Source organism: Staurois parvus, unplaced genomic scaffold (genome assembly GCF_062004578.1).
Source record: "Staurois parvus isolate SC_StPar_1 unplaced genomic scaffold, SC_StPar_1.0 ptg000562l, whole genome shotgun sequence".
NCBI lineage: Eukaryota > Metazoa > Chordata > Amphibia > Anura > Ranidae > Staurois > Staurois parvus.
Genome location: NW_028318358.1, coordinates 12,851,819 through 12,995,997, shown reverse-complemented (window position 1 = coordinate 12,995,997; position 144,179 = coordinate 12,851,819). Strand labels below are relative to the sequence as shown.

The following is a 144,179-nucleotide window of genomic DNA, read 5'->3' as shown; positions in this document are numbered from 1 at the left end:
AAAAGAATTAGCGCAGGGCAGGCATGACTAGGCCCAGAGTGGGAAGGAAGATGTGTAAGGGTTAATGGTAGTATTAGGGTTGGTAAAGGATAGCTGGGGGATCTGGTTGGTAGAGGAGAGTGTAGGTGGGGTCTCCTGCACTTTAGGGTGGGGTGTTCTGGGGAGGGGCGTCAGTTGGGAGCTGGACGTGGGAAAGAGAGCTTCCCTCCCACCCGCCCTGTTTGGTGAATGTTGTGTTCCTCCTGGGGGGGGGGGTGATTTTGGTTCCTGGGCGGTGGTTGGTCTTTGGAGGCGTTTCCTATCTTGGAGGTACAAAATGGTGTGGGACCCATCGTTGGTATGGTGTGCCCGGGAACATTCCCAGTTAACCGAGGTTTAACTGGAAGGTGGTGGTGCTGCACTGCGGACGGTATGGTTGTCTCCGAGCTGGTTGGTTGCGGCTGGAGGCCTAGTGGAATATGGTTGTCCGCAGGTGCATTTCGGATCGTTTTGGTGGTGCCTTCAAAGACGAACGACAACTCTTTATGTTTTCTGTTATAAGGAATGGTTGATGTGTTTAAACTTGATTGGTTAATAAAAGGCCGTGCTGGCCATTTACTCCAAAATTGGTGTTGTGTTTTCTGTAAGTATAGTAAGTAAAGGGGATTGGTATGGAAGGGTAATGGTGGTGTAGTGGGGTCTGGGTGAACCTATCTCGGGTGCACTAGTCATGGCTAAGAATTGTTTTTGGCTGGAGTTCAGCTTAACCTGTTCCTGACAACATAGCGCAGCGCATATATGCGGCCTCTCAACGTGTGGGCTTCAATGCCGAGCAGCTGCATATACACTATATTGTCAAAAGTATTGGAATGCCTGCCTTTACATGCACATGAACTTGGCATCTCTGTCTTAGTCCATAGGGTTCAATATTGAGTTGGCCCACCCTTTGGCTATAACAGCTTCAACTCTTCTGGGAAGGCTGTCCACAAGGTTTAGGAGTGTGTCTATGGGAATGTTTCATCATTCTTCCAAAAGCGCATTTGTGAGGTTGGGCACTAATGTCGGACAGGAAGGCCTGGCTCGCAGTCGCCACACTAATTCATCCCAAAGGTGTTCTATTGGGTTGAGGTCAGGACTCTTTGAAGGTCAGTCAAGTTCCTGCACCCCAAACTCACTCATCCATGTCTTTATGGACCTTGCTTTGTGAGCTGGTGCGCAGTCACGTTGGAACAGGGAGGAGCCATCCCCAAACTGTTCCCACAAAGCTGGCAGCATTAAATTGTCCTGGTATGCTGACGCCTTATGAGTTCCCTTCACTGGAACTAAGGGGCCAAGCCCAACCCCTGAAAAACAACTCCACATCCTAATCCCCCCCTCCACCAAACTTTACACTCGACACAATGCAGTCTGGCAAGTACTGTTCTCCTGGCAACCGCCAAACCCAGACATGTCCTTCAGATCGCCAGTCAGAGAAGCATGATTCATCACTCCAGAGAACATATCTCCACTGCTCTAGAGTAAGTGGTGACATGCTTTACACCACTGCATCCGACGCTTTGCATTGCACTTGGTGATGTAAGGCTTGGATGCAGCTGCTTGGCCATGGAAACCCATTCCGTGAAGCTCTCTACGCACTGTTGTTGTGCTAATCTGAAGACCACCTGAAGTGTGGAGGTCTTTAGCTATTGACTCTGCAAACAGTTGGTGAATTCTGGGCACTGTGCTCTTCAGCATGTGCTGATCCTGCACCTGTGGCCATGGAGATGATTGGAATACCTGAATCCAATGATTTGGAGGGGTGTCCCAATACTTTTGGCAACATAGTGTATGTGTCCATTTGTAAATAATTTACAGTACTGAGCGCACGCTCCCAGCACAGCAACTAGCATCTAATGGAAAGTTCCCGTTGCATACTTGCAGTTGGGAGGTTTCCGATCTTGTGAAAGCTGTGACAGCGAATCACAGTGGTCACAACGATCGAGTTTACAGTCCCAGGTGGTCTTATCCTCTGATCGTGATACAGATATAGGGTATGTATAAAGTAAATTTTAAAAAAAAATGTGCAGAGGAAGGGGGATCAAAAAAGGCTGGAGTTGTGTTTAAGCAGTTGTAACACAGTTCTGTTTGGTAAAGAACAAGAGACTTTTATGAATTAATTTTCATTATTTTAGTATTACTTTCTGACTGTAGGTGCACTGTGAGAAGCTCTGGCATTTATACACCCTTCAGCCAATCCAATAACGTTTACATAAGTAAGGATTACTCCTTCTCCCTATTGCAGCTATTGGAACCCAGTATGAAGAGACTGAAAATAATTGACCTAGATAGTAATTAGTACCTGTGCCCCCTGGCTTGTATGTATACTATGGCTGAAATCTGTGGAATGAGGAAGGGTTGGGAACTGGTTTGGTCAGTGCCATTACCTTTATATTTAGTCTGTAGCTCACGGTTTGTAAAAACCGATAAAATGGACTAGGTCTGTGAACGTACACAACCTTGTACAGAAAGTTATTATGTGTCCAAGGTGACGGCAAGAATAACAGCACAAGATAGCCTAGATGACTCACTGCTCTTCTGGTGGGAGCTGGAAAACGGCTTTTGTACTATGAATCATGTGAAAACCTGTCTAATACTGTACATGAATGGAATTCCCGAAACATTCTCAAAAAAAATTTTGCTGAATTTTATACCATTTGGTTCTCATTATTTATTTTGATTAAGTTACAATCAGCAACTTTAAGAAGCTTACATATAACTATCACATCTGTTAGTTATCGCTGACAGCTAACAACAATTTCTTCCTAATAAAAAAAGTGAAGCAAAGTAGCTAACACTGTTGTCTTGTAGCACTGGGGTCCTGGGTTTAGAGGTTTAGAAAGGATTGAGTGAAAAGTAATACCGTCATTTGAAAGATGTCAGGTTACTGCATCATGCCATGTTATCTCCCATTATATCTCTGATAATATATTGTGCCCTACGATGGTACTTCCATCTGCCTGCTTTTTGCTAACAGTTGAATTAATTTAAAGCTGAAGTTTAGGTGTAGCCATTTTTTTGCATAACTACATTGGTCCAGCTTGGACCAATGCAAGTATACATGTGCCATACCTGGCTGATCTTCAAGACAGCTGGAAGTCACTGTAGTAGGTATTCAGCACTGCTAACTTCTGGGTCCTCTACAGAGTGGCTGCCTTGTGCATAGTGAACACAGGAGGTCACTTATTTGGCATAGGCGACATTAACTCTGCATATTCTTAAAGCATTCAAAGAATTCTCTGAAAGTCTGAGGAGGAGATTGTGATGTCCTTCTGTCTCTGACGGGGAAACCCCAAAACCATAAGGGGTTTCAGTAACTTTGACTGCTGAAGCCAAATATTAAAGTAGATTTTTATTATACAAGCATGCAGCTAGACCTCCATGCAGGGAGAACAATACAGTGTTGGATTCAAAGTAATGTTCTGAACGGCCTTGGAAAGCTAATACAATTTATATGTCCTATGATGGGTGGGATTCTAGCTATCTGGCTGCTTTGAAGCTACATTCTGGTTTCTGGTGGAGCTTCACACTAGCATGTTACTTCCCATTGCTTCTTTAGATAGCAATCTTCCCAGCTGGAGGTGTAAATAGCATTCTAACACAGGAAATACAGCTGTTACACAATATGACTTCTAATTACAAAATATATATCCACTTAATGAAAACTAAATGTTTAATATATAAGATGGCTGTTCCATTTTCCCTCACAGTCTCTATGCCGCATTCAATCAGAGACTGCATTTATTGAGAAAATGCAAAGTGTTCTCTGAATGGAGTGTATGATGATTATCATACACAGGAAGTCACTTGCTTAGCATGGGAGCAATTTATCAATGAATGAAAAGCATTCTCTGATCGGATGTGGTAGAGAGGAGTCACCTGACCCGGAAGCTAATGGCAATCACTGTGCCTACCGTAGTGATCTCCAGCTTTAACCACTTCAGGTCCGGACACTTTTACCCCCTTCCTGACCAGGGCAATTTTCAGCTTTCAGCGCTATCACACTTTGAATGACAATTGCGCGGTCATGCAATACTGTACCCATATGAATTTTTTACCATTTTTTTGACACAGATAAAGCTTTATTTTGGTGGTATTGATTCACCGCTGGGATTTTTATTTTTTTTACTATGTAAATGAAAATGTCCAAAAATTTTGAAAAAAAGTGTTTTTTTTAATAAAATTTTGCAAATAAATAATATTTCATCATAAATCTTGGCCAAAATTTATTCCGTTATTTCTTTAGTACAAAAAAAAATCCAAATTAGTTTATAACCAAAAATTATAATTTTTAAACATTTTTTTTTTACATTTTTATTTTATTTTTTTATATTATTATTTTTTATTTTTATTTTTTTTTACATACTGTCACCCTAGCAGTACAGTGTCACCATGGTGACACTGTACTACTTGTGGGGGTGATGAAGATTTTTTTTTTTTTACACTGATTGCTTTTACACCCATATAGGATGTAAACGCAATCATTTCTCTTTCTCTCTGTCTGCATTCTTGCAGTCATTGAGAAGTACTGAGTGAGCTGTGATTGGTCACAGCTTGTCACATGGTACAAGGCTGTTCTGAATAGCCTTGTACCATGTGACCTCTGTGATCATTCACAGATTTCACACGTAGTAAGCAATGATGTCACATTTGCTTACTACATCTTGCTTACTACTTTGCATGTGATCCCTGATTCGCCAATCAGTGATCACATGATCGGAGGACACAGCGGGCACCGGATCGCGGTGCTGCGCGCTCCCAGGGAGCGCACACGGCTAGAAAAGGCGGGTGCCGTTTATGAACGGCAACCCGCCCCTGGACTGCCACCGCCCTGCCATTTATAAACAGCAGGCGGACGGCAAGAGGTTAACAGGGATGCCACAAGAGATGCTGAGTTTCGATCTGTCTATCAGCAGGCTGGTTGTTTTGATGTTAATCGACTTCAGTACAACCACCCTGTCAGATTTTTTTGCATGTTATTACTGCTGCTGACTATAGCCGCTAGCATGAATGATTTTGTTCTGGCAGCAGGGAGGGCTCCCTGCCAGCAGAACACAATGGCGTTGCAGAAGGGATTCCCCCATCAACACTGACTGTGTTGATGCGGGGTCTCCAGCGATTTTCTTTCCTGCAACCAAGCATCATCTAGAGCTTGCCTTAGTGGAGGAGGGTGTGTCAGTCCATTACAGGGAGACTGCTGCAGGAGGTCCTCCTTGTTGCCTGGGTTAAAGATTTTATCTTGGAGCTGATAACATACACAAACAACAGTAAGCCATTTAGAATGTATGTTTTACTGCACCCTTAAAGTGGTTGTAAACCCTTACATATACCCAGAGAAGTGACTAACTAGATGATACACAGAGAAACAAATCCTTCTCCTTGTATCTGATTATCTGCAGTCTTCTCTCCTCTACATTCATTCAAAGTCCAGAATTTGAACTTTTAGAAATCAGGGGGCAGGGAGCTGAAGTTACTTTCTGCAGAGCTCAGTGAGGAGAGCTGATTGGAGGGAAGGGACACAACCCTTCACACAGCACACAGGAATAGAGCTGAGGCTGTCAATCAATGTTTGTGTGCTGGAGCTCTCTCCCGTCACCATTCTTCTCTTGGTGTCAGGAAAACCTGTCAGAAGTGACTCATGCAGATATCAGAGTAAGGAGGCAGTAGACAGAAATGACACTTAGTGGTTGATTTACTAAAGGCAATTAGTCTGTGCGCTCTGCAAGTGCAGTTGCTCCAGAGCTTAGTAAATGAGGTAAAGCTTCACTTTTCAAAATAATAATTGTTTTTCAAAATAAAACATTTTTGCTTGCACATGATTGGATAATGGAAGTCAGCAGAGCTTCATTTACTAAGCTCTAGAGCATCTGCACTTGCAAAGTTTACAGTCTATTTACCTTTAGTAAATCAACCCCAAGGTGCTCTGCATTGAAACATGTACACACAGCAAGTTATCTCATAATTTTACATCAGATGTCAATAGAGCTTTAAGCAGAAAGGCCCACACACACTGGGGGAAATTTACTAAAACTGGTGCACACAGAATCTGCTGCAGCTGTGCATAATACCCAGTCAGCTGCTGCATGCATCAGTTTTTAGTAAATACCCCCACTAAGACTCCCTGAAGAGTTGGTTCTGGCCAGCTCAGTGGATTGCTTTAAAAAAGGCCTGAATTCTGATACACAGAATATAACTGGATAGATAACATTTATAGGTACAGTTGATCCAGGGAATATCCAATTGCCTCTCTGGAGATCAGGAAGGAATTTTTTTCCCTGCAGGAACAAATTGGATCATGCTTTGCTGGGTTTTTTTGCCTTCCTCTGGATCAACTGTGGGTATAGGATTATAACTTTTTTTCTTTTTAATGGTTGAACTGGATGGATGTTTGTCTTTTTTCAGCCAGACTAACTATGTATGTAACTATGTCTGTATTTGGGTCAGTAGAGAACCAGACATTAGGTCCAAAAATTTTCCCCTTGTAACCATATTTGTAATTCATTAAGATCAATTGATTGGCAATGTGAAGCACTGCAAGTCCTAAATATGCTAAATAAGGGGATTTGCATTATCCTGGTGAAAATGAAAACTCCTTTACTCTAGGTTCACACCTAAGTGTTTTGCAGAAATGCACTACAGTCCATTTAACATGATTTCCTATGGGACACATTCACGCATTTTTACTCGCTGCGGTTTTTTGGAAAGGGTCAGGGACTTTTTTAAATGCAAAAAGTTGCGTTTTTGGTTATATAGACTTTAACCTCCTCGGTGGTATGATTCTTTCCGATTTTTTGTGCTGAAAGCGGTACCATTTTTTTGCATGGAAATATGTAGTTTTTTATTGTAGGCTGTAATTTTTAGGAATAACTCACTGAAATCTGTACGAACAAGAGTCTAGTAAACTTTGCGGATATGATAAAACTTGAAACACGAAATCATAAATTATAATTTAATAAATAATCATAAAAAATAATAATATATTAATAATAAATTTAATTCAATAATATAATCAAACCAAAAACACTGAAATTTGAAATACAGAGGCAAATTCGCACATCGCTGAGCAAAGTCACAAAATCGTTTTCAGTGTCTGATGACGAATTTCACCACAAATCATTATCACTCAATTCTGCAAGTGGTTCTGATTTACTATCGCTGTTCTCTAGCTGATCTAAACCCGCTTTTGACGTAAAGGGACACTTTTTGGACGCCATGGACTTTTCTAAGTTTCCAGGCAGAAAGAACAGTCAAAATGCAGGCAGGGCGCCGGACAAAGCAGTAGGGAGAAAATATGTGAAATGCATTGAAACAGCAATGACAGCAAAAATTTCAAATTTCCCGCCGGTTCCGGCGCCCGTACGTCTCGACGTCACAGGGACCGGAACACGGAAGCCGGATGCCGGCATCGGCCAGAGGAAATGGCCGGGGATGCTGCAGGGGACACATCGCGGGAGCGAAGGACAAGTTAAGTGCTGCAGGGACCCCCTGAGCAACGACTCATGATAAGCCCGAGTATAGCTCGGGGTTACTGCTCTTGGTATTGAAATTTTACCCCAAGCTACACTCGGGAAAACCGCTAACAAGGTTAATGGAAATGTTGCAGAAAAGCATATAGTGCATTTTTGCCGCTTTTTTTTATGCATTTTGAGTTTCAAATCTGCCTAGCAACAAGGAAAAAAATGCAAAACGCAGCAAAAATAGCATGTGCAAAAATGCAAAACGCACCGCAGAAACGAATAAAACGCAAACTGCATAGGTGTGATCCTAGCCTTAGACAGGTGTGCTATATGATGCATGCAAATCTCATTTATCACATGCAAGCGATTTGCCACAGTTTGAAGGTTTTCCTTGAGGTCTCTTCTGTATGAGCAGCTGATTCTCTTTTGCCATACTACTGTCTGCAGTAAAACACATACACTTAATTATCATCTGCATGACAGCACAAAGCATTATATCTGTTATATTACTGTGAAGGAGTCAGAGTTTTCCCTAACCAACTCCCACACACACAACCGCCCTTTGATCCCTAAACTTCCTCCTTTCTGCTTGGACCGCGCCCTGGAGCTCGCCTTCATTCTTTCATCGTACCTTTTCTGTGCAGATTATGACTTCTGCTCCAACAGAGTGAGTCACCTGTGAGATTTACTAGAGCAAACACTGTTTTAAAGCAAACCTGTATGCAAGAACCAGGCACTTTATAAATGTATGTACTGCCAGTAAGAACCTTCTGGTGTTCGAGGACCACAATTACATATTTCAGAGCATCTTAGCTGAGCTTCAGCAGCTCCTGATTCTCTTTATCCACTTAATTGCACTTATACCCCCTTCCTGCCCAGGCCAATTTTCAGCTTTCATCGCTGTCGCACTTTGAATCACAATTGCACGGTCATGCAACACAATTAGAACTTTCTTTTGGTGGTATTTAATCACCACTGAGTTTTTTATTTTTTGCTAAATAAAACAAAAAACACCTGAAACTTTTGAAAAAAAAAACACACTTTTGTTCATTTCTGTTATGAAATTTTGCAAATAAATAAAATTTCTTCATAAATGTAGATAAAAATCTATTCTGCTACATTTCTTTGATGAAAATAATAATAACTAGAAAAGCTACAATTTCCGGGGAAATTGTGCGAAGTGTTCTTGCCTCCACCAGTAGTCTACAACTGGAGTGGGCGGAGTAACTGGGAGGAGTGGCTTGTCACTCTGCTGCCTGCTCACACACCTGGGTTCCTACAGCAAGGGCAGAGAAGAGCGGTTAAAAACAAACTGCTCCAACTTGCTCACTTCACTCGTGGTTGCCATCTTCAAACGGTTGTAGTTTAAAAATTATAAATCCTACACCAAAGAGCTTTATATTGTGAGAGACACAAGACCCAGACCTACCTTTTGATGCATAGTATGTCTCTAAAATATTAAAAATGAAGGCACAGTCGCAGTTTAGAAATTGCCCTTCATCTTTGAGGTGGCTAGAGTGGAGTTTCAATGAATATCAATGGGCGGCGTGAGCTGCAAACAAATGGTCATATTGTGAAAACTATCAGGACTATGGCTTAGCCGTGGACATATTTAGTGGCAGCAGGGATAGCTGAACGTTTTGATATAAGATTTGTGTAGGTGGGCTTGAAAATGAGGGAGTGGTGGCAGTTTAGAAATCATGTCCTGATTTTTCAGCTTACACTCTAGCTTTTGTCTGTTCCCACTCTAGTTTTGAACATTCCACCATTCATTCCTATGGGACCAATTTCACCACAAAAACGCCAATATTTTGTGAACCATTCAGTGAAAAGTTCCACAAAGTAATAGCACACCAATCGGGAACAATCCGCACGTTACGGTATATTACTGTCTATGTAGTGTAAAAACTGTGGGAGGAGTTAGGGTGGTAAATTTGGCTATAATAATAAGAATATATGTGTGAGATAACAGTAAGTGGTCTTGCCATGCAAGAACACTTAATAATTGAATTTGTTTTTTTTTTTCAAATGTTTATTATTTTTTTATTAAATGTTTTCTTTTTTTTACTATTTTATTGTTCAGCACACTGACCAAAGCAATACAATGTTATACACAGTAACACTGAACTACTCTGGGCAAGGGATCAAGATTTTTTTTTTTAACACTTTATGATTGCTAATACCAATGTATTTCATTTTATTTGCAATCATTGTTACTGAATTAAACCGATTCATTCAGGCTTTTGTTGTGATTAACTGTGATTGGGCAAAGCTGATCACATGATACAGATGGGCTATGATTTGCCCTGTCTGTGTAATGTGACTGCCTTGACCAGTCAAAGCTAACAACATATTTGTATACAATGGATGGCATGACAGGAAGCCATCCATTGTATACAATTGTCATGTGATGTGCTGTGATTGGTCACAATGGTCACATGACACTGGAAAGGGGCTGGTGTAGTGATATGTCATTGGCTGTGTCCCGAGGACATAGCTGGCAACAGATTGCGCCACTGCGCGGCCACGTGTGTGGCTCGTTTTGACAGGAGTCATATGAAACCCAGTCACAATGGTGAGTGTCCCGCCTGGCTGTCAATCTGCTATAGGCTGGGCGGGAAGGTGTTAGGAAACTCTGAGGTTCCCTGTGGACGATGCATCCAACAATTCAGTGTGGGTGGTTTGGCAACCAAATGAAATGGGTTTGCATTGCATGGTGGATATGCCTATTCTTGCACTACTAATAGAAATCACACGGGGCTGCTTAGGACTTTGTAGAATCTAAGTTCCCCAGCTAGGCCTTGTACTTGCGGGCTCCATCTTGTATAAGAGCAGTGTGCGCTGTAAGCTTTTGCAAAACATTTACAAATCTTTCAGAAAGCAACTTTGAAGGAACCTTCAGCTCCTGTTTAGAAAAGTTATACACCAAGCTAAATGGGAATGTAGATGGACACTTTAAATAAACTATTAGCAGGCTTTAGAGAGCTTCAGCACCACTTGAAACTTACAATATAATAAAACACACGTAATATAGAATCTTAACCATAATTGCTTTCACCTATTTTAAAAATAAATATTTTCTACCTATTTATTAAGATGTGTTTGACCATTTAGCCTTTCTTCTTGTACCTTTCTTCATAGCGTGGGGTGGGCACTGTGTGACATCATACACAGTGGAGAATCCCATTCTCCATCTATGTAAGCTGCAATCAGCTGTTAGTTTGACAATGACGGTCTGTTTGGGAGCCACTGTCAATTGACCCAGAATGGCTGGGCAGGGAGCATGGCACTGAACTGACTACGGGAGGTAGAGGCACGCTGTGAACACGCACAGTATCCTGTATCTCCACAGAGGTACACAAAAACACAATGTACTATACCAGCATGGATCTGTTTTTGGGCTTGGTGTTTTCAGAATGAATAAGTGTAGAAGGGGAACTGGTAGAATCAACCTGTATTTCCAAGAAATTAAAGAACATAAATTCAAATAACATAGAATAACCAACAATGAAATGAAAAACAGACACATTTATGTGATACTATTTTTGGGGTAACATACACTTTAACTAAAGCTTGTTTGTTAAAAAAAAAGTGACAGACAACACTACCATTTAAATGTATGTTTAACGTCCTCAAACTGGAACGGGAGATTGCTATAGAACAGGGGTGCTCAACCTTTTGAAGAGCAAGAGTCACAAGTGATTTGGTAACTGGTTGCAGACCATAATGAAAAGAAAGTTCAAATTTTTTATTTTGAATAGCATAATGAACATTTTCATTCTGCAGCCAATGAATGCTGACAGGAGGGAGATGAGGAAAAGCTGGCTTTCAGCCCTTGCAGGAGGAAAATGGAGAGGATCAGTCCCTGTATAAACCACCCCTCCTGTCCAAGTGTAAAACAGAACGTGACAGGGAGGCCGCGGGTAAGCACTGACGCTACACCAGTAGTTGGGGGTGTGTGCTAAAAACCAGGGGCAGACTGACAACTCATGGGGCCTCTGGGCAATAGGGGATCATGGGGCCCCTGTGTCCTTGCCCACACTCAAAAAAAGCCTATAATAGGTACCAGGGGCATTTCATGGGACCCCCTACAGACCCCAGGCCCTCGGGCAGTGCCCGAGTTCTCGAATGGTCAGTCCTCCCCTGCTAAAAACACATCTCAACTATGGGGTTTTACTGCACCCCCAAACCACAAATGTAAATGACTACTTACTGTCCTGAGCCCCCTGAAAGGCTGCTTTCACACTGATGCACTGTGGTTTACTGTCACCGTGGCTGCAGCGCAGTGCACCTGCAGCTTTCCTGCGTGTTAGCTGTGCTTTGCCATAGACTTATATTATATCTTGCAGGTGTGGTGAATGGTGTGGTGTTCTGAATTCTGGAGTTTTGGTGTGCTTTCAGAAAGAGCACCAAATCCATAACATATAATAGAAGTCTATAGCTTGGTGCAGCTAACCCACAGGAAAGCTGCATGTGCACTGCACTGCACCTGTGGATCAGTGTGTTAGCAGCCTAATAGCTGTTAACCGTTTTATAGGTGCTAATATACCCATCGCAAAACCACGGTGTACAGTATGTGTTGTCTAATACATTGACCTTCTTTTCCTCTTCCAGCTTCTGCTGGCATTTCTCTCCAGGCTGCTAGTAAAGTGCACTTGGTATCACTCTGCCTGGGATGGAAGCCGCTCCTGCACCCTCTGGCTTGATGCATTCTGATGCTCTGGGATGGTGGGTCGGTAAGCCCATATCACGATCAATGGGTTGTCAACCCTAGGCATGTGCTTCTATGGTTTGAGGTCGTGGTCCACATCAGAGGGCTAAGAGGGGTTTAGAACTCTTGTTTAAGAAGCTTCCGCATGGCTACTGGAAGCTTGCTGAAAGCATTGCAAATGCTCTGAAAAACCTGCTGTACACATAGTTCTTACACAAATGTAGCGCAACCCCTGAAGGAGCTGCTTGGTAATTTTGGGTACCCTGTTCTGCGCCTCAACCCCTCGAAAAACCTCAGCCCCTCTGACACACCTGGTAAGATGAAATCACTGTAAACAAAAGTGCAAAGGACAGCAAAAGGATTAGTGGAGATTACAAGATAATGTTTTACTAGAGATTATGTCAACAAAAATGTAAACTGAAGGTAAACACAATTTGCAGGATTTAGTATTAAACAGAGTTACACAGATATGCAATGAAATAGCAACTCCACTGAGTCTGGTGGTAAGAGCCAATAGACCTTAAGGTAGATAAGACTTTTTTTGTGTTAGTCAGGTCCCTCTAAGCCCCGATGCCACAGGTGAAAATAAATAACAAAACACAATAGGTGAGACTTGGGTAAGAGTTCCCCCTTAAGATCAACAGGTGCTACAAACAATTTAATGGTTACAGAGTCTGTAGGATATTTCCTTTGAGTGTAGGAGTCCTTGAAGTAAGAGATCTGAGTTCTTCAGCTGGCTACGAAGGGGCCCAAATTTGCCGTGCAATGTTTATGAGCAAGGTTGGATAGAATAAACAAAGTTTTCCCCAATGAAAGGCCTTTGATGTAGAAAAATGGGGGTCTGCATGCAGTATTTCTGCTCGCTCACCAATCCTGGAGATACCAAAGGTCGTGGAGATAGGATGTCCAGGCTCTTGAAGGATCTGCGGTCAGAAGAAGGATGTCCAACTGGCAACCAGATGACACAGATGACGTGTCTGTGTTAGTAGACCTGCACCCAGTGATGGAATCTGCTGACAGGAAGGGTCTCCACTCTGCCCAGACAGCGATGCCCGCACACAAACAAGTAAAAGGGATTGCCTTTTTTCCTGTAGCTGTGGATACCAAGTCCACTTCCACACAGTCCTCTCTCTCCCTCTCCTGAAGCCTCCCGCCATGTGATTCTTCTCCTTCCTCCCCTGCTGCTCCTGGGGCATCTGAGAAATGTAGTTTAACTCTAGCAAATACAGTGTCCAGATGCTGCTTACAAACTACACTTCCCACTGTGCTTTGTGTTTCTGGAAGTTCTAAAAGGAAAAGGTCAGAATTTCCATACCTTCATCTTGTGGCCAAAAGTAGGAATTGCATATTTAATACTCTTACAATATAGTTTATGGATTTCTCGCGTATTTCAGGGACACTGTGCCTGTTACGCAAACAAGTCTCTATGTACTTGGCTATATTATTTATGACAGCAGTGTTCAAAATACATATGGAGCCTGCTTAATAAAACATAAGGTCGGGTCAGCTCTACCAAACTGTTTACTGGTTATTCCCTTAAAGGTAAACTGTAGCATATTGTAAAATGTAGCCTGGAAACACAGGCTCTACCTGTGTTCCTCTGAATGCAGTGACTCATTTTTCTCCTGTCAGGAGATACAACTGTCAATCTACCTTACCTATCACCCTATATAAATATGTCTTGTTAAAATACAATTCCTCCCTCCATGCTGCCAAACAAGCCTACTTTGTCACTCTTAGTAATAATTTGTCATCTAGTCCTCTTTGTCTCTCCTCTACTTTACCTGTCTACTTTATCCACCACCACCTCCACCCAGTAACTCACTCATTGCTCACGAGATTGCCAATCGCTTCAAAACCAAGATTGATGCAAATTGAGGGGGCATCTCCACTGCACAGATATCTCTCCCACTTAGCATACCTTGTACATACCTCAACAACTTCCTCTTTTGACCTTGCTACTACCAAAGAGGTCACTAACGTTTTCTTAGAAGCCTGCCTTACCACCTGTCCCCTGGATCCCTCACAACTACTACAGTCACCCTCTTCTTCTATCCAATGCTCCCTCACTCACATCTTCAATCTCTCCCTTTCTACTGGCACCTTCCCCTCCCCTCTAAAACATGCTGTGATCACCCCCATACTTAAAAAGCTCTCACTGGACCCCACCTGCCTCTGCAACTTAAGACCCATCTCCTTGCTCCCGTTTACCTCTAAACCATTAGAATGCTTAGTCTACAACCGCCTGAGCTCCTACCTCACTGACAACAACCTTCTTGACCCCTTACAATCTGGCTTTCGCTTACTACACTTCACTGAACCTGCCCTACAAAAACTCACTAAGGATTTAAAACCAATGGCCACTACTCCATACTCTTACTACTTGACCTCTCTGCGGCTTTTGACACTGTTGTCCTCCTTAAAAAAACTCCACACTCTAGGTCTTCATGACTTTGCTGTTTACTGATTCTCCTCCTACCTATCACAGCACTCCTTCAGTGTTACCTATAACTCTGTCTCCTCCTCTCCACTTCCTCTTTCTGTAAGGGTACTCCAAGGCTCTATCCTTGGACCCCTTCTCTTGTCTGTCTACACTTCCTCCCATGGCTTCCAGTATCATCTTTATGCTGATGACACACAAATCTCTCTTTACTCCTCACCTCATTCCTTCAGTCTCCTCTCGCATTACTAACTTTATAACTGACATATCAGCATGGATGTCACACCACTTCCTCAAGCTCAATCTTTCTAAAACTGAGCTCATAACATTCTCTCCTGTCCATCAGTCCCTTCCCTCATGCCAGGGTACTAGGTGTAATCCTAGACTCCAATCTGTCCTTTCAGCCCCACAATTGTAGGCTTCCCCTCCGTAACATCTCAAAAATATGCTCCTTTTTAACCGTTTGAAACCACTAAGCAACTTATTCACTCCCTTGTTATCTCTTGCCTTGACTATTGTAACTCCCTCCCTATTGGCTTACCGAATTGCAGGCTATTCCCTCTTCAGTCTATCATGAATGCTGCTGCCAGATTCATCCACCTTACCAACCATTCCGTGCCCGCCACCCCTCTCTGCCAATCCCTCCACTGGTTTCCCATTGCCCAATGAATAAAATTCAAAATATTAACAATAACATACAAAACCATTTACAACTCTACTCCAAGCTACATCACCAATCTTGTCTCCATATATCACCCAAACCATCCTCTCTGCTCCTTCCAAGACCTCTTGCTCTCTAGCTTCCTTTTCTCCTCCTCTCGTGCTCATCTCCAGAACTTCTCCAGAGCCTTTCCCATCCTCTGGAACTCCCTACCCCAATCTGTCTGGCTACACTGTTCAACAAATTTTTATTTTTTGCCAGTTTTGGAAACAAAAGGATCCATTTCTTAATGAATTTCACATTCTGAGTTCAAATATAACAATGAAATTTGTCAATTGGCTCTAGTTTTTCTGTAAACGGAAAGTTTTCTACTATAGGCGTAATGACTACATAATGCACAATAATTATATAGATAGATGTCTTTCCACAAATATAAAGCAAGTGATATTGACTACATAACAAAGCCTAAATGGCATAATATATTGCATAGGATTACCAAGAAAAATTATAGCCATAAGCTAAGTTGAATCATTTTAATACTTAGGATTCTCACTAGTTTTGTCTTCAGTTTGTGTCGGTTTTGCTTCTCTTGGCTTTTCTCTTGTATTCGAGGAAAGGGCTATCTCTTACAACTGCACGTGACTACACGCTTCAGGTTCTTCCTCACTTGACTCAACCACGAAGGATTCTGGTGCTTTAGGAATTGGTAGCCCCTCTCCATGAGGAACTGGACGTATTGCCGATGGAATATTTGGATAGTGCACAGATAACTTTTTCTTCTTATTTAGCCCTTTTGTTGGAGGCACCATACAAAAGTAACAATTACTAACATGATCTGTTGGCTCTCTCCAAATCATTGGCACAGCGAAAGGCATAGATGCCTTTTTTCCATTCAACCATTGCTCCAGTGCCGTCCCACAAGAATTGCAGCATATATGTGGTGCCCAGCTCTTGTCCTGGTCTCCTATCTTGCAGCCAAAATACAAGTTGTAGGCTTTCTTAATCATTCCTGTTATCCTCCTTTTTTGTGAGATAAAAGTTATTTCACCGCAGATATAGCAGAAATTATCTGCTTTATTCACACAAGTTCGAGGCATTACTGAGTAGCCTATATAAGCATAAAACGAAATGTAAAGACGCTGTCGAACTACAATCAGCTACAGATACTGCAGCTTTTATGCAGTGAAGTGATGCAATTAAAGGCTAATATTGCATCATCTCAGTATACATGCAATTTTCTATTGGTCACCAGTATCAATTGCGCAATATGCAGCTGAAGTTGCATCATAATTTTGAATGGCTTACGTCATTAGATGGGTGAATATATCATGGAAACTAGAGCCAATCAACATTTTTTAGGGTAATTTTCGTTTTCAGCACCCCAAAATTATGTAAGATTAGCTAATTTTATGCCCAAAACTTTTTACCTGTTGAACAGTGCTATCTCCTACTCTATCCACTTTTAGGCGATCCCTGAAAACGTATCTCTTCAAGGAAGCCTGCATTCAGCTAATAGCCAGATCTTCTGTTTCTCCCATCAGTTAATCCCACACAATTATTACCATTTGTTCCACCAGCTCCTCCCTATTAGATTGTAAACTCCCAGGAGCAGGGTCCTCCTAACCCTCTTGTATTGAATTGTATTGTTGCTGTATTGTCTCTCTTTCTATTGTAAAGCACTGAGTGAATTGTTGGCGCTATATAAATCCTGTATTATAATAATAATAATAATCTAGATTCCTGTGAAAATATCTTAAAAGAAACAAAATAGTTTAACAGAATAGGTTGTTGCCCAAATGATCAGACACTGTGTAACTGTAACTTGCAGTTTACCAACCAAGTGTAAAATTAGAAGCAATAATGTAAAACAGGTTTAAAATGGCAAAGAGCATGCATACACTGCAGAATTATACAGGGAACAGGGACACTCTAGTCGAACTGCAGAACTCTGAATGAGGTTGATTCACTTATCCACCACACTGCTTGATTCGTAGGTAGGCTGCCTACTTGTCGCTAGTTCATATGCTGCCCCAGTCGGGCTGGTTAGAGTTAATGTTGTGCTGTCGTTTCTTGGGTCTTTCTTCATGGGCTTTCTAGGGTCTGACCCTCTAGTCTTGTGTAGATATAAAAGGGACTTGGGTCCAGGTCCTGGGGGCTCTCATGTCCTGTGAAGCTGAGTCCAGAATCTGACTTTTAGGTCTCCTTCTTGCTTCTAGATTATCATCTGCTTCCAGGAGTCTCATACCACCAAAGGGGACTGCTGGGACCTGTAGTCAACCCTGAGAACACCAGTTGCTGGAAACTGCTAAGATAGATTTAACCAAGAATTGACTATTTTCTATTCAGGTATGCTGAGGCAGCCACAAGCCTCAGATAGGGATTAAGGTCATTAGGATAAAACTGCACTTTGTTCAAAGTTGTAATGTTTGCAACGTTCAGTAAGGCTGCATTGTATAGTCTCTATAAAACTCTATAGCAACAGAAAGTCTAGCTGATAATCACTTCTTCAGTCAAACAATTATGAACAAAACAGCTACTTGTGCTTATCCTCATAAACAGCATCCCTCTCATTGAGGTCCGGGGTAGCTGTGGTGATCCACGTGAACAGCTGGAGGGATTACAGGCTCAAGGTAAAAGGGCCACACCATTGGAACTACAGTAATCTAGAAACAATTGGATAGTTGCTCCTAACAGTATCTGGGTCTTTCAAAGATGCAGTGTGCTAATATGCTCTGGCATGGCTGTCCACAAGTCGATTTTGATAGTGGAGGGCCTCGCACCTAGCTGCAGATCCCTGAACTGCTAAGGGAGGGAAAAAGAGAAAATTATCTTCCCCGTGCATGCTCAGGAACCTAGGGATTTGTGAGTTAAAAGCATCTGAGCGTGGTAAATAAATTGCACTCTGCTACATGGGTCACTAACCTGGAACAAACATACAGATGAGCACTCTCTATAGAAGTGCGGTGTGTCTAACCTAAATGAAAATCACTTTTCAACTGAGAAGAACTGTGGCAAAGACTACAGTAAAATCTAACAGCAATTTTAAATTGTTCTTCGAAATCATACTTGGAATGTTTCTAGAAATCTCTGTCATAAAACTAGGCAGTTTCAAAAGAATTTTTTGCAAATTAGTTTATGTGCATAGTTGTCTTTTTTTATGAAAACAGCTTACATAGACAATGACACATACATGGCAGAAAGGTGTTTTGCTACAGGCAGACATATTAGTCATTGTAATATTTGTTTTACTCTCTTAAATTTGAAAAGGACAACATACTAGAGATTATTGAAGTGCACATTCATATACTGTGCATGCTTTAGGAATCTCACTATAACGTGCTTGTTTTTTTTCGCTGTAGGCAAATGCAGTGATGTTCTGTAAGGAGTTGTTGCTTCACATGCCAAAGTTTGATTCAGACAGTAAAGTTAAAAGTACTTTGCTTCAGGGTCGGCTTCTTATATGCAGGCCTAAGGGCCCTTTCACATGATGGGTTCAATCAGGTTCACCTGTCAGTTTTTCAGGTGGACCTGATTGGACGCTCCATTCACTCCTATGGACCAGCAGGTGTAAAAATACTTCTGTCCAATCCGATGTGGTTCACTAAAAAAAATGGAAGAGGATTCGTCCTTCTCCATCTAGGTGGACCAGGGAGCGGATGGGTATAAACGGACAGCGGACTTGGTTTGTGTCCGCTCTGCAGAAACCGAGTGGACACGGACCTATCATCTGCCCGCTCTACTGTTATAATTTGTCATTATAACAATTTATTTCTCACACATGGCATAGGCATACTTGCAACTACACCCCAAAACACATTCTGCTACTCCTCACAGCCTAGCCACAAAGAGAGGCCCAAAGGAGAGTCTTCAAGCGTTATCCACTTTTAAGACCAGGCAGTCTTCTGACACTTTCAGCAGTTTGCTGGAACTTAAAACCCCCAAAGATTATATATTTTTTAGCAGATGCCCTACAGAATAAAATGGTAGGTTTTTCACATTTTTATGTCACATGGTATTTGCACAGAGTTTTTTCGAACGCAATATTACACACTAACACAAAAATACACTTTAATATATTTTAATGCACAAAAATACAATATAATACCCAATTTGTTTGTAAAATATAACATATGGTGTTGGGCCAAGTAAATAGATACCAAACATGTATTGGTTTAAAATTGCACACACTTGTGAAAGGGCGCCAAACTTCGATATTTAAGAATCTCCATAGGCGATGCTTTATAAGCCTTTACAGGTTATCAGTTTAGAGTTACAGAGGAGGTCTGATGTTAGAATTATTGCTGATTCTCTGAAGGTCACGGCAATGTGTGGTGCAATCACTGTTCATGTATGCGTACGGAACCAACGTGTGTGTTAGTCTTTGGGCATGGGGGGGGGGGGGGGGGCAGAGCGCTTTAAATTTTTGCATTTATTTATTGGTGGGACACTGGTACACTGATAGATGTTTTTGTGCACTTGACAGATGTTTATCGTCCACCGGTCGACACTGACAGATGTTGCAATGGAACACAGTTGCAGATGTCTTTGTGCACTGGTACACTGTGACAGATGTTGATGCGACACTGGTATACTGTGAACGATGTTGACAGGACACTAGTACACTGGTACAGATGATGATGTGACATTGGCACAGATGTTGATGTGACACTTGTACATGGACAGATGGTTCTTGGTGTACTGTGTGGAGGTGGCTGCAACACAGAATCACGCCCTGAGGCCATGTGAGGTGCATATTCTTACAGGACTTTCAGGAATGTCCACTCAGAATGGGAAAGCTCCCACTCAGCCATGTATGTGAAGTGGTCGGGTGGGAAGCAGTTAAAATGAAAATAAAAAAGAGGTTTATACCTACCTGCTCTGTGCTGTGGTATAGCACAGAGCAGTCCCTTACTTCATCTTCTGGGATTCCCTGCCAGCACTGTCCTCTCCTCCTCTTCTCCAATTGCTCACATAGCAAGCTGTGTGCTATGGGGGCACTTGTGCAGGCATGCTCTCGAGCCAAGCTGTGTGGCCATAGACACGCAGCATGGCTTGACCCCACCTTCCCCCCCCTCTCCATATCCTCAGGATTTCACTGACAGCAGCAGCCAACGGCTCCCTCTTCTGCCTCTGTCCTGTGAATGTAGAAAGAGAGGAGAGTAGGGTTTACGGAAGGGATAAAGCTGGATTGAGAGGTGTCAAGCAAGTGTTTGGGGGGGGGGGGGCATGCGAACTGAGAGATTTTACAAGGACTCCCCTAGGCACTAGGCAACAAGTCAGCATTATACACTGTTCAAAAAAATAAAGGAACACTAATCAGTGTATAGCATCAAGTCAATTAAACTCCTGAGATATTGATCTGGTCAATTAAGTTGCAGAGGGGGTTGTTAATCAGTTTCAGCTGCTTTAGTGTTAATGAAATTAACAAAAGTGCACTAGATGGGCAACAATGAGACAACCCCCAAAACAAGAATGGTTTTAAAGGTGGAGGCCACTGACATTTTTTAACTACTCATCTTTTCTGACTGTTTTTTTTACTAGTTTTGCATTTATCTAGGGTCAGTGTCACTAATGGTAGCATGAGGCAATACCTGGACCCTACAGAGGTTGCACAGGCAGTCCAACTCCTCCAGGATGGTCTATCAATACATGCCATTGCCAGAAGGTTTGCTGTGTCTCCCAGCACAGTCTCAAGAGCATGAAGAAGATTCCAGGAGACAGGCAGTTACTCTAGGAGAGCTGGACAGGGCCATAGAAAGTCCTTAACCCATCAGCAGGACCGGTATCTGCTCCTCTTTGCAAGGAGGAACAGGATGAGCACTGCCAGAGCCCTACAAAATGACCTCCAGCAGGTCACTGGTGTGAATGTCTCTGACCAATCAGAAACAGACTTCATAAGGGTGGCCTCTAGTGGGCCGTGTGCTCCCTGTCCGGCACCATAGAGCTCAATTGGCATTAGTCATTGAACACCAGAATTGGTAGGTCCGCCACTGGCGCCCTGTGCTTTTCAGAGATGAGAGCAGGTTCACCCTGAACGCATGTGACAGATGTGAAAGGGTCTGGAGACTCCATGGAGAACGTTATGCTGCCTGTAACACTGTTCAGCATGACATGGTGGGTCAGTGATGGTCTAGGGAGGCATATTCATGGAGGGACACACAGACCTCTACAGGCTAGACAATGGCACCCTGACTGCAATTAGGTATCGGCATGAAATCCTTGGACCCATTGTCAGACCCTAAGCTGCTGAAGTGGGTCCTGGTTTCCTCCTGGTATGCGACAATGTCCGGCCTCATGTGGCGAGAGTATGCAGGTAGTTCGTTGAGGATGAAGGAATTGATACCATTGAATGGCCCCCACGCTCGCTTGATCTAAATCTAATAGAACACCTCTAGGATATCATGTTTTGGTCCATCAGATGCCGCCAGGTTGAACCTCAGACTGTCCAGGTGCTCAGTGATGCCCTGATCCAGATCTGGGAGGAAACACCCCAGGACACCATCCGTCGTCTCATTATGAGCATACCCTGACATTGTCAGGCATGCATACAAGTACGTGGAGGCCATACAAACTATTGAGTACCATTTTGAGTTGCTGCAATGAAATATCAGCAAAATGGACTAGCCTGCTACATCGTTTTTTCACTTTGATTTTCTTTGAATTCAGTCCTCTGTAGGATGATAATTTTCTTTTCCATCAAACGATGGGGCATCCTTGCGTTCCTAACAGATTAACCAGTCCATATCAGTATAGATATCCAGCATGAGATTTTCCCCATTGAGATCTGATGTGTTTTCAAAGTGTTCCTTTAGTTTTTTTGAGCAGTGTATAACTTCATATTTTTCAGCCATATTATTAACCGGCCCTTGATTCATCATGGATGTACTGTAGTTTACAATTCACAATCAGAGGCAAAGGATTCTCTCTGCACGCTGCACTCACGGGCTTCAGACACTTATGTGCAAATTAAATTATAGCTGGAGCAACTACAACCAATCCGATTTCTTGTTTAATTTCCACAGTACACATTGAGGTGAGAAAGAATAAAGCCTGTTTGGTATTGACCACCTCCCTGTTTATATATATATTTTTTTTAGAGCAGTTTTTATAAATCAGCCCCATTGTATGCCTGGCTGCAATCTTCAGCTTACTGCCCTATCTATATTATCTTTACATAGAGAGTGACAACAGACCCCATCACCGGAGGCTAGGGCGTGCTGCTGTGTGCACATAGCTTGTCTACTCCAGGGAATGCTGTGAGCCTGCATATCTTGTTTATGTGTGCACACAACATTTTCACAGGTGTCAATGCAATGCTTATCAGATTTCAATATTCTTTGAGGAATTTTTACACATCTCAAAGTCGTAATAGTCCAGGAGGGCAGCAGAGTTCAGCAAGGAGCCCTTTGGCATTTCCAGATAATTTTTTTCCAGTTTAGTTACATGTCTCATTTTACCTTCAAGCAGAAGTCAAACGCAGACAAATGAGGGCAGTTTGGTAGCTGCAGCGCCAGGAGCTACTACTGTTGTGTTCATTTCATTTAAGGGGAAAAGATTTAACTGCTGATCGCTATCTGTAAGTTGACCTGGATATGTTCTTCCTTGACAAATTGGTTCCAGAAAGATATATATTTATTACAGGTACTTATATAACGCCATCGATTTACGGAGCAATTTATATATATATTGTACATTTACAACAGTCCCTGCCCTCAAGGAGCCCAGAATCTAAGATCCCTAACTCACATATATACACATATTAGGGCTAATTAAGACAGGAGCCAATTTACCTACCAGCATGTCTTTGAACTGTGGGCAGGGGCATATTTACCACGAGGCAAACACGGCATTTGCCTAGGGCAGCATTTTTCAGGGGTCGGTGGCACCCCCTTGGAAGAAGGGGCACACACAGCATGGGGACAAGGATCTGAGAGAGGCTGGGGGATTATTTGCTGAGGATGTATGTAGCTATGAAGGTGACTGTCTTTCTCTCTCCCCCCGGATGGGGGCAGTTTTGATGGTCAGTGTCAGGCTCTATCTGAGGGGGGGTGGGGTGGCGTTGTTGGTCGGTGTCATGTTCTCTCCATGGGGGGAAGGGAGTGTTGGTCGGTGTCAGGCTCTCTAAGGCAGCACAAAACCTAAATACACCACTGAGTGTAGGAGGAAACCGGAGTACTCAGAGGAAGTCCACACAGGCATAGGGAGAACATGCAAACTCCAGGCACAGATATATATTTATCCACTGCTGTGTGCTGTTCAGGTATGAAAACAAATTGAAAAAATTAGTTTTGTAGTCCACAGTGGCACACCCTCCAACACAATCCAGCAGGTAGAGAACACTATACTCCTACCCTTCTGTCTTTGTGACTATACTCTCCTGACCTTGCAACAAATCCTTTACAAATGGTGAGTAAAGTTCCATCATAAAATCTGAGGAAGGTGATCAAGAGAAGAGAATTTTCTACCCTCTGGAGCTTGTCTTATTGGAGGTGTTAACAGTGATATAGTGACTAGTGTGCCAGGCCCAGGCCTCTGGAGCTATATAGATAACTATGAATTAACCACTAGCCTACTGGACACTTTTACCCCCTTCCTGCCCAGGTCAATTTTCAGCTTTCAGCGTTCTCACACTTTGAGTGACAATTGCGCGGTCATGCAACATTGTACCCATATGAAATTTTTATCATTTGTTTCACACAAATAGAGCTTTCTTTCGGTGGTATTTAATCGCCACTGGGTGTTTTATTGTTTGCACTATAAACAAAAAAAGAACAAAAGTTTTGAAAAAAAAAGGTTTTGTTTGTTTCTATTATAAAACTTTGCAAACAGGTAATTTTTCTCCTTCACTGATGTGTGTTGATGAGGCTGATGGGCACTGATAGGCTGCACTGATGAGGCAGCACTGGTGGGCATTGATGAGGAGGCACTGATGATGCTGCACTGATAGGTGGCATTGATGGGCACTGATAGGCAGCACTGATGGCTGATACTGATGGGTGGCGCTGACTGGCGGCACTGACTGGCTGCACTGACTGGTGGCACTGATGAGCGCAACTGCAAATCAGTGCCGATCTGCTCTGTTATCGGCAGTACTTAGGACCATAGGACACAGTGATCACGGAGAGTGCCGCGGGGGGTGTGAGGGAGGGCGCATTCTGGGAGAACATCATATGACACCCTCCCAGAACTGGACAACTGCGGTGTAGCCGTCATTCGGCTATAATGCGGTTGGCAAGAGGTTAAAGTGCATTTTCTTCATTAAGGTAAAAACCTTCTGTGTCTAGGATCAACCCCCCTCCCCAGCCTTTTCTTATACTTACCAGAACCCGATCTTGACCCAGTGATGTGCTCGAGATAAGTGGATCTCCCGGTTCCAGTTAGCCATTAGCTCCCACTGCTTTCAATTAAATCCTATGACGAGGGAGCGGGGGCAGGGCAAATCTCCACTGTCTGTGCGTATGGATATAGATAGCAGTGCTCAGGAGCGAGCTAGCACGAGTATTCGCCTTAGCAAGCGATCTGCTGGGGGGGGGCTACTCGGAATGAGGAGAAGCCAGGAGCATGGCCAGAAGATCCCAGAAAAGGAGCTTTGGGGCTGCTCTGTACAAAACCATTGCATAGAGCAGGTACATATACCAGACTCATTCACCTTTCCAACCGCTCCGTTTCCGCCACCCCCCTCTGCCAATCCCTCCAGTGGCTTCCGATTGCGCAACGGATCAAATTCAAAATCCTAACGCTGACGTACAAAGCTGTCCACCATACTGCCCCGAACTACATCACTGACCTAATATCCAAGTACCGCCCAGCACGCACACTCCGCTCCTCACAAGACCTCCTTCTCTCTAGTTCCCTGGTCTCCTCCTCCCATGCCCGCCTCCAGGACTTCTCTAGGGTGTCACCCATCCTCTGGAACTCCCTGCCCCAACCCATCAGATTATCACCTACTCTCCACTCCTTTAGGCGCACCCTGAAAACCCATCTCTTCAGGGAAGCCTACCCCGCCCCCTGCTAACTTGCCGACCTCCTCCACTCTTCCTACCACTCCATCCCCCACAGCTATCTCCTCCTGTGCCACCATCCCCTCCCTCCTAGATTGTAAGCTTGAAAGAGCAGGGCCCTCGATCCCCTCATGTTTTGCATTGTATTGGTATTGTTCTGTCACATGTTCTGTCCCCCTTTGTAATGTACAGCGCTGAGCAAACTATTGGCACTTTATAAATACTGTATAATAATAATAATAATGTTTGTTATTTTAAAAAAGAATAAAGGTTTTATATCATTAACTGTTGGTAAAGCTGAAGGTGATTTTATAGGTATTGTACAATCAGCTTTTCAGATGTATGGCCAGCTTAAAGCGGAGTTCCAGACGTTTTTGGGTTTATTAAAGGTCAGCAGCTACAAAAACTGCTGACTTTTAATAAACTCACACTTACCTGTCCCAGGATCCAGCAATGTTCTCACCCGAACTATCTCTTCTCTCCTTCTTTCTCCACGGCACCGGCATCTGTGGGCATGCAGCTTCACAGCCGGGTGCCCACTGCGCATGCGCGAGTCGCGCTGCGCATCCTGATGGGCCCGGCAGTCTTCTGGGACCTGTGAAAGTTCCCAGGGGACTGCAGGAGGAAGGAAGGGGCCAAACTTCCGGCTCACTTCACCACGGCGAAATGAGCAAGAAATGGGAGCGGGAATCTGTCAAAACCAGGTACCCACTCCCCCCCAAAAGGTGCCAAATAATGCAGTGGAGGGGGGGGGGGGGGGGAGGCAAACAAGCAGAGCTTTCACTTTTGGGTGGAACTCCACTTTCAATCTGGTTAGGCAGCTCCTGTGTGGATTTCTATGTGTACTGAAAGCATTTCTTGCCAGTGATCTATTCAGATCGAGAACATAAATAAATTGTTGTCAAGTTCAGAAAACGGCATTAACTATAAAGAACTCTTAGTACTCTTTGAAAAGATTGCAACACGCCCTGGAATGGCCAATCTCAGTATTTCCAGAACATAAGCAGCTAAAGAACTGCAATAAAGTTTGTTGATAATGTATACAGTAAATATTGGGTATGTCTTACTTTTATTTTCTCCATAAATCTAACTCATTTTAAAGATTCCTAAATGACGGCTGCCTTTGTGGTTCAGAGTTAGGGGCACTGCATGGATGGATGTATTTACTAGGGAGCACCGTAGTAACGCATACCAAGCATTCAAAAATAGGTTCGCTGATCCGACTGCAGTCTACTGAAATATGAAAGGTTGCTGCATCTGTATGTCATTTTTGTTCTCTCTGCTGCCTTTATGAATTATAATTCTAGACCTGTACTTCTCACTGTTGGCCAGCAGATGGCACGCTATCATCCAATAGAAAGGGTTTTATGGAAGGCGTATGCACTCTCACTAGGTATTACCCTTTACTTTCTTTGGAACAGGCTTGTGTCTGTAAACCTTGCTTCTTGTCTCTCCCTGGCTTGGGGCAACCTGCATAAATTACACTTGTCTCATTCTTATTGGCTCTTCATATTTATTGTCACACATCAGGATAGGCAGGGAAGAGCGCAGCTCACAGCTTGACAGGTCTTCAATATCATATTGCTGACACACCCCCTGTGCCACAACTTCCCAGGGACGAAAAGTTCCAGTCTTCTATGCTGTGTTCTCATGCAGGTGGTATTACCTGATGAACAAAGAATGTGACTCATCTACTAACTGCGCACTACTTGGCAACAGATCTATTTACTAAATATACAGCATCTTTGAAATAACACGGGGATATTAATCCAGCTGCCGTGTCTGCTCTCACTTAAAGTGTACCTGTCACCAAGTGTGCCTGCAGCCATTTTTGTGGATTAATCCTATCCAGTTATTGCCATAGCTGCTCATCTGCAGGTTCTTTTTTATTTTTTTTAATTTTTATTATTTATTACTAAATATTCAATGCAACTAGCGTTAACACCTGGCCAAGGCTTTACTGAACTGGCCAGTAAAAATAGGATTTGTTGCCAATGTTATTATAGGAAACATCATAAGGCTGGCCGTTTTTTCCCAGAAAAGATGGCAATCTTAAAGTGTTACAAAACCCACAACAGTAAAATCAGTGTGTATATGCAGTAATGCATGCTTGCTATACTTACTGTGGAACCTAAGGGGTTAATGCTCTAAATTTTGTAAAAAGGCTGTCTTCCCTGATCCTCCCCTTCTTCTACTGTCCCCAATACATCTGCTGATAGTACAGAGCTCTAGGAGTGACTCTGCACATGCTCAGTTTAGTGTGTATTGCTAAAGTTTTTTTTTCTTTGGGAGGGTGCATGTGATCAGAACAGGGCCAATCTGCATGGTCCAGACTGAGGGTCAGGGGTTATGCAGCCTTATAAGACAATCAGGCAAGAATGAAAACTCCTCCTACAAGCTTTAACCAGTGCTCAGCTGGACACTGATAGAAGTCACAAGACTGCTATATACTGCTGATGAGAAAAGGTATTTGGCAGTTTATATATATATAGTGAATATCCTGGGTTTAGTAACACTTTACTGTCACTAATGTTTATTAGACCAAAGTGATTGCTGCATTCAATAGACAACTATCATTTATAAACTCACTTTTACAAGAGATGCAGACAAAGCCTGATCTCTGTGGCTCACCTCGAACTCAAATGTTTGGAATTTCATTGATAACTGTAAAAATCTACTTGCTATTTTGCTAACACCCCTCCATTCACACGTCATTCCATTTATAATCCACTGCCATTTCTACTCTGAGTCCTTCTTTGGCCTTACACCAGAAGCAAGGAGCCCTACAGCATTGCCCCCATTTGATCCTATAAGTGCACAGGATTTACCATGGAAGGGCCTGTCTGTGAAGATCAAGAGAGATGTTTGGCTCACTACGAGGGAAAAGTCCCGATGTGTTATATGATGGCTAGTAAAAAAAAACATAATTAAAGTCCTTAGAGTCCAGAGGTGGTTAAGGGATAATCCAACAATGCTTGACCCAGTGGCAGCAGATTCAAAAAGAGTTATGCAGGCCATAGACGGGTCGTTTATCAGCCGAATTTTCATCCGAACGAAAAATCGGCCGATATTCACACCGTTAGTGGGGCAATGTCGTCGGACGATTTTTGCGGTTCTTCTCGTTTCTTTTTAGCGGTCATGCTGGAAAATCTACGAAAAACAGCCGTTTTTTGTAAGCATTGGTGGCAGCATTGGTGGCAGCAACAACCGATTTTTTGTTTATCGGCCGACAATTCGGCCAATAAACATCCCGTCTATGGCCTGCATTAGAAGAGACTCTGTGTGAGCCATAAAAAGAAGATAAGCAGTGCCACCTAAGTGCAGCAATAAAAACAGATAAGGTATTTCCACAAAATTGGCATCTCACAATAGTAGTTCTTGTCAAACTGGTGTCAACTGCTGTGCAATTCCGGTCCCGCTGCAGGCAGGTCTGCAATGCACTGACCTTGGCTGTGCAAGTGGCTCCATGCACTTCCTGGATTGCATGCTCTGAACACGTGCCATGCCTACTACTGCTGTCCCTGGAGCTGACATCAGCCCACCCTGTGGATCCACATCAACCCGAAAGTGGTAAGAGCCATCAGCACAGCCAAGGACAGTGCATTGGAGACCTGCTTGCAGTGAGACCGGACTGGAGTTGCACAGCGATTGACACCAGTTTGACAAGTTTTGACCACTATTGGGAGTTGCCAATTTTGTGGAAATACATTATCTGTTTTTTTTGCTGCAGATGTCTCTGTTTCTCTTTTTTCTGTGAAGATACCTCCCTGGTGAGTTCAGCTGGCAGAGGGTTCATTCCTTCTGGCTTAGAAAAGTGGCATAACAACAATGGGGCAGTGAGTGTGGTTCACAGACTGGCAATAGGGTGGTGCATTGTCTGCATGCAGGCATTTGGGTCCTGCAGAGCCTGCAGAGGAGCGTGTCCACTCACACCATTGATTTATTTTTTTTACTGACTGTAAGAGATGGTAATTTTTCTTAATAACCAGGGCACTCTTAGCAATGCTCACTAATGTAAGAGCTATTCTACCTAATGACCATAATGACCACCAATGTAAGAGGCATTTTTTCCTTACAAGGACCACCAATATAAGAGCTATTGTATTTAGCACAGCACAACGGCATAGTGGTTAGCATTTACCTGCATGGAGTCTGCATGTCCTTCCTGTTTCTGGTTTTCTCTTGCACTCCAAAGAGGTAGGTTTATTAGCGCCTGTCTAAATTGACACTAGTATGTGTATGTATGCATGTGAGATGAGGACCTAAGATTGTAAGGTTCTTAAAGCGGAGCTCCACCCAAAAGGGGAAGTTCCGCTTTAAGGACTGCTCCCCCATTCCCCATTAAGGATTGGCACCTTTGGGGGAGCGGGTACCCGAATTTGACAGGTACCCGCTCCCACTTCCGGTCCGATCGCCTAGGCAATCAGAAGCGGAAGGTGTCCTCCCTCCCTGTAGTCTTTTGGGACACGTGACAGGTCCCAGAAGACTACAGGACCATTCATGAAGCGCAGCGCTACTCACGCATGGGCAGTTGGTACCCGGCTGTGAAGCAAGCTATCACAGCTGGGTGCCCACACTGAAGATGCTGGCCTCCTGGAATCCAGGACGGCCAGTGAAATGGGCTGCAGGGGACACACTGAGGGACAGGTAAGTGGCTGTTTTTTAAAAGTCAGCAGCTACAGTTTTTGTAGCTGATGACTTTTATTTTTTGACAGCGTGAGGGACTTTAATATACAGTATGTAAAGCATACAAAAAAATTGTCAGTGCTATATAAATATCTATAATAAATATTCAATGACTACAAATGTAAGGGACATTGTTCCTCTCAATGACCACCAATGAAAGGGTTACAGTGACCACGGAATGTAACAGGACCTTCTTTATCCCACTGAGTACTAATATGCAATGAGCATGCAATGACAACGAATGTAAAGGCACACTACAATTTTCACTATTTCCATTGCATTCTGGTCATTATTATTATTTGCTAAACTTGATTATAACTGGAGCTAATTTTGCTGTATAGAGGAGGGGGTTGTTAAATGATCCACCCTGGGATTTTAACATTATAGGCGTGTTACTGGTTTGGAAACAAATGCTAACCTACAGTTATAATGGGTGTGCTACAATCTTCAAGAGGAAGCGTAAACATGGAATGATGTTAGGGTACACAGAAGGAAGCAAAAAACAGCAACATTTAAAAAAAAGTCAAAGCCATTTGCTTTAAAGTGTTGCTAAACCCAGGATCCTACATTTTAATCTATCTGGTCTTCCACAGTACACACTACATGGAAACACAATTCTTTTAGTAAATATAAACTGCTAAATACCTTTTCCCATCAACAGTTAGAGCAGTCTTGTGATCAGTGTTCAGCAGAGCACTGGTTAAAGCTTAAAGGAGGTGTTTTCTTTCTGCTCTAGGAGGATGCAGAACCCCTGACCTCTGTCTGGCCAGTGCAGATTGGCCCTGTGCTGATCACATGCACTCTCACAAGAAAAAAAAAGACCTCTCTAGCAATACACACCAAACTGAGCATGTGCAGAGTGACTCCACACGATATGTCTTATCAGCAGATAAGAGGGGGAGACTGGAAGAGGGGAATCAGGATCAAACAGGATTTTTACAAAATGCAGAGGATTAACCCCTTAGGTTCTACAGTGAGTATAACAAGCATGCTTTGCTGCATATACAGACTGATTTTACTGTTGTGGATTTAGAAACACTTTAATGGTGAATCAGGGGTCATTCATTCTGTCATTCCTTTAACAAACTGCTGGAATGTAGTTGCTTCCACTCCTGAATTCAGAAACTCGGAATGTATTCAAGTTCTTTTTTGGACACTGTGGTCCATAGATCTGTGGGCCCCCTGTGGTCCATATATATAGCTGTGTGCCTATTGCTAACTCCTGATTGATTAATTGGTAATTTCCATCCACACCCACCACAGTATAAATCTAGACATATCCCACCTCCACCTAACAACTGTATTTCCACTTTCTCTATCACTTTTTTCATCAGCTCATCCCCAACAGTTATCACCTTTTGTATCACTTGACCCTCCCTTTTAGATTGTAAGCTCTAACGATCAGGGTCCTCTGATACCTCCTGTATCAAACTGTATTGTAACTGTACTCTCTGCTCTCATGTCATAAAGTGTTGGCGCAATATAAATCCTGTGTTATAATAATAATAATATCTATGGGCCTAGTCCCTCCTTCCGGAGAGTTTGGCCAAACCTAACATGGTAGGTTGAGCTTTCTGCTGAGCAATGTACTGTACGGCTGTATTTCCAGACCACTTTGTTTAAGCAATGGGTCACTTTTCTTTGCATCTCATGAGCTAGGCCTCTCAACAGTTGTATCACGGTGCAACTGAACCTTTTACTTGCTCCATTGCCTTGTGAATGATACAGGGCAGTTTGTGACTCCTTTATGCCACTGCAAATTTGATAAAGTGGTTGACCATAACTAGAACTCGAGGTATTTATCCATGTTAAGTGTAAGAAAATCATTAATTCCAGTGTGGCAAATGTGCTAAGTCAAAGCTGAAATTCAGGCCTCAACACCCTCCGACAATGAGTAGTCCACACAATATTGGAAGACTTTTACAACTAACTAGAACAAATGCACCTAGTGCTTGTCTCTTGAACATCAGTTCTGTGCCTAGTGGCTTCCCTGCTGCATTCTGAACACAAAAGGTCACTTTGCATTGTCTCAGTGAATGCAAAACATTTTTTAATTGGTCTAGGGGGAGGGGCCATAGTGGTGATGTCTCAATCCCCAAGGGAATCCCACAGGTATGTCACAAACCAATTTGGTCCATTATGTACAAATTGCTATACCTGGAATTCAGCTATAAGTAGTTTTCCGTTGTTTTAGCTAGGTTTTGGCCTTTTTAAATGTGTAAGGCTCAGGAATAGCTCAAAGTAAACTGCTTGTGGATCTGGACATCTCACTCTACGTTAACATACTAACCTTAAAAGCAAAAAGCATTGTAAAGGGAAGGAACATATAGCAGGTAGCCATGGTTTGCTGGCTTGGCTACAATTAAGTGAAATCTGATGGTTGTTGCGAGCTGCTGCATATTATATATGTACACCTTCAGTGCTCTTGGCCTTGCCAAATAGGCCCATTGAACTTTCACTTGTATATTTTATCTGATCTGCATTCTTGTGTGATGCAAGATTTTGTTCATTGAATATTGACTTAAAAAATGTGTGAGAGAAAGAAGCTTAAAGATAAAATGAAGACAATCTAGTACTGAGTGACAGAATGACAAACATCTAATCTCTTGTAGCATTCTTTCTTGTCAAAGGGTTTCTATAAATTCAGAGGATGGTATGCTCAGTTTTGGCCCTGAGGTGTGGGTCTTTCTCAGATTCTCACAGCCATAAATTACATATGAATGAAAATTAGTTATAATACAATCAGTCTGCCAGTTCCTTGTATCTATTTTCTCTTATGCATGCATAGAGCACATTGCAAGTTGCAAGCATACTATATTTCGTTGCTTTTTAGCTTGAAGCAAGTGGGTGCAGGTTGTGGTTGAAACTAGTTTCCTCTAAAGAGCCACTATTTATACAGTAGTTACCTTCATTAATGCTGATCTACAGGAAAAGAAAAACAACTAAATATGCAGCTGAAATACATATACACTTGTAGTGCCCCTCAGGTTTAGCTAGGGGCCTGATATGAGTAAGCTGGGTTAATTTGGGTCAGGGCTGAGGGCTCTGTAGGTCAGTTCCCTGATACCTGCCCCTGCCCTAGAAGCTTGAGAAGTTTCTAGAAGGCAGTGGGTGGGGATAAGGAGGGGCTGATCTGCATGTTTAAGGGATCTTGACCAATTCCCCAGCAGGATGCTTGGCATTGGGTCAGGGCAGCTCTTAAGAAGAGCCTGGTTAGCAGGAAGAGTAGTGTCAGGGGAAAGACAGAGTGAGAGGCTGGAGTGTGGAGCCTGGGAGGGGCCTACCTACAGGCAGGTGCTGGACAGGAGAATCTCTCTACCTCAACCATCCCCTGAGAGAGGACAGCCTGGGAAGCAGGGAGGGAGCCACCAACCTAACAAGCTTACAGGAGAGGTAGAGTGAGCAATCCTACACCCCCTGGGCCAGATAAGAGGAGAGGGCAGTCATGTGGCAAAGCCAACTACATCCTCATCTGCTTTGCTAAAGTGGCAGTTTCTGAGTCCCCTTGCCGAGGGATTCCCTCAGGCAGCTGGGTTAAGAGGAGGATTCATCTGGGGTCTGAGGTGGTACACCAGGAGGGCTGGAGACCTCTTCTAAGAAGAAACCTCTTTTGTTGATGGACATAGTTGCTAGGGAGTTTGTCCTCACATTTGCAGCTTACTTGGGAATCCCATGCACCCCTCAACCCCACCCAAGTTCAATATTTATATTTATTATAAGCACTATACTAATAGCATTTTCAATTCAGGTCAAAGTGACAGTCTTTTCAAAGCCCAATTGAACTCCCAGATTAATCAGCTAAGTGCATTCTAGGTGCATTCAAATGAAGTATGTTTAAAGTCTTACGGATCATTCTTTAAAAAATAGCCACAATCGGAGTAGAAAAGCCTGTCTGCCAGCAGCTACTGAGAATCACTAAAACACAGCTGCCACTGGTTGGGGCAGCGAGGGAGTAATGCCCTAGGAGAAGGTGAGTGGCATCTTAGTGATTCTGTTGCCATAAAATTGTCACTAGAAACACAACCAATATTGCCAAATTGTCCTATGGAGTATCAGGAACAGAGCAGTAAATAGATCATCAGATGAACTACATAAAGCAAATATATGTAGCACTACCCGCTTAGGAGTTGCTGGTTTGTTTTGAGGTTACCTGTAGGTCTGGACCCCACTCTGAAAGCTCAACCCCTGCATACACCACAGTCCAGTCTTAACTGAAATAAATACCAACCATGAAGTAAACTCAATAAGAGGTTTATAGTAATCTTTAATATGGCTTGGTTACACAGCATAAACAGAGTTGGAATGTATCAAATCAATTATCACTCGTGTCAACTTGAACTTAAGGAGAAGACTACACTTATCACAGAATCTGTTAGTAGTAGTAGGCCTGCTTTTCAGAAACTAACCCGATACCTTCAACCTGAGGTGGTCTTACAGTTTCCAACAAGCAGCTAGGTCTATCAAGCAGGTAGACTAGCTCCCTCAGGACCTGATGGCAAGGAGATAGCCTGAAATAAGGAAAAGAGCTCTTTACCCCAAACCAACTGATGTTCTTTAAAGGCAAGGAAAAGTCTTCTGTGTGCGTGATGGGGCCAAGTAGGTGCACAGTGAAGGGAAGGGTGAACTGCAGCTCTCTGAGGAACAGTGTAATAAAGAAAGGGAGGAATAATACTACCCCTGGCAGCAGCAAGTTTACAGATGGAAAGTTCCTTTTAAGGCAGTACTCACTAGCGAATCTAAAGCAAAAAATGGCCAATCTGGTAAAAATGGTTGTTGGCACAGAGCAACTCCTCTCTAGACTACAAGACGTTTGGCACAATAGGAAAAAGGCCTTAGCAGAGTGAAGTGTTGATGATGGTGACACAGTGGTGGTTTGGCTTGTGTACTGACTGTCTTGCTATCAGTTCTGATAAGGCTGTTGCTAAGTGTAGTCAGACAACAGTGGCTAAAGGAACTAGGCCACAACTTCTAATAACTATGTGCAATGCCTGTAACTGTGTGCAGGAATATAGCAAAGGTTTAGCAAGTGTCAGTGTTCCTGTGTTCCCTGTCCCTGACAATGCTTGGGACTCTCTCACCCGCAGAATAGCGTCTGTGAAACTCTGTTTTTTTCTCTCTTTCTTTCGATAAGTCCTCCACACACTATCTGGTCATTTGCTAACAGAATAACTTTCTCCATGATGAGGCAAGGTCAGCGATCAGTGGACTCTCCTTGCCTCTTTCTCCCTTTCCGTGACCTGGTCTGGTCCTCCCACAGGCTGTGCACTCCTCTCTCCAGATCTCTCCCCTTTCACTTCCTCTCTCATCTGCCAGGCTTTCATATATATATATATATATATATATATATATATATATATATATATATATATATACTCCCCTGCCCACATGCCAGCTCCTCTGGAAAACTTAGTCTTTTACTACTTTACTGTACCCTAACAAAGTCCGGCGAGTCAACATACAAGTTCCATGGGGCTGCTATAGAGTGTGAATACCACTGTTCTGCAGGACACTTCCATGTTGTGTTCGTTTTATCATCCTGCATCTTATTAACAGGGTATTACATATAATTTTACTGGCTGCAGGCCCCTACTTTTTTTCCCTGCTCCATGCAATGGAGATACTTAAAAGAAGGCAGCATACCAGTGCAGCAGTATGTTGGCTGCTTTGTCCTAGGGAAGTCACCAGTGGCTGTCCATAGCAGCACAAGTGAAGTTTTGTATACAGAGTGTGTTGGAGCAAGTGGGAAAGGATACCAAGTTTTTTGCTGTTGGGGATACAACAGCATGTACTATATAGTATTGTGTGTTAATATCACTTGACCAGTAGATGGCACTGTACACTAAGGTTACCAGTTGTGCATATGTGTAAAACTTGTTGGTTCTCTCTCTTCTCTCTCTCTCTCTCATAACCAAGATGTCTGCTGTTACATGTTGCTGAAATGTGTTGTATGTTTGCAACTTAAGCGACACAAGTAAACCAAGTTCTGCCTCATCACAAGCTACTTGTGTCTTCTCTAACACATAACCAACATTTGCCACATCTCAAGCACATTAACGAAACCCAGTTGTCCCATTGCAGTTAGTTGCACTGGGTCTCTGTACCACCAAGCTACAAGCTTAAAGTTGCTCTCTGATAAGTTAGTGTTGATAGAGGAAGTATAAGTTAAGAGAAGCATTTTGGACCTATGTTCCTAATCGTGGATGTGGGACAATTCTTTCTCCTAGCTGGCCAAGAACAGTTTGTACAGCTGCAAAATGCCATGGGAAGTACCTGAAGTGGGCAAGAATACTTTTTCTTTGGATTAAGATAGACTAGGGGGTTGATTTACTAAAGCTGGAGTGGTCAAATTCTGATGCAGCTGTGCATGGTAACAAATCAGCTGCTAACTTCAGTTTTTTCAATTAAGCTTTGATAACAAAAACTGGAAGCTGATTGTTTTCTATGCAGAGCTGCATCAGATTTTGCACTCTACAGTTTTAGTAAGTCAACCCCTTAGTGCTTTGACTTTGGTAATATGATTTGGTCACAGTGGGCCCTCTTTAGTCCAGTTTTGGAAAGCTCTCTCATCTAGACCTGGAGGGAATGTTCATACTAAATCTCAAATTCTAAGTGTTAAACATTCACTTTAACTGATTGAAACTAGAGTTATGAATTATACAGGATTTTGATAAAAAATCACGCATTGATTGTTTTCAGCGTTTGCTTAAGAGCATAGCACAAAAATATGTAGCAGGCATGCTAAGACAAATGTGAAGACAAGGGTCCTTTTACATGAGCTTTCTTATCAGGTCTGCCTTTCAGTTTTTCAGGTGAACCTGATCAAAAGCTCCATGCAGCTCTATGGTAGCCTTACGTACAGTGCCTTGAAAAAGTATTCACACCCCTTGAAATTTTCCACATTTTGTCATGTTACAACCAAAAATGTAAATGTATTTTATTGGGATTTTATGTGATAGACTAACACAAAGTGGCACATAATTCTGAAGTGGAAGGAAAATGATAAATGTTTTCAAATATTTTTTACAAATAAATATCTGAAAAGTGTGGCGTGCATTTTTATTCAGCCCCCTTTACTCTGATACCCCTAACTAAAATCTAGAGTAACCAATTGCCTACAGGAGTCACCCAATTAGTAAATAGAGTCCCCCGTGTGTAATTTAATCTCAGTATAAATACAGCTGTTCTGTGAAGCCCTCAGAGGTTTGTTAGAAAACATTAGTGAACAAACAGTATCATGAAGGCCAAGGAACACAGCAGACAGGTCACGGATAAAGTTGTGGAGACGTTTAAAGCAGGGTTGGGTTATAAAAAAATCCCACGTTTTGAACATCTCATGGACCACTGTTCAGTCCATCATCCAAAAACGGAAAGAGAATGGCACAACTGCAAACCTACCAAGACATGGCTGTGCACCTATACTAACAGGCTGGGCAAGGAGAGCATTAATCAGAGAAGCATCCAAGAGGCCCATGATAACTTTGGAGGAACTGCAGAGATCCACAGCTCAGGTGGGAGAATCTGCCCACAGGACAAATATTAGTCATGCACTTCACAAATCTGGTCCTTATGGACGAATGGCAAGAAGAAAGCCATTGTTGTTGAAAGAAAGCCATAAGAAGTCCTGTTTGCAGTTTGCGAGAAGCCAAGTAGGGGACACAGCAAACATGTGGAAGAAGGTGCTCTGGTCAGATGAGACCAAAATTGAACTTTTTGGCCTAAAAGCAAAACACTGTGTGGCAGAAAACTAAAACTACACATCACTCTGAACACACCATCCCCACCGTGAAACATGGTGGTGGTAGCATCATGTTGTGGGGATGCTTTTCTTCAGCAGGGACATGGAAATTGGTCAGAGTTGATGAGAAGATGGAAGGAGCCAAATAAAGGGCAATCTTAGAAGAAAACCTGTTAAGAGTCTGCAAAAGACTTGAGAATGGGATGGAGGTTCACCTTCCAGCAGGACAACAACCTTAAATATACAGCCAAAGGTGCAATGGAATAATTTAGATCAATGCATATTCATATGTTAGAATGGCCCAGTCAAAGTCCAGACCTAAATCTAATTGAGAATCTGTGGCAAGACTTGAAAATTGCTGTTCACAGACACTTTCCATCCAATCTGACAGAGCTTGAGCTATTTTGCGGAGACGAATAGGCAAAAATTTCATTCTCTAGATGTGCTAACCTGGTAGAGATAGAGATATACCCAAAAAGACTTGCAGCTAAAGGTAGTTCTACAAAGTATTGACTCAGGAGGCTCAATACAAATGCACGCCACACTTTTCACATATTTATTTGTAAAAAGCTTTAAAAACCATTTATCATTTTTCTTTCACTTCACAATGATGTGCCACTTTGTGTTAGTCTATCACATAAAATCCCAATAAATACATGTACATTTTTGGTTGTAACGTGACAAAATGTGGAAAATTTTTAAAGGGTATGAATGCTTTTTCAAGGCACTGTAAGTGTCCGTTTATGCTCGCCTACCTCCATTGGATTCCATCAAGAGTGCATTTCTGTTCCTCCCTATATCTCCCTTTTTTCCTTTTGTTCCATCCATTTCTTTACCTTTGCAACCACATTTGTGGGTGGACAGTGGCCTATGAGTGTTAAAGTTGGCCTGGTAACTTATGGTTACATAGTTAATCTGGCTGAAAAAAGACAAAAGTCCATCCAGGTCAACCATTAAAAAAAAAAGTTATAATTCTATACCCACAGTTGATCCAGAGGAAGGAAAAAAACCCATTAAAGCATGATCCAATTTGCTCCTGCAGGGAAAAAAATTCTTTCCTGATCCCCCGAGAGGCAATCAGATATTCCCTGGATCAACTGTACCTATAAATGTCTAAGAAATAATCCAGGCCTTTTTTACAGCAATCCACTGAGCTGGCCAGAACCAACTCTTGAGGGAGTCTATTCCACATTTTCACAGCTCTCACTGTGAAGAAACCTTTCCATGTTTGGAGATTAAATTTCTTTTCCTCCAGACGTAAAGAGTCCCCCCTTGTTCTCTGTGATGACCTCAGGTGAATAACTCTATACCGAGGTCACTATATGAACCACTGATGTATTTATACATGTTGATCATATCCCCCCTTAATCTCCTCTTCTCAAGAGAGAATAAATTCAGTTCCTCTAATCTTTCCTCATAGCTGAGCTCCTCCATACCTCTTATAAGTTTGGTTGCCCTTCTCTGTACTTTCTCCAGTTCCCCAATGTTCTTTTTGTGAATTGGTGCCCAAAACTGAACTGCATATTCCAGATGAGGTGTTACTAATGATTTGTACGGGGTAATATGATATCTCTCTCTCTGGAATCTATACCTCTTTTAATACAAGAGAGGATTTTGCTCGCTTTAGAAACTGCAGCTTGGCATTGCATGTCATTATTAAGCTTGTGATCTACCAGAACTCCCAGATCCTTCTCCACCATTGATTCCCCCAGTTGTACCCTCCCTAGTATGTATGATGCATGCATATTCTTAGCCCTCAAGTACATAACCTTACATTTATCAACATTAAACCTCATGTGCCACATAGTTGCCCAATTAAACAGTGCATTGAGGTTGGCTTGTAAGTTGAAGACATCCTGTAAGGACATTATTCCACTGCACAGCTTGGTGTCATCTGCAAAGACTGAAATGGTATTTATAATCCCAGACCCTATATCGTTTATAAATATATTAAAAAGTAAGGGTCCCAGCACTGAACCTTGGGGTACACCACTGACAACCCTAGACCATTCAGAGTATGAATCATTAACCACTACTCTTTGAATACAATCTTTTAGCCAGTTTTCTATCCATTTATATACAGATTTTTCCAAGCCCGTAGACTTTACATAACACATTAGCTGTGTATGGGGAACTGTGTCAAAACGTTTTGCAAAATCCAAGTATACCACGTCCACCGCCACCCCTCTGTCCAAGGTTTTGCTCACCTCCTCATAAAAAGAAATCAGATTTGTTTGACAACTTCTGTCTTTCATGAATCCATGCTGTCTGTTGCTTAAAATATTATTTTCCAGCAAGAACTCATCTATGTGGTCTTTTATTAAACTCTCTAGTATCTTTCCAACTATAGAAGTTAAACTAACAGGTCTATAATTACTTGGTAAATATTTTGACCCCTTTTTAAATATTGGCACCACATTGGCCTTACGCCAATCCAGTGGTACTATGCCAGTCATTAAAGAGTCCCTAAAAATTAGAAACAATGGCTTTGAAATGACAGAGCTCAATTCTTTAAGGACCCGTGGGTGTATGCCATCCAGTCCAGGTGCTTTATTCACCTTTATTTTGTCTAAATATTTCTGGATCATATTAATTGTGAGCCAATGTGGATCATCTGGAGCTGTGTCAATACCATGCCCATTATGGACAAGAGCTGCCCCATGCTCTTTTGTATGCACAGAACTGAAGAAGGTATTTAATAAATTTGGTGAAGGAGTTTTTAAGTTTATGCACTTATAATTGGTTAACTTTGGTTTATGAATTTGTTTAACAAAGTTATAGTAACATTTTAAGGAAATTTTAACAGGTTGTTTCATAGTTATTGTGAAGAATTAAAGGTCTGCAGCTAAATTTTTGCCTTGCTTCTCTGTTGTGTCTTCTTTTATTGGTAACTTAGTTATGTCCATGATGTTTGTTGTTATTATGGTTAGTTTAGTGGGGATTACAATCCAATAAGAGTACTCATGAGTACTATGACAAAGTCTCTATGTCCACAAATAAGGAGCATGGCCTGATTGGGAGATGAATAATAAAGAAACATGCACCAAATTATCAGTATCGCCTTAAACCAAATAGAAAGAATAAAAAGGACACAAAAAAAAAACAAAAGCCTCTAAAAAAGGATTTTTTGTCTTAAAGCAAACACATGTATAATTAAAATATAACAACATAAGATGCAAATAAAGGTAAACATAAATGAAATATACAGCATTGTACTTGGTCCATGAAAAAGTGCACAGGGTAGTGGTTGCGAAAATCCATAGTCATCTGAAGATTGGTATGTGATTGCATACCAAGGATTACCCCACCTTGTACCATTTTGCATTATAATACTTTAATATGTTGCACATAGTATGCTTTACTAAGGTGCAGTGTAGCTGAAAGTTTATGCATTCCTACACTCTACTAAGCGTTAAAGAATATGTAAACCCAACATTCATATTCCTGATATGTGCCTGCTGTACCATGTACTTGTATGAAAAGTATCCTGTTCTCTTTGTATTGCTTCTTTTGTGTGAAATCTCTTGTATTCCTGCCAGGGCTCTGCTTTTAACCACTTGCCCTCCAGAGGATTTACCCCCCTTCCTGCCCAGGCCATTTTTTAGTTACGGAGCTGCATTACTTTAACTTACAATTGCGCGGTCATGCAACACTGCACCCAAATTAAGTTTATGTCCTTTTTTTCCTACGAATAGAGATTTCTTTTAGTGGTATTTGATCGCCTGTGCGATTTTTATTTTTTGCGCTATAAAAAAAATTGTACAATTTTGAGAAAAAAACAATATTTTTGACTTTTTGCTATTAAACGTATCCAGTAAAAAAAATTAGAAAAATCAAATTTCCCCATAAGTTTAGGCCAAAATGTATTCTGCTACATGTCTTTGCTCAAAAAATTCCTAATACATGTACATTAATTGGTTTACGTGAAAGTTATAGCGTTTACAAATGGCGATATATACTGGGATTTTTTTTTTAATGTTTACTAGTAATGGTGGCGATCAGTGACTTATAGCAGGACTGCGAGACTGCGGCGGACATTCTGACACTGGGGGGGAACTGATTTGGTGTCACTGACATCCCCAGTGACACCAATACAGTGATCAGTGCTAATAAAAGCACTGACACTGTACTAATGGCACTGAGCAGGAAGGGGTTAACATCTGGGGCAATCAAAGGGTTAACTGTGTGCTGTGTGTTTTACTGTGGGGCTGTGTGTGTGTGCTTCACTGTAAGCACACTGCTTTGTATGGCTCTGCTATGCACAGCCATGTAAAGCAGTGTGCAGGAGCTGTCAGGGGAGGGAACTGTTTTGTTTACAAACAGGTCTCCCCCCATCAGAGATGCTTGTCAATCACTGGCCGGGACCCGGTAATTGAGAGCCGCAGCTGCAAATGGCGGCGCGGGTAGGGTGAGCGAGCGCCTCTTGTGCGCCCCTACTCGGTAATGCAAAATCACGTATATATGTGTGATTTTGCGCATCCATGCCTCCCTGTACCAGTACTTCTGCCATAGGGTGGACGGGAAGTGGTTAATTAAAAACTGGCCACACTAAGCAGGAGAGCAAAGGGTGGTCAATTCCCTAGCTGTGCTAAATAGTCAGTATGCTCTCCTCCAATGATCAGACTTCTGCTCACATGCCCCCCCCCCAATCCTGCACAGCCATTCACTAGGAAGTTCAGGGGCTACTGCTTTTCCTTCCCCAGCTCTCTGTTCTCAGCTGCATAAGGAGCTTAGAAGGTATGTGATCATTTATAAAAATAAGGAAAAATGTATTTATATATTTTATTTATATCTTTACACAAATATTTTGCTTTTCATTTCCATTTTAAGCTGAAGAGGTTGTTTTACAAGGTGAGATATAACAACATGATACAACATGGCAAAAAAAAAAAAGCGTGTAATATTTTTACTTGTTTACTGTATATCATATGCAATATGGGTTAATTTTTGAAAAATAAGCTGCAAAATAAGCACAGTATTTTTTTTTTTTTTTTAAAAGTGATTTGTTCATTACTTATTAACAATGGGGAAAATAGCAATTCTATTTGTAATTTTTTTCTCATCTGAGAGAAACACATACTGTAACATTATACATATAAGGAGGTATTATAATATCACAAATATGTTAATGATTCAATTTGCAGTAGTATAACCAAATATTACCTACATATCTACAATATGAATATATAGCTTGGAGCACGGACATTTAAAGTGTCATTAAACCCACATCATAAAAAACTATCAGTAAATGCTGTATTATATGCTATTTATGCTCACTCATTCACTATGGGAGTCGCTTTCTGTATTGTGCAAAAAAACTGGTTCATCCTACTGTTCTCTATATCTCTCTTCTGTCTATGATTTTGCAGAACAGTCTTGACAGCTGCTGCACATATTCAGTTTTTTGTGAGTTTCTATCCTGACCATTTCCTCCCTATCACATCTGAGCAGCCCATATGACTATAGTGACACACATATAGGTGTATACATAGTGTAATGTAAGGACAGCCTACTCCTTCCCTCCTCCTTCATGCCCACTAACCAGCTAAACACAGTGGGAGTGGGATATTACATCTTGATTTATGGTGGCTTCACCTCCTTGTCATTCTAACACGCAGGCTGGAGGGGCATGATACTGCCTGTGACTGGTAGAAATTCACGAACACTATGTTACTGCCAAAAAATAATAAATATTTGATTTCAAATATATATTTGTATGATGATTTAAAACCATTTATTGATATTAATTATTTATTTTTACTCTATATCCCAAAGGCTGTTTTTTTTTTTTTTTGAACGTCTAGAAGCAGAGGACAAGAGGCTGCTCCTGCCACTGCTTCCCTACAGACAGGCGGGTAAAGAGCTGGATCATATGACAGCTGTATATCAATTAGGATAAAGGTAGTTAGACCTTTTTTTTATTAAAATAATTATAGTGCCATCATCCACATACAGAAAGAGAGGGAATAATGTAAATTAAACAGTGTGTGCTTAGTATTACTTTAAAGTGCTTTTTAATTCATTTTCAATACTCAAAGCAAATTCACCCATCCATGCCTCCATGCATTATTTTGTTGAGAAATCACTTTAAAAAAAACACCCCCTGGCATTTTTGGCAGTGGACATCTTGAGTAAAGGCAGGAGATTCATGTATCATTTACTTCCTGGAATCCATCTGCCCTTAGCTCAACCTCCCTCTCCTCCTGAAGACTGCTGGGATGTATAACATCATGTTCCTAGGCATGGAAACCAAGAAGTAGCTGAAGAAATGTAAAAAAAGATTTAAAATAAGTAAATATGATATACCGTACTTTCCTATCTATTTACGAATACTAGCAGCCTAAGGAACAAAAATAGTCCATGTTGACTAGGAGAGTCAAATTCTGTTTTAAGGAACTAACAGTCAGCTGCTGACAAATCTTTGTCAAGGTCTTATAGGCTATGGTGTAAATTCTGTTAATCAACTATCACCTCCAAAAGCCATCAACATTGCCCTCACAGACAAGAGGACTACAGCCCAGCAGGGAGGGAGAGTTCTTTACATATCGAGGCTCCAAATTGTCTGCAGTCATTCATAACTTTCGATAGGATCAGAGGAAATATGTTACATCTCCCATAAAATCCATAATATTAGTAGTGAAAGGTTAATCCTGATAGAACGCAATGTGAGCTACATGCAGTTGTAAAAATTGAATATCCTGGCCTTATAGAATAGAGAGTGAATAAATGGTATAATTGACTCTACTTACTTACTCTAAAGCAATTTGGATAATGAGGTCCTGTTGGAAATTTTATCTCTGACCCATCCATCAGAACTTGCTTATCCATACTAGCTATGGCCATGTCAGAGGACAAGAACTCTCCTCACAGCAGGTGAGCTACTACCTTCAGAGGTGAATGACCACTGGTTAAAGTCTGCCCCACATCAATATCTCTAAATATTAAGTTGCCTGAAAATGAACATTTGTATTTTTCCTTAGAATGTGTACAGGAGTGTTTACAGACTTTCCACTGTAAACTTTACTTCTGTTTATCTCTATCAAATCGTAATTTCTTTTTCTGTTTAATATGTTGGTTTTGAACTGTAAAACCTTGTCACCTGTTAATATAAATAATGTTAAAACACTTGGTATTAGGGGTGTGTCTGTCAAGCAACATAAAATACTCTCCAAACACTCAGACCCTTTGATTGTGTTTTCTCCCTTTTTACCTCAAAGCCAATAGCCAGTTTCTGTAGATATTTTTTTTGTTATCTTCTTTATGTTTTTTGTACACATTTCTATGCACTCCGTGTCTAGGGATATTAAGTATACAAATGTAATAAGTGGCCTTCCGTATACTAAGATAATATAGTTTCTAGGGAGGTTGTTCCATTGTATTACTAGTGCCTGTATGCTCAGTTGCCAGTGTGTGTGTGTAAGCATCAGTCCATCTTCAGGATCTTGAATGAACCAAACTGCTGGATAGCCAATATGAACTGTCCAAGTCAAGCAGTGATATGGACACCTGAAGAAGTAACCCACCCATCATCCATGCAAAAAAAAAAAGAGAACATGACCACAGATTTAGGTAAATAAAAGGGGCATTTAGATTTTTTTTGTATGCTAGTGAGGTTTGAAGAGGGACAGAAACTTAGTGCTTTTTGGATCCACCCTTGCAGAATTCGTGATAAGAAGCCTAACTTGTTTAACTTGTTAAAACAATCTATAAAATGTGTTTATAGCAGCTAAATTCATCTGTTGGAGCTTGAATTCTGGTGGCAAGTTTTTGTCATTAAAGACCACAAATGATAAACAAGAACAGTATACAATTCCATTTGCAAGCTACCCAACAAAACTAAAAGATGAGTTTTGTGTGAAGTTCACCTTCACCTCTGAATGGGTCTGCAGCCTCTCGCCTGTCATTCTCAGCAACCTCCCTTTTCCTTTGAGACTGAAGTTGGCGAGAACAAAAGGTATATATTTTTTCTAAATATGTGGCTCCTTAAAATGTATCTATAGTCAAACTTTTAAACCATATATTCATTTCAATATTGAAATTCAGTTATTTCTACACTAATCCTATAAATATGAATGATCTTGAAGCTTGAAAATGCTTACTTCCTTGACTGCGATGACACACATTTACTATGCCTGCACTGCAGATACTGTTGTCTGCACTACAAAGGAGCTGAAGAGGAGGAAATACAAGAGATACAGTTCGTACTAGAAAAAAAATAATTTCATATCTGCTTGCAGGCAGCAAAGTACCATGGGATATGTAGTCCTTAGAAAATGAACGTAAACCAAAGGAGCAGAGGAGAAGCTGCAAAGAATGCAGAGAATCCAGAGCATGCAGAAAATGCAGAAAGTTGTGAAAAGAGATGGCCAGCAGACAGGCAGCATTTACAACATGAAAGGAGATTTTCAAGTAATATTATATTAAATTGTCAAAAAATATCTATTGTTTGTATTGCTATTGCAATAATGTTCTAAAATGAAAGTGTATGATGTGATTTTAAATCTCCTTTAATTTTTCATTGGGCTGAAATGGAAATGACTGGGGTGTTTGCAAGCCTGGGAACAAGTAGTTCCAGGACATCAAGTTGCTACCAGTCACAGGGATTTGCAGACTTGAGTATCCTGGTATGCAGAATTAATACTGGGTTGTAAAGGAAAAGTATTATGCAGGCAGACTGTGCTCCTGTGTTTATATAAAAGAACCCCACAATTTTCTGTTTAAAGCAGAACTTCACCCAAAAAGGGACGTTACTCTGTTTCTCCTCCTTCACCCATGTCATATTTGGCACCTAATTTTTTTGGGTTGGGGGCAGGAACCCAGGGGATCCTTGCGGAAGTTCTCCTCCCTGCCTCCTTGCCTGCAGTCCTAAGGAACACATCACAGGTCCCAGAACACTACGGGACCATTCACAAGGCACAACGTGGTTTGCTCATCTCCAGTGGGTAGCCGGCTGTGAAGCCACAAGCAGATAAGATGCTGGAGCAGGGGACCGAAGAGCAGCAAAGAAACCAGCCCGGGTGAGGACAGCACTGGATCTTGGGACAGGTGAGTGGCTGTTTATTAAAAGTGAACAGCTACAATTTTTTAGCCGCTGACTTTTAATTTTTTCAAAGGTGCCTGGAGAACTGCTTTAGGGTAACTGTATAAACTTAAACTGTTCAAATATTTCCCTTATATAACAAGATGATTGCATTGAAAATGGCAGTTTTTGGAGAAATATTGTAAAAAAAAGTGGAAGATTCACTAAAATAGACATCACTTAGTAATCTGATGTACTGCTGTGCACACTCCAGGAACTGCTACTGTTCCGAGATCTGGATGGCCTCCGCACTTCTGCCAAGTAGAAAAGAAAACCTTTTGTTATTGTTTTAGGGAAAAAAAACCTCAGGTATTCTTATACTTAAATAACAAGCAAGAAAAGAGACTGGTAGCAACATTTTGTTATTTGTTGTCTCTAGGTCAAGCACATAAAACTATGGTGGGGTCAATTTAAAAAAAAAATAGCTCTACAAATGTCACAGCAATTGCACAGCCATTACGAATAAACCCTGTAATGTGTCTAATGTGTTTCTTTCCTACGATCGTCAGCTCCATCTAGTGGCCATTATGTGATATTTTCCTGATCAAGGTGTGCCAGGAAAATACTGCATTATGGTCACTAGATAGAGCTGGAAATCATGGGAAATATATTAGACATTATGGGAATTACTTGTGAAGGTTTTTCAAATGCTGTGACATTCGTCCAGCATTTTTTTTTTTTTTAACAACCAGCCCCCTTAGTGTTTTTCAGACCACATACAGTGTGTTTGCTTCCAATCCAAGTATTGAAGCAAGCAGGAGGGTAAGAAGCATTTAATGCCAGAGAGGCATAACATTTCTCTTCTTCAATAAAATACTCTACTGTCTGCAATCTCTTTAAAAGTATATTCAAATAGGGAAGATGGTGACTTGCATCACAGTGATGCTGCCTTGTCTTCCCTTACATTTGGTCACGTGACCAAATTCTCTGTCTATGCTCTGAAAGTGCACGCAACTTGACAGGAGTTGACAAATATCACAACTGATAATATATACAGCAATTTAATTTACATAGTAAAGAAACCTACCAGTTTCACAATGCACATTTACAACTGGAGGAGACTTCAGTCTGAAAAACATAATGGAGGAAAGACTTCACTGATAGGAAAAAAAAACATATTGAATGCGTTAATACTATGGGCCTTGTGTATTTCAAATGTCTGAAAAGAAAGTGTCTGTGTTGAATTTAGAAGCCGGTCAGATTTCAGCAGCCATTTTCTGGTGAATGCAGGGGCGGACTGACAACTCATGGGGCCCCCGGGCAATAGGGGATCATGGGGCCCCTGTGTCCTTGCCCAAACTCAAAAAAGCCTATGAAAAAGGTACCAGGGGAATCTCATGGGGCCTCCTACTGACCCTGGGCCCTTGGGCAGTGCCCGATTTTCCCAATGGTCAGTCCGCCCCTGAGTGAATCTCACTTAATACTACGGTCACACAGGCTTTCCTTTTTCTTGAAAGCTAGCTATAGCCATAGATAGGTAGAAATTTGACCAATTCAGCAGGGACCAACTGAATTCTGATCAGTGTGTGGCTGTTCCTGCTCTACTGCTCATATGATTGACTTCTGTTGATGGGACAATTGATAGCAGCACAAGCCGTTGTCAGAATACAATGTCCATGTGGGGGAATTCCTCCATCCACCTCATTTGTGTGGATGGAAGAATCTGTTAGTTTGTTTTGTTCAGCCAGGTGTCTGAACGAAAAAAAAACTATGCATCTGTGGCCAGCACAACTGTATTTTAAACTGCAATTTACTGTTTAGTTTATGGCAATAAATGCAACAAGTTGAAGAACCCATACCATATAATTTGCTTTACAGCATAAAACAAAGAGCACTTGTAGTCTAATCAACCTGACCTCAGGATACTAACACTTACAAATTTCCAGAGCCTTTTTGGAAGCCTCAAAACCATGAGTGCTTTAGTTTGAAAATCCTGACTTCATCTAAGACTAGCACCTTGGCTTTCTTCCTCTCACACGTCACGCAGTGTGATAGGTTTCCTCAATGACTACAATAGCTGTGGAAAAATGCTGAATATGTATGCAGGCTCTTGGATTTGAATATAAATTTGTATAGTTTAGAATAACTATTGAATTTTGCTAAATTTATATATGCAGGGTAACTTTACTATGTCAGCTGGCAGAATCGCATGGATACCCATTTAGAGTGCAAACATTCAGTATGAGAAATGATCTGCCCTCTATATCTCATCCATCAATGCTCTAGGACTCTCTGAGAGATAACAAGGATTTGCAGAAAAGCTAGAATTCTAGATGTGAACAATAGTGTTGTGCAAATTATAGTGTAAGCTATTGAATGTATAAGGACTTATAAGTTGCAGAAAAACTGGAATTGTAGATATAAACCCTAGTGTTGTACAAATTATAGTGTTAGCTATTGAATTGTTAAGTGTTGTCAGGGTGCTAGCGGGTTGAATCTGTTGTGGGCAGAGCCTGGAAATCTAGTGAAGATATCTGACCATTGCAGTACCAAACCGATATAACTTTTCTAGCACCTTCTCATGGGTGACATAACAGTTCTATACAAAATGTTTAAAAAATTAGAAAATGTGAGATTTGCTATATGTAAGTATATACTCTGCTACATACGTATGCTGTATTTCACATCATACTACTCAAAATGTTTGTAATATTTCATTTTTGACCCAGCACAGAATGTGGGAAGATACTTCTCTTAAGAGGACATTTACTTGGCTATGTCAAAGAAAAGTAAGAAAAGAAAAGAAAAAATCAGCACCTACAAGTGGGAGTCATCCTTGGCTAGGTGAGAATTAAGGAAGTGGAAGCAAGTACCACTAAAAAAGGTACTCAGGTTAAAGGATAAGTTCACCTTTAAAACAAAATAATAAATGCACATCTTTTTGCTGGTAAAACAAATTGTGCATTTATTATTTTATATTAGGAGCCTGTAAGACATTGCATCAGCATATCATTGGTGCAATATAAGGCTCTTGCAAACTGTCAGTGTAAGCTGTCTGTTCGTACCTCGTACGGGCAGGCAGTTACACAATAACAGGAAGAATCAATGAACTACTTAGATCACTCAGAGCACTCTGGAAGTTCATTGAGCACTACAAGGCGTTAGCCACAAATACCGATGTTAGTTGTAGATTCCCATTCACAGAAATCTGTGAATGAATGACATGGTTTGAGAGCAGAGCCCACATGGCTGCATCTTTAAATTGTGACAGCAAGCATGGAGGGAAGATTCCCGGCCTGCTGTCACAGTGTGTGTGTGTGGGGGGGGGGGGGGGGGCGGGCTCAGGGGCAGCTGCAGCAATAATGTGTTACACCCTGAATAATGATGTAACATGTACCATGTTATAAAAGGTGAACTTTTCCTTTAAGGTTCACTTTGAGGATGATTTTAGAAGATACATGTTCTAAAATCTTACCTGATCTCTTCTCCCTCCAGCAATTTATTATAAGTAGCAATCTCAATATCCAGAGCCAGTTTCACATTCATCAGGTCCTGGTAGTCCCTCAGTTGCCGGGCAACATCTTGTTTGGCTTTCTGTAGGGCTTCCTTTACTTCGGTAAGCTTTGCATTGGCATCTTTAAGGGTGGCACTACTGTTCGCCTTGGTCACAGACACCTCCTGCTCCAGATTCATACTCTGTAGTGCCAAACAAGAGAAGGGATGAGAACAGTATTTCAACTACTGCAAAATGGCTGCAAACACATCATTATAAAGGTAGTGTGCATTTTACAAGAACAACTTAAACTATCTTAGATTGGTTATCTATAGGAGCCAAGTTTGCAAGTACCCATAACAATTTGGAGTGAATGTACTGAAAGAGGAAGAAAGAAAGTTGGAGCTCTTGCCCATGAGGAACAATCACAAATCTTGTTCAAAATTTCTATAATATAAGAAGGAGACTCCTGAATGTTCGCCATTGACAACAACTCTAATGTTGCACTATTTTCCTTTCTTTAGCTTAAGTGCAATAGCACTTTTTGTTTTCAGGATCTGTCTTCTGAAACATCTGTTGTAATTATTGATAGTCGCTTTGATTGTCTGAATTATAAAGCAAAACTTGAAACCATGACTTGGAGGTTGTATTAGGCTACATTCATATGGGTGCCGGTGGTTGTAAACACTGTTGTGCACTCTGCGAACAGCTGCAGGTGTTAGTGGTGGCTGTCAGATATGCACTCTGTGCAGTACTGACCCTGTATGCAGTACCGGGACAGGATTATCCACCATCCAGGGCAGGGAACCAGAATTGCGCCCCCCTCCCCACTGATAATACATGTCGTAGAATAGGCGTACGACCATACATATATTCTTTGCCCCCCTTGCTTCTCTGTGACCTGGGCAGCCGCCCCTCCTGCCTACCCCTTGTCCCGGCCCTGCCTGGGTACAGTCAGTATGGGGTTTATTTACTAAAGCTGGAGAGTCCAAAATCAGACTCCCTTCTGCATAGAAACCAATCAGCTTCTAACCTCAGCTTGTTCAATGAAGCTTTGGCAATGAAACCTGGAAGCTGATTGGTTTCTATGCAGAAGGGAGTCTGATTTTGGACTCTCCAGCTTTAGTAAATAAACCCCTATGTGTCCAGGGTTGGCATTTCTGTGGAGTTTTGGCCGCACACAAGCTGGCTGTAGATAGTAGAGACAGTTTCTTTATCCAGAGCTGGTGTTCAGCTGCCTCTGAACACAGCAACTTTCCACACACAAAATCCTATGTGAATATAGCCATAGAGGATTGGATAGATCCTGTTTTAGCAATAGATGCCAATACTTATTATTATTCTTTAAAAAAAAAAATCACTTATTTTGGTAGCCATTGCATAAGTGTGAATTTAGCTTAAGCCACCCAAATAACTCTTGCACGGCATAGATGTTTGTAAGCAGTTAAAGTATAAACATAACCTAAAGTGATTGTACCAAAAAAATCCTCTACTAGATTTGGATCTGTGTTTAACAGTGACATCTTATTGGAAACGCTCCAACATGTTCCACTCTGGTAGACAAAACCACTGTTTATGATCTTCTCTCTGCCTTGACAAGATGACAATCTTCTAACATGTAAGTGAGGCTCCGGCTAAAACTTTTTTTAAAATAAATCCTCTATTAGGGTTATTATTTCTTTGTTTCTTATGGTGATACATAGCAACTATTTGAAGGACAATCTCTAAAGTTTTATTATGCATCAATAAAAACATTAGCAATGACATACATGTGAACATCAATATTCATTGTATAACTAATGCTGTCCTCAAACATGGTTCTGTTTCTCTCTGCCTCGTGGTTTATAATCTTCACAGTATCACAATTACAATATAATAACTTAGATGCAATTCCCCCTTAGTTTTTTCCACAAACTATATCTTCCAATTTTTTAAAAAGATAAAAACTCATATTTTCCATTCAAAACAGGACAGCATGGCCTTGGTTTTGTCACAAATAAATCTCTCATTAAGGTCAGTGCAATCAGCACCACCATAATAATGTAGAGACACTTTCCTGTGCAGAGCCTCTATTAATAGCTTGCAAAATTTGTATGAAAAAGTAGATCTTAGAATTTATTTTATTCTTGGCTATTAAAACATATACGTATTCCAACAAAAGTGGATTATCCCAATCAAGGAAATCTTGCTGAACATCAGAAAATAGAGAAAATGCACATATAAAGTTACAGTGTGAAATTTTTAAGGAGCAATCAAAATGTCAGCACACAGGTGCATCAAAACAAAAAGGTGTGTGAGTGATTGCAATTCATTTTCTTCAACCATTTAAGTTCTCATATCTGTACACCCATTATGGGTCAGAGCAATTTATACATTTGCACCATGGGCAAATGAGGGAGCCGGGGGGGATATTGGCCAAGCTGGGCTGTGTGTGTCCAAAGCACATGGCTTGCTGTGGGGGCACCCAGAAGAAGAAGGAACAGAGAGCGCTGCTGGGGGACTCCAGAAGAGAAGGTAAGGTATTGCTCTGTGCAGTACCATGGCAGTATAACATTTTTTTATTTTAAATAAAAAAAGAGGCGTTACGATGATTTCATGTGGTGGGCAAAAAAAAAAAAAAGAAAAAAACAGCCACAACCTTATTCTCTGTTTAAAAGCAATGGCCGCCCTGCAAAGGTCCAAAATCAGAGCTTTAAGTACAGCACAATGATGATTGTAGCGTTCTAGCCTAAAGCTGCAAAGGGTGGGATGGACCTTTGCAGAGAGACTACTGTTTCCACACAGATAGAAAGGGTACTTCTGTATGGCATACGGGCAGTGTTTTGTACAGTGTATTGTTCTGTTTTTTAAAGAAAACAAACTGTAAGATTTTGCAATCCCAGGAGAAAGATCATCTATTTTTTAGGCAGCTACAGCAACAGCGTTTTTACTCTCACTTCTACAGCACACTTCTGTAGAGTGATTTTTAGAAGCACTGGAAGCCCAGCAGTCAATCATTTCAGATTCTAGGCATAGTACTGATCTTGGCTGTCAGAGATAGCCTGCAGTTCCAACCTGAATCCCTTCCAGGACCAGCAGGAGCCACTGATTACCGATGCCAGTATAAAATGGCACTGGGTCGAATAGCTGCTCTCCCAGTGCCATTTTAACATGGCACTGGGGACTGCAGTGGTTAATGGAGGTGGAAAAAAAATCTACTGGCAAAATCAACCAGTATGAAGCTATGGGATGCCTGTGTCAGTGCTGGTGATAGACAACTATATAATTATTATTTTATTTTTCCTATAGTTCCACAGTTCTATTTTAAGACAGGTCAGTTCCAATTTATTGATGATGAATTAATAAATAATCGTAATGTCTGTCAGTTTAGGTAAACTACATTTAATTGTAAGAATGTAGATGCTTTTATCTAACTTGCAGCTGTCAGTTTCACCCAGATGTGAAGTAAATGTGTTAGACAGTCTGTGCTTGGAATTTTTGTTAAGAGATTGCTATTTTTTAATCTTTTGGACAAGGTTATTTCAACAGAGACTTGTCAAAAAGAAATTATATGTAACAGTTCCTAATCTAATTTAAGTTTTTTATGGTGGTGAGTGACAGTATAATTATGTTGTGGTCTTTCCACTGCCTTTATGATGGTTGTTAAAGTAATGCAGATTGAAATGCACAGAAAGTGATTATTACTGTACACTCATGGGCAGAACTAAAGCACTCTACTAAATCATGGATTAGTATTTAAACAATCTTCCTTTACTGTAGCTCATTATAATGACAGATTCTAAGCCTGTGGATTGGGGCTGCCAAGGTGCAAAGCGCATACATGAAGTATAAGTTGCTTCGCATAAAATTATAGCAATTGATTTCTCATTGGATAGAATTTAAAATGTTATATACTCTAATATTAAAAATTCAAATGATTAATTGAATGGTCTACATAAAATTATGCTTTAGATTCACATCATGTTGCGATTACCGTGCCTCGACATAAGTTAAATGCACTTTAGTTTACTTTTTTTAAGGCAATTGTGTTGTGACGTGTTTTACTGCATTGCAGCTCATTGCACTTTAAATGCAACATGTTTCATTTTCACTCAGTGTAAATTAACGCAGTGCACTGGTGAACTGGGCCTATTGGAAACATTGGATTTCAGCTTGTCATTATGTCGGACCTGTGGTAAGCAACACAGCCAGATGGACATGGCATGACTAGATTCTATTGGTGGAGAATGATTGCTGAATTAGCCCCTGGTTTCATATATGTCTTGGCTACTCCATCAGTGAGACTTCCCTGCTTTATTTCCAAACTCTTGTTGTATATTCAGTAATATAAAATGGTTGAAAAATCCCATGGGAATGATGAGAAAGTGGGAAATAGATCTTGGCCCCTTTGAAGAAGATCAATGGGAGGAAGATCTCCAAGCACTACCACTAAGCTCTCTTATTGTAAACCAATGCTTATGCAGTTATATTTGATCCTACAGGTCCATTATACCCCTTAAAAACATTTTAGGATGGGCATAATTGAGGACCCTACATTTAGTAAATGCAGCCGGGACCAGGGTGACTTAATTCACTTATTGTGGAGGTGCCCCAAATTACATATATTTTGGGAGGGGATTGTGCAAACTCTAAATGCAGTATTCCAGGCCCAGATCAAACTTGATCCTAATCATGCAATGGGAACCCTTGACACTCTACAGTTGCCCATGCTTGCTAGGGAAGCAATGGCCAGGGCATTATTCCAGATATGTTGGGTTATCCTATGACACTGAAAGTCAGCAGACCCCCCTACTCATAAGGAATGGCTGCAATGCATTGGGGACACTCTCAGACTGGAGATATATATTTATCAGCACAGGGGTTACCCCCCAAATTTTAAAAACTCTGGTGTCCATGCTTAGATGCCCCGGGTAGAAGTCTACTCGAACTGTGGGAAAAGGAGGGGAAAACGGTTAGCCCACCTTTCCCTCATGCGACTGCAGCAGCACAGTTTCAAGTCTCCCTGATAGCATGGTGAGAAGATTTACAGTACATGAGGGTCACCTGACATCTGTTAAGGTCATGTGACCTTCCCCCTTAGGAAACTTCTAGAACAATTTGGGGGGCTATAAAAGTAGGGTTCTGTCCCAGACCACTCAGTTGCCTCAGAAGGCTGTGGTGCTTCCTCCATCCCAGCCTGTCGCAGCCATTTATTGTGTGATGGTGTCACCTTTGAAAACAAAGTGGGACAGGTTTTTTAGCAACTTGAGTCATAGTGACTAAGTTGCAATATCAGTTGAAGTATTTTTAAGTGAGCTAAGTGTGGAATTTAAAGTAGTACGAAAAATCCATGGCTTGAGTTGTAGTGGCTAAGCTGTTATGAGCTTTATTTGTTTGAAATAAATTATATGGAGTTGTATTTTTATTAAAAATGCCTTTAAAACCAATAATAAATGTCCGCTGACAAATTTTATCCAAACCTGGTTTGTATTTGTGTATTTATTTCAGGATATTATTTGCTGCTCCCTGCTGTCCCATAGTATGATCCTATGGATTAGATGTGTTCATGCTTGCCTCGCCCATGCTCTGTTGTGTTTGCTCTGTAAATTTTTGTTCTTTGTTTTTCTTATTATTTCAATAAAATCTCTTTGATTTATAAGACAGAAAACCCGAAAAAAAACAGGAACAGTGGAAAGCCTTCATAATGGCCACAGTGGGTGAGCAAGCCCAAGAATTTCAGTTCAAACATCTCAGTTTGGCTAATGTAAAAAAAATATTTTTTTTTTTAGTTTTAGATGGAGTGAGAAAACGTCAGAACTTTAATTGCTTTCTGTGCCCCCACTGAGGAGATTAACCCACTCTTTTAAATCCAAGATGTTACAGTTGTCCCTGGAACAAAAATAGAAGAGAAATCTGTCAATGAGGACACATATTCTGGTAACAGCTGTCTGTGATTTTCTTTACCTTCCTTTTGTGGCTCTGGAAAAGTATGTAAAGGGATCTTTGCCATTTGACACAGGAAAAACACAAAAGGAGGGCTTAAACATTGCTGGCTTTTTCCAAATTAAAAAAAAAGCAAAAAACATTTTTGCTACAGTTACACATTCAATTGTTGGATTGTTTAATTACCACTAGTTCAGCTAATAAACTTGCTGCAGTCTTGGCTTTCTAGACCTCAGCTTACAGTATATGTTTTAACATAGCTTTATCATAATTCAGATTACTTACAGTAAACTCTGCCAGTTACTTCAAACACTTACCTGGGTCTGAATGCTTAATACCTCTGACCTCAGCCGCTGGATCTGACTGTTGAGTTGGGTAATCTGGCTGCGGCTATTTTCCAACTCAGTTTCATAACGTCCAGCTTGGAGGACTCCTTGCTGTAACTAAATGAAAGGAGCACATTGGTGATTTTTTTCATTGTTTTGAAGTAGAATAGGATCAGTGTGGAATAAATGCACTACAGCACTGAAAACAATATTATACATGAGAACCATGCCTCAGTTCATCAAAGGAGCCTAGGAAAGGGCAATAGGGGTTTGTGGTCAAATTACATAGAAGACTGCGGGCACATTATTTCCATGAAAGTATAACTAAAGGAGTAACTTATTTATAGTTTTGGATAGAGTGGAGAGGGATTAGAACACCTGTTAGGGTTTTTTTGCTGTCTGTGTCACGGTTAGGAAGATTCACCTTCTATTTGTCATTTTTACCATTATCACCGTGAAAATAAAATAAATCCCAAATTTTGGGTTGTACCCATTACAGAAATGGTGACATTGTCTTCCAATGGGGACACTACTTCTGGTGAGCCTGGTGACAACCACAGATTTCCTTACTTTAGAGGGATTTTCTCTTACTTCCTGTTTTAGCTATGGGACAGTAACTGATGGTAAATCCCCCTATGGGAAAAAGACAGCAAAGATAAACCGTATAGGGCTTATAACTATCCTTTACTCTATTCTAAATGCCTTTAGTTCTACTTTAAAAAAAAGACATGGGGGGCGCATGCGCGGCCAGGGATGATGGCAGACGTGTTCTGCTGAGCTCCGCTCATCCCCGGCCAGGAGTGACTCACCCGCACCGCACTACAGCTGATCTTCTGCCTCGGGTGAGTCACGTTTAACCAAGCACCCGGCCCAGCACCAGGGAGAGGCTTCTATGGGGAAGATAGGGCGCTGGAAGCCCCCCTCCCCGCAGCCTCAGGACCCGCGGCCCTCGCCTCTGCGGCGCTTCCTATATAGGCCGCAATCCCCGGCCTCTAGTGAGAATAGAGGTCCGAGGATCGATCCCGGACCTCTAGCGGCCGCGGAGGGTACTGCACCCTGTATAATCCCAGCACAGCTGCAAACCTCTGCTCCGTTCCTTCCACACATGGGGGATCATGACCCCCAATTGACAGCAGGAGAGGCTATGGACAACCCTACTCCAGGGGGTCTCCCAGCCCCTGGTCTGAATCTTCAGCAGACAAAGTCATCTCCTCTGCTCACAATCTCTGCGTTAGACGACAAGCTGCAAATTTTTTTACGAAACATTACCGCCTCTATAGCCGCTGAAGTGGGAAAATTGGCTAATGAGCTCAGAGGGGAAATAGCCCAGATTGGGGACCGCACGGATAAGCTGGAAAGTAAGTTTGATGATTTGGTGCAATACGTTCACGTTTTGGAGGAAGATAATGCCTATCTGAAACATTCCATGTCCCAAATGCAGCTCCAGCAAGAGGACCTGGAAAACAGGGAACGGCGCCAAAATATCCGTATACGTGGTTTGTCCGAATCTGTTGCTGATGCTCAATTGCACCGCCATCTACTGTCCTTCTTCATCGCTACTGCCCCCATGGTCCCAGAGGCGGATTGGCGGATGGATAGGGCCCATCGCTCTCTGGGCCCTAAACCGATTGAGGGAACCAGTCCACGTGACGTTATAATCCGCTTCCACTACTTTCAAAGTAAAGAAGCCTTACTATCAGCAGCCCGCCACAAATATTCTTTGGAGTTTAAAGGTGATAAACTCCAACTCTTCTGTGATCTTTCTCCGATTACTCTTGCTAAGCGACGGGCTTTTAAGCCGATCACCACACATCTTCAACATCATCGTGTCCTGTATCGTTGGGGGTTCCCCTTTAAGCTGGTGGTTGTTAGGGACAACACCCATGTTGTCCTCCGTGATCTTCAAGAGGCGGATTCTTTCCTTAAGCAGTTGGGACTTCCACCTCTACCTGATGATATGTCCTCGCCGCCGCCTACTCCATCCCGCCCTTCTGCCACCCCTTCCAAGATATGGACACCAGTCCGCGGAGGTCGGAGGAGACGCACACCGCAACGTCCACGCCCTCCCCGATCAAGCGACCCTCCTGCCTGATGATTTTCAGGGGTGACCTTTTGTGCCGAATCGGGTGTTTTGTTCGGCCATAGCCTTGCTGGGTGCATTTTATTTTGTTCTTGTTTTCTCTGGCCGGGTTTGACGTCCTCCCGGAAGTGTCGGATGTCATGCTGCCCTCGATACTGCCTAGCCAATGGCCTAGACGACTTGGGCTTAGTTGACGTTCCCAAGTTTATATCCTTGCGGATACCTGCTCTTCATTGTGTATTTTTTTCTGTTGTGTTATGTTTTCTGTTTTCTGTTTTTTTTCTTTCTACTACATCGATGGTAATTTTTCCATTTGTCATGCTAATACATGTAGCCCAGCCACTGTTATTCTATAATGGCTTTGAGGTTTCTGTCATACAATGTTAAGGGCCTCAATTCTATTCAAAAAAGGTGGATGGCTTTGAAGGAATTTCGATCCTCAGGAGCAGATATCATTTTTGTCCAAGAGACCCATTTCAAATCTACAGGCTCCTTTCGTTTTGCCTCGAGATTTTTTCCCCGTGCTTACTCGGCTTTTGATCCTTCTGGGAAGGCCGGAGCGGCAATTTTGATTGGGTCACATTGCTCCCTTCGGGTTGTTTCCTCCAAAGTTGACCGACAGGGTCGTTTCATTCTTCTGGAGTGTATGTTTGGTGAGACTCCCATAGTTCTGCTGAATTTATACGCCCCCAACACAGGCCAATTGCAATTTCTATCCCAAACACTCGCCGAACTGGATTCCTTTTCCACTTCGCAGGTGATAGTTGGGGGAGATTTTAATCTGATTCTTTCCCCCCATAAAGACAGGAAGGTTCTTTTTGAGTCCTCTCCCTCGAAGCGGCAATGCTCCTCTTCAAAATCCTTTCGTAGATTAATTAGGGAGCATCATCTCTTTGACGCATGGCGGATTAAACATCCTCTCCATAAACAGTTCACATTTTACTCTACCCCTCAACGTAGTTATTCTCGCCTAGACCATTTTTTCGTTTCTGCTCCATTGCTTCCACTTCTGGTATCTTCTGATATTAATCCCATTACTTGGTCCGACCATGCCTCTTTGACTTTAAACCTTTTTTTCCCCACTCTTATATCCAAACCTTGTCATTGGCGCCTTAATGAGACCTTTCTTTCCACAGACCATCTTAGAGATGAATTATCACAGGGACTTGATACTTATTTCACCCATAATGTTGGTTCCGTAAACTCCTCCTCAACTCTATGGGAGGCTCACAAGGCAGTTTTTCGAGGGCTCTGTATTTCTATGGGTTCTCGTTTAAAAAAGTCCTCGGCGAGTGCTAGGGCTTCCCTCATACAACAGCTATCTTGGGCGGAAGGTCGGTTATTGGCTAAGCCATCTATTCCTGGGCTCCAGAGGGTAATTTCTCTACGGGATCAGGTTAAAGCTCTTGACTCCAGTAGGACTGCTCAATCCCTCCTTTGGGTCAAGCAGAAATTCTATGAATTTTCCAATAAGCCCCATCGTATGTTGGTCAATCGTCTCAAAGCTCAGTCCCCTTCCACGATGCCTGACTTATTAATACAGCCAGATGGAAGCCCCACTTACGATCCTCGGGCTATGGCAACTCTTTTTGGCTCATTTTACGGGAAATTGTATAACTGTTTAACTCCGGACCTGCACCCACCCCTCACACAGTCATTATTTGACAATTTTTTTGATACATTGTCACTCCCGAGTATTTCACCTTCACCTTGACACTGCCACCCTTAATGCTGACATTACCCTAGAGGAATTACTGGACACAATCAAACTTCTCCCTTCTCGTAAAGCTCCGGGACCGGACGGACTGCCCTACTCCTACTATAAAACATTTATTGGTATTCTGGCACCGCATCTCCTCTCTCTATATCACGATCTTTTTAAGGAAATTATACCTCAGTCTGAATTTTCCCGTGCATATATCTCGGTCATCCCTAAACCCAATAAGGACCATTCTATCGTGGACAGCTACCGCCCCATTGCCCTACTCAATTCCGATTATAAGATTTTTACCAAAATTTTAGCTAACCGATTGTCCGGAATCATCTCCAAGATCATACATAGGGATCAAGTGGGCTTTGTACCTGCCAGACATGCCGCAGATAACACTAGGAGAACTATTGATCTGGTTGATCTGGTTAACAGGTCCTCTACCCCTACAGTGTTATTAAGCTTGGACGCTCAAAAAGCTTTCGACCGTTTAAGCTGGCCTTATATGTTCATGGTCTTGGAGAGATTTGGTTTCAAGGGTCCATTTGTAGCAGCTTTGAAGGCCCTCTATTCATTCCCCCTTTCACAGGTCAGATTAGCTTCTTTTCTCTCGCCTCCCTTTCAGATGTCTAACGGAACACGTCAGGGCTGCCCACTCTCTCCTTTACTGTTTATTCTTTGTCTGGAACCTCTAGCCATCGCTATTAGGTCAAACCCGGATATTCGCGGGATACAGTCACATTCCCATGAGTACAAATTATCGTTATTTGCAGATGACATTCTTCTCACGTTTACGAGTCCCCATACTTCTTTACCGATTTTGCATAAGTCCTTGAAACAATTTGGGGCTATTTCAGGTTACAAAGTCAATACGTCCAAAACTGAGGCACTCCCCATACATATCCCTCCTATCGTTTTGTCCTCGCTTCAGGAAGCCTTTCCCTACCGGTGGTGCACACACTCTTTAAAATATTTAGGTACTAATATTTCTCTCTCTTACCAATCCATATACGAGGCCAATTTCCCCCCTTTGTTTATAGCAATCTCTCGCTCTCTGAAACGTTGGGATGCCTTGCCCATCTCTTTTCTCGGTCGCATTAACGTTCTAAAAATGACCGTGTTACCCAAACTCTTGTACTTGTTTGCAACTCTCCCCGTTCCCGTTCCCATGTCCAAGCTTCACTCGCTTCAGAAATCTTTCCTACACTTTATCTGGCACAATATGCGGCACAGGATTGCACGTTCTGTTCTGCTTTCTCCGCATTCTAGGGGAGGTCTGGGAGCGCCGGATATAATTAAGTATTATTATGCAACTCACCTTAGTTTTCTTCTGTCATGGTCCACGCAACACCCTCCCAACACATGGACTGAGATTGAATCTTTACAACTGTCCCCAGTTCATCCATGTTCCCTTCTTTGGTCCTCCGCGGCAGTGGATATCTCTTCCTTCCGCCATCTATTCCTTGGTCCCATGCAATTTTCATTGACGGTATGGCAGAAATGTAAGACTCAATTTACTCTAGCCTCTGAATGCTCCCCTTTGACAAATATCCTCTACAACCCTAACTTGCCAGCCAATATGGCCATATCTCGGATGTCTCTTTGGGTGGTATCTAACCTTTTTCAATTGCGTCACTTGGTACATCCGGTGACTCGTAAATTACATTCATTCCCGGATCTCCAGAAAAAAGCTTCTTTACCTCCTCATCACCTATATATATATTTCCAAATACGCCATTTTTTCTCTACTCTATCACCCTCATTGATCCTGGGGAAGCCTACACCCTTCGAACGTTTATGTATGCAAAGCCCCCACCAAAGGGTATTATCTCCAATACTTATAAAATTCTTATGGCTGCATCCCCTTTATCTAATGAAACTCACCTTTACATGCGTAGGTGGTCCCAGTTTGTACAACGTGATATTGATTTACTGACGTGGAAGAATATTTGGGTAAATGCATCTAAATCTTCTGTTTGTGTGGTTTTTAAGGAAAACATTTATAAGATTATGATGTTATGGTACAAAACACCTGAGGTTCTTCATGCTTTCAACCCGAGTGCTTCTCCTGTCTGCTGGCGCTGTGGTAAGGATTCAGGTTCTCTCTATCATATTTTTTGGACTTGTAAATCTATTGTTCCTTTTTGGGAGGATGTCCGTTCCTTGTTGCAATCAATGCTGCATGCCTCGCTCCCTTTTGACCCTCTGCATTTTTTGCTGGGCTTGCCATTCCCGGGTCTATCTAATCCAGCCAGAAAACTTGCTGCTCACGTGTTGACCGCGGCCAGGAGAAGTATTCCTATGGGTTGGTTATCTTCTACTCCCCCCACACTGCTGACTTTGTACAAACTTATTGCTGAAGTAAGACGGATGGAGTATTTGACTGCTTTACATAATTGTTTGTCTGCTGTATTTGAGTTGATTTGGCTCCCGTGGGATTCCTTCATTTCCTCTTTGCCGACTCGAATCTAAGACCCTGATTGTTTCTGCACTGATTTTGTATGACTTTGTATGATTCTATTGGACATGATTATATGTAGTTATGCCATCGATGTTTCTCTCTGTTCTGTTTATAATTTACTTATTTGAAAACCAATAAAAATTGTTAATACAAAAAAAAAAAAAAAAAAGACATGGGGTTTGTTTATAAAGCAGTGAATGTGACAATCACCAAATATTCAATGCAAGTGTATCTTTTTGGTGCATATGAATTGATTCACCTGCAGTGAATAACTGGTTAAAGACTAAGTTCACTTTTCGGAGCATGTTACATGTTCCACTCGTTTTTTAGGGTGCAACATGTAACATGTTCCCGCTCCTGCAGCCTCTCCTCAATTCTTCTTCTAATTGTGACAGTGGGCCGAGGATCTTTTTCCTGCACCCACTATCACAATTTGAAAAGAATGTGGCTGTGCAGCCCTCCACCCACATGGCCGCATCATTTTTTCACAGAGTTCTGTGAATGAATGAACTACATGTACCGACAGCTTTTGCGTCTGACAGCTTGCAGACATTCTCAATGAACTTCCAGGGGTACTACTGAGTGCTCTAGGTAGTTCATTGAGTCTTCTTGTCATTGAGTGACTGCCTGCCTGTACAGGGTACGGGCAGACAGATACAATGTCAGTCTGCAGGAACCCTGCATTGCACACTCGATCTGCTGATTGTGTGTGCAATGTTTTACAGGTTTGTAAAAAAATAAACAAAAAATATTTTTTTTTACCTGTAAAAATTTGCATTTATTATTTTTTTTAGAAAGGTGAACTCATCCTTTACTATCACTATACTGCTATATCAATACGTCCTGTAGTATTTTAATGAAGGTTTTTCATTTATCCAGGTTATGGAAGGATTAAGGAAGTCACTTTGATGTGTGGTGAAACATCTTTAACATAACTTAAAAAGCCCAGTTGAATGTGATTACCTACCAGCTAATCATTTTTAGTTTGCAATGCAGTTTGTTCAGGAAATGAAACTTCCCTTGGGATGATAATACATAGTCATATCGAGGTTATGCAGTCTTATGGGCCATCTCTCTCTAATTGTCCACTCTGCACACCTAGAGCTCGCTGTTCTTTCTTTGGCTTTTCAGCTAACCCAAACTTAGACATGAATCCCAATAAAATCTATGGTGGACAATTCTTGTAGTGAAATTTTGGTCATTTTTATGGTTAATAGGTACCTATGCAAACAAAAAGTTGAAAAAGAAAGAAATACTTTACAGAAGGGAAAGAGCCTTTTTATGTGGCTTGAAAATCAACACTGAAAATACACAAATCCATTAACCTTTTAACTGCCAGAGCCTTTTTTTTCTCATTTTTTGCACATATTTAAAAGTAATTTTAGGCCTGATGATGAAATACTGTAAACCCTGCCAAACATTTTCCCTTGAATTCCTAAATACTGGTGCAGACAGATTTTATGAAGGTGTCTCACATGCATTTTAAAAGTGGTGCAGCATGTGCCAAATTCGCGTACCTGCCTAGAACTTTTATTTGAATTTGGTGCATGCTGAGACACATTCCTAAAATATGTCTGCCCCAGGATTTCTCTCTCTACTGCAAAAAAGAGTTGGTCTTAAGTAGCTCCAATTTCCTAAGATACAAACTGTCAGTTATTTTGAATCTGGCACAGGCATCGTGCTACAATGTAAAAGTGGCGTATTTTAGAACTACCTGAATTTGGTGCACAAGTCATTGTTAGAACCCAAAATGTCACAGATGCTTCATGAATTTGGCTCAACACGTTATCAAGAGGGATTAACACCAGAAAAGTGATGCAGCAGCTTTAATGAATTCCCCCTAATATATTTTCTAAAAGCAAAGACCCTGAAGAATAAATAGTGGTAGTGGCAATTGTTAACTTTTTTATGTAATATGTATTGACAGCTAGGGGGAGCTAGACTCCAATAGTTAGACAGGGGCTGAGCAGCAGCCCATGTTTAATAGCCAGAGAGGGGTCAAATTGTGGCCAGAGCTGAGAGGCTCTGCAGGCCAGCCCCTCTGGAATTTCCCCCTGCTCTAGGTCTTTTGGAGGAAGGCCTCAGGGGCAGTGGGTGAATCTGAGGAGTGGCTGGTTGAACTCTTGAGAAATCCTAGCTAATCCCCAACAGGAGGTTGGCAAAGGGCTGGACACCCTTAAAAAGTGTTGGAGCCTGCTCAGTGGCAGGATTGTGAGAAGTCGGGTGGAAGAAGGAGAGGAAGATGGAAGGCTGTGAGGAAGGAGGGTGCCAGGAGGCCTAGTGGGATGGGGCCTGCCTGTGAGCCTGGAGCAGGAAAGGGGGAAAGCTTGGAACTTATTGGAGAGGACCACCTGTAGGGCAGGGGAAGAGAGGCCCAGCTGATAGGCCTGGTAGCAGCAGCCAACCGACAAGCGGTAGAGGAGAGGATCTGAGTGTGTACACCTATACCCCCTGGGCAGATAGAGTAAGGAGCACTCTGGTGGGAAACCAGATTAGCCCCCTACTTGTGCCTGATCATCTATTTAAAGGGACAGGAACTGGATCCCCTGCTCAGGGATACCTCCATATTGCTGGGTGAGGAGAAGTTCATCTGGGGTAGTACACAAAGGAGACGCTGGCTAGCTCTCCAACAGAGACTTGTGTTGCAGAGAAGGCTTGCAAATAGTTCTAGAAAGTTGTCCTCAATTCATCAGTACCCTTGGGCATTCTGTGCACCCCTAACCCTATCCCAGTTCAAATACCCTACATAAAATAACAAAACCATTGCTCAAGGACTGATTTCTGGATGCAAGCTTTTGTGAAGATGTGTGATGCTTGGCTGTGCAGGACTGTAGGGGGACCCAATTCATCAGCAAATCCTGAGGGGGTAGTGCTACACATGATATTAGCACAACAGTTTATGAAGCCCAAAAGTTCAGTTAAAAATACACTAAGGTTAATTACAGGGCACACAAATAGTCAACAATTAAAGTGCCGGAAAGGGTTGGAGCCCCTGTCATATTTATATTTATTGCTGTCTTTGTCCCTGCTGGGGAGATTCCCCAACTTATTTTGTCCAGGTGCCTATTACAGAAGGTGAACAAATCTTCCAATAGAAATACATATTTCTCTGACAAACCTATAAAAGGAATTTCACCTCACTTTGTAGAGATATTTCTCACTTTCTCTTGGCTGGAAAACTATTTTACATAATTGGATTTACCTGGAACCCTCCACTATCTATTTAGAAACAAACTAACCTACTTTTTTGTATGGAATGGGTGGAGGTCACCTTGCATAAGAAATGACGGGTTCAAAAATATTTTAAGTTTGGTGGTCTTTCATCCAAACCTTGCCTGTAGAAACCAGACAATCTATAGTGTAATGCTTCCATTATACCCAATGGTATCAATTCAGGCTTTTATCCAATGATCATCCAATTGACGTTTCACTGCCACTCAAACTGAATTGCACTTATTAATCTAGCCTGACCTCCATCTATTCAGGTGTTTTTTAATGTTCATCTTCAGACCCAACACTGATATTTAAGCTGATCCCCTGCTGATCAAAGCAGAGTGGGCGGATGACACATCTGACACTGCTCTGCCCTATGGGAGACTGGGGGTAAGTGGACTCCAATATCCCTCCAATCCAATCAATCTAAACAGAGAAGGACGGCTCTCCTTCTGTTTTTTTTTTAGCAAACCCGATCAGACCTGGAGGTAGGCGGGTGTAAACAAATAATCTTTTTGGCTTATAGACTGTAATGTATTTAGTACTTCCGTGATAATACTGGAAATAACCTCTGGAAGTTACTAATAAAAAAGGAAAATATCTTATAGCGTATGTGATTATTTGCAGCTACAGATTGTAGAAGAAATGGTCAATTTCTGCCTATGTCCGTATTATTGTTTAAGAATATTTATTAATGTTTAATATGCTGCTGTTTATGAGTTTAATGTAACATGTACATATTTGAATTTTATAATAATTCAATACAGATGGAGTGACTGTTGTATATTTTTTATCTACCTTTTTCTGGGACAGAGCCCTTGCTTCTTCTCGACTTTTTACTGCAATGCTTTCATATCGTTCCTTTATCTCTTGTACTAAATTTTCAAATTTCAAAGGACATCTGCTGTCCATGTTCAACAGAACTGATATATCTCCAGACTCCTCCATCACTCCTTTCAGCTCCTAGGACAAAAAGGGACACATTTAATGGAATCTTACTTTTTGTGGACAGTATTGGTTTTACATTCCAACCATGTGTGTGCCATGCTCTTGTAGTGGAGATATTACCCAAAATAAATAATTAGGTGGTAGCTTTAAAGCAGAAATCCAATCACCAGCATTTTAGCCTTCCAGTATACTGTATACATCCTACCTTTGTAGGGGCAGTGTGTTCCCTGTGTTTGCTTTCATTACATGAAAATATCCTTGTTTATTGTTGACCATCAGTCTGATTCGGGGGATGCACAAAAAGTTTTAAGTTCACTTCTTTTTTTCTCTCTTGAGTTAGGAGATTAAAGTGATTTTAAAGGCAATGAAAAAAAAAAAACAAAACCAATTATGTCATACTTACCTGCTATGCAGTGGTTTTGCACAGAGCAGCCCGGTCCTCCTCTTCTCGGGTCCCCTGCTGGCGCTCTTGGCCTCTTCTTCTTGCCAAGTACCCTTACAGCAAGCAGCTTGATATGGGGGAACCCAAACAGGCTCACTCCCCTTCGCACACAGAGTCGTGGCTTGGTCCCGCCCCGTCTCTCTCCTCATTGGCTCCAGCTGCCAGCTACAAATGATCTGGATAATAACCTCAGTGATTTTATGTTAGGACAGTGCCTGTCCTGAACTGATGGTTAGGACTGGAGTCTAGGCTATGTTATAGTATTTGGTGCTTACAGCTTCGCTGTAACTGATATCTTGATTTGCTGGAACATTATGTTTAATGTTGGAGTTATTCACTGAATTTGTAAGAATAATTAATAAATAAAGCTGTGGCCTTGCCCTTCCAATTCAACAACCATTTCCATGTTTAATTTGTTATGAAGGTGCAAGGTTGTTGGTTAAGCAATAGTGGCTCCTTTAGACTTCAACAAAATGTTGGCCATCTGCACACATACACCGACTCCCTGTTGCATAAATGTAATGAAATAGGGAAAACATGGCTTCAGCTTCTGTTCCCCACTTGTAGAGAACTCAGATGCATTTCCCCCTTTTTGGGCATAATCGTACAGGTGGAGAACAGGAGCTGAGGCCAACTTTTACCCATCTCATTACATTTATACAGCAGGGAGTTGGTGTCTGTGTGCAGATGGCCAACATATTGTTGAAATAATTTATTATGGCCATTAAAATGAATGACACTCAAGTGCCAAATTAACCTAACGTAAACAAACATTTACACACATTAAGCATTTTTTCTGTCAAAATGTGGCTGCTCCTGGATGCCCTGGCAGTGGCCTCCACTGCTAAACTCCTCTAAAAACCAATGCGTTCATGGACACATAGGCTAACATGCAGATATGTTTAGAGACAGGGAAAAAAAACAACAGACGCCCTTAGGAGCAGCTGAAAAAATGTCCAGTATGCATGAGACCTAATTGTTCAACTTTTTTTTTGTGTGGATCAGTGCAGTTTGGGTTGATCCTTACACCCTGGTCACATCAAGCCCGACTTTGAAATCGTGCGACTTACAGTGAAGTCGCATGATTTCAAAGTCGAGGAACATGCCGATTTCAGGTGCGATTTGCAAGACATCTGCAAATTGCACCACAAGTAGAACACATACTACTTTAGAAATTGGCCAAGTCAGAATCGCACCTATTTGACCGCTGTAATTGTGGACAATAGGGTGCAACTTGGCATACGATTTCATATGATAAGTCTCGTGGCATGCACATTCGCATGCCAAGTCACACCCGATGTGACCAGGGTGTTATTTACCTTTGCTAATGCATCTGTGGTTATTATTTATAAAGGGCAGTGATAGACATGTAGGCAGACATGAGATAAGTGGGGATAGTCAACAAGGAGAAATGCAATAGAATGCTCAGTGAATGTCTACAGAAAGCAACACAGGAAGCACAGCCAGGCATAAAATGCGAAATGCAAGAAACCATAGCATACAATCAAGATTTTTGTTCACTGGGCTAGAACACAAGGTAAGGGAAAAGTAAGACTACAGACACACAGAATTTAGGAAAAATTCTTATTTACATGCTCATAGACAGTGGTCAGCAACTCGATAATTCCCTTCAGCTGGCCTTGTTTTACTTCGAGTTCAGTCTTATCCAAACTACAAGTATCTACATCCTGAAAAAAAAATGTGAGGAGATTATAAAAATATCCATGTTAAATTATTCATATTACCATTTACTATACTACAGACCACCTCACATGGGTCATTTTGGTGACTTGGAATGAATGATCTATTGTTACTGCATAGCATTTTTTAGTGATTTTTAGGGATATGGGGTTCTCCACCTGCATTGAATGTATGAGGGGGCAGCGAATTGTCTTACTAAATTCTGTCCTTTTTCAAGGCAAATAGGCAAGCTATTGACAAAAAAGCTCATGGTGAGTTGAGCATTGCAATGAGGGACATTTAACAAAGCAAAAACATATTTTAAAAAATACCATACAGCAGGCAAAGGGTCCTTTTAATGCAGCTTCATGAGTGACATGGGGAAAACACCATTCCTCTAAATAACATGCTTGGGAAATTTCTTTAAATGTTTGTGGTTGCTCTGCTTCAAATACTTACCATACCCATAGATAGACCTAGTCTATCTGGATAGTATGGTCACCTGCTAATTTGGAAGCATCCACAGGCAGTTTATTTCTTCAATAAGACAGAGACATTGATTGCAATGCAATAATACTTCAAATAATTGCATTACAGAGGATGTTTTTCCAGTATTTTGAAGTGTAAGTAGACAGTGGCTTTAATAAGCCCTGTATGTGCAAAATACTATCATGTAGGGAACATGGATAAAAACAGGGAGTGTCTAGCTAGCACTAAACTAACTAGCACTAAACAGGAAGGAATAACAAAGGAAGAAAACAAATTACATAGTTGTAGTGGGCAAAAACTGCCACTAGATGTTGGCATATATCAAACAAAGGCAACCTGATACAAAGAAAAAATACATACAAGTGGGCAAATCTGCCTGAAATCTTGCAATTTCACTATAGTGCAGTAAAAGTACATACGGTTTAAGTTATACACAAGCCCAAACACACCAGATTTGGGATGATTTTGACAATGGTGTCTTGGTGCCTGAAACAGTCCTTGAAAGCATCAAGTCACTTCTCTATGGGTAACCACTTAAATGTGGAAGCTGAAAAGTCTCTCTTTTCTTTTGTTGATCTTAAGGAGCTCCATAGGATTCTTTCCTCAGGAGGCTATGCTTTCAGCCTGTAACATAGAGAATGCCCTTGTTTGAAGACTGGGGTTGAAAACTTTCTTAGGGCTATAATTGCCAGCAAGACTCTGGGCTGCTTGAGCTGTCAGTCATGTCATCTTGAAACTTGGAAAATATACAGCTAAATAGTGGTGTAGGCTAAACCTCCTTTGCAGTAATAAGGAATCAAGTCATTGGGGTTTTTGCTGAGCTGTCCACATGAAGTGACATTACTGTTTGCAGTTACAGGTGTAGCTCTATTGATAAAATGACTAGCTTGAGGTTGCAGCTGGCTCACACTGAGTAACTCAGCAGTGCATACCACAATAAATGGTGATTTAGAGCCACCAGTTACGCAGTCCATGAACTAATAAATGTCAGTATTGTTGTGCATGATCTTGAAATTAGTAGATTCATGGACACCAACTGAAAGTTCAGCTTTGTTGCCATCAGTAGTAGTTTGAGATGTTTCACTGACACTGCTGTAAAGGGATTCTGTGAAGTAGACTTGATGGCTCAAACAAAGTTTCATTGTCAAAGTGGGTGTCTCAAAATTTTGTTCCTGTAGCATAGATTTTGAGAAAAGAAGGCAATGTTATGGATTCTCTCATCGATAGATTTACGAGTGTGCTCTTGTCTCCCACAATCTCCTGCTTGTAAATCACCCTGCTACATGTTCTCTCACAGGAACATATAAGCTACTGTGATAATGCACACTGCACAGGAATACAATATTGTACTGTGAAAAAACATATGCAGCATGTTATCACTGTAGTGCATAAGGATACAACAGGCAGTGAAGAGGCTGTCCTTGTTTTTTTGACAGGGTAGCTAGGTCTTCAAAACACAACTGGTTGATATCTGCAGGATCTTATAATCTGGCTTGTTGGAAAAATCTGATTAATTTTCATCTCTTTCTTCAATCTGTCATTGTGGAAATGAGTTGTTTTTCACTATTCCACTTTTTCTGAGAACATCACAGAGTAATTTTAACTTTTGAAATAAGAAATCAGGAAAAGTATAAGGTGTTTTTTATTGGCAAAACATGCAAATACCAGGTTAGTATGGCAACTGTGCAGAGCTAAGCCTCAAGTCATTGGCATTTAATGCCCTATTGAACTTTCATTTAAAAATAAAGTTAAAGTATTACTTAATCCATGAATCTGCAATCACTTTATCTGGTCTCCCACAGTACACAGAACATGGAAATGCAATTATTGTAGAAAATATACACTGCTAAATACCTTTTCTCATCAGCAGTATATAGCAGTCTTGTGACTTCTATCAGTGTCCAGCAGAGCACTGGTTAAAGCTTGTAGGGGGAGTTTTCATTCTCGCTTGATTGTTCTATGAGGCTGCATAACCCCTGCCCTGTGCTGATCACATGCACCCTCCCAAAGAAAAAAAAAACCCTACCCATACACACTCAACTAGTATGTGCAGAGTGACTCCTAGAGCTCTGTACTATCAGCAGATGGATTGGGAACAAGTAGGGGAGGATCAGGGAAGACAGGATCAAACAGCCTTTTTACACAATGCAGAGGATTAACCCCTTGGGTTCCACAATCAGTATAACAAGCATGCTTTACTGCATATACAGACTGTTTTTACTGTTGTGGGTTTAGTAACACTTTAAGGTCAGGGAGGGCTGTTCACAGCAAATGGTCTGATTAGAGTGAACGTATAGGATTACTTTCATAATGTTTCCATCTGATTGGTTGCTTTGGACAATATCTCATGTTACCTTTGTCAACTTTAACCAGGGGAAAATTTATAAAAATCACAGGTATAAAACAGTGAGTATAACAAGCATGCTTTGGTGCATATACAGACTGATTTTACTGTTGTGGGCAGGCCCGGTCTGGGACAAAAAAAAGGGCCAGGCGCTTTGGACTGAGCAGCCCAAAGCCCGGGGACCCATTCCTTGGAACCCAGTGGCAGAACGCCAGGGCCTGGGCGCAAGATTGACCTCTGCGACCCTAGTAATTCCACCACTAATGTCAGTAGGTTTTTATTTTTATTTAATTTTTCATGATTTTAGATTTTATTTTTTTTTTACATTTTTTTGTAGGTGAGAAAAAAAGAAAGAGGGAAAGAAAGAAAGAAGGAAGGAAGGAAGGAGGGAAAGACAGAGTGAAAGAGAGAGATAGAAAGAAAGAGAGAGAGAGAGCGAGAGAGAAAGCGAGAAAGAAAGCGAGATAGAGCGAGAGAGAGAGAGATAAAGAGGGAAAGAAGGAGGGTAAGAGAGAAAGAAAGAAAGGAGAGAAACAGGAGAGAAAGAAAGAAAGAAAGAAAGAACGAGAGGGAAGGAAGGAGGGAAAAAGGAGAGAGAGAGGGGGAGAGAGAGGCGTATAGAAGGAGGGTAAGATAGAAAGGAAGGAGAGAAACAGGAGACAGAGAGAGAGAAAGAAAGAGAGACGTATAGAAAGAGGGATGGTGGGAAAGAAAGAAAGAAAGAAAGAGAGAGAGAGAGAAAGAAAAGAAAGAAAGAAAGAAAGAAAGAAAGAAAGAAAGAAAGAAAGAAAGAAAGAAAGAAAGAAAGAAAAAGAAACAGGAGACAGAGAGAGAGAGAGAGAGAGAGAGAGAGAGAGAGAGAAACAAAGAGACATCTGGAAGGAGGGAAAGAAAGAAAGAGGGAAAGAAGGAGGGACAGAGAGAAAATAAGAAAGGAGAGAAAAAGGAAACAGAGAGAAAGAAAGAAAGAAAGAGGGAAAGAAGGAAGGAAAAAGGAGAGAGAGAGAGAGAGACGTATAGAAGGAGGGTAAGAAAGAAAGGAAGGAGAGAAACAGGAGACAGGGAGAGAGAAAGAAAGAGAGACATATAGAAAGAGGGATGGCGGGAAAGAAAGAGAAAGAAGAAGGAAGGAAGGAAGGAAGGAAGGAGAGAAATAGGAGACAGAGAGAGAAAGAGAGAGAAAGAAAGAGAAAAAGAAAGAAAGAGAAAAAGAAAGAAGGAAAGAGAAAGAAAGGAGAGAAACGGGACAGCGAGAGAGAGAAAGAAAGAAAGAGAGAACTATAAAAACAGAAGGAAAGAAAGAAAAAGAGAGAAAGAAAATAACGAGAGAACGGGAGAGCAGAGAGAAAAAGAATGAAAAGAGAGAGAAAGAAAGGAGAGAAACAGGAGACAGAGGGAGAGGAAGAACGAAAGAGAGAGAAAGAGAGAGAGAAAGAAAGATAGAAAGAAAGAAAGAAAGGAGAGAAACAGGAGACGGCGAGAGAAAGAAAGAAAGAAAGAAAGAAAGAAAGAAAGAAAGAAAGAAAGAAAGAAAAAGAGAGAGATGAGATGGGGGGGCACTGGAAGAGATAAGGGAGGGGGCTGCTGGAGGAGATGAAGGAGGGGGCCACTGGAGAAGATGAGGGAGGGGCCATTGGAGGAGATGAGGGAGGGGGCCGCTGGAGGAGATGAAGGAGGGGGCCGCTGGAGGAGATGAAGGAGGGGGCCGCTGGAGGAGATGAAGGAGGGGGCCATTGGAGGAGCTGAGGGAGGAGGCCACTGGAGGAGATGAGGGAGGAGGCTGCTGGAGGAGATGAGGAGGGGGCCTCTGGAAGAGATGAGGGAGGGGGCCTCTGGAAGAGATGAGGGAGGGGGCCGCTGGAAGAGATGAGGGAGGGGGCCGCTGGAAGAGAGGAGGGAAGGGGCCGCTGAAGGAGGTGAAAAACGGGGCCGCTGGAGGAGATGAGGGACGGGGCCGCTGGAGGAGGTGAAGGAGGGGGCCGCTGGAGGAGATGAGGGAGGGGGCTGCTGGAGGAGATGAGGGAGGGGATGCTGGAGGAGGGACAGCCATGGGGAGATCATACAGGAGCCAACCGCATGCAGAAGATTGATAGGAGAGGCGGCTGAGCTCACATAGAGGAACCAAGAAATGCACTGTCCTCTATGTGCTGCCCGGCCGCCTCTCCTATCCAGGCGGCCCCTGCCCACCAGGCAAATGCCCGGTGTGCCCTATGGCCAGTCTGGACCTGGTTGTGGGTTTAGTAACACTTTAATGTGAAAGAAAACAAAAGGTTAACAAGGACTACTACAGAAAGGCCACTGATTGCACACAGATTGCGGCTGCATACAACAAAGTGTAAAGTTGACCATACACATGGCAACTTTCTGGCAACTGTAACCACTTTTTTAATTGAACATAAAATCCAAAGTGGTTGCCTAAAAAGAAGCAATCTACCATCCACAAATTTGATGGATCGAACTGGGCTATAAATTGACAGCTTCAGTACAGATTTTGAAAAAAACCTATGGAATCCAGAAAAACTATGGCAAAGTCACTGAAATCATATATATTTTTCATCAAGTTTGATCAAGGCAATTTCAATCCAATCCCCTTGTGAACAGTTGAAACCACTAATTTCCACTTTCAAACACTTGACATTTGCATTCCAACTTAATTGAAAGTAGTTAAAATTCCCAGAAAATTGCCACGTTTATTGCCAGCTTTGAACTTTGCAATTCACACTGTATTTACAAAAAGAAATTTCACACTGTGCCACTGTGCAGATCTGGGAGAAAAACGCAAAGCACACCGAGTTTCCAGTAAGAATGTACATGCCTCTTTTGCTTAACCGATTTTTGCTTATCCCAGCATTCAACTTTAAAACGGCTAATGTTTTGATATTTGTCATCATTTGATTTGCTTTGTCTTTTAGCATCTCCTTATTTACATTGTATGCAAATTATTGTTAGACAAACTTTGAGTTTATTCAAAGTGAAACTTGTTACACATTATGATGTTCAGTAGGATTTGCACTACAAACAGCAGTTACATCTACTAGCCAGGTACCTCATAATATTAGCTATTGAAGATCCCTGTGCTCGCTTCTTTCCAACAGAATTTCATAAAATGAGGTTTTAGCACACTTCTTATAAATGCCAGTGGTGGTCCGTCAGGGCCAGCAAGGCCTTCTATGCTGGCCTAATCAGTGCGTAAACTATCAGAATCACTGACTTACATTTAAAATATTTTTTCCATGGATGTGTTATTTCCAATACTCTATTCTCTTCCTTTCATAGCTTTTCTCTTGGTTTTGCTGCTTCCAGTAGCGTATGTTTATATTAGAGCTTTTATTCAATCATATTTCAGCCATGATAGCCTTTATGTGTTGACAATATCAAATAAATCTGCCTTGAGGCCTTCAGAATCAACAGTACAGATGTCTGTATCTTACAGTAAATGACAATGAAACTAGCTTTAACCAACCAGACTTTGAGTTGGCAACACTGACGTCATCTAGTAGGCGTACATTCCCGTCGGCATTTTCAGCTCATTTTGACTAGATGGTTGTTCAGACAGTGGAGAGGATGGACTTTTTTCCATTCTCGGGTACAGGCATATAATCCCCAAGGGCCGGAAAAAAGTGCAAAAGGGTAGAAAGTTTGGCATCAGGGCTGTAGACCCTAAGATAGGCTGAAGTAGCATTTCAAAGGTGAAAAGGTGTGTGCGATTTTTACTAAACCATGCCACTGAAAGCAATAAACATTTCTTATTCATGGAGATTTTTCAAATTCTCAGCATTTATAACCAAACCCGCTGTATGTTTGTTCATACTTCTGAAGTGTTTATGAGGACAGATGCAGCAAACACTTTGCAGAAATGGTGCCTGCAGCATCTTTTAAAGAAAGATCAGCAGACAAGCTAGAACTTCAAAATATCACAATGTACTTGTGAAAAACACACCTCCAAGAGCTGCCTGTAATGTATCTGTAAGTACAGGAATGTGGCCCACTCTTGGCAATGTTCCCTTTAAATGCAATGCCCCTTCCTGGATACACTGGTTTTGATAGAGTCAGCTCTATTCATTTTAAATATAGCTCTGTTGCTAAACTTTTTTCCCCCTGGCTTCTTCATTCATCCATCTTCTGTATATCCAGACCCCAGCCTTTTTTTTTACTTCGCCTTCGACTTGTATCTCAGCTAGGTTGTCTGACTCTCTAGTAATTTTGACCTGACCTTAGCAATGATGATCTAAGGCAGGGGTGTCAAACTGGTGGCCCTCCAGCTGTTGTGAAACTACAAGTCCCATCATGCCTCTGCCTTTGGGAGTCATGCTTTTATCTGTCAGTCTTGCAATGCCTCATGGGACTTGTAGTTTGGTAACAGTTGGAGGGCCGCCAGTTTGACACCCGTGATCTAAGGGAACATGAGTTAGCCAGCTGGCCTGAGCACCTGCACATGAGTATGCATCGGTACATGGCTCCTTGTCTAGAGGCTAATACATGCTCAATCCCTTGACTTACCATTTGATTAGGGTTGCCACCTCATCCTTTTAAAACCAAACACATATTAATTAAACAGGTTCTGTGGTTGATTAAGATGGTAATTAAATTCACCTAGTGCCTTAGCTGCATTAAAACAGCCACAGAACCGGTGTAATTAATATATGTTCAGATTTAAAGGGATGAGGTGGCAACCCTACATTTGATAGGGATTACTCTGGTAGCCTTTCCTCTATCTGATTTGGTCATCACCCATAAATACCTGTCTGACACCATTCTAACGCTGTGTCAGGAAAGTGCCAGCTGTTAAATTTAAGGGATAATGTCACCAGCACACCGAGGATCACCAATATGGGTCCAAAAGTTTTAATGAATGATCACATAGTTACAGCAAGGCAACGTTTCGGTCTCACAGAACCCCTTCATCAGGCATGTGATCAGGCTGTTAAATTCATGCTCATGCCCAAAAGTGCGTGTACAAGTACACCATGGACATTGACACCAAGCAAGCTATTAAAGCTGAGTTCTAGGCTTACCTTCAGTCTTGCACAGCTGTATAACATCCTCCTATGTACTGTAATTAATCAAATTTCACTGCACAATGTGAGCTTCTCACATTTTTTCTCATTAGAAACTGCAGCAAGTTAGGCAGAGCCCACCTCATTTTCTGAATGAAGGATGTCCATGTGGTCATTACCTAGGACAGCCTGCATGAAAATTCAGCCTTCCTAGGAACACCCATGCCTCTCTTTAAAATATAAGTTCACCTTTTAAAAAAATAAATAAATAATTGCACATCTTTTTGCAGTTGAAAAAAAAATGTGCATTTATTATTATTTTTATTAGCAGCTTTGCACCCGCGATCAGCAGATCATGTGTGCAGTGCAGGGCTCCTGCAGACTGCCTGTGGCAGCTATCTGCTCGTACCTCATACAGGCACAATGACAGGAAGAATCAATGAACTACTGGAGCGCTCACCAGTGCCCTAGTAGTTTATTGAGAACTATGAGCCGTCAGCCACAAAGGCTGACGGTAGTTGTAGTTCTCCCATTCACAGAACTCTGTGAATGAATGACACAACCAGGTGGGCGGAACCCTGCACAGCCTTGTGTTTTTTTAAATTGTGACTGGAGGTGCGAGGAGAAGATCCCCAGCCCTTTGTCACAGGGAGGAGGAGATTGAGGCTGAGAGCTGCAGCATTGGAAACATGTTACATGTTCTACCTTAAAAATGGGTGGAACATGTAACATGCTTCTGAAGGTGAACATATCCTTTAATCTACCCATCAAAGCATTATGATATTTGTACAATTTATCCCAAGAGTCAATCTGCTGCTTGTATAAGTGCTGAGGGTTTCTAAAAGGAAAATTGAGACAGGGTGCAGTGATGTTTTAGGAAGCTATGTACAACAACCTGACGGTCCTCCCGTCATCCATGATCTGCCTGCAAAGCCAAGAGATGAACAGAGACCCAGTGATGACATCACTGGGTCTTATATCGGGTATATATTTAAATTGGAAATGTTTTTTTTTAACCATGTCATTGGCATATGGATTAGGAGGTGATAGAAGGGAAGACAAAAAATAAACAGAATAAACTTCAGATTTCAGAGTCCTGCCTAGGTTCACTGCTACATGGTTTTTCAGCTATATCCCTGTGACCCCTAATCTTTGATCCTGAACGTGTGCCTGACCTTTGTCCTGGCTTCTGTCTGGCCTGGCCTTGGATTTTCCTTGTCTGCCATTGGTAGCTGATTACCTCCGTTACTGATTTCAGCCTAGACTTCTGACCAAGATTGTGCTCACTGACTTTGCACATTGCTGACTTTTGTGTGTTCCCGGCCTTGATTCGGTTTACAATTTGGGGCTTCACTTCTTATCTGTTACTGACTCCAATCAGTGCTGTACTTCTAATACTTCTATACATCTAATACTCCATTCACCGGATCTTGCACCTTGACACTCATGCCTTTTCATTGCCTTTTCAGTAGCTGTCTTAGTTTCCACGGGTGCTCGGATGGAAATTATGCAAAAGGTCACCTTCATCACCTTCATCAATGGGCAGCACACCGGCTAAATGGTTAGCACTTCTGCCTGGCAGTACTAGGGTCGTTGGTTCGAATCCCAACCACGGCACCACCTGCCTGGAGTTTGCATGTTCTCCCTGTACCTGTGTGGGTTTCCTCTGGGTACTCCGGTTTCCTCCCACACTCCAAAGACGTGGAAGAAAGCGAAAAACTACCATTCGAATGGATAGAAGAATAGCCAAAATGGCAAGGACTCAGCCAACAATCAGCTCCAGGAAGATCAAAGAAGGTCTAAAGTTACCTGTGAGTACTGCTACAATTAGAAGACGCCTATGTGAAGCCAAGCTATCTGCAAGAAGCCCCCGCAAAGTCCCACTGTTGAAAAAAAGACATGTGCTGAAGCGGTTACAATTTGCCAAAGAGCACATTGACTGGCCTAAAGAGAAATGACGCAACATTTTGTGGACTGATGAAAGTAAGATTGTTCTTTTTGGGTCTAGTGGCTGGAGACAGTTTGTCAGATGACCCCCAAACACTGAATTCAAGCCACAGTACACTGTGAAGACAGTGAAGCATGGTTGTGCAAGCATCATGATATGGGGATGTTTCTCATACTACGGTGTTGGGCCTATTTATCGCATACCAGGGATCATGGATCAGTTTGAATACATCAGAATACTTGAAGAGGTCATGCTGCCTTATCCTGAAGAGGAAATGCCCTTGAAATGGGTGTTCCAACAAGACAACGACCCCAAACACACCAGTAAACGTGCAACATCTTGGTTCCAGACCAACAAGATTGACGTTATGGAGTGGGCAGCCCAATCCCCGAATCTTAATCCAATAGAAAACTTGTGGGGTGACATCAAAAATGCAGTTTCTGAGGCAAAACCAAGAATTAGAGAAGAACTGTGGAATGTAGTCCAATCATCCTGGGCTGGAATACCTGTTCACAGGTGCCAGAAGTTGGGTGACTCCATGCAACACAGATGTACAGCAGTTCTCAGAAACAGTGCTTATACAACTAAATATTCATTAAGTGATTCAAAGGAAAGCAAAATCTTCAAACATTTTTCAGTTTATATAGTGAATGTTTGAGTTTGTAAAGAAGAATACAAACACTGCTATTTTTTTGAACAGTCTAATATTCACTTTTCTACAATTTTTTTTAGAGGAACAACACAAATTTGATATATTTTTCTTCATGTTTTGATTTGGAATAGAATGTGTAGTGTTCCCAATGCATTTGTGTGTATGGAAATAAAAGCTATTAGAAGGATTTTGAGCTTTATTCACTTTTTTCAACACACTGCTATTATTTTGAACACAACTGTAAGTACCTGAAATAAATAGATAAAATAAATCTCAGGCTCCTCATGCAGGGAGATGATAAACTACAAAACTCTTTGGGTCTAGTTGTAACATTTTAATGAGTTTCAGCTCCTTTTATAGGGTTAAAAGATCTCTAGTAAAATTACTGGGGGACTAGTTTTAAATGGCTTGAGAAAATAAACTGGGAACAAAAGATCAGTTTGTGCCAGTTCCTCCCTATGTCCCTATAATTTGTACATTGGCTACACTGTGTAAAGGTTTTCTGGTATTAAGACAGCCCATATGCTGCCAGTGACCGGTTATTCAAGTTTTACAGCTTTGTCTGGATTAATACAATACTGCAATAGTATTGGCAGTGTAATAGGATGACATATCCTTCATATGTGTTGTATGCCAATGCAGACTGTCAGCTTGGTTGTCAATTGCTGCTCTGTTTGGCCTTCGCTTTCTGCTTTTTCTGTTATTAGTAGTAGCACTTGTTCTCTGCTCAAAGTGGGCGGGTTGCAGCTACATAGACTCTCCAGATATGTCAGATTTGGACATTACTGTGTATGAGGTAGTTTTATACCTGTGATTTTTAATAATTTTCCCCTGGTTAAAGTTGGCAAAGGTAACATGAGATATTGACCAAAGCAACCAATCAGATGGAAACTTTAGGAAAATAATCCTATACATTCACTCTAATCAGACCGTTTGCTGTGAACAGCCCTCCCTGACCTTAAAGTGTTACTAAACCCACAACAGTAAAAACAGTCTGTATATGCAGTAAATCATGCTTGTTATACTCATTATGGAACCTAAGGGGTTAATCCTCTGCATTGTGTAAAAAGGCCTTTTGATCCTGTTTTCTCTGTCCCTCCTCTTGTTCAAATGTCCACGTCTTATCTCCTGATAAGACAGACTGAGCCTGTAGACATTCTGCACATGCTCAGTTTAGTGTGTACTGCTAGAGAGGTGTTTTTTTTCTTGGGAGAGTGCATGTGAACAGCACAGGGCCAATCAGCACTGTCCAGACAGAGGTCAAGGGTTTTGCATCCTCCTAGAGCAGAAAGAAAACTCCTCCAAGCTTTAACCAGTGCTCCCTCAAGAGTTGGTTGTGGCCAGCTCAGTGGATTGCTTTAAAAAAGTCCTGGATTCTGTCTTGGATACACAGAATATAACTGGATACTAACATTTATAGGTAAAGTTAATCCAGGGAATATCCCATTGCCTCTTGGGGGATCAGGAAGGAATTTTTTTTCTCAGCAGGAGCAAATTGGATCATGCTGGGTTTTTTGCCTTTCTCTGGATCAACTGTGGGTGTAGGATAACTTTTTTTTTTTTTAATGCTTGAACTGGATGGACTTTTGTCTTTTTTTCAGCCAGACTAACTATGTAACTATGCTCTACTGAACACTGATAGAAGTCACAAGACTGCTCTAACTGCTGATGAGAAAAGGTATTTAGCAGTTAATATTTACTAAAATAATTGCATTTCCATGTTGTCTGTACTGTGGGAGACCAGATATAGTGAATGCAGGGTCCTGGGTTTAGCAACACTTTAAGAAAAAGAATGACACACAGACCACCTTCTACTGCACTTGCTCCACCCTTTCACAGCACATGGCACAGATACAGTCATCCTCTCCAAGATGTAAGTGCCCAATGTAAAAACGTCTTTCATTAGGAGCTACAAGTAAGGCCCTAGCAGGCTGAAACAAGTTAGAGAATGTCCTGAGTGTTTCTATGCTGAGCTAATAAAATAAGTTTTGGATGAGCTGACTTGTGCTGGATACTCTCTTTTACCTCACAGGCCTTAATATAATTGAAAGGCAAAATATTTGTGTATAGATATAAAATTATAAACACTTGTTTCCCTTTTTTTATATACATTATTGATCACATTCCCTCTATTCTCAGCTGCACAAGAGCTAGGGTAGGAGAAACAGCAGCACACTGAATGTCCCATTGAATGGCTGTGCAGGGTGTGTGTGTCTGATCATTGGAAGAGAGAAGGCGGAGTATCCAGCACAGCTAGAGAACTCACCATGTTGTGTTCTCCCGCTTAGTGTGGTCAGTTTTTAATAGAAACGCAGAGGGACTGTCAGGAACACCAGGGATTTCACACAAAGGAAACAATACAAAGAGAACAGGATACTTTTTTGCAGGCCATAGATGGAGAGAAAAACGGCCGATTTTTCGTCCGAAAATAAAACCGGCCGATTATCTTATCGTTAGTGGACGATTTTGTCGGCCGTTTTTCGTGTATTTTGGACTTTCAGATTATCGGTGATGTTGGAAAATTTTCGAAAAACGCCCGACTTTATCCTCATTGATGGTCAAAAACGAACGATCGTTTTCCGAAAAAGGATCACAAAGGCCACAAAATGACATCATTTCCCGTTATAGGTTACTCATTAATCGGCCGATTTTCGTAATAATTGGTGGTCAGGTAAGTTTTTTAGACCGACCGATAGTTCGTTAATCGGCCGAAAATCTGCCGTTTTTCTCCCCATCTATGGCCTGCATTTCATACAAGTACATGGTACAGCAAGCACATATCAGAAATATTGGATTTACATATTCTTTACATAAGGTTTGAAGCACTTTCGTTATAACAAAACATTTATTAGATACATGACACCACTCTTACCTTCTTCAGTTCTACAAATGCATACTCCATGTCTGTGCGTAGATTAAACTCATCTTCATACCTAGGGAAGACAGATGCAAAATATATCATGAGAAGTACAGGCTAGTTGCCCTGTGGGGATATATTGTGGACTAAGGATTAACTTCATTTTAGGCTATATAAAGTAGAACGTAAGACTGTTAGAAAGTTGTTGTTTCCAATCCTGTTGGACCCCGATAAAGGAGTGGGGTAGTCCTGAATAATGTAATAATATCAGCACACATCATGTGTCATGGCTTGTTTTACTGAAAGGTTCTGCTGCAACCTCTGTTGGTGTCTTTTAGTACATGGAGCATAGTACTTTTATGAAGAGAGAACTGACCATCAGACTTTTTAAGCAGCTTCTATGAATTTTGGTTGTTTAGTTTTCCCTACTGTGTAGAAATATAAAAACACCTCAACTGGCTTTTTTATATGTAGGATGTTTGCCCAACAATTTTCCTTGGTGTGCACTGAATAGTGGATGTGCATTCTGTATGAGAGGAGAATATATATTAATTTGCATGTTGTGTGAAAGCTGGTTCTGTCAAATAGAACATTCAAAAGTTCTTTCCATGGAACCACTGAGATCTAAGAATCTAAAATGACATTACATGAATTAATGAAGGCAGGCAAGCTATTTTTGCATTAGAGACTCTTCTGCAGTAAAAGTATCAAAAGCAATGTTCTCAGTGTACATTGTAGATATGCCTTAGTGGTGAGATAAGCTAGATCTGTGCTCATGTTCAACAGTTACCACATCCAAAGACTGTCAATCAATATGGCTGGAGATGTCGAACCCAGAAGAAGACCGGGTAAAGACGGAAGTGTTGGCAAGGAGGCTAATGTTTTTGGAAGAGGGTAATATAGCCGAGTTTAGTTCCATTTGTAGTTGTTATCTTGCATTCTAGTAAAAAAAACTGAAGGGAACCTCAAAGGGCAGGTGTAGTCTTTACATTTGTTTCAGAAAAACATTTAAAAAAGGAGGTCAGTTGGACCTGGTTCCCCCCATCCTCCACCACTGTTATAACAGCAGAGCAGACGGCAGGAGACAGAACATTTCTGGAGTGAGTGTGCAATAACAGCACAGAATTGAACAGATCGCAGGAGAGGGAGCCGTCATAAGATTTCTGGATCGGATGCGGGAGGCACAGCACAGCATTGAATAGAGCGCAGGAACTTTTCAAGTTAACCAGCGGCTGATTGGAAGCAGGGCAGTCCTATCAGCCAATCATCTGCTGGTAAATACAAAAAGTGTGACTCCCGCAGCTCCCACACTTTATTCAATGCTGTGCTTCCTGCATCCGATCCAGAACTATTATGTCAGCTCCCGCTCCTGCGATCTGTTCAATACTGTGCTGTTATTCCACACTCGCTCCTGTATCCTGCTGTCCGCTCTGCTGGTTATAACAGCGGCAAAGGATGAGCGGAAAGAAGCAGCTCTGTTCAATGATATGCTGTGCTTCCCACACCAGATCCCGAAATGCTTCGCCTCCTGCTCTCCCCTGTAAGGGCTCGTTCACACTTGGCTGTTTTACCAACACTTGCCAAACACCCCTATAGCATTTGGCAAGCCTTGGTCCAGCGTTTGTGGAGCGTTTTTTAACGCTCGGCAAACGATCCGCAAACGCCACATGCACGGTTTAGAATGGTTGCTAGGCGTTTGCCGAGCGTTAAAAACGCCCCACAAATGCCTATAATGCAGTTTGAATGGTGTTACCGCTCCGCAAACGCCCCGCAACCGCGTCGCAACCGCACCGCAAACGCCGGCCGGGCATTTGCGGAGCCGCACCATAGACTAGAATAGGAGGCGTCAACGCCTCCTGACTCGACCAGAGGTGTCCGTTTTGCCGCGACGCAAACGCTCCTGTTAGAACAGCACCATGTGCTGTAATGTGCAGAATTGGCAGAGGCGTTTGGGAAGCGGTAAAAACGCTTCCCAAATGCCTCTCTGCCGCCTGCACACAACGCTAGTGTGAATGTAGCCTTAGGTAAGAGAGTGAAAGGGGGCCAGGGACACGACTCTGGCTGTGTGTGTGATGCAAAGGGGGGCAAAATGTGAAGAGGGGCAGTGCTGTGTGCATGTGGTGATGGTAGGGGCGTGATGTAAAGGGGGCAGTGCTGTGAAGGGGTGATGTAAGGGGGGGGTAGTGTTGTGGTGGGGGGATGTAAAGGGGGGAGTAGTGTTGTGGTGGGGGGATATGAAGGGGCAGAAGACAGTACTGTGGGGGGGTTGATGTGAGGAGGACAGGGAACACTACTGTTGGGGGGGATTTGTGATGCAAGGAGGGGAGCAATGCGGTGGAGGGGGAGATGTAAAGGGAGGGTAGTGTTGTGGTGGGGGGATGTGAAGGGGCAGAAGACAGTACTGTGGGGTAGGGATGTGGGGGGTGGGGTTGATCTGACAAGGGCAGAATTTACTACTGGGGTGGGGTGTGAAGGGGGCAGTGCTGTGTGTGTGGGGGGGGGGGGTTTGTGATGTGAAAAGGGCAGAGAACTCTACTGTTGGGGGGGGTTGTGATGTGCAGGGGGCCTGGATGACACTGATGGGAATTGAGGGACTGTGACATGTGTGTGTGTACGTGTGTGTGAGGGGGGGCACTGAAGTACAGGGATTGTAATGTAGGAGAGGGCTGAAAACAAAATGGGGTTTGGACCTCCAGAAAAGTTTATTGGTCAGACCTCCGTGAGTTTTAATTCAGTACTCCTGATGTATAGAAACTTTTCAATGTGTGTTCATGTATTATGCTGTAATTTTGCAGGTGCACGTTGGCCGCTATATTTGATCATTAAATACTTTGGTCTGTGCTAAGTTCTAGAGTGCTATTTCTCACAATGCAAGTCAGGATACTAGACATGATGCGATTTGTTTTGATCAATGAATCAAAATGGAAACATATTGTAATAAGTACAATAAGGCATAAAAGTGAAATAGGATCATAATTCCGACTTAGGCTGCTTTTTAGAATATAATAGAAAATAATACAATAGAATGAAATAGAATAAAACAGAATAGAATGAGATAGAATAGAATAGACTAAAACAGAATAGAACAGAGTAGAATAGAATAAAACAATAGAATAGAACAGAAAATAAAATAGAATAGAATAAAACAGAATAGCATAGAGCAGAAATTAACTGAATACACTACTATAAAACAGAATAGTATATAAAGGAATAGAACATAAAAGAATAGAAAAAAAATAGAATGCATTGGAATAGAATAGAATAGAAGGAATATATGAAACAAATCCAAATATACAAAATTCAGAAAACGAATCAATCTAACAAAGAATATGATAAAGCAAAATGATTAACTTAACAAATGAATCCGAAACAAAACACATTTTAATATTACAACATATAATAATGGAAAGGTGCCACTAGAAACACAGGTACATTCTTAAATATTACGTCAAAACATATAACAACTAGTATGCTTTCATTTAGGTAGTATAGCACAGAATGATGTATTTAACTGTAAAAATGCACTCAGATCCTGCAGGAAAGAACACTAAATATACGGGGGCTCTTCAAAAAGTTTCCACACTTTTATACATATATATATATATATATATTGTGGAAACTTATTGAAGAGCCCCCGTATATACAGCTACAGTATGAAGGATGTGAAACAGTGTAGGTTTGGGAGTAAAAGAGGACAGTAAGATAACCAATGTTTTCAAATTCTGCTTCCATTTTCAAAGCTGTGAAAAAAGGTCATGTTGATTTAGGCCCATGCACACTGGGCATTTACGGTTTTCGGTGTTTAGCCATGGGGAAGGGGGGGGGGAGGGGAAGGTGCCCCGTCCAGCCCTCTGTCAGTAGCCTGTTAAACTCTATGAGAGCCTGACAGGTTCTGTGGCTGGACAGGGCTGGATAATGCACTGGGCGGTGTGTTTGTTTAGGGCCGGGACCGGAAACACATGCACTGGGGCTAAATGCCAGTTTGCATAGAGCTTTAGGGTGGTTTAATGAATTAGACAGTTACCTGTGAACCAACCATGGCACCACCTGCCTGGAGTTTGCATGTTCTCCCTGTGCCTGCGTGGGTTTCCTCCGGGTACTCCGGTTTTCTACCACACTTCAAAGACATGATGGTAGGTTAATTGGCTCCTGTCTAAATTGTATGTGTATGTATGAATGTGAGTTAGGGACCTTAGATTGTACGCCCCTTGAGGGTTAGGGATTGATGTGATTGTACTAAATATATATATGTAAAGCGCTGCGTAAATTGACAGTGCTATATAAGTACCTGTAATAAATAAATAAACTACTATTACCCAGCAAACTCCTAAGCTGGACATATACCAGTAGAATTTAATTTGAACACTCGTACAGAAATTCTGAATTGTCAGGGCATTCGCTTTTGCCATCATTAAGTCAGCTAAATTAATTAGGAAGCCCTTAAAAATGTCATTCAAACCAGCTACTTGAATAAAATCACAAATGTGTTAAAACAATGTGTCTAGAACAGTGTTTTTCAGCCTTTTGCCAGTCAAGGCATCCTTTAAAATTAAGGACAATTTCAAGGCACCCTCTACAATTACGGACAGTCCTGCCAGAGGCGCCCTTTAAAATGATGGACAGTCTTGAGGCACCCCATTCTAAAATGTACAAAACTATTCTAATAGTTTTGTACAATGTAGCAGCATCAACACACGTAAAACACTCAATGTTAGAGGTGATTTATTCTTCCAAAGCAAATACACTTTTGCAAACTGGTACTGACTAGTATTCTAGTATTTTTCTTCTCCCTCAGTTTTTCTCTATCACTGAGCTAATGTGATCCCAGCACTGATGGAGAGGTGTATGGACAGCTTTATGGTACCCATATATTTTTGGCTAGCTTGGGAGAGGTTCAAACTAGGATGCTGTGCAGACAACCGACATCCTCCTTATCAACTGATGATATCATTGGTTTTCAGGACACCGGCAGCTAGAAGGTTGTAATGGTGCACAATGAAAACCTGTGGCTTTGTGTAACTAAAAGGCAGGCTTGTTCCACCCGCTGTCTTGTATACCAGTTTTGGGTAATTATTAGACATTTTGCCAAGGCACCCCTGAAGAAACCTCAAGGCACTCTGGTTGAGAAAGGCTGCTCTAGAATATGCATATTACAATATGCATGCTTTTTCCAAACTAAAACTGCATTCACAGTAAGAATTTCATTTGTATGAGAAAACTTTTCCATCCCTCCCTTTCAAATTTTCTTGTCACTACAGTCCAAAACGATCAGTGATTTAATCCCACTAACCATTAGATAATCAAACAAATGTTCTGGAAACAAAACATTTTTAACAAAATTTTACAAATGCATGGCCAGCTTTATGGTACCAGTTTATTTTTGGGTACCTTGTGGGAGGTTCTCTATCTATAGATCCCTGGAGACAAAGTTGGCTAAGGCCCCATTCCCACTTGAGTGTTTTTCAGCTCGAAGCTCAGAAATACTCCGCAAGGAAAATCCCATTCATTTAAATTGCCCCTGTTCACATTTGAGCGTTTTGTCGCCTGTAGCAAAACGCGTGTCACTCAAAAAAAGCACATGAGCTACTTTTCAGGCAGATGTGAGTGTTTTTGTCCCCATAGACTTAAATGGAACAGCATGAAATTAGCGTTTTGAGTAATTTTGTTCAAGCATTATCAGTGCAAACAGCAGCTTCCTTCCCATTTCTTATCTTTTCTCCTATCACCTTATAAACACACATCTTGCGATCAAAATGGAAGAAAGTCTGCTTCTTGCTCTCCTTCATGGCCACCCCTGCATCTATGATCCCAGGGATCCCAATTGTAAGAACTGGGCAAGAAACACCAGAGCCAGGGAGGAAGTGGGACAAGACTTGCTGCCCCAGTAGAACAGCTACACTGCTCCTCAGATCAATGAGAATGGTACAGAACTATGTACAGCAGCCATGTGCTTGATTCTGGATTTCCTATTGTATGTGCCTAGGACACATCTACACAGGTGTCTATTGGTCACAGCAATAAATGCCTAAATGAAAAACACCTGAAAAAATGTCTGAAAAACACCTGAAAACACTCAGCTCAGTGTGAATGTGGCTGTTCATTCAAATGGACAGAATGTAAAAGTGGTCTGAAACACTGCTAACTAAACAGTTCAACAGGTTTTCAACCTAGAAGGGTACAGTACCTGCAGTACAGTAACCCCTAATGTACTATATAAGTGTCAATACCTCTAGTAGACTATTGACAAACTGCAATAGAATAGTTGTTTCTGGTTTTAGTGATGGCCTAGTGGTAGAACTGCAGACTAGAAGCACAGAAATGAGTGTGAAGTTTGAATACATATCTACATTGTTTTCTTCCAGCTACTTCTGTTTCTTGAAGTTTAGACACATACTGGTTGGATTTGATGTCTTCTAGCCAGAATGACTCTAGAGCACTCTTTTTCAACCAGGGTGCCGTGGCACCCTGGGGTGCCTTCTGGGTTCTTCAGGGATGCCCAAGCAAAATGCCTAAAAATTGTCCCAAAATGCCTAAAAATTGTCCCAAATTGCCCAAAAATTGTCAACAATTTTGTTTTTTATGTAAAGCCACAGGATTGTATTGCACAACATTACAACCTTGAGCACTGCGCAGGCCAGCTGCTGGCATTCTAAAAGCCAATGATGTCATTGGTTGATAAGGGCGATGCTGGGTGCCTGCATAACATTCTTGTTTGCCCCTCCCGTTCTTCTCTGTTAGCACTGGGGTCATGTTAGTTGAGTGGAGGAGATTAACTGAAGAAGAATGCTAGTCAATACCAGTGCACAAAGGTGTATTTACTTTGTAAGAATAAATCACCTCTAATGTTGGGTGTCCTACATGCTTGGATGCTGCTGCAACATATAAAACTATTAGTTTAGTTTCCATTTTAGATTGGGGTTCCACAAGATTGTGAGGGATATTAAAGGGTGCCTTTACTGAAAAAAGGTTGAGAAACACTGCTCTAGACTGTATGTATGTTTGTCTATGTATGAATGCAGCAGGGGCATTATGTTGTAAGCTTCTTTAAGGAGGGGGTCTGATATGACTGTTTTTCACACTCTTGGACCTGATCCAATGCAATTTTATTAATCCGCTAACATTACTCCAGCATTCCACTCAAAAAAAGAGAAGGAAACAGATATCCACATACCAATGAATGTTTCTCAAGGTACCAGGGCATGCTAATGACAATGGTTTTTCAAGTTTTTTTTCATGATAGCTTCATGATGGGCTAAATCTTCTGCATTAATAAACTTACACTGGATCAGGTCTAATAGGGCAGGGATTGTATTCTTACTATGGCTTGCTGTTTTCATTTTACCAGAAATTGGATCTGGGCACCTGAGGGACCTATTCAAGAAAAGGAAAGCAATCAAATAAATTCCATGTGCCATACTAGTGGACTTACACAACATGCCATCTTCAAGAGTAGTGCTGATTTGTTACTTCCTCTCTAAGGAAGCAAGGATAGTTTTATGTTGTTTTTAAAGCAATTCTATAAATGTCATCATTATATAAACTAGTTAAAACAATTAAAAAGCTAGCACTCTTATTTGGAGAATGAGTAACACAGCTGTTTATAAATATGTGATATGATTATGGCTATATGTTATTATTGGAAATTTAGATTAAAATAATATTTAATTCAGGACCTAATATTCATTTCAATACCAGCTCCTCCCATTAATTTGATATTTTCAGATAGAAGATTCACCAGTTACAAGGTATATATAACTAATATACTGTGAATCACCTGAATAGGTATAATTATAACAGAATAAATATTAACACACTTTCTAATTATGGGCAAGACTCACCCTAAACACTGCAATTACACATATCAACATTTTCGCTAGGAACAAAGCCAAAGCCCTATTTGCCTTCCTTACCAAGTTTCATCCAACAATCAACCACTTTAGGTGTCTAGGCCATATTACCTGTAGTTGGAAAGTTTCTGCTGGAATCATTAGATTGTTCATATTGTTTATCTGCTCATCAGTGTTAAAGTTGAACTGTACTCAGCAGATAATTAGTCAGGTAATGCAAATAACTTTTGGAGACCGAAAACTATGACACAGCAATACACAGGATAGTCTCCTACAAAGAGTCAAGCCCCTAGACTGTTTGTTGGATTAAGCACTTCCAGAATGCAACAGTCAGCCTTGCTCCTTTACCATCTACTGGTCAACTCAGCACTGTAGCCTTGGTCTCTGCTTCATACATCTGCTCTGATCAAGAAAGATTAAGTAGACTGCTGGACTTTCTGTCTGGGCCTAAGTAACAGGTTGTCTGACTTTTGTCTGACTTTTAATTCCATGGATTGATCTTGCAAATTGATTTGAACTATGTTTTTTATTCAATTTGTTTGTGCTTATCCTCATCATTGACCTGTTGTACTTGCCATTGCTCGGTCTACCTGCCTGGAACAAGGACTCTGCTTATGATCTGTATGTGTGTGTCTGATCTGACCATTAACCTGCTGAGTTTGCTCTAACCATCTGTCTGAGGACATGTACCACTCAAGAACTGCTCTTTTCTATTACCAGTCACTAAAATCAATCAGTGAATTGCTACTGATATTCAGGAATTATTAGAACTGTACTAAAAAACTAAAATATGTACTATAATAATCTTTGAAAGTTTTTATGTATCCAGGTTATGGTATATCTAGTAGTATATCTAGTAGTAGTTAGTCCTATTCACTTGGACTTCATGTAAATTATATTTACCACGGATTTAAGTGGTTAACTCAGTTTAAGCGAGTTTGGGAATAAGTCAAAATATATATACATGTAGGGAACTGTTATTTTATACACTAGTTATGGTTTGTTTACATTCATATACAGCCACTACCATAGAGGTCCCATTACAGACAAGTCCCTAGGTGTGCTTCCTGCCCCTACAAGGAGGTCAAGAAACCCCAGGATGTTATATAGTTTGTTTTTCCAGGAAGTATCAGGCAGAGGGTGCCAGCCTGCCATGTGCTATGTATCTGGGGAGAACTGTATGGGGATTCTGTGAGTAATGATCCAGATTAACAAGGCTGCTATCTATCTAGTTGTTACTGAAGCAGATTAGGTCTGCCTCTGTTATATTTCAATTTCTGTATTGGAACCCTAATATCTCTGTAAGAGAGAGATTTGTGGTTCATTATCATTATTCTATTTACCCACTGCAGAATCCTTATAGTTGTCTATATATATATATATATATATATATATATATATATAGATCAGTGTTTTCACCTGCATAAGACTGTCAGGTGAACTTTCTGTTAATTGCAGTGTATCTTTGCAGCCTCTTTGCTTAAAGCTATAGCATCCTTATTGGTCTGGATCTCTCTTTAGCTAGGATTAGCATAGGGAGCGTTGGATAGATTAGGCTAGAGGTAGGTTAGGCATCCGACGGCTACTTAGACAGATAGAGGCCCGGTTGCAGTGACAGCCCAGTTTAGGGATAGGGACTAAGAGTAAGGAGAGATAGAGCATTTTATCCTTTTAGGTGATGCATCACTGATCTTCAGACAAGCAGTGCAATCATCCGCATAGAACGTGTTACTTGGACGCCATCCCAGCATCTAAAGTGGAAGGGTGCATCTTATTGACTCTCACCTCTCCAGGGGCCCCTGCAACCAGACTGCGCTATAACCCATGGTTGGAGGTATTCTGTATACTACATGCACATATACCCGGGTATAATTGCAATCTCCCAATTTATGGTAAATTGTAATTCCTGAATGTTAGTCTTATGCATCCTGTTTTATGTGGCTGCTTTATATAAACTTTGCATTATTCTCATACAGGTGTGGTGACATGTTTTCATGTTAGAAATATAAGCTGGGTGCATTAATACTGCTATGTATAGTTACTTTAAGTTGTCTACCTGTTATATTCCTAGAAAGGGGTGAGTCTCCTCAATTGCAGGATCCCTATTCTAGGTGGAGGCACTGCCATTTGTATTATCACAACCCCCTCTTCCATATAGCGAAGGCTCAGGATTGCCTACTCATATACAGGTTAGCGCCATAGCTTGTTTGGTGTGGGCCATTTCACATAACCCCCCCCCCCAAAACAGGGCTACATACATAAGACATATCAAAGTGTGTTCCTAAACTAAGCAAGCCAGTTAGAAACATTGTGAAACATCCTCAACACTACGGAGCAATTTTACTATTAGCTTTATTCTTTTATCTGAATGTGATTAAATCCAATGCATCCAGATAAGTAAAAGTGAAAGAAAATCCTAAATCCCATTTGGTTTATAGTAATAAATAGATCTTCCAATGGGGACACTAGTTATGATGACCCTAATGACAACCAGGGATTCCCTCACTGTGGAGGGATTTCCTCTTACATCCTGTTTTGGGAAGGGAACCCTCACTGGGACACCAATGACAAAAAAAAAAAAAAAAAAAAAAAAAAAAAACTTACAGGGGTTATAATTTTCCTTTCTATACAAAATAGTCAAATCTGCATTTTTTGCAGACGCTACTTTAAACCTCTGAACAATTGTATATTTTTTAAATATAGAAACTCTGGAGAATAAAATAGTAGCAGTTGCAATTTTTTGTGCCCCATGATATTTGCTATGGAGTTTATCAAATGCATATTTTCAGGAAAAAAAATACACTAAAATTAAATTTTGGTGCAAACAAACAGTGCATTACCTATTCTTTTGGGTAAAATAATAATGATGGAGTTGCGTTAAGTAAATAGATACCAGAATAATGGAAAGCCCTAAAACTGTGTTCACCTGTGAATTGGAAAAGTATGGTACCCAAAATTCTCCATAGCTGAAGGTTTAAAAACTTGTACAGTTTAGAGTTGAGCATGAATTATGGCACGAGAATTATTGATCTCACTCTAACATTTGCAGCAATAGCTCACATTTATTGTGACACCGGACATTTGATGTTTACATACACATGTGTGCCCTGCACTGCAGATTTGCATTGGAGTGTGTACAGGATGAAGGGGATGCTTACATTTTTTTGTATTATTCTTATTTATTTTATTACAATTTATTTTATTAGCACTTTTAATTTTTTTTCTTTTGTTTAATTTTATTGCTATCACAAGAGGGCTTAACAAGCATGGGTTCTCTTTAAGAAGACACCAGGGGGTTTATTTACTAAAGCTGGAGCTGGAGTTTATTTACTAAAGCTGGAGAGTCCAAAATCAGACTCCCTTCTGCATAGAAACCAATCAGCTTCTAACCTCAGCTTGTTCAATGAAGCTTTGGCAATGAAACCTGGAAGCTGATTGGTTTCTATGCAGAAGGGAGTCTGATTTTGGACTCTCCAGCTTTAGTAAATAAACCCCCAGGGGTCTATTAGATTCCCAATGTCTTTCCTGCCTTCCACTGCAGCTAATCAAGCACTGATTGTGCTTCATTTTCTGCTACCTCAGCTATAATACTCAGGGAATGAAAACTCTGAACCCGGGAGTGATGTAATACTTGTCACTTCCAAGTTCATTAGTTTCAGAGGGGATCCATTCCCAAGTTCATTAGTTTCAGAGGGGATCCATTCCCTGACCTCCTCCTGCTCTCAAAGTTTAAGCAATTTACAGCAGTCCTGGGTTTCCTGGAGAAATGGGAGAGTCCAGGAACTTGGAACCACCATGGGCACCAGAGGTAGGGGGAGGCCGTACCTTCAGAGTCCCCCAAAAAATGATAACTTTTATCTGAAAGCTGTGAATTTGCTTTAACCTTTTGAATACCAAGATGTTTGCATATGTAGACATAATACAGTAGGATAATTATATCTGAAACACAAAAACCCTTGGTTTCAGATTCTGTATACATCTATAGTTTGAATTGTTGTGCTTTTTCCTGTCTATATATTAGCCCTATATTATATGTTTGTACCTGTTGCCATCATTTCTAACTTTTGTGTGTGGCTGCTTTATGCAGAAAATTGTAACAAAAATTCAGGACTTTTTTATATAAAAAAGCTGTCTAGACTGGGAGAGATCTCTGCAGACCCTACACAAACTGCGTTTACTTGGATATGAATGGATCAATCATTACTGGGTAAACACCATTGTGTTTATGTGGATAGAATTCCTTTGTGGTTCAGGGTGTGTCTGTGTGTTTTGTGTATGTTTCAATAACAAATTGTGTGTGTGTATGTCAAGAAAAGAATATATGAGAAAATCTGTGAACTTATCAATCACACCACGAACATTTTTCTGTAGGATATGAATACGCCTATAGTTTAAATGAATGTGACCTTTAAACCTCTTTTATTATGGTATGGCTTCACTATAGAATAGCAGAACCTGACAGCCTTAATGCTGATGACAACCTAATCTGATTTTTAGCCTATATTCACGCCTAAGCAGAGGGTATTCCTGGTATTTTTAAAGCGTATTACAAGCTTTCTGCAAGCATTTTGCATGTGTATCAAACTTTAGAAGGTTGTTTTCTGAGCTTGGCAGGGGAAGAGTTCATTGGGCAGAAAAACATAAATGCATAAAAAACAAGCATGTAGTGCATTTTTAGAGGCGCTCCAACTGAAGTCTACAGTATGTGGCCAAAAATGATTGATTATGCTAAAAATAAAATTGCTCATGTACTTCTTAGAGCATAGAGTGAGCAAGCAGCTGAGTGTTGAAATATGAACAGACTCAATTAAATGTTGAGCGTAGGCAGGTGTAGAGAAACATACTACAAAATGCTCAGATGTGTATGGGGGTCTTAAGGGTAACCATACCTTTAAAACCCATTAGATGTTTAACCTCCTCCCGCCCGCCATATAAGGAAATGATGGGAGCGCGGCGGTTCTCTTGTTCTGGGAGGACGTCATATGAAATCCTCCCACTCTAACCGAACGTTTGCAGCGATTGGTAGTACGCTGTGTCCCTGGGATGCAGCAGATCACCGATCAGCGGAAAGAGCCGATGACTTCTGCTCTGTCATGTGATCAGCTGTGTCCAATCACAGCTGATTGCATGTAAATAAGAAAATGCCGGTTATCCGCATTCCTCTCCTCACGAGCTGTCACGCTGACAGCTCGTGAGGAGAGGAGAGCCGGTAATCGGCATTCATCAGAGGGGACATCTACATTGATCATCAGGACACTGATGATCAGTGCCCTGATGATCACTGTAGCCCCATCAATGCCACCTGTCAGTGCCCATCAGTGCACATCTGAGCTGCCTTTCAGTGCCAGCTATCAGTGCCAGTCAGTGCCACATATCAGTGCCAGTCAGTGCCACATATCAGTGCCTGTCAGTGCCGCCTATCAGAGCCTGTCAGTGCCGCCTAACAGTTCCAGTCAGTTCCGCCTAACAGTGCCAGTCAGTGCTGCCTATCAGTGCCAGTCAGTGCTGCCTATCAGTGCCATATATGAGTACTGCCTTTCAGTGCCCATCAGTGATGTCTGTCAATGCCCACCAGTGATGCCTGTCAATGCCCATCAGTGCCACTGACCAGTGCCTCCTCATCAGTGCCCATCAGTGCTGTCTCTCAGTGCTGCCTATCAGTGTCCATCACTGAAGCCTCATTAGCGCACATCAGTGAAAGCGAAAATTACTCTTTACAAATTATTATAACAGAAACTAAGAAAAAACTTTTTTTTTCTCCAAATTTTCAGTTGTCTTTGGTTTTTTTAGCAAAAAATAAAAAACCCCAGTGGTGATTAAATACCACCAAAAGAAAGCTCTATCTGTCTCAAAAAAATTATAAAAATTTCATATGGGTACAGTGTTGCATGACCGCGCAATTGTCATTCAAAGTGCGACAGTGCTGAAAGCTGAAAACTGGAATGGGCAGGAAGGGGGTGAAAGTGCCCAGTAGAAAAGTGGTTCAAATATCCAGAGACTGTTGTCAACTCTTTTTTTCTACCTGTTTCATTGTGTTTTAAGAGCTGTCAGCACAGGCCTAGGTAAGCACTGTTTTTCATCTGTTTTGTAACTGGGGACATCAGCTGCATACAAGGAAGGCATCTGCTCCTGATGCATGTTTGATTCAATGTCCTCAGAGTCAGATGACATAAATAATGTTTTCAGGGATGCAGTGCACTCGTGTAATCACTGAAAATCACAAAGTGCTAGAAGCAGGCACCCCTGAATAAATTTGGCCTCTTGGTGGGAAAATCACATGATTTCAGGCTGGGAATGAGAGAACAAGGAAGGTATCAGGGATAGTTCAGTTTTCTTGTTTGGAATCACTTATATTGGAGGCAAGGGGTCTGAGGAGTTAGAAGGTATAATTACACATTTCCTAGTGGTGAGTGGGGCTCTGGAGGGGGAGCACTGAGGGGAGCACCAAATACAAGAATGATTGATAAGATTTGTCACTGAATCACATTGAATGTCGAAAGTGATTTTTTAACACCGGGACTTTAAATATTACACACATATAAGTGCACTGTATTTATTTTCCATTGAGACTGGTTTATATTGTTAGGATGATGTCTATGTATGTTTAATAATAATTTGCACCATTATAGCACTGTATATGTACATTCACAGTCATACAGATATGCACATATCCCCCTACCCATAGGGATGGGTAGAGTCCCTGGTGAAGAGGGGTGCATATAAGGTACACTATGATTTATATGGTATTAAGTACAGATTGGTTTTATTTCATTTATTTTGTCTCAGTGTGGAATATGATCATGTATTAAAGTGCGACACAGCTAAAATAATTTAGTACCAAAAGAATTTGAAGCGGCAGCGCAGTATTTATATTATACATCTACACTTACACATTTGTGGTACGGCTAGCAGCACCCTGTTGAATCATAAGTCTACTCCCAGTCTACTGCGCAGGTTCTATTTGTATTGATACAGACTACACTTCTGCTTTTTTCCTACCTGCTACATCTGCAACTGGACCCCAGCTTTCTCACTTTCTGGTGGGGCAATCCTGGGGACTGTGACCTTGCACTATCATGTATCTCCACCTTTAATGGTGAATACCGGCTTAGACCTCAGGGGAGCCTGTGTCATCTTCCAGGGTGATCTACTTGCTTATATATCCTGCTGGTTGGTGGGAATCTCTGGACTGCTATAGCTATTGCTCTCTGAGCCTGACTCTGGCCCGTGACACCATAGTTGTATCAAAGGTCATGTTTAGTGATTGGACAGTTCCATTTCCAAATGAGATAAAATGTCCTCTATTGTGGGCAGGTCAAAGTCATTCTGAAAGAGCTATGAGTAGAGAATAAGTTACATGTATGAGATTGAAGAATGCTGCAATGGGCTTTGCTGGGGTAATAGTATTATCACCATTAATCCTTTTGCTGCCAGGGCCTTTTTTGCACATATGTTTAAATATTCATTACAGGTCTTAAAGCAGACACCCTAGAGAATAAAATAGCGGTAGTTCCAATTTTCTAAAAGACCATCTAAATGTCTCCTCTGGGCTCCACTGAATATATTGCAATACAGATCGCATTGCAGTACATTCCTCCCTGGCTAGCATAGTGTGTTCTCTCTTCTCTCTCCCCTCCATCCGCCGGCACCCACCATACGCAGCCGCCTGACTGCTGCCACCTGACAGGCAGAAGTCTGACTGTCAGTGTTATACATAATCCCAGTGTAAAACCTGTGCTGTCAGGTTCGTACGATGGATTTATATATCGCCAACAGTTTGCAACATAAAAGTAGATAGTATAGTTACAATACAAATTTAGACTAGAGGGTCAGGACAACCCTGTTTGTAAGAGTATATAGAATATATTAAACTTCTGGAAAGAAAAGTGAATAAAATAAATAATAATAAAAAATAAAAATCCACTATTAAATATCACACCATAGAGAAATAAATAGAGCTGCTACCACCTATACATGCAATCACTTATAAAAAAAACAATCAGATAAAAGTGAAGCGCTTCACTTTTATCTGATTGGTTATTTGGCACAGTGACTTGTAACTGTCAAGTGTACATTTAATAGTTGTTATACAAATTAGAAAAATATCTACTAGTGTTATTTTTTAAACTAGTACATTTATCTGAACTCTACAACATATATTTATACAGAGTTGTTGCAAGCTTTAAAAAAACAAACAAACATGTTGTACTTACCTGCTCTATTCAATGGCATTGCCTATCCTCCTCTTCTGGGGTCCCCTGCTGCAAATTCTGGCTCCTCCTGCCTTCGAGTACCCCGCCAACAAGCCGCTTGCTAAGGGGGTACTTGAGCGGGCTCTCTCCCAAGCAGCACTCTGCATCTATTTACACACACATAGTGCAGCTTGGCCTCTTCCTCCCTTGGCACAGGATTTTATTGACAGCAGCAGGAGCCATTGGCTCCTGCTGCTCTCACTGAATCCAGCAAGGAGGGAGAGAGAGAGCAGTGTCAACTTATAGCGAGACTGTGGCGGGCATTCGGACACTGAGGGGAACTGACTTGGTGTCACTGACATCCCCAGAGACACCAATACAGTGATCAGTGCAAATAAAAAGCAATAACACTGTACTAATGGCACTGGGCAGGAAGGAGTTAACATGTGGGACAATCAAAGGGTTAACTGTGTGCTGTGTGTGTTCTACTGTGGGGCTGTGTGTGTGTGTTTCACTGTAAGCACACTGCTTTCCATAGCTGTGCTATGCAGAGCCATACAAAGCAGTGTGCAGGAGCGGACAGAGGAAGGAACCATTTTGTTTACATCCCCCATCAGAGAGGCTCAGCAAGCACCTGGTGCCGCGAGTAATCACTGTCCGGGACCCAGTGATTGACAGCCGCAAATGGTGTGCACCCCCTACCCGGAAATGCAAAATCACATATATCTATATATACACGTGATTTTGCGCACCCATGCCGCCCTGTAGCAATACTTCTGCTATAGGGCGGACAAGAAGCGGTTAAGTAACTCCCACTGTTAACAGTTTGGCCACACCCACTTTTTGTGGTGGTACACATAGCATGACGCAGGTCACTACTTCTCTAAAGTGTCCCTCATTCTTAAGTTCTAAAGTTGAGAAATATGTATTTTCGTGACTAGAGTTGCCGTTTAAAATACTTCTATCAGCACACCCCAGCAACCAGCACTAACTTGTCTTTGACATCATTGATTGAATCCATCATGTCCAGTAGGCTCCTCTGGGTCTGGTTGTTTTTCTTGGTCACATTGTTGACTTGGGCGAGGAGTTTGCTGATGTAGGACAGATAAATAGGCTCCAGGTCTGATTCGGGAGCATCTTCTACTTGCAGCATAGACCAGCGGTCTTCCAGGACCTCGCGTTGTTTTTCCAGATATAGAATCTGTAAAACAAGGGTTGATAGCTTATTTAGAATGTTAGTGTGTATGCCGTTCCTTGGTTTCACAATTATAGATGTTATCCTCCTATGACTTGCTTGTCATCAGTTCCTCATATCACATGTCTGCATCAGATTTGAGCAGCAAAATGTATACATTTATCCCCTTATCTCATATTTTTCAAGTAACTAGCTGTACTCATACTGTAAATAAACATCTGATCACATTCTTGATAAATTTACTAACATGCACTATTTTCAGTGTATCACTAAACATTTATCACCAGTGCTGTCCTTATACAGTCTTCATGTTTTTTTTATTCATACAACACTCCTTTTATTGTTGCATTCCTTCAGAAATTATTTAAAAACTGGAGCAAACACTTTTCTTTTATTCTTTTGCATTTTAGGCCTAACTGTTGGGCAGAGTCCCTCCTTAACCCCAGCTGATCTCCTGGGGATTCCCGCTGCTCAGAAGGTCAGCCCAAAGAGCATTAGTGTGAAGTAGAGATATCTGATGCACTCAGCAGTTGAGTAGACCAAAAAAAATATCCTCTTACCTCCTATGTAACCACCATGCCAGCTAGCCGAAAAAGCACTTTTCAGCAAAAAACGTACCCAAAGTGACCCCGTCTACCATTTCCTGTTCTGTACAGTGCTAATCTAATAAAACATTAAAATTCTCAATGTGTCAAAATCATAGCAAGAAAGTCTATAAAATAAAAACACTTCCCCAGAGTGCATAACTAACTAATATTGGTCATGTATGTACAGTTGTGCTCATAAGTTTTGATATCTTGGCAGAAATCGTGAAATTTTGGCATTGTTATTGAAAATATGACTGATCATGCCAAAAAACTCTTTTACTTAAGATTAGTGATCATATGAAGCCATTTATTATCAAATAGGTGTTTGGCTCCTTTTTAAATCATAATAATAACAGAAATCACCCAAATGGCCATGATCAAAAGTTTACATACCCTGGAATGTTTGGCCTTGGTAGACACACAAGGTTACATACAAAAGGTCAAAATGGCAATTAAAGGTTACTTTCCCACATTTGTGGCTTTTTAAATTGCAATGTGTCTGTGTATTAACAGTTAATGAGTTTGTTAGCTCTCACAAGGATGCACTGAGCAGGCTAGATACTGAGCCATGAGAAGCAGAAAAGAATTGTCAAAAAGACATGCATAACAAGGTAATGGAACTTTAAAAAGATGGAAAAGGATATAAAAAGATTTTCAAAGCCTTGAATATGCCAGTCAGAACTGTCCAATCAAGTGGGATATTTGAGAATCTCTTCATACCAAGTCAAGGTCAAGTAAACCAAGAAAGACTGCTGCCACAACTGCCAGAAGAATTTTTTGGGATACAAGGAAAAACCCACAGGTAACCTCCGGAGAAATACAGGCTGCTTTTGAATAAGACAGTGTGGTTGTTTTTAAGTAGCACAATATAACAATACTTGAACAAAAATGGTCAAGTTGCTAGAAAGAAGCCTTTACTGCACCAATGCAACAAAAAGCCTGATGAGGCATGTCAAGGTGTTTTAGGGCATATTGTAACCAGGCTTTTTTGTGGCATTGGTGCAATAAAGGCTTCCTTCTGGCAACTTGATCATGCAGCTCATTTTTGTTCAAGTATTATATTGTGCTCCTTAAAAACAACCACACCATCTTTTTCCAGAGTATTGCATTTCTCCTGAGGTTACCTGTGGGTTTTCCTTTGTATCCTGGACAATTCTTCTGACGGATGTGACTGTAATCTTGGTCTATCTGACCTTGGGTTGGTATCAAGAGATTCCCACATTTTCCACTTCTTAAAGCAGAGCTCCACCCAAAAGGGGAAGTTCCACTTTAAGGCTTCGTCACCCGCACCCTGCTAAGGATTGGCACCTTTGGGGTGTGGGCGGGGGGAGCTGGTACTTGGTCTTGACAGGTTCCCGGTCCCACTTCCGCGGCGATTGTAAGCGAAAGTTCTTCTCCCCCTCCCAGTAGTCTTCAGTGGTCCCAGAACATGATGTGACCATTCAGAAAATGCAGCGCTACTCACGCATGCGCAGTGGGCATCCAGCAGTGAAGCCGCACACTGAAGTTGCCGGGAGAGAGGAAACCGACTGCAGTGAGGACACTGCAGGATTGAGGAACAGGTGAGTGTCTGTTTTTTAAAAGTCAGCAGCTAATTTTTGTAGCTGCTAACTTTTATTTTTTTATATTGTGACTGGAGCTCCACTTTAAAAAGTGATTGAACAGTTCTGACTGGCATATTCAAGGCTTTGGATATCTTTTTATATCCTGTTTCATCTTAGTAAAGTTCAATTACCTTGTTACACATGTCTTTTGACAGTTCTTTGCTTCCCCATGGCTCAATATCTAGCCTGCTCAGTGCATTCACATGAGAGCTAACAAACACATTGACTATTTATACTCAGACACTAATTGTAATTTAAAAAGCCACAGATGTAGGAAATAACCTTTAGTGTTGATTTTAACTCCCTTTCTCACAACACCCTGGGTTCCTGAACACACCCAGAGAAGATAAGTTTCTCAGCTTTCCTTGCTCTGCAGTTTAGATAGGCTAGACCTAGCTGTGCAAATGATATGCAGCCAGGTGAGAGACCCCCTACTGTCAGAACCAAGCTGCAGGCAGTCTTATTAGAGCCTAATATCATGCAGCTTCTCACAAAGCCCCTCTCCAGTTGCTACAAGTGCAAATCTAGTTCCTGTGGGGTAACCCCTTTGTCCTTGGACCTGGGATCCTTCACCTGTGCTACCAGAGCTATTCTGAAGTTCATTTTGAGGAACACTGTTTATAAGGGCAATTACAAGTAGTCATTTGTATTCTGTACTGATTGCTATAGAGTTTACAGAGATTTTGCTATGCATGAAGGCAGGCTAAACATGGCTATTTGACAGAGGGGATCACACTGCGTGTTATTGCAAACAAAGTAGCTTTAATTGCTGGATAGGAGGCAGTAGAAAATACTATTTACAAAAGTGCAGATAAATGGTTTTCTTATAGGCTCATAAGGCACAGGTACACAGGATATTCACAGAAGATATAGATTGCAGCTTCAAGTCCGGACACTTTTACCCACTTCCTTTCCAGGCCAATTTTCAGCCTTCAATGCTGTCACACTTTGAATGACAATTCTGTGGTCATGCACACTGTGCCCATATGAATTTTTTAGCATTTTTTTGAGACAGATAAAACTTTATTTTAGTGTTATTTATTTACCACTGGGATTTTTATTTTTTTGCTATATAAATAAAAAAGTCCAAAAATGTTGAAACCTAATTTTTAAAAAAAAAAAAATTTGCAAATAAATAATCTTTGTTCATATATTTTGGCCAAAATGTATTAAGTTATCTTTTTAGTAAAATGAAATAACCCACATTAGTTTATAACTAAAAATTATAATTTTTCAAACATTTGTTTTACATTTTTTTTATATATATATTATTATTTATGTTTTGTTTTTGTTTTTTTTTTAAATACTGTCACCCTAGCAGTACAGTGTCACCATAGTGACACTGTACTACTTGTGGGGGGTGATGAAGATTTTTTTTTTCTTTACACTGATTGCTTTTACACCCATAAAGGCTGTAAAAGCAATCATTTCTATTTCTCTCTGGCTGCATTCTTGCAGCCACTGAGAAATACTGAGAGAGCTGTGATTGGTCACAGCTTGTCACATGGTACAAGGCTGTTGTGAATAGCCTTGTACCATGTGATCTCTGTGATTATTCACAGATTTCACATGTAGTAAGCAATTATGTCAAAAGTGACATCTTGCTTACTGCTATTCATGTGATCACTGATTGGCCAATCACTAATTATATGATTGGGACCTCACACAGAGGTCCCGGACACAGCGGGCACCAGATCACAGTGACGCACGCTCCCAGTGAGCGCACACAGGCTGGAATGGCATGCACTGTTTATGAAAGGCAACCCACCCCTGCACTGCTCCCGTCCGACCGTTTATATACATGGGCCAGACAGGAAGTGGTTAAGCCTTCTGGCACTACAATATCCTCACTACAAGTACAGGTGTGTTATATACAGCACATCAGAGGGTGGTGTCCATAAGTGACACAAATGCAGCGCTGCAAATGTAAAGCGCTGAGCAAACTGTTGGCGCTATATAAATCCTGTATAATAATAATAATGCAGCAATCTTAGTATAGCAGGGAGATATTACCGACTCTGACAGTCTTTCTTCTCAAAAGGTAGCAACAGTGATGATAGACAGGACTCCAGTGGATCCCTGTTCTGCCCCTAATGCAGGCCATAGACGGTTCGTTTATCGGACACATTTTTGGCCGAAAAACAACACATCGGTCGTACTGTTGCCACCAATGATTCTGAAAATCATCCGTTTTTCATAAATTTTCCAGCATGACCGATAAAAGAAATGAGGAGGAACTGCAAAAATCGGCCGATGACATTGCCCCACTAACGGTGCGAATATCGGCCGATTATTCTTTCGGAAGAAAATTCGGCCGATAAACGAACCGTCTATGGCCTGCATAAGGCTGGAACACTCTCCCTAAGTAAAGCCTAGCTTGCCCTAGCAAGGCTGGGTATCTGTCCCTTTCTATATACACACACAAGAGCTCCTCCAAATGGTGGCTGGGCTCCGTTTATATAGGAGAGCCAACACAGAATGGCCGCTCAAATCTCAAGAGAGTTTGTGCCCAATCAGAGCACAAGGCTTCCCCAAAATGACAGAGGTCAGCTAATCCTACAGGTTACCATAGAACAGCAAGAACCACAAACAACTATATGCAAAACACAACATTCCTGCATGAAAAAGTGAGTATGATACAATTACTGTCCCACGTCTCCTCACAGCCAGCGAGCTTATTGCTGACACGGTTACCTGTGTGTGAGGAGATTGCCTACACAGGGGCGGACTGACAACTCATGGGGCCCCTGGGCAATAGGGGATCATGGGGCCCCTGTGTCCTTGCCCAAGCTCAAGAAAGCCTATGAAAAAGGTACCAGGGGCATCTCATGGGGCCCCCTATTGACCCCGGGCCCTCGGGCAGTGCCAGAGTTTCCAAATGGTCAGTCCGCCCCTGTGCCTACATTTACATGTTACCCTGAGTGAGTCACATAAACATTACTGTATAGAGTCCATGTTTGTGCAGCTTTCATTACCTTTCTTGAGTTATTCTGCAGCGTATGCCTGCTTTGCCTTCCTAAACTTGTTTTGCATTATTGCTTCTAACTTTGTACCTGTTTAGTAAACTGAAAATTACAGTTGATTTTTCATCCAGTTACCCATTCTGGAACAGCAGGATTATCAGGTATTCTTTTAATAAAAATTGAAGATTTAAAAGGATTAAAAACAACTTTTGAAATGACATTAGCATGCTTAAGATAATATGAGACTTTATTGATCTTCATTAACTATTATATAAAAGTTGAGCTTGGACCCACCCTTTCCCTTAAAAAAAATATGAATAAAGGAACAGGAGTGATGAAGTGAAGCATCTCGCAGTACCTGTGTTAGACTTCAAACCAAGTCCAGTGATCCTCTGGAGCCCCTTGGATATTGTGCCCATGCTTGTCAAGTTGTCAGATGTCAGAGTCTCAGTAAGAAGTCAAGACATTTGACAGTTAAAAGGCAGAAAAATATTTTTTAATCTTTTAAAATCTACAGCTGTACATTTCAGGAGTGGATTGGTTAGAACACCTCTGAGGTTTTTATTGCTGTCGGTGTCCCTGTGGGGAAGATTCACCCTCGTGTCCTGGTGACTGTTATCCCCGAAAGTAAAGTGAAAGAAAATCCAAAATTCTGAGTGCTCTTCAGAACAAGAGTTTGAGTTGGAAACTTGAGTTCTGGTGACCCTGGTGACCACCTGAGATTTCCATTCATTTGAAGGAATTTCCACTCACTTCCTAACTAAGGGACAGGAAGTAGATGGAAATCTTCCCAATCATACTCAGATGGCAAAATAACTCACAGGGGCTATAACCCTCCCTTACTATATCCAAAATGAAAAAAAAAGTTTTGCTTTCAATTCTAGTTTAGTTGGCTATACCAAGGCTCAATCCACAGCCATGATCGTCATTAACAGGAAGCAGGTACAAAGAAATGACATGCATCGGCCACTGAAGTGCATGTATGTAAACAGGAAGTGGCTAAAAGAAACTAAAGGAGCTCAGCAGTGCTAAAATGTAAAGCAAAAATATAAACCGGTATTTACTAAAAAGTATATGGCAATGATACACATTGCGTTAGCAAAGTATATGGTATCCAGATTTGACTAAAGTAGAATTCAAGAGTAACTGCTTTTGTTGAGAAAAAACATTCCCAGATCTATCTATGGTCAATGTACATTACAGGGAGTTTAACCTCCCTAGCGGTATGATTATTTCAGATTTTTGGTGCTGAAAGCGGTACCATTATTTTGCATGGAAATAAGTAGTTTTTTTATTGTAGGCTGTAATTTTTAGGAATAACTCACTGAAATCTGTCCAAACAAGAGTCTATTAAACATCCTGGGTATGATAAAATTTGAAACACGAAATCATAATTTAATAAATAATCATAAAAAATAATAATAATCCATTTAATTCAATAATATAATCAAACCAAAAACACTGAAATTTGAAATATAGCGCCAAGTTCGCAGATTGCTGAGCAAAGTCGCAAAACCGTTTTCAGTGTCTGATGACGAATTTCCCCACGAATCATTATCACTCAATTCTGCAAGTGGTTCTAATTTACTATCGCTGTTCTCTAGCTGGTCTAAACCCGCTTTTGACCTAAAGGGACACTTTTTGGACGCCATGGACATTTCTCAGTTTCCAGGCAGAAAGAACAGACAAAATGCAGGCAGGGCACAGGACAAAGCACTAGGGACAAAATGTATGTGAAATGGGTTGAAACAGCAATGTTGTACTATGAAAAATGTGTTTTGAAAAAAATGACATTTTTTTACATTTTTAAATTTCCCGCCGCTGCTCGTATGTCCCGACGTCACACAGAAGTCGGATGCTGGCATCGGCCGGAGGAGATGGCCGAGGATTTTTTTTTTTTTTTTTTTTAAGTCCGCAAACGTGCAAACTACAACGAAAAACCCGTAAGTGATCACAAAAAAAGTGCAAGTGCGAACACCACACGAAAAAGTGCAATTAGGGGTGTGCTTGTCCTACCCCCGAAGGGGTTGAACCATTACCCTGATCCCCCGGGGCACGAAGCTCCTGACAGGGACAAGGTTCCCATTTGGTCCTCCTGGCCAAAAGGCCTGGTGGATCACTGTTCCTTATGCCCAGCCGAAGCCGGACATCCAGTACTAGGTCAGGGGGTTCTCCCGGAGAGAAAACCCCCTAGGGATCAGGGGAGGAAGGAACCAAAAGGCCACACATCCTCCCCCTAGACTTCAGATGGCCGGGGATGCTGCAGGGGATACATCGCGGGAGCGAAGGACAAGGTAAGTGCTGCAGGGACTCCCTATGCAGTGCCGCATGGTAAGCCCGAGTGTAGCTCGGGGTTACCGCTTTTGGTACTGACATTTTACCCCGAGCTACACTCGGGATTACCGTTAGGGAGGTTAACGAACTTTGTTGCAGATCCCTACCTTTTTGTTATTCCAATGAAAATGCTGTTTTTTTGTCTGTGTATATGTGCAAAATGAAGGTGAAGGGGGGGGGGGATTTGTATTATTCTCAATCAGCTTCTGCACCTGCAGGGCTCTAATGAGGAAAGTGGCAAGGCCTGCATCCCTTAGATGTGATTTCCCTTTGGGAGTATCTCATCAAAATTTAAGTTTTTGTTGCAGGGGATGCCCAAAATCTGACTTATGTCTTAGGCTAGGTTTACATCTGTGTGGGTGTTGCCGCTACGGATCCACATGCAAATTCATGCAGCCGCATCACCCGCACAGAGGAATGCGGACCCGCAGGCGGGTGCCATTAGTTCTAATGGCACGCCACCCTCACTGGAAAACACAACCATACTGGGAACTGAGGTTCCTGTTCGGGCTGTGTTTTCAGAAGAAGTGCAGGGACTTCTTCTCTGTGTGTCATGGGGCACGGAATTCCATTCAAATTATTGGGCTCTCGTGCCCGCACGGCCGCATATATGTGAACCAGGGCTAAGTGTAGACTTCTGGGAAACTCAGTGAGCCAATCATACAAATAGGAAGTGACATTTCTGAGAGGCGTCTATACACCATCTGCATACAGAACGCCTCCAGGTAGCCATATTGCATTTTACAAAAATGTAGAGAGCTGCAGATTGAAAAAGAAAGGACATTTATAATAACATTCAATTACAATATGACTTGTCTGCAATATTTTGTTTGCTATTTTTTTCTACAAAAGTGGAGTTACTCTTTGAAGGCATGATTTTTAAAAACAATTTTGGATAGAACAAGGGAAGGTTATAACTCATTGTCCTTTTTTTCCTCCCACTTGCAAAAATTTTCATCACTTCCTGTTCCAAAGCCAAAACTAGAGGAGGGGGGGAGAGGAAATCCCTCTCAAGTGAGGGAATCCGTGGTTGTCACCAGGGCCACCAGGGCTAGGGTTTCCATTAGAAGATTTCCCTTCTATTTATGAGCTATTTTTTTTCCACAAAAGTGGAGTTACTCTTTAAAGGCATGATTTAAAAAACATTTTTGGATAGAACAAGGGAAGGTTATAATTCATTGTCCTTTTTTTCCTCCCATTTGCAAAATTGTTCATCACTTTCTGTTCCAAAGCCAAAACTAGAGGAGGGGGGAGAGGAAATCCCTCCCAAGTGAGGCAATCCATGGTTGTCACCAGGGCCAGCAGAGCTAGGGTCTGCCTTAGAAGATTTCCCTTCTATTTATGAGCAATTATTTCCACAAAAGTAAAGTTACCCTGTAAAGGCATGATTTAAAAAAAAAACAATTTGGATAGAACAAGGGAAGGTTATAACTCATTGTCCTTTTTTATTCTCCCATTTGCAAAATTTTTCATCACTTCCTGTTCCAAAGCCAAAACTAGAGGAGGGGGGAGAGGAAATCCCTCCCAAGTGAGGGAATCTGTGGTTGTCACCAGGGCCACCAGAGCTAGGGTCTCCATTAGAAGATTTCCCTTCTATTTCTGAGCTGGTGACAGTTCAAAATTTGGCATTTTCTTTCACTCTCAATGAATGGTAAACAGGAAAAATAGGGTGAATTTCCCTAATGGTGGCACAGACAGCCATAAAAACCCGACAGAGGTTCTAATTCCTCTCCACTGTATCCAGTTTGGCTTTAGTTATATTATTTAGGCTTTAACTTAGGCAACTTGTCATCTATTGTCATTGTCACATGTTCTGTCCCCCTTTGTAATGTACAGCGCTGAGCGAACTATTGGCGCTTTATAAATACTGTATAATAATAATAATAATAATAATCTAGGAAAATGACTGATGACAATATGACAGTTTAGCACGTAAGGCCAATCAAATATACACTGAACACACAAATAGAACATGCAGTGTACTACAGCATCACATTTGCTTCCTGAATTTCAGTCTTGTATTACTTCAGTATAGAAAAATGTAGAGCGTTGTCACCATCCGCCCTTCCCTCTGCACTCACCTTGTCTCTGAAAGACATCAGTGCAGCACTTAGCTTGTCCTCTGCTTCTTCCTGATGGCTGACCGTAGTCTGGAAATCAGATGACACCGTGAGCTTGGATTTAAAAACCTCTTCAAATGACTGAGACGAATAGGAGCCATTAGCAGTAGTGGCACAGGAGTCTGTTGTGTAACTTTCAGATAGTGCAGGGCTTGGAGACGGGTGATTCTCCCCATTTTGAGATTGCCAGGGGGGCACGTCATAGTTGAAGGCGTTAGAGAAAGTAGCCATTGAAATTAGTTAGTAAGCTTGCTGTGAGCTCCAGTAACAAAATCTTTTTTTTTTTGTGAAGAGCAGCGTCTTCCAGAGCGGGAGAACACTGTCTGGGTGTGCCTGACACAGGGAGAGGCTGCAATTAGCAGCCGACTGAAAAATACAGTGGGGTGTCAGCCATTGGGTATGCTAATACGGCACATACAAAAATCCCTCACAAGTGGTGTATTAATTTATACATGCCCACTTTGAGTGATATGCTTTTTAAGTTTTGGAGCAATGCAACAGAAACACAAGGAATCATTACTATAAGCACTCCCAAGGACAGACATAAACACAGAAAGCATTTGTGCATGCAAAGACAAGTAGGGGAGGTATTTCACAAGCACTATAAAAAAATCTCATCTATACAGGAACTAAATCACACAATTTAAAGTGAATCCATCATCAAAAAAAAATGCATGGGTGTTGTTTTATTCAGAGGAGTGTTTCACACAATTTTTTTTGAATAGTATAGAAAAAGGGTACACAGGTCTACAGACAATGATCAGAAATCAGCAATAATATTAATTTGTCTAGGGTTGCCTTAAAGAGCACCAGTACCCAGACTATGGACATTAAACTATTTACAGATTCTTAACAAGCAATAAATAAGCTTGACAAGCTACCACTGACCTCTCTAGCTGTTGTACTGTGAAGTTATTTCTTCTCAAGGATCCTCAAAGATAACAACTAAGATACTAGAGTCTGGGTTTAACTAATTACATGTACTGAGGCAGCATGGGCAGGCTGGATTACGTACATGTATGTCATCCAGCCTGTTCTGGGTTAGGGGCATGCATTCTGCAGCTCCAGTGAGCACTGTGTCCATCGGATACAGAGGATCAAAATCACCAGTAACCGGGTATCAGGTATCATGAGATCGCTATGATTGGTCATAGTGGTAACATGATAACAATGTAAACAAACTGTCATGAATGGATTTCCATTCATGAATAGCTTGCTTACAGTTGTGATCTGTGATTTGCCCTCAGCAATCACATGGTACCTGGCTACCTGTTCCACATGATTAGCTGTAGCCAATCACAGATCACTGTAGCCAATTACAGTGATAAAAAAAAATCCATGATCATCCCCCAGAGTAGTACAGTGTCACTATGGTGACAGTGAACTACTTGGATGAAAGTATGTAAAAAAAAAAGTATTTAGAAAAAAAGTAAATTTTTTAAACAATTAAATAAAAAATTATTTCTCATAGATTGTAAGTTCTAACGAGCAGGGCCCTCTGATTCCTTCTGTATTGTAACTCTGTCTGCCCTCATGCTGTAAAGCGTTGAGTAAACTGTTGGCGCTATATAAAACCTGTATGTGATAATTGTGCGTAGAGATACAGACACTGACAATCATATTTGTATCATTCCCTGCAAATATTCAAACTCCCTCCAGTCCCTTTCCTCTTTGAATGGAATGTGGTCTGTGTGTGTGTGCACTGAGTTCACAAGTGCATAAGGCACAGCTGGATACGCTTCATTTTGTAACCCCAATTAAGCCTGGTGCCAGAGGGTCTGACAAACACTTTCATCTCCCCGGTCAAACTATAACTCAGTCGTTCACTTGACATGAAACATGGAATGGTAAGATATGCCATATTTGGTGTCTGGACATTCAGAATATGATTCTGCATATTAATCTACCAGTGGCTAGGATGCTACATGTACATATTGAAGGTTATTGACCTTGGTATAAACTGGTGAGGGATTTGGTCATAGCCTGTGTCCCCCGCCTAACATCCTTCCCCAAATGAGGCGATTGACCCTTGGCTTCAGTAGACACCCCCTGCTGGCACATTAGAAAAAAGGCTGTCATGCCTGGAGAAAGAAGAGATTCTCCCTTTTAAAACCAGCAACCATCTTTGGGAGAAAAGACAACCTTTTGTTAGGAAACTTGGACTCTGCTTAAACCAAGAACTTCTGCAAGTATCCTACCTTCTGAAACGTCTTTCTTTTATCTCTGTTTTGTTATTGCTCTCTCTATTTATATATATATATATATATATATATATATATATATTTGTTACATCTTTTCTTTAAATATTTTAATTGCACCATTTCGCCCTTTTTAGTAATAAATCCTATTTTCTGAAAAGTGTTGAACCTGTCTCTAACTCTTTTATGCAAACTAAAAGATTCCCTGTCTCTGAAGAGTGCTACCATGTGTTTTAACCCTCTGCATACATCTGTCTGCGGTGACAGTGTGTATACAGACGCTTATTCAAATATCATAGTGTTACTGCTAAGATTTGTGAGTTTCCTCCTTTGTAAAAAGGTGGTAGTGGCAGTGTGAAGGGTTAATTGCGTAATTAACCTGACTCAGTAACAATTGCTCTCAGGCTGCTGGCACATAGATTGTGGTCCAACAAGCTGGAAAATCTTTGTGCAGGGTGCAGCTGAGAGTGGCATTGTTATGCAAGTGGCAGCGCGGTCTTAGATTGGCTGGTCCTTCGGTCACAAGTTGGTGAGACGGGCTGGGGTCTGATTATTATGTATAATAATAACATAATAATTTCCATTTTTTTAACGTGTTGTCACCAGTCAGTAACCCTGATCACTGCTACACCAGTCATATGATGATGTTCTACTGCACTGGTGACAGTATGTAAAAAAAAATTGTGAAAGAAATATTTTATTTCATTTCTTCATTTTCCCCAAAATGGTGACAAAAATGACCATGCCTCTTACTAAATACCTGGGACTGTCTACTTTCCAAAAAGGTGTCATTTGAGTGGGGGGTATTTGTACTGTCCTGGCATTTTATAGCCTCATGAAATGAGATCGGCCGCCAGTACATCAGAATTGGTCAGCTTTCAAATGTATATACCATAGACTCTATAACTTTCACACAGACTAAATAATATACACCGGTTTGGGTTATTTTTACCAAAAAAAGTAGCAGACTACATTTTGGCATAAATTTACGAAGAAAGATTATTTATTTGCAACAATTTTTAACAGTAACTAGGAAAAACAAGTTTTTATCTCAAAATTTTCATTTTTTGTTACTTTATATAGCAAAAAATTAAAATCCCAGGGGTGATTAAATACCACCAAAAGAAAGCTCTGTTTGTGTGAAAAAAAGATATAAATTTAATTTGGGTACAGTGTTGTATGACTGAGCAATTATCAGTTAAAGTAGCGCAGTGCTGAATAGCAAAAAAAATGCCCTGGTCATGAAGGGGGTAAAACCTTCTGGAGGGCAAGTGATTAATAGTTTTCTAAGGCTTCAGGTACATTAGCAGCTCCTATACTTGAGTTTAGGAGCTTTGGGTGTTTTTTTGCCAAAGCTCCTAAACTGAACTCTATAAAAGCCAATGTATCCATGGGGTTTTAGCAGAGATTAGCAGCTGCTCCGTTTAGGTTAAACCTTCCTCTCCTGAATGCAGAAGAATCAAATTCAGTATAGGAATTTGACCACCGGCCACGGCAAAATGCAGCAAAAATGTGGTACCACTGTTACGCGCGTTTTTGCTGCATTTTGCGTTTTCCTGTGGCCGCAGTCGCTGTAGGCTAGTGTATATGAAGCCTTACAGCTTAGGAACACCTGCTGATTGTTTCTATTAGTAGGCCAGCAGCCTGACAAGATTCTGGTGCAACAGAAAGGAACAGTGAAAGAGCTAAGATTTCAGTCTCAGTGTTGCGAACATGTATTTCTTCACAATGCTTATATATACGGAAATGAATGAAAGTATGTTTTAAGCTGCTAATAATTCAAAAATCAGTTCCTCCCCTCAAACTAGGGTGCTTGAAGTAAACCTGGACTCCTTCTGTTCTTTCAACTCTACATTCAACTACTCTTGTTTCCTTTACTTACAGTTGCAAGAAAAAGTATGTGAACCCCTTGGGATTACGTGGAGTTTTGCATGAATTGGGCATAAAATGTGCTCTGAACATCATCTAAGTCACAACAATAGAAGAACACAGTCTGCTGAACATAATACTACACAAACATTAGATGTTGCCATGGTTTAATTGCACATAACATGTAAACATTCACAGTGCAGGGAGGAAAACGTATGTGAGGCCCTAGCTTAATGACTTCTCCCAGAGCTAATTGGAGCCAGGAGTGAGCCAACCTTGACTCCAATCAGTGTGATGATATTGGATGTGTTGCTGACAGCTGTCCTGCCCTTAAAAAACACACACCTGTTTTGGGTTTACTGGTTTCAAGAAGCACTGTCTGACTGTGTTCTTCTATTGTTGTGACTTAGATGACGTTCAGAGCACATTTTATGCCTGATTCATGCAAAACTCCACGTAATCCCAAGGGGTTCACATACTTTTTCTTGCAACTGTATGTAACATTTCAAAAATGTGCATCTTCATAACAAAAAAACCTCATCAAAATACTAATTACTACCTTGTTATCTCTCACCTTGCTTATCACAACTCCCACCTCATAGGCCTACCTCTGAAGATGAACATGAATGCTGATGCAAGACTCTTACCAACCACTCAGTATCCACCATTCCACTCTGTCAATCCCTCCACAGGCTTCTGATCGCTCAACGAATACAATTCAAAATATGAACAATATACAAAGTCATTCATACCTCTGCCCTGAGGTGCATCACCAACCTCATCTCAAAATATCACCCAGACCATTCTCTTTGCCCCCCCCCCCAAATCCTCCTGCCTGCCCTGTAATTCATCACCTCCTCCCATGCTCAATGCTCACCTCCCGAGCCTTTCTCATCCTCCAGTTACTCTCTACCCCAGTCTGTACGGCTATCTCCTTCTCTGTCTGTCTTTAGGCAATCCATGTAAACTCATCTCTTCAGGGAAGCCTATCCTAACTCCACCTAGCAATTGAACTTTTTTATTTCTTCATCAACTCAACCCAACAGTTATTACATTTTGTATGACTTGTCCCCCAATCCCCTTTAGATTTTGAGACCTCCTAACCCTATTGTCTTGAATTGTATTGTAACGTTTCTGTCTCCCTTTATTTTGCAGTGTTGAACAAACTGTTGGAGCTATATATACTAAGTACTGTATGATAATAATTATAATAATAGCACTGCTTGTTCAGAATATATAAATACTTTAGTGTGAATGATCAGGGTATAGATTCACTTTACAATAGTATTGAGCCCAAGGCAAAGTTAGCATTATTAGACTCTCATTACATGTGGCCATAGCTAAAATGAGTAATGTGGATACTAAAAATGAAAGTGTATTTAAAGTGGAACTTCACTCTCTCAATCAAAATTGACTATTTTTAATCCTTATGTTGCTGACGTTAGTAAATACATAGGAAAGTATATCATATTTACTTGTTTTAAACGTTTTTTTTTTACATTTCTTTAGTTACTTCTGTGATGGATATGGTAAAATGCCTATTTGGTTTCCTGTTGAATATATACATTTTTATATATATATATATATATATCTACTTTTATACTTTTATATTTTTATATTTCTAAATGTTTTGTATGACTATATATATATGTGTTGTGTGTATATCTTTTGCCTGCTGGTCTTTGTAGTCTTCCTTACTCAAAAACGTCTGCTCAGCAACCCCTCCCATCGAGTGAACTTGAGAACAAAGGAAATATTTATTTCCAGAGATAACACCTAGAAGAAGATCATGCCTATATTCTGAAGGAAAATTGTTTTCGTGTGAAAATGACCAATCAAAGACTAATCTAATGCTAATGCTGCTCTCACATGACCCTTGCATCATCTTGCATATATAAAATCACTTTTTCATTTCAATAAACAAGAAGTTTCACAGACTGAACGCGTGTGTGTGTCAGTGTGAGTTTCTTCATGTGCGCAAACATTCCAGAGCTAGCATGATTAATTAGGACAGGAACAGATAATCACCAGACACTTAGTCCGTACTAAATCACTTCCTGGCTTCCTGCCTAGGCAAATGATGTCCTAAAACCTGCAGTCTTCAGCAGGGAAGGGAGTATTCTCAGCTCAGCCAATGGATGGATTCCAGGAAGTAAATGCTACATGAATCATCTGCCCTTACTCTAGTTGGCCACTGCCAGAAATGCTAGGGGGTTGTTTTTCAAATTTATTTCTCAGAAAAAAAAAAAATGGGGACATGGATGGTTGGGAGTTTGCTTTGAATAATAACAATAAATGAAATAGTATTTTTGGTTTGTGGTGCTCAGATGCAGTGCAGTTCCACTTGTATCCAAAACCTTTATTTTAGTTTTGGATAATGTGGGCAATGGTTACAGTATCTCGCTCTCTTTTTTTTTGCAGTCTGTATCCTACTGGGGAAGTTTCCATTTGCTTCCTGTCTCACAGACACAATGGGACGCAGGAGGAAATATTTCTGTAGTGAGTATATATCACTTTTATGTGTCACTAGAACAAGTGTTCCTACTGTAACATTTCCTCTTACCTTCTGTTTTCCTCACAACTGTAAAAAGTCTGGATTTCCCATCACCTTCTGCTACAGTGACAATTGTCACCAACATATATATACTGTAGTGAGAAGATGAATCCCCATAGCAGGGAGACAGACATACATAAGGTTTTGGCTTTGGATATACTTAAAGTACATGTTACCCCAACATTTCATATTTCTGATATGTCTGGTTTGCCATGTACTTGTATTAAAAAGTATCCTGTTCTCTTTGTATTGCTTCGTTTGTGTGAAATACCTGGTGATCCAGTTGTCCTGCTTTCCTATTTCAAATTGATCATGCCAGGACATGGAAACACATCTGTCCCAGAGTGGTCCGCCATTTGCTTCTTTACATTCTACTATGGAGCACAGCCTGCCTGTAATCCAGTGGTCAGACTTGAGCTGACACCAGGGTTGCCAACCGTCACTAAATTTATGAACAATTTCTAAAAATCAGTGATTTTTACAACTGTCTGTAAAGATCAGGGGCCAATAATTTGTCATGCTGTGTTGACTTTTAATGTGTTGAACAGGCAAATTACTTGTTTTGGGTATTGTCAGTGTTTCCATATTGTGTCTATACTGTTTATATATTGATTGTCTTAGTTTTTAATAGGAGTTCTGGCATTTTTCAGGTTGTCAGTAAAAAAATGTGCACTGTCAGTAAAATTTCCATGTTTTGTCAGTAAAAAATGCTGTGAGAGGTTGGCAACACTGGCTGACATGCCTCCCTGCACAGCTCTTCACTGTGAAGATCAGTGTGCTGCTATTTCTCTGCATCCTGCTGACAACCCCCCTGCACAGCTCCTTACTGGGAAGATCAGTGTACTGGTGTTTCTCTGCCTCCTGCTGTTAGTCGCCCATATGCAGCTCTTCATCCAGTGTAAAATGCAGAAATAAAATGCATTGTGGTGTCTGTGATCCGTTCAAGCTGCTGCTGTGATGCCCACCATTGTCACAATTCTCCACCCACATTTCCCTAAACCCCCTATGCAGTTGAGAACATATTGTAGGTCATGTGGTCATGTAAAATATATATATATTTATTGCTATGCCGCCCTTTGTTATGATCTAGATGTGGACACCCTGTCCTCAGTTTAAAGCAGTATTAAATCCAAAACCAAAATTTAATATATTGCAGCTTACCAATCATTAGATGTGGTGGCATTTCTGAGGCTTTTTTCTCTTTGTTTTCCCCTGGTGATCTGGCCAGTGACACACCTCCTATATTAGAGTACCCCCGCTCTGGATGAATGAGCACAAGGGGCACCTTTAGACCTCAGCATTGTCAGTCTGGGGTAAGGGGAGTGTTAGATGTACTATCAGATTTAAATACACTAACAAACTGAAGCTAAACTTCGGCTAGTACTTTACAGTATAAGCAGTTACAACAAACGTTTTTTTTTCTTTTGGGATAAAGGTTTTACATAAATAAATAAAAGATGATCATTTTAAGCATGCCTGCTAGTGGTAAATGGTTTATCTCATCTCTGTAACTGATACATTCTGCTGGAGAGCTTGTTCTGTTGAAAAACAACAGACTTACTGGCTGGATCACTAGATGAAAATAGAAAAAAGAAATCCTAAAAAAAAAACTAATGCAGACATAACATCTAAGAATTGGTAAGCTGCAATATAATAAATGTTTGCTTTTGAGTTAATACCACTTTAATGGTTCTTTGGTCCAATGGCTACAGGCTAAACTGCTGAAAACTAGATTCTAATTGGCTTTTTTTTGCTTACAGCTTCCTTTTTTAATGACCTACTTTTCTTGACTTTTTTGAATAGCTAAATTCTGTGTAAGAAATTTGATATCTGTATATTAAAAAAAAGATAATAGAAAAACTGTTGGGGTTGTCTTGACAGGAATCTTCACTAAATTTAATAGCTTTAATTAGTGCATAGGGTGTGGGATGTGACTGTCTCAGGTGTTGATTGACGAAGAGTCACGTGTTTATTTAGGTGTAGCTGTCCTGCTCTGTACTCTGCTAAGATGTGCGTCCCAAAGCCCTATTGCCCCTTCATACTGCAACAGGCTCATTTACACTTGTATTGGTCTCTGAAAGGCGATCCACGATGGATGGCTTTGCAGAGAGCAGTACAGGAACAGCTGACTGCCATTCAGAAAATAATACAGCTGACTCCTGAATGCCTATTTTTTTTCTCTTGACAGCTGAAAGGGGTTTCACCCTAAGTTTACACCTAAGCATTTTCTGTAGCATTTTGCAGAAACGTAGCACAGTCCCTTTAACATGATTTCCTATGGGACAGGTTCACATCCCTGCTTCAATGGGAATGCTGCAGAAAAGCATGTCTTGCGTTTTTGCTGTGTTTTTGCAGCATTTATGATGAGTTTTGCATTTAAAATCTGCCTAACAGCAAGAAAAAAAAAGCAAAACATCAGAAACGCAGCAAAAATAATTAAGAAACGCAATGCAAAATGCAATGCAGAAACGCATCAAACCCAACCTGCATAGTTGTGAATCTAGACTTAGAATGTGAACACCGTGCTGCAACCATGAGCCTAACATTAACTTGGGTCGCTTTTGCCAGCAGTATTGCTCACTGAATTAATGAAACTTGATTGAACCTCACAGTATTCTACTAGAGTTGATTGATATAATGCAGTAGACTTGTCAGAGGAGAGCCTTTTTTGGCTAACACAAGCGTTGCAATGACACAGCCACTGGTATAAGGGTAGAGTTAGGGTTTTGAGAGAGAATCAGGGCTAGAGCTGGACCCCAGTGCTATCACCACAACTGCAATTGCTTTTGTTGCATCTTTTCCCTACACCAGTGTGAGTTTTCCACGTTGGAAGGCACTAGCATCTGAGATCGATTATGTCCAGATTTCGTAGGCTGATTTTTCCAAGCTGGCAATAATTCTGCTGTGTATAACAGTTTTAAACTGGTGATATAGGTACAACCTTTCATCCGAACTGGAAAAATGCAATATTGTATCTGGAAGACTTTTGCTGTGTTGACAAAACTGGGTTAATGTTGATGAAAGACGTCTCAAATACTCTAATGGTTCATGTGTGTCTCACCTTTAAAGTAAACCTAAACTCAGAAAGCATAGATTTTATAACTTATATGAAACAATGATAGTTGCCCTAAAGTAGTACCCTGAAAAATGCACACTTTAAAGTGGTTGTGAGCCCTGGATCACACTGATGCGATGCGGAATTCGCAGCATTTTCTGTGTGAATTCCACACCGAATCAGAATCACACCCTGTTCATGCCGACCGCTGCGGGTGTGTATGCTAAGTTAACAACACCCCGAAAGTGGTCCGCAAAACGTGGTGCGATGTGAAGAATCGGAGCGCATAGGTGTGAATACTAGTGCAGACCCAAAAAAGGGTCCTGCGCGTTTTTGGTGCGGGTGTGGTGCGAATAGAGCCATATGAAATGTATGGCTCCAATCGCATCGCACACAAATTGCATGTGATTTGCACAGGAATGCAGTGTGGTTCTTGTGCGAATCACATGCGATATACGGAGCCGCACATATGTGAACCGAGGCTAAAGGCTCAAGGTTTTTTAACTTTATGCATTCTATGCATGAAGGTAAAAAACTTTCTGTGTGGAGCAGTGCTCCCCAGCTCCCGCAATACTTACCTGAGCCCCATTGTCCCACTGCGATCCAGCCTTGGCTGTCCTGGGTCTCTGCCTCCTCATTGGCTGAGACAGCCAGTCAGCCAATAAAGAGAGAGAGGGGTGGAGTCAAGCTGCGTTTCTGTGTGTGAATGAACACACAGAGCAGCGGGTGCCCCCATAACAAGCTACTTGCTGTGGGGGCACCCAACAGGAGGGAGGAGCTAGGAAAGCCTGCAATAGACCCAAGAAGAGGAGGCTGCTCAGTGCAAAACCACTGCACACAGTAGGTAGGTATAGACATGTATGTTATTTTCCAAAAATAAAATATTAACCTTTATAATCGCTTTAGTTCCTTCTGTAAATCTGCAATACACTTTGTGCTATGTGTCTAGGCACTCCTGTTGTATAGCTGTATATTTGCAGTGTAAGATCATCTAAGGCACTGCTGTTCTCCTTGCCAGACAGAAATATGCAGTGCATGCATCTCCTTGCTTCTGCTGCATTTTTCTGTGGAGCTGAACTTCCTCTACCTCTCTTGCTTCAGTCCTTGTAGGGAAGGGGGGGGCTGGGGGTGGTATTTGTGACACAAGGATGCAAATTCCTGCTCCTCTACCTAGGTACCTACCTCCACACATTATTTACAGTTCAGAAAAACATTATGTGTAAAATGTGGGGTACTGGATCTACTTTAAATTGTCTGTTATGGTCAGGAAGAACTAGTTTCCTTTAAAGGCAGTAAAAGAGTAATGGCTGTAGATCAGCATGTGTCTCATGTAGACTGATGTTCAATGAGGAAAGTGCCAGACACATTTGTGAACTAATTTAATTAATGGTTAAGTTCACTAAAAGCGAATGCATATTGGGGGTTCAGAAGGTACCACTTAATCAGGGTTATAGAAAGGTAACTAGAAAAATGTATATTACTATTTGAGCTGGGGGCCTTTAAATTCAACAATAACTTTATTAGTTATGATACTGATATAACACATTTTTGGGCAGGCAGGGTGGCGGTCTAGACTTTCTTTTGCTGGTAGTGTATCTCAAAAATATTTTGTAAAGAATAAATAATTGTTTTTTCTTGTTTGACCATTTAGCTAAACTAATGTTGACATTTTAAAATTAAATTGTTGATAAAGATCGTGGCCGGATCTAGGGGGTGCTGAGGTGGGCTAAGCCAACCTTAACCTGCCACTATACTACCATAACCTGCCACTACACTGTCCTAAATTGACACAATACAACCCTAATCTGATACTTTACCACACTAGTTTGACATTATACTGACCTAGCCTGATACTATACTGTCCTTGACTGATACTATACTGATCTCAGTTATGCATTGTGTGGGAAGGAGCTCTGCTGCCTGTGCTCATGTTGTGCGCAATGCAGGGATGGGAAAAGGAGCTGTGCCCTTGTCCTCTGCCCTGCCTGCAGCCCCTGTCCTCTGCCCTGCTGATCTCCCATCCTCTGCCCCTTGACATTTTATACTGCACCCCACATTGGACAGGCTAGATCCAGCCCTAATAAAGATGAAGTTAATTGTAAATTATATTTAGGCATTTTTTAAAATGATGTGTTTTAGCTGTAACACTACAAAAATAGGTTCAGTAAAAGAACTAAAACCTCCTATCATTTTCAGCCAAGAAAGCTGCCATCTTAAGCTGGCCATGCACATGGCATATGTAAATTCTTTGCATATTCGATGAATGAACGAATGTAATTCGAAAATTGTCTTTTGCTTTTAACACTCGATTTTAAAATGAAAGTAATTTCTGAATGATAACCACATACACTTGCCGAAAATTAATTTGATCGAGAAAAGTTTTCCTTCCTACCCCTTCAAATTTTCCCATCACTGCTGTCGAAAACAAGCATAGATTTGACCGCCAATAATGATTAGAAAATCAAACAAATATTCTTGAAATTAAAATTTTCGAATGAAAATCTATACATGTATGGGCAGCTTTAGTCTCTCTTTATTCTTCAACTGCCATGATACTGCACATGTGATCAGTGATGACACCAGCCATTTATTGGTTTGACAGTTTGGTTGAGAGCACAAGCAAATGGGACAGTTACATTTCTGGCATGTGCCGGGAATGAAACTGTTTTTTTCAACTCTTAAATTGATGGGCTTAGTTCCACTTTGAAAGAGAAAAAAGAAATTAATTAGGTAAGGTTTTTGAAGGGTGTTGAGGGGGGGGGCATAATAACCCAAGGTACTTAGATATAGTTTTACAGACAGTACTTCACTCATCTCTAGTCAACTCAGGCAAGATCTCTAGTCAACTGGGCCACCAATAGTTGGGTAACATGATTGGGAGGAACAAAATTTAGGTGACCTCTGCTTTCCTGACACTTCAGCTAAAGTTTTAGTCTCAGATCAAATATGAAAAGAGAATAAGCAGAAATACATCTTGCCTGAGCCTGTACAAGTATAATAATTACAGATTAATGTACAGATTTAAATTTTGTACATAACAATGTTGTTATATAAAATATTTATAGAGAAGTTCTACATCAGCGGTTCTCAACCTGGGGGTCGCGACCCCTTTGGGGGTCGAACGACACTTTCCCAGGGGTCGCCTAAGACCATCGGAAAACACATATTTCCAATGGCCTTAGGAACCGAGACACCGCTCCTTGATCCGTCTGCAGGTGTGGGCGGGATGACATGCCGTCCCTGTCATCTGGACACCCCCCCGGGATCAATCCTTCCTCGTCGGTGATTGGCCGCCGGAACTGTAGCTCAAGAGAGGCACACAGGCGGCCAATCACCGGCGAGGAGGTGGAGCTTGGAAAGGAGGAGCCGAGCGGCACCGCGAAGCACGAGCGAGTGAAGAGGAGGAAAGCGGCCGGAGAAGGAAGCCATCTGACCGGTAAGTGTTTGTACCATGGGAGAGGGAGGGAGCGAGCGAGCCCAGGCTGGAGCAGGGGTCAGCAAGGTAAGTATCATTGGTGTCAGTGGGAGGAATAGTGCCCAATCATTGGTGTCACTATTACCAATGATGGGGCACTATTCCTCCCCCCACTGACACCAACGATGGGGCACTATTCCTCCCACTGACACCAACGATGGGGCACTATTCCTCCCACTAACACCAACGATGGGGCACTATTCCTCCCACTGACACCAATGTTGGGGCACTATTGCTCCCCCTGATGCCAACGATGGGGCACTATTCCTCCCACTGACACCAATGATGGGGCACTATTCCTCCCACTGATACCAATGATGGGGCACTATTCCTCCCACTGACACCAATGATGGGGCACTATTCCTCCCACTGACACCAATGATGGGGCCGTATTCCCCCCACTGACACCAATGATGGGGCACTATTCCTCCCACTGACACCAGTGATGGGGCACTATTCCTCCCACTGACACCAGTGATGGGGCACTTTTCCTCCCACTGACACCAGTGATGGGACACTATTCCTCCCACTGACACCAATGATGGGGCACTATTCCCCCCACTGACACCAATGATGGGGCACTATTCCCCCCACTGACACCAATGATGGGGCACTATTCCCCCCACTGACACCAATGATGGGGCACTATTCCCCCCACTGACACCAATGATGGGGCACTATTCCCCCCACTGACACCAATGATGGGGCACTATTCCCCCCACTGACACCAATGATGGGGCACTATTCCCCCCACTGACACCAATGATGGGGCACTATTCCCCCCACTGACACCAATGATGGGGCACTATTCCCCCCACTGACACCAGTGATGGGGCACTATTCCTCCCATTGACACCAACGATGGGGCACTATTCCTCCCCCCACTGACACCAACGATGGGGCACTATTCCTCCCCCCACTGACAAACGATGGGGCACTATTCCTCCCACTGACACCAATGATGGGGCACTATTCCTCCCACTGACACCAATGATGGGGCACTATTCCTACCACTGGCACCAATGATGGGGCACTATTCCTCCCCCCACTGACACCAACGATGGGGCACTATTCCTCCCCCCACTGACAAACGATGGGGCACTATTCCTCCCACTGACACCAATGATGGGGCACTATTCCTCCCACTGACACCAATGATGGGGCACTATTCCTACCACTGGCACCAATGATGGGGCACTATTCCTACCACTGACACCAATGATTGGGGCACTATTCCTACCACTGATACCAATGATGGGGCACTATTCCTCCCATTGACATCAGTGATGGGACACTATTCCTCCCACTGACACCAATGACGTGGCACTATTCCTCCCACTGATACCAATGATGGGGCACTATTCCCCCCACTGACACCAATGATGGGGCACTATTCCCCCCACTGACACCTATGATGGGGCACTATTCCTACCACTGACACCAATGATGGGGCACTATTCCTACCACTGACACCAATGATGGGGCACTATTCCTACCACTGATACCAATGATGGGGCACTATTCCTCCCATTGACATCAGTGATGGGGCACTATTCCTCCCACTGACACCAATGATGAGGCACTATTCCTCCCACTGACACCAATGATGGGGCACTATTCCTCCCACTGCAAAATTACAGTTATGAAGTAGCAACGAAAATAATTTTATGGTTGGGGGTCACCACAACATGAGGAACTGCATTAAGGGGTCGCGGCATTAGAAAGGTTGAGAACCACTGCTCTAATGGTTCATGTGTGTCTCACCTTTAAAGTAAACCTAAATTCAGAAAGCATAGATTTAATAACTTATATGAAACAATGATAGTTGCCCTTAAGTAGTACCCTGAAAAATGCACACTTTAAAGTGGTTGTGAGCCCTGGATCACACTGATGCGGTGCGGAATTCACAGCGTTTTCTGTGCGAATTCCGCACCGAATCAGAATCACACCCTGTTCATGCGGACCGCTGCGGGTGTGTATGCTAAGTTAACAACACCCCGAAAGTGGTCCGCAAAACGTGGTGCGATGTGAAGAATCGGAGCGCATAGGTGTGAATACTAGTGCAGACCCAAAAAAGGGTCCTGCGCGTTTTTGGTGCGGGTGTGGTGCGAATAGAGCCATATGAAATGTATGGCTCCAATCGCATCGCACACAAATTGCATGTGATTTGCACAGGAATGCAGTGTGGTTCTTGTGCGAATCACATGCGATATACGGAGCCGCACATATGTGAACCGAGGCTAAAGGCTCAAGGTTTTTTAACTTTATGCATTCTATGCATGAAGGTAAAAAACCTTCTGTGTGGAGCAGTGCTCCCCAGCTCCCGCAATACTTACCTGAGCCCCATTGTCCCACTGCGATCCAGCCTTGGCTGTCCTGGGTCTCTGCCTCCTCATTGGCTGAGACAGCCAGTCAGCCAATAAAGAGAGAGAGGGGTGGAGTCAAGCTGCGTTTCTGTGTGTGAATGAACACACAGAGCAGCGGGTGCCCCCATAACAAGCTACTTGCTGTGGGGGCACCCAACAGGAGGGAGGGGCTAGGAAAGCCTGCAATAGACCCAAGAAGAGGAGGATCCGGGCTGCTCAGTGCAAAACCACTGCACACAGTAGGTAGGTATAGACATGTATGTTATTTTCCAAAAATAAAATATTAACCTTTATAATCGCTTTAGTTCCTTCTGTAAATCTGCAATACACTTTGTGCTATGTGTCTAGGCACTCCTGTTGTATAGCTGTATATTTGCAGTGTAAGATCATCTAAGGCACTGCTGTTCTCCTTGCCAGACAGAAATATGCAGTGCATGCATCTCCTTGCTTCTGCTGCATTTTTATGTGGAGCTGAACTTCCTCTACCTCTCTTGCTTCAGTCCTTGTAGGGAAGGGGGGGGGGCCTGGGGGTGGTATTTGTGACACAAGGATGCAAATTCCTGCTCCTCTACCTAGGTACCTACCTCCACACATTATTTACAGTTCAGAAAAACATTATGTGTAAAATGTGGGGTACTGGATCTACTTTAAATTGTCTGTTATGGTCAGGAAGAACTAGTTTCCTTTAAAGGCAGTAAAAGAGTAATGGCTGTAGATCAGCATGTGTCTCATGTAGACTGATGTTCAATGAGGAAAGTGCCAGACACATTTGTGAACTAATTTAATTAATGGTTAAGTTCACTAAAAGCCAATGCATATTGGGGGTTCAGAAGGTACCACTTAATCAGGGCTATAGAAAGGTAACTAGAAAAATGTATATTACTATTTGAGCTGGGGGCCTTTAAATTCAACAATAACTTTATTAGTTATGATACTGATATAACACATTTTTGGGCAGGCAGGGTGGCGGTCTAGACTTTCTTTTGCTGGTAGTGTATCTCAAAAATATTTTGTAAAGAATAAATAATTTTTTTTCTTGTTTGACCATTTAGCTAAACTAATGTTGACATTTTAAAATTAAATTGTTTATAAAGATCGTGGCCGGATCTAGGGGGTGCTGAGGTGGGCTAAGCAAACCTTAACCTGCCACTATACTACCATAGCCTGCCACTACACTGTCCTAAATTGACACAATACAACCCTAATCTGATACTTTACCACACTAGTTTGACATTATATTGACCTAGCCTGATACTATACTGTCCTTGACTGATACTATACTGATCTCAGTTATGCATTGTGTGGGAAGGAGCTCTGCTGCCTGTGCTCATGTTGTGCGCAATGCAGGGATGGGAAAAGGAGCTGTGCCCTTGTCCTCTGCCCTGCCTGCAGCCCCTGTCCTCTGCCCTGCTGATCTCCCATCCTCTGCCCCTTGACATTTTATACTGCACCCCACATTGGACAGGCTAGATCCAGCCCTAATAAAGATGAAGTTAATTGTAAATTATATTTAGGCATTTTTTAAAATGATGTGTTTTAGCTGTAACACTACAAAAATAGGTTCAGTAAAAGAACTTAAAGCGGAACTAAAACCTCCTATCATTTTCAGCCAAGAAAGCTGCCATCTTAAGCTGGCCATGCACATGGCGTATGTAAATTCTTTGCATATTCGATGAATGAACGAATGTAATTCGAAAATTGTCTTTTGCTTTTAACACTCGATTTTAAAATGAAAGTAATTTCTGAATGATAACCACATACACTTGCCGAAAATTAATTTGATCGAGAAAAGTTTTCCTTCCTACCCCTTCAAATTTTCCCATCACTGCTGTCGAAAACAAGCATAGATTTGACCGCCAATAATGATTAGAAAATCAAACAAATATTCTTGAAATTAAAATTTTCGAATGAAAATCTATACATGTATGGGCAGCTTTAGTCTCTCTTTATTCTTCAACTGCCATGATACTGCACATGTGATCAGTGATGACACCAGCCATTTATTGGTTTGACAGTTTGGTTGAGAGCACAAGCAAATGGGACAGTTACATTTCTGGCATGTGCCGGGAATGAAACTGTTTTTTTCAACTCTTAAATTGATGGGCTTAGTTCCACTTTGAAAGAGAAAAAAGAAATTAATTAGGTAAGGTTTTTGAAGGGTGTTGAGGGGGGGGGCATAATAACCCAAGGTACTTAGATATAGTTTTACAGACAGTACTTCACTCATCTCTAGTCAACTCAGGCAAGATCTCTAGTCAACTGGGCCACCAATAGTTGGGTAACATGATTGGGAGGAACAAAATTTAGGTGACCTCTGCTTTCCTGACACTTCAGCTAAAGTTTTAGTCTCAGATCAAATAGGAAAAGAAAATAAGCAGAAATACATCTTGCCTGAGCCTGTACAAGTATAATAATTACAGATTAATGTACAGATTTAAATTTTGTACATAACAATGTTGTTATATAAAATATTTATAGAGAAGTTCTACATGAAAACATTTGAGGGGAACCTGGGTCGATTCGTGTTCTTTACTTTTATGTTCTCTATCCCCTGTCCTGACTAGACTGTCTGTATAATCCCCCGACCCTTCACTTCTCTCTGTTTGCTTGTAAATATTTGTATAAACTGCTTATTTGCATAAAACCTTAAGCAAACAATTGAAAACATTTCCTATGTAGGACAATATTATATCATTGTTCTGTCCCAGTCTAAAATATTTGACAAAAACTTCTTGGATAAAAATAATAAAAATTTATGGCCACTCACATCCTTATCCCAGGAATCAATTCTTGACCATAAAGTAAGGCTCTCCCAAGGATTTTTGACAATGGCTTAAAGACTTTGGATAAATCTGGGTGTTTGAGCAGGCTCTTGTCCTTTCTTTTTCTGCAGGGAAGATGGTGGGAATTGTTAATTTCATGTGCACACTTCAACCATAGGCAGATCCGTATTTCTAAATAAGCTATATAGATGTAGGTTGTAGGTAACATAGAGTGGGATGAATCATGGAGGCTTGTCAACCCCAAACCCCTGGATGTATTACATGGCATCCCAAACTTAGCGTGTCATGGGGTAGGAGGTACAAAATGGTGATAAAACATCCAACCAGGCCCTTATATACCAATTTAAGGGAAACAATCCTTTGGAAACTTACCAATTATGTAAAATTATATTTTTGTGCAAAATTAGTAGACAAAAAATTGCCAGTTTTTAGTATGCAGCACTATGTGTAAAAATAATATCAATATCTTAAAAAAATGTATTTCCAAACAGACATTCTTATAAAGAATCAATTTCATAAATCAGTGTGAAGATAAAATGTGTTAATAAAGTGATCCAGTGTTTAAATTGTGCACAAAATGTAATCCATAAATAGTGCATTCAATCAATTTGAATTTTCAATAGAAAATGCTCTGTGTACTCTCTATTATCAGCACTCTAAAAATGGATTCTATGGGGGCATGGCCGGAATGTGAGACCGAGAAGAACGTGTGGCTGTAGGGCTCTGATCATGACTTTATCCTTTATACTCTCTGGGCTTCCATCTACCTTACCTGAGCTCTCTAACCGACACCCTGGGCTCCAGGAAACACCCGGGTACAACGCGGTCTCCTCCACTGTCCCCCAGAAGGCTGTGCTCCTCTTGATCTCCTACAAGCGCTTCCCGCCCTTCTCCATCTCCAGCTGTGGCCATCTTGGTCACAAGGCCTCCAGCTTCAGTCATGTCAGTAGACACGCAGATGGCTCCGGCGGCGGGTGACCAAGCCAATCCTACCTATATCATGGAAGCGATCCACTCCTGTAAAGAGACTCTTATGACCAAAATACACTACATGGCATGAGATATCAGCCTGATCCGTCATGACTTGGACAAGTTCAGGTCCCGTGTGACTGAGGCAGAGGAGCGCATATCCCAGCTGAAAGATTCCACCTGGGGACTTGTGAGAGTTGCATGTCCTACAGTTACAGGTAAAGGCGCTTCAGGAGAAGGTGATTAACATAGAGAATCGCCTCTGACAAAATAATATTCACATCCTAGGCCTGCCAGAGCACGCTAAGGGCCTTAGGCCTGTGGAATTTGCTGAGGCCTTCCTTACTACCCTGCTGGACCTCCCTGCCATGCCACCCACTTTCATGGTTGAGAGGGCCCATCGGGTACCCCTGACGCCCCCAATCCCAGGCGCACCACCAAGGCCTTTCCTACTCCGGCTCCTCAACTACCGAGACCGAGATAAGATCCTGCAAGTGGTCAGGGCAAAACGTGACCTGCGCCATGAAAATGCCAAGATTCTTCTTTTTCCTGACTATTCTCTCGAGATCCATCAGCCCCATGGATTTTTTACAGTGGTCTGCAAACGCCTCCACAATGAGGGCCTCAAGTTTAGTCTCTTGTACCCCAGCAATGTCTGGGTGGTGGACAGTGACAACGTTTGCTTCTTTGGATCTCCTGAGGCAGCTATGTCCTGGCTGAATACCCATTAGTGGCTGCAGGAGCTGATTGCTCTACCTGTTTGATCTTCAGATTCACTCTTACAGCTTGCAAATGGCTGTTATGGCCCTATTGTTTGTACTTTTATTTTGATTGCCTACCTGCTTGTGTAATGGGCTGCTTCATTACATTCTCCCTGCTGAACCTTGCTCCATGGCTTACCTACATCCTTCCAGGTCATTTACTGCTCAATTCTCGAGGAATTTCATGATTACTATCAAAACCTCTATAGATTCACTTTATCAGCTGTGCTTACCTTGGTAGACCTCTCATCTCTTCTGGATCCTGTTGCCCTTGGCTGGCTTTCCAATACTGAGAGGTCACACCTGGTATGCCAAATTACCTCGGAGGAGGTTCTGGCGGTGATTCAGTCCTTTTCCTCTGGTAAGGCACCTGGCCCCCGACAGCTTACCTGTAGAGTTTTATAAGGAACACGGTGAGATGCTGGCTCCCCTTCTGGCTTCTCTATATACGTATTGTCTCCATATGGGCGCCCTTCCTTAATCCATGGCAGATGCACTTGTGGTTCTTATATACAAACCTCCTAAGGATCCCAAATCCTGCACCTCTTATAGACCGATAGCACTCCTTAATAATGATCTGAAAATGCTGACAAAACTTCTAACCAATAGGCCTTATCCCCTCTTACCCTCGATAATTGACTCAGACCAAACCGGGTTCATTGCACACAAATCCAATGATATTAACTTGCACAGACTGTTTACAAACCATCATGCCCAACATCTTAATCAGGGTTCTATAGTGATTGCCTCGCTGGACATCAAAAAGGTATTTAACACTGTGGAGTGGCCCTATTTATGGGAAATCCTTAGGAGAATGGGATTTCCTTTGGTTTTCATCAAGTGGCTACAGACAGAAAATATACTGCTCCCCCACTGCTGCCATCCATTTGGGAGGTCTCCTTTCTCCTACATTCACTCTGTTCAGGGGTACTAGACAGGGCTGCCCTCTCTCTCCAGCACTTTTTGCTATTGCCATGGAGACACTGGCTGAGGTGCTCCGAGTGTCCCTGCTTATTAAAGGCCTGAGGTTGGCGTGGCTGGAAGAGAGAGTTGCCCTTTATTCTGATGACCTTCTGTTGTTTCTGAATGATGCTGGCCTTTCTCTACGTGGCGCCCTGCATATCCTAAACTCTTTCTCGGTTGTGACAGGACTCACAGTGAACTCAGCTAAGTCGTTACTTTTTGCCATTGACCCTGGGGCCAGACAAGATGCACCCTCAATTCTACAAATACAATGGGTGGAGGAGTTTAAATACCTTGGAGTGGTGGTTTCCAGGGAGGTGAATGACTACATACCTTTAAATTTGGCCCCAGTGGTCAACTCTGTCAAGGCTAAACTGAAGGCATGGGAGAATCTCCCCTTGTCCCTCCTGGGTCGTATCAACTTAATTAAAATGAAAATATTTCCCAAATTTAATTACCTATTTTGTAACTCTCCCCAGTGGATTCCCAAGTCTTTTTTTACCCACCTTAATAGATTATTTTCCTCCTTTCTTTGAGGCCCTCGTTCCCCCAGGAATAAATTATCTAGTCTAATGCATCCTACTTTCCAGGGAGGTCTGTATTTTCTTGCCTACCAACTGGTGTCGGCCTCATGGTGGTTGTCACCTGATATGACTAATTCTGCTACAAGATTAGAGGCTGCAGTAGTGCGCTCTGTGTAGGCCCTTCAACTATTATTGTTCAGGGGTCCTGGAGCTCCCTATGATCTGACTCCCTCTATGTTTACTACCCTCAGGGCCTGGAAAGCTGGCCTCCTCTGTGAAAGCTTTCCTACCTCTGCCATATCCCCGAATACTCCTTTATGGAATAATCCTTCTTTGCCACATTTTTACCAGCTCCCTGATCCAGTAGCATGGACCAAATATAATATTAAAACTGTAGCGGATTTGGTCTCAAATGTATCCCTATACCCCTTATTTCTTGTTCCATCACAATGTCCCTTCTTCTTGCATTTTTAGATACTGGCAATTGTCCCATACTTTCAGGAGCCAATTCCCTACTGCTACACTTCAGCTGCAAAGCTCAGAATTGTAGGGAATATTAAGACACGATTGTGCCAAAAAACCCACCTCCATCTTATATACCCACCTTTTTTGAGTGTCCTCAACATGATTTGTCATTGCTCCATCACCGTTGGTCTTGTGATATTCCGGGGTTGGACTCTGCGGATTGGGATGACGTATGGGAATTTCCCTTCAGAATACTGGTGTCCCTGAAAGACCGCCTCATACAATTTAAAATTGTTAATAGGGATTACCTTTCCCCTCACAGATTGCAAAAAATGAATTTTTTTTTCTCTGGAGTGCTGGCACTGTGGCGCCTCACCCAGCGGACTTGTTAGGTTTGGTGGACATTATAGTTTCTGGGGTGGAGGACAGGACACTAGCGGGTCTTTTATTATTTAACGCCAGAAAAGCCATTACTCTGTGCTGAAAAAGGCGGGGCCCCCCTTCCCGGAAACAGTAAGTTAATGCCACTTTACCTTTGTACAAAGATACTTATCTGCATAGAGGGTGTCCTAAACAATACGATAGAGTCTGGATGAAATGGTTGGTGGAACCCTGAACATCTGACCTCATACCGACTTTTGACCTCTTTGTTTCATTTATGTCTGTCATGGAGCCTCCTTTCTGGTGGTTTAGGGGGGATACTTTCACACTGAGGAGTTTGCGTTAAAAAAAGTGCCTGAAAAGCTCAAGAAAAAATGTTTCCCTATGTAAGTCTATGTATATTTTAACACTGGGGCGTTGTGCTTCTTTTGCGGTGTTAAAACTCCTGCTTGCAGAATCTTTGAAGCATGTTTGTTTAGTTAGAAAAAATGCCCCAAAAATGCCTCTTCCCATTGAAATCAGTGGAAAGCGCTTGAAAAATGCCTAAAAACCACCAAAAAAATGCCTGAAAAGTGCCTAAAAACCGCCTCTGAGAAGCGTTTTTGGTGCAATTTTTGGGTCATGCGTCCTTTAAAGAACACTCAGAAAGCATGGACAATTCGTGGTAAAAATGCCTCTGCGTTTTTGCTGTGTTTTTGCTATGTTTTTGCAGTGGATCAGTGTGAAAGTAGCCTTTCTGCAGTGTGTGCTGGAATTTGGCTTCACTTTGTTAGTGTTTCTAAATCTGCTACTACATCTAACACTCCCCTTTCAGCAGACTGACAATGCTGGTGTCCAAAGGTGCCCCTGTGCTCCTTCAAACAGTCTGGGGGCATCTTAATACAGGAGGAGTGTTACTGGCCAGTTCACCAGGTGAAAACAGAAGGGAAAAAAGAAAACTAGTGCAGCCACCATACCTAAGGACTGGTAAGCTGCAATGAACTCTATTCAAAAAGCGGTATGTACCGCTTTAAGATGTGCAGTAAAATATCTCTTAGGGTTTTTAAATAAACACTGCTAAAATACTTCATGAGCAATTTTATGAAGTGATGCGGTATTTTAGTAGTGAAAACTAGTGGTATTTTAACATCTGGCAACCGCTGGCGTCCTTAACAATCAGTAAACAGCTGGTTGTATAGGAACGGGCGGCCCCTGCATCCTTATCAACAATGACTCCTCTGCTGTCAGTGGAATTCTCCGCTGTCAGTAGAATGTAAGCAAAAAAATTGCTGGCATTAAAATATAGTGTGGGGGTTCTTCCAAAATCCATACCAGGCCCTTATCCAAGCATGTAGCCGGCAGGCCATGAAAGGAGGGGAGGAGCGATCGAGTGCCTCCCCTTCTGAACCATAACAGGCCACATGCCCTCAACAATGAAGGGGGGTGCTTTGGGGGAGGGGGGACTCCCCAGCAAAACACCTAATCTCCATGTTGATGGGGACAATAGCCGCTTCACCGCAATCCTGGCCCGGTGATTGTGGGGATTCAAGGGAGTGATTTATTGGAATCTGGCCCCAGATCCCCCCCTATGTGAATGAGTATGGGGTATATAGTACCCCTACTCATTTACCAAAAAATGTGCAAAGTAAAAATAAAACATGTTAGTAGATCCAAATCATGATGAACACTGTCCGCCAACATGAACGAAAAAAAAACAACTCTACCCACAGTGATGCATGTCTCCACAGACTCCTGCCGCTAAAAATAAACTAAGGGGTGGGACCACCCAATGATGTCACTGGGTGACCCCCGACCCCTTATGACATCATCAATCCATCATGACCTAGTTGAATACTGTCCATTATACCACATACAGCTTAAAGGCTTCTCCCAAACCTGTAATTTAAAGCATTGGTGTGTTTCCAATGTCGCCCTTTTTTTGCATTAGTACATGTGTCCCATGACACTTTTCAGCACCTTTATTGGAAAATTCCTATTAGCTGTGAGAATCACTAGAATTGATTTTCAGTATTCACCTTCACCCCATAAACTTCAGTGTGGTTTGGTTTCACAGGCTTTAGGATGGGTTTGATGGACTGTCTGTGAATTCAACTCAGGTGGCTGGACATGAAATGTGCTAGTGGCAGGACCAGAAGAAGAAAATATAGGAAATAAAAGTCTGAAAAAAACATATGCATTTACCACATCTGAGACCTGCAACATCTATCTTTTGGGGCTGCACTTGTACAATGGGTTTGTAAAGAGTCTTGACTACTGCACCATAGATAGGCTTGTCCACTCCTACTTCCACCATTGCCTATCCTTACCACCCCAAACCCCCCCCCCTTAACCAAATAAACGTTACAAAAAACATGACACCATTTTTGGAGTAAATGGCCAACATGGCCTTTTATTAACAACTTCACAATTTACATACATCAACCGTTCCTTAACGAAACCAAAGAATTGTTGTTGGTCTTCAAAGGCACCCACAAACGATCCAAAATGCACCTGCGGACAACCCTATACACTAGGCCTCCAGCCGCAACCAACCAGCTCGGAGACAACCATACCGTCCGCAGTGCAGCACCACCACCTTCCAGCTAAACCTTGGTTAACTGGGAATATCCACCGGGCCCCCCATACCTCGGATGGGGTCCCACACCATTGTTTTCCTTCCAAGATGAGAACCGCCTCCAAAGACCAACAACCGCACCTGCCCCCGGACAAGACCCGATACCCAACCTAACAGGGAGGGCGGGAGGGAAGCTCTGGTCCTTGCACTCATCCAGCTGCAATGACGCCCCTTCCGCAGCAACCCCCCACCCTACGGTGCCACAGACACCTCCTACACTCCACGTCTGCCAATCCAATTATTCCCAATCCCATTCCCCACCCCTTGGAGCTAAATTTTTTAACCCTTTCCGTTCCCAACCACTCTGGGCCTAGTCATGTATGCCCTGCGCTATTTCCATTCTTCCCTATTCGCTACGGGCATTTCTTTAGTTTTAATGTTGTATCCATGAGCTTGGTATTGATTTTTACAGCCATCTCCCAGTTCTGACTTTTTTGATGCCCAAAAAGGTACTGCTTCCTCCCAGATGTCTGTTTTTTAGACAGCTGAAAAAGGGGTTTTAATGGAAATACTACACTGCAACTACAAGCCTATCATTTGCTTTGTGATTGCAGCACGGACCCCCCAACCACAAATGTAAACAACCCCTAACCCCATTTTTCAAGCTTAGAAATAAACAAAAAGCCTCTTTCCAGCTATAGTTGCACTAGTAGACGATTAAGTAATGGCATCAGGTAACTAAGAAACAAAGGCAACGTTTTTTAAACCTGATAGTATTCCACGTCTATGTATATTGATCAGAGCCCCTAGTCTTCATTCTGTTTGGTTTTTTCGGTATCTGTAGGGAACTACAAAATGTTCCTATTAATTATACTATAATAAGCTGAAAGAAATCCAGACACTTTGTTTATCAAGGTGGAACACTAACAAATAGTACCACTGACAAACCTGAGAGTCTTGGAAATATTGTGTGTTCTAGTGCCAAAGGCAATATGAAGGGTTGGTGTAGAGTTATATGAACAGAAGAGCCTATTGTGCTGTTCCAAGATGTGTTTGTATCCATATCTATATAATCTTATAGATTCTGAATTATTTATGTGTATCTAAAAGACAAAACTTTTTTTTAGCCTTAAACAGAGTTCAGCAATCTTTTCCACATTTGGAAAAATGTTATGATCTATGGTTTATATATCAAAAAACTACAGCATTCACACAGCCACCTCAAATAATCCCATAATATATCTAATATGTTCATTTCCTATGATCTTCAGCTCCATCTAGTGGCCATAATGTGGTATTTTCCTGATTGAGATATTTTAGGAAAATATTGTATTATGGCCCCTAGATGGACTTGACAATCATAGGGAATAAACACATATAAGACACAATATGAGGAATTTTTATGATGGCTGCAAAAATGCAGTAAAATGCAGTAAAATGTATTACTAAGTAGCATTAAGCAGAGCTTTTTTTTCCTCAAAAAATAGGTGCAGGTACTCCCCTCTTGCAATTCACCCTTGGTTCCACCCCCTACCCACATTTCAGTAGAGCCCCTTTTGGAGAACACAGAACCTAGTATCCTTTTATGGTGCTAAGTAATTTGTGTAGAATTTGTTAATGATACTAAGAAATATAGTAACATAGAACCCCTGCAGTCAGCAGCAATAGGCCTCCAAAGCAATGCAGATCCCCCAGAAACAATAGATGCCATGCAACAAAATATGCTCTTGCAACAACAGATCCACTTCAGGAACAATAGACCCCCGTAAGAAACAATAGATCTCCCAACAGCCAGCATTAATAGACCCACCACCAGCCAGCAAAAATTTACCCCTCTCTCAACAGTAGATCCCCCAAGCAACAATAGATCTCCCAGCAGACAGCATCAACGCATGCTCCAGCACACCCCTGCACCCCTTGCCATTACATACATTCAGTGCTGGAGGTGCCAGAACTGCGTTCCCATTGAAAAAAGCCCTGGTGAGCAGTCAGTTGTAGTAGTAGTGAGTACTAATGCCTCCCTCCTAATTATGTATTTTTTGCCCAGATGAGAAAAAAATGTTTTCTTTAAAAAGTCCAGAAACACAGGTAGGTTGGGGACATGAGCCACCATTAAACTGAATATCAGCATCAGCTTTCAAAACAACTGCTAATTTGATAGGAGAAAGAAATGTGAGAGCAGCATGGAACAGCATCCACTGTAAGTGCTTGTTAATGCCAGATGCACTGGGGCTACTCTGGCAGTTCTTTTCAGGGCAGCCACAATATATGGACAAATCAAAATGTCTTGTTTCCAAGGCTGCAGTTCAAACCACATGATTGTGGTGGTGTGCACTGAAAAAAAGTACTGCATGCAATACTTTTTTCAGTGCAGAAGGCTGTGATACAAACCATCGCAACGCCTTTGCGGTGAATAGGACTCTTGTAGCTCTACCCCTGCAGGGGCCGCTTGTTAATGCTTGTCCCCAGTGGTTGCCCTGACTTTGCAACCCTCCGGGCACCTCTGACACTCTGGGTTCAAACATATAGCAACACTATAGAATAATACTGCAAGAGATGCAGTTATTTAATAACACCTCTAAATTAGACTTTTTTAAAAGAGTAGGCCACAGGAATAATGGGTTTAGGATATACAACCCCAGTTAACGAATAACAGCAGAACACTGATAAAATAGAATTAACCAGTTAGCAACATTTAACAGATTATACATTCATGAGTAGTACGCTTCAACTGATAAATTGCAACACCAGCAGCAAGAGGGGGAAAAAAGGCTTGTTGACTTATCAGCTCCCTCTGGGCCACTGGAGCCGCAATGGGGAATGCAGAGAATTATGTGAATGTATACTCCGGCATAAATAGATATAAGTACCCTAATTTGAATAACAATGGCTTTCGAAGAGAAGAGGTCCCTTTAACTAGAGATTGGAACTTGAGTCCTGCGATGTTTAAAATTCCTATTATGGTATTATCCGTTGTCATCTGCTAGCAATGGCAGGGGCCATAAACATTAGTGACTACTGGTAATTCAATGAAGTTAAACAGATAAGCAGTGGTACTACTCAAAGCAAAAGTCTCCTTGTAACTGAGGTGTACAGGTGTCTGCATGTAGTGTCTCTAGAGTGATAACAGAAAGAGCATCCGTTCGCTCACCAATCCCATAGATAGCACAGCCTCCTAGCAACAAGAGTTTTTGCCCAGGCTCTTGGCTGTTGGCAGGAATGTGCAGAGTTACCATCTGATGACCTGTCAGTGCAACAAGCAGAGATGTCTGTCTGAAGACCGGACAGTGACAGTCCTGATGCAGAGAAGCTGATGCGATCCTGGTGTGGCGATCGGCATCACTTTTGTGCTGAAACGATGTGCAGAGTCCTGCAGCAGTAGGCCAGCAATCTGTCTCTGAAGGAGAATGGCAGTCTCCTTGTGTTCAGCTCTGAATCCTGTGCCAAGAGAGCGAGCCAGTACCTTCCTGTAGAGTATATCTGCTTTTCCAGCATCCCTCTTGTTTGCCATTTCTCTAGTAGTTGTAGTTGAATCAGCACTACAATATGGAATACAATATGCATTGGCTATAGGACTACAGGTCCCAAGATCCTCTCCTATCTGAAGAACTGGATCCACTCTGCTGACAGGAAGTGATGTAGCAGTCCCAGTACTGGGCACTAGGGGGAAAAGGAGTAATCCTAGCCTCATCTGTAAATGTCCCTGAATGGCATGATGATTTAACCAGCACCTGGCTACGCTCTGTTAGAATTTCCCTTGTGACATTTCAATAAAGCTGTGTGCAAAAAATGTAAGCAGCACAATGCACTGGGTTTGGCTCATTGCCCAGCACACATCAATGACCATGCATTCAGCGTGACTCACTAGTGTGAATGAGCCTGTAGTAATTTTCGCAGCATGTGAAATATCTTTAAAAAATGGACTTCCACATCCATTAAAATTTAATTTGGGCTGGGTTGCAGCAGACTCAGGTTGTCAGTAACCACTTGCCTATGAGGATAAATGTTAAATTTTGTTACACACTTTTTAAAAATGTACATTTTTTGCAATTGTTTTATGTTGATATTTGCAGTTATTTATCAAATTCATATTTTCAGTAAAACATACACTAAAATGAATTTTAGTGCAAACACAGTATTAAACCTAATTTTTTGGGTAAAATATAAAAAGATTGGGTTGTGTTTAGTATATAGATACCAAACATCTCAGGTCTTAAAATTACTCATTACCCAAAATTCTCCATAGGTGGCACTTTAATAGCCTCTTCAGGTCATCAGTTTAGAATTACCTGTGAACAATTGTCCTAGAATTATTACACTCACTCTGTCATTCACAATGATCTGTCACATATGCAGCACAATTGAGGTTTACATACACTTATCTTACACTGTGCTCTTATATGGGTTGTGAACTGTGGGGGTCACGAATGTTTACATTTTAAAAAATTATTTTTATTTTAGTTAATTCTTTTATTTTACACCTTTTAATTTTTTTAAAAACTTTATTACTTCCACAAGGGGGCTAACAATCCCCAAGCTATAGCATGGACAGGTGACAGGTATTCCCCCGATGTCTCTCCTGCCCTTCCATACAGCTATTCAAACACAGATTGTGATGGATATGGTAAAATGCCTATTTCGTTTCCTATTGAATATATATAGTACATACGTTTTTCTACACATTTTTATACATGTTTACTTTTATATTTTAATACTATTTCTTTCTTCATGTTTCTAAATGTTTAGTATGAATACATATGTTGTGTGTATATTTTCTGCCTGCTGGGCTTTGTGGTACTTTAAGAAATCCTTGCTTGGGAGGTGTCTGCTCACAGGCAGGACCCCCTCCCATCCTGCCAACTTGAGACAAAGGAATGTTTTCTTTCTATAGATAAGGCTTGGAAGAAGATCACACCTATACCATGACGGAGATTGTTTTTGTGTGGAAATGACCAATCAAAGACTAATATAATGCTTAGGCTGTTCTCACATGACTCCTGCACCATTTTGCATATATAAGCTCACTTTCTCATTATAATAAACTAGAAGTGTTCATAGACTGAACTTGTGTGTCAGTGTGAGTCTCTTCCAGTGTGTGCATTCCAAAGCTAGAATGATTAATTTGGACAGGAGCAGATAAGCACTGAACTATTTAGTCCTCAACTAAATCAAGATCATGTTTGAATACCTGCATCTTCGGCTACACCAGCTGAGGAACAACAGCTGTGACCCCAGAAGTGATGAAATGCACCCCACTTCTAGGGTGCCAAGTTCTTCCTGCTTTCAATGAGGAAGCTGTTCCCACGGTCCTGGGTTCCTTGGCGGACTGGGAGAGCCTGGGAACTACCATGGGCAGAGGGGGGTTGCACCCTTTCAGAGCCCTGTAAAAGATACTGGGTGGCTCACTTTTATCAGAAAGCCCTTCTCTGGCTCTTTAAGCTGGTACCAAGGCTGTAACAGCAGCTGTGAGCTTGATTTATCCACGTGTCTGCCATGCCATTTATAGAGTACCTTGGTAGACAAGTGGTTAAAATTACAACATATTAAGGATTTTTCTTCCATTGTGAGAGTAAGGTAGCTCATAAATATACGGAGTCCACTTGTAAAAGTTCAAAAGCAATTTGTCCTTTTTTAAAAACGCACTAACATTATGTTTCTGGTACTAAGTACAGTGAAATAAATGTGTGAACTTTTTACAAAAGAAAATATAAATAACCAAAAACAATATAAAAGGAAGAAGGAGAAGATGGAGTAAATAAGAACTAATTATGGTCAAGGAAGCTTAATATATGATTGAATAAAAACAGTTTTTATTCAGACTTTTTTTTACTGCCACTGATGTTATGTGCAGTTCAAACTTACTAAAATACAGCATTACAATATATTTGTGAATGAAGCTTGAAAATACTGTTTGCAGGCATTTTTTGTACAGGTTGTACCCAAAATACAGTGCTACAATATTGTTATTATGTACCTATGATTCAACTTTGCAATCACTGTGTACAGAATGCACCTGTGGTTACCACAGCTATGCCCCCACCCCATCCAACAGCACCCCAGTGTAGCACCTGATGTAGACATCTATTTTAAATATTTGAAAGTCAAAACAATTTAATGTACAGTTGTGTTCAAAATAATAGCAGTCAGACATCACTAACCTGATCAATCACTGTTTTTGGTAGAAATGATATTTCTACATGGCAAATATTTTACTAGCAGTTGTAGTAGAGTAATAGAAATCCAACAGACCCAACAGTCATGACATGCATGCTGCTGATTCTGTGTAATTGAATCACTAATTGAAAGGGGCATGTTCAAAATAATAGCAGTGTGGAGTTCTATTAGTGAGGTCATTCATTCTTTGAAAAACAGGTGGCAATTATTGCCCTTATTTAAGGAAGGAAGGCAGTAAATGTTGTACATGCTGGTTACAGTGCATTTCTCTCTGAAATTCTGAGGAAAATGGGTCATTCCAGACATTGTTCAGGAGAACAGCGTACCTTGATTAAAAAGTTGATTGGAGAGGGGAAATCATATAAAGAAGTGCAGAAAATGATAGGCTGCTCAGCTAAAATGATCGCAAATGCTTTCAAATGGCAACCAAAACCTGAAAGACGTGGAAGAAAGCGAAAAACTACCATTCGAATGGATAGAAGAATAGCCAAAATGGCAAGGACTCGGCCAACAATCAGCTCCAGGAAGATCAAAGAAGGTGTAAAGTTACCTGTGAGTACTGTTACAATTAGAAGACGCCTATGTGAAGCCAAGCTATCTGCAAGAAGCCCCCGCAAAGTCCCACTGTTGAAAGAAACACATGTGCTGAAGAGGTTACAATTTGCCAAAGAGCACATTGACTGGTCTAAAGAGAAATGGTGCAACATTTTGTGGACTGATGAAAGTAAGATTGTTCTTTTTGGATCTAGTGGCCGGAGACAGATTGTCAGACGACCCCCAAACACTGAATTCAAACCACAGTACACTGTGAAGACAGTGAAGCATGGTTGCGCAAGCATCATGATATTGGGATGTTTCAAATACTACGGTGTTGGGCCAATTTATCGCATACCAGGGATCATGGATCAGTTTGAATACATCAGAATACTTGAAGAGGTCATGCTGCCTTATGCTGAAGAGGAAATGCCCTTGAAATGGGTGTTCCAACAAGACAACGACCCCAAACACACCAGTAAACGTGCAACACCTTTGTTCCAGACCAACAAGATTGACGTTATGGAGTGGCCAGCCCAATCCCCGGATCTTAATCCAATAGAAAACTTGTGGAGTGACATCAAAAATGCAGTTTCTGAGGCAAAACCAAGAAATAGAGAAGAACTGTGGAATGTAGTCCAATCATCCTGGGCTGGAATACCTGTTCACAGGTGCCAGAAGTTGGTTGGCTCCATGCAACACAGATGTACAGCAGTTCTCAGAAACAGTGCTTATACAACTAAATATTAATTGATTCAAAGGAAAGCAAAATCTTCAAACATTTTTCAGTTTATATAGCGAATGTTTGAGTTTGTAAAGAAGAATACAAACACTGCTATTTTTTTGAACAGTCTAATATTCACTTTTCTTCATTTTTTTTAGTGGAACAACACAAATTTGATATATTTTTCTTCATGTTTTGATTTGGAATAGAATGTGTAGTGTTCCCAATGCATTTGTGTGTATGGAAATAAAAGCTATTAGAAGGATTTTGAGCTTTATTCACTTTTTTCAACACACTGCTATTATTTTGAACACAACTATATATGTTGCAGTGAAATGTGTAATCACTTTAAGCTTAGGTAAAGCTATTGGATGCTTATTATCCAGTGATAACAGAGTCCACTGCCAGAGAAATAATCAGCTGCATTGGCGATAATCTAGTGATACTCAGCTATCAAAAAATACTGATACTGTTAGGCTCCGTTCACACTATTTTTTAGTGTTTTACAGTCAATTTACATGGTTTCCTATGGAACATGTTCACATCTATATTTTTTGAGTTGCTGTGTTTTTGGAAAGGGTCAGGGACTTTTTTAAAAGCAAAAAAGAAGCGTTTTTGCTACAGTAGAGTTCAATGGAGAAGCTACTGAAATGCATGGTAGTGCGTTTTTGCTGCGTTTTGCATTTTTCATTTTTATTCTGCCCAGCAACAAAAAACATTCCACTTTAAACAGAAAAAAAGCTGAATAAAATGCAAAACGTGGTAAAAACACATCAAAAATGTGTATAAAAACACAAAATGAACTGTGAAAAGCACTGCAAAACACACAAAAAGCAAACTGCATAGGTGTGAACGGAGCCTCAAAGAACAAAAATGCTTATATTTTGGAAGCACTCTTTGCTACCAACTATCCAGCTTGCATATGTGAGCAGCCTAATCTTGGATCTGCATATATAATTTAAAGGTATTCAGAACTGCAAGGCATATCTAAACTTCTTACAGTTTATGAAGCCGTCTTCTCAATATTTACAGTTCCTTTTAAATATACAGCGAAGGCTTTAGCCTCATAACTTAAGAACCTAAATCTGATGTCTACAAGGGGTCCTCGCCAGCATTTTCTCCCTGGTTTTCCCGGGTGACATCTTTGGACATCTTAACTGGCTGCTGTGGGATGAGGTGCACATACGCATGAGTCGGTCATCCCAGCACACAGGGACAGTGTAAGCATTGTAATGCCACACAAGATTGTGAGCAGGCCAGTTAGGTTTTTTTGATTGCAGAAGAGACTTACAGTCATGGCCAAAAATATTGGCACCCCTACCTGTTTCTGTCAAATAATGTACCACTTCGCTCAGAAAATTGTTGCAATTACGAATGTTTAGGCATTCTCATGTTTATTTATTTTGTTTTTATTGGTATGACACAAAAACATGGAGAAACAAATAGCCAAATCTGACACATGCCACACAAAAACCCAAAAATGGACTGGACAAAATTATTGGCACCCTCAATTTAATATTTGATAGCACACCCCTTGGAAAAAATAACTGAAATCAGTCTCTTCCTATAACCATCAAGGAGTTTCTTACACCTCTACTGGAATTTTGGATCACTCTTCTTTCGCCAACTGCTCCAGGTCTCTCAGATTGGAAGGGTTCCTTTTCTTAACTGCTGTTTCGAGATCTGTCCACATGTGCTCTATGGGATTGAGATTGCTGGCCAGTTCAGTACTCTACAGCACTTTGTCTTAAACTATTTCTGGGTGCTTTTCCACGTGTGCTTTGGGTCATTGTCCTGCTGTAAGGCCCATGACCTCTAATGGAGACCCCACTTTGTGACACCAGGTCCTACATTGCAGCCCAGAATTCTTTGGTAGTCTTCATACTTCATAATGCCATGAACATGTTCAACACATCCAGTGCCTGAAGCAGCAAAGCAACCCCAAAACATCAGAGAACGTTCACCATGTTTGACTGTAGGGACTGTATTCTTTTCTTTAAAGGTCTCTCTGCTTTTTATGAAAACAGTAGAATGATGGGATTTACCAAAAAGCTGTAATTTTGTTTCATTTCTCCACAGCACATTCTCCCAAAAGGATTTTGGCTTCCTCAGGTAAGTTTTGCCAAACTCCAATCTGGCTTTTTTATGTTTCTGTGTCAGCAGTGGGGTCTTCCTGGGTATACCATATCGTTCCTTTTCATTCAGATTGTGACGTATAGCGAGCTGACACAGTTGTACCCTGTTCCTGAAGGTCAGCTTGAATTTGTGTGGAGGTTGATCGAGGTTCTTTATCCACCATTCCATAAATCCTTAGTTGCAATCTTTGATCAAGTTTTTCCCTTTCGTCCATGTCCAGGGAGATTAGCTACAGTGCCATGGGCTGTAAACATCTTGACAATGCTGCGCACAGTGGACACATGAACATTAAGATCTGTTAATTGATACAGGTGAGTTTAATTACAAATTACAAAAGCATAACAAACTTGGCATGCAATTATTTCTTGCAATTTTGTCCAATCCATTTTTGGGTTTTTGCGTGGAATGTTGATTTGGCTTTTTGTTTCTCCACAATTTTCTGGGAGAAGTGGTGCATTATCTGACAGAAATGCAGGGGTGCCAATATTTTTGGCCATTACTGTAGCATGTCTCTTCTGCAATAAAGTAATCCTACTTGCCTTCTCTTAAGTTTTGTAATTGTGAATC

At 41.5% G+C, this 144,179-nt stretch overlaps 1 protein-coding gene across 1 annotated transcript; it reads right to left on the bottom strand.

Annotated features, from left to right (window-relative positions):
* Window positions 1-40,814: 40,814 nt before the first annotated feature.
* LOC149450858 (keratin, type II cytoskeletal 80-like) lies at window positions 40,815-109,664 on the bottom strand. Its single transcript, XM_089691499.1, has 9 exons — window positions 109,089-109,664; window positions 99,317-99,525; window positions 82,301-82,361; window positions 68,911-69,006; window positions 66,727-66,891; window positions 56,458-56,583; window positions 50,201-50,421; window positions 47,813-47,853; window positions 40,815-47,039 (listed from the first exon to the last, which is right to left on the bottom strand). Exons 1-9 carry the CDS (start codon window positions 109,356-109,358, stop codon window positions 46,966-46,968), a joined length of 1,263 nt encoding a protein of 420 aa, XP_089547625.1. The 5' UTR covers window positions 109,359-109,664; the 3' UTR covers window positions 40,815-46,965.
* Between the last annotated feature and the right edge of the window lie 34,515 nt (window positions 109,665-144,179).

Coding starts and splice junctions, on each gene's coding strand:
- LOC149450858 (XM_089691499.1), bottom strand. CDS start 109,358: ATGGCTACTTTCTCTAACGCCTTCAACTATGACGTGCCCCCCTGGCAA. Junction 82,362..99,316: donor ATCAATGATGTCAAAGACAA/GTTAGTGCTGGT, acceptor TGTCTTCCCTAG/GTATGAAGATGAGTTTAATC. Junction 66,892..68,910: donor TGACCACTGTCTATGAGCAT/GTAAATAAGAAT, acceptor TTTTTGTCCTAG/GAGCTGAAAGGAGTGATGGA.